Source organism: Ochotona princeps, chromosome 13 (genome assembly GCF_030435755.1).
Source record: "Ochotona princeps isolate mOchPri1 chromosome 13, mOchPri1.hap1, whole genome shotgun sequence".
Taxonomy (NCBI): Eukaryota; Metazoa; Chordata; class Mammalia; order Lagomorpha; family Ochotonidae; genus Ochotona; species Ochotona princeps.
Window position 1 is genome coordinate 63613031 of NC_080844.1, and position 143734 is coordinate 63756764.

A 143734-nucleotide genomic window follows, 5' to 3' on the forward strand; every position below is an offset into this window, starting at 1 on the left:
CCCTTAGAAACATTTATGGCACCAGGCACCTCACCTTGGGGAGGGCCTCTCTCCTACTCCTCCTTGGACCCCATCTCATTCAGCGTCCCTGTCAGTGGAGAATTGGTGAGGAGCAATATGAAGGGGGAAAACGTGTGTGTGTGTGTGTGTGTGTGTGTGTGTGTGTTATGTGTACGTGTTGTATGGTATAGAATGCAGTTATCCACTGAGACTGGGTAAAGAGTAGGAACAGTGAAAGGGGAGAGCTTATAAATAAGTTTCGAGCACAAAAGACCTTTTATTTCACTTGGTTTGAGACAAATGTGGCTTGTTCCTCAGAGGGCTAATTTAAAAAAAAAAATCAGTATAAATACAATCCTGGTAATCTCATCTCCTCAAGCTCTTATTTCTCAGTAACAACATTTTGGTGGCTGTCATTAAATTCAAATGCTTTGAAAAGATTGTATCAGGTGCTCACAGTTAAAATAAAAAATGCCCCTTGTTTCCCAGAGCTATGACTGGGGTTTCAGAAGCCTTGGGTTGCAGGCATTGGTTCTGCTAGGCTGATGAGGGAGAAAGAAAAGGCCAGAAAATAGGAATAAAGTTGATTCTTGTGTTTCTAAGATTATTTGGTTTTGTCTGTTTGAAAGGCAGAGAAAGAGAGAGGGGGGAGAGGGGAAGGAGTGAGATGGAGAGAGGGAAGGAAGGAAGGAGAGAGAGATGTATCTCAGTTCCACCTGCGGTTCATCCCCTCGAATATCTGCAATACCCAGGACAAGGCCAGGTTGCAGCCAGCAGCCAGGAACTTGATCTGGTCTCACACAGATGGACCCAAGGACCCAAGCACATGAGCCATCAGCTGCCACTTCACCAGGCGCATATTAGCAGCTGGCAGGAATGGGGAATGGGCTGGGAACTCGAACCCAGGCACTCCCATGGGGGGTGCGGGTGTTCTGGTACTCCCACAGGGGGTGCGGGTGTTCTGGTACTCCCACAGGGGGTGCGGGTGTTCTGGTACTCCCATAGGCGGTGTGGGTGTTCTGGTACTCCCATAGGGGGTGTGGGTGTTCTGGTACTCCCATAGGGGGTGTGGGTGTCCCAAGTCCTTCCATAGGAGGCGTGGGTGTCCCGGCACTGTCTTAACTACTCAAACTTCTGATCCTAAGAGATTTGCTTTCAGTCAGAGGTCATCACTTAAGGTCCAGAAACCAAATCCGGTCCACATACAAATTCTGAAACTCAGAGCCCTCGATAGCCTGGCATGGTGCTGGGTAATCCTGCCAGTTCTGGTTAGCTTCCCGGCACACACCATTTGCTGCCCCTGACCTGGATGACAATCACAGAAGCACAGACCTGTCCTCCGAGGGCCACAGCCTGGGTGCTGACAAGGCGAGGGTGCAGTTTCTACAAGCCCCTGCTTCCCCCTCAATCTTCCTTTTTTCTGACAGAGCGCCCAGCATCTCGGCAGATGTTCAGCCACCCGGAAGTCTGTCCCAGGATTTGGACTGCTTTTCTTTCACCTTCCATCCTTCCCAGCAGGGGACTAGTACAGCTATGTCAACGTGGGGCATCTTAACAAAGCCCTTGGGTTAAAGGGCTGGGGCTGGCAACAAACGCCAGCCTTCCAGTTAGGAAGTCCTTGTGCCTTGGCGTGCCTGGAGTCCCTGCCAGCTCTGGCTTCTGGCTCCAGTGTCCTGCTGTTGTGAACCCTGGGAGGCAGCAGCCATGCTAGAATGGAATTCCTGGATTGTGTCTTACGCACAATCCAGTCCCAGAAACTGCACGTATTAAGACAGTGAATTCATGGATGGGATCAAGCGCTCTCTGTCTCTCTCTTTTTCTCTTTCTCTATCTCCTTTTCTTCCTCTACTTCATTGTTTATTGGACCTGAGAATGAGTTAGATAGAGACAGAGAAAGAGAAGGAAGAAGGAAGGGAAAGAGGAAGGAGCAATAACTTTTCACGAAGAATTTCAATTGGAATATGGGTGTTAGGAAGTCCTAATTCAATTCATTCTTTACAATATCAAGGACCCCATGAAGCAGCTTACACTGGAAGACCCAACAGGACATGACCACACATTCCTAAATATTCACCCTGTTTCCCACCAGACGCTCCTGTGATTCCCATCAGTGGGGCTCAGCTTGGAGAAAAACAAGATGGCACCCCCTGTCGGCGAGACTACCAGAGCAGATGAACGCAGACTGCAGTAGACTGGGCTCTCCCCAACACGTGCTGTCTCCCAGGGTCTTTGGGGTTCAGCAGCAGCAGAACTGCCATACCTGCAAGGGGTGCCCCTGCCAAGGACCTCTCATTTCTCATGCCTTTAGTTATTTTTCTATCGCCTGATAAATGCTAAACACAAGACTCATGTCAGGAACAAGAACATCAATCAACCCCTGGCATTTGTATTCAGTGGGATGACTGACAGTCACTTAAATGTGTGATCTGATAGTGTTAATTTTCCAGGAGATTGACACATCCCCGGGAGAACTCTAATTTCTTTGCAGGCCAGAGTGCCCGTCAACAACTGTCTTCTCTCACACAGGAAAGCACATTTCCGTTTCAGATGGATATGAGTTATTTTGCATGAAACATTTCCTGACTTCCAGAGTTGAATAGCTAAGGACCACAGAACAACTGAAAACATATTCTCTGCTTGGTTGTGCCATGTAGGACAAACCTGCTGTACTGCTGATGTCATTCTCCAACGCACGGAAAAGCAGCATGCGCAGCTCCAACAAGTACAGCCAACTACTGAAATGGGAGCATAAGCTCCTCGCCCGAGCACAGGGTGACTCATGGCCTCCGCTGCTCTGTACAGAGACGAGGCAGAGTGGCCTTTCACTGAAGAACTGGGAGAGTGGGAGTCAATTCTGCTCACAGGAGGAGCTTTCAATGGCTGCTCACAACAGCCCAGTTTGTCTAGACAAAGCCAAAGGATTTCATGAGGTCAGTTCAGAGTAGTATGGCCTTGACTACTGGGGGCAAGGGGGCAGTTGGACAGGGAAGAGTCGCACAGTCTGCATAGAGACCAGGTCTTGTAGAGTCCAGTGTGATGGGGGGAGCGGGTGGAAGGACCAGCATGGGACCAGCATGGGACCGCTGGAGGCCGCATCCGGTATCAGCGTTAGCTAACACTTACAAAGCACTCACTGGCAAGTCAGGAATGTTGGACCTGCAACCTACATTCTGAGCAAACCCCAGGTGGTCTGACAGGTGCGCCCACACCCCTGACAGCTGCTGCACTGGTCTAGACCATCACGTCCCACCAGCACTGGTGTGGGAGCTCACAGGAATCTCCTCCCTGTCCCAGCTCATTCCCCCAGTAATTCTCTCCTTCCTGCTCCATCCTAAAACACGGAACAAAGGACTTGGGAAAAGATTCACCTGTGGCTCTAGAGCACCCTCCAGCATTCTTGGCCTTGAAAGTGTGTCTATAGCCATGAAGCCTTCCTTTAGGTGCCAACACATGAACTGCAGGTCCTAGTGACCCATCCAGATCTCACTGGTAGAGCATGGAGGGCCCTGACTCCTCATCTCACCATCCTGTAGCCCACCAGAAGGCCTGGGGTGCAGCCCAGCCTCACAGCTCCTTCCAGAAGGTCATGCCCATGGATACACCAGTTTACACCCTACAGGTCACTATCCATGTTCTTTCCGGAATGTCCCCCGCCTGCATAGTAGCTGAGCACATTTGATCAGGAGTGGCTTCACCTGACTCCTTGCACCTATGGTCCTATAGCTCCATCATCTGCACTCCCACAGCAAACCCACTGGGGCTGGAGCATCCACAGAGACCCCAGTCCTGCCCTTCGCATGAGGACAGAGATAGTTCCCAAAGCCAGCACAGCACCTGGCCAACAGTAGCTGTTCCGTGTGTGCCTGTTACATGAGTCACTCACCTCTAGTTCACTGCCTACCTTCCAGTTCCCAGTGGCTTCCTGGAGATGAGGGAAGGGAAGCCACCTGGGTCTCCATCAGTGTGCAGGTGCAAATGACAAAGTCAGGCCATCCACTCACTTGTCACACTCCCATCATGTTCTCCTGACTTGCTGTCACAGACGCCTCTGGGATCTGACACTAGTGCTGGAGATGGGTCGCTCTCCAGGTCCCCTGCTCTACTTTTTAGGAAGGGAGATTTCACAGCAGCTGGAATGAGGGGAGAGTCTGGGAAAGGATGGAGCCATCTACAAGCTTCTACCACAGGGCAGGTGCAAGGTATAGGTCCAGCATAAGGCAGCACTAGCAGCACACCTTGAGCTTGGCTTTTCGGCACTTCCTGCTGGAAGCATCTTCTCCTCCAGATGTGGGGCTGGCTTTGCACACCAGGAGCACCCAGGAGCCCACATGGCTTCAGACAGACACAGTCAGAAAGTGCAGGGCGGCTAACACCACTTCCTCCAGGGACAATCCTTGGCTACTAGAGGGACCAAAGCTTCAGTCTGTGCTTCTCGTGCGGACCAAAGAGGAGCATCCTCTGTTCTGAATGATCCCAGTGGCCAGAGCCACCACTGCTCACAGCACTGACCTCAGCTTTGCGTTCCCCATGTCACTCCTCTCCCCCTGCTGCACCCTGGGACAACGCCCAGCCCCTGGCCAGACTCCTACACCCACATCCTGGTCTCAGACTTTGCCTTGAGGAAACTGCAAACCAAAGCACCTACAGAACTATCCCATTGTGGATATTTCCCCAGCCCTACTTCCAATCTCACCAATGTCTCAGTTCTCCTTTCACTAAACACTGCTCTTTCAAATCTGCTGTTTCTTGACAGAAAAATGTTGAGACAAGCTCCTGGCCATCCCCAAGCCTCATTTTCCCAGCAGCAAGATGGAAATCATGACACCTGTCTTCCCCATTCTCACTGCTTTCCAGAGAGGCGGCACTGGGCAAGCTAAATGCGTGGGAAGTGAAGGCACCAGATATTCCACAGTCAGGTTTGCAATTAAATACTAAAGCCCAGCCTGCCACCACTTGAATTTTTTCCAAAAGTCCATTTATGCTCCTTCCATAAGAACTAAACATTTTTTCCACTCCATTTCTTCAAAGAAAGCTTTTTAACATGGTTATTTTTAGTTATTTTTAGATAGAAGTGACCGCTCTCCGCAATGGTCCCATTTCTTCTCAGCAGGAAGCTGTACTCCCTACACTTTTGGAATCACTTGGAAATGCGTGGGGGGCTTTTGTTGAGTGCCCCGTGACCTGCAGCACCCACAGGGCAATGCTCACAGCCGCCGATGCACCACGCAAGCCCCGCATCGTCCCACCCTTGCTTTGTACTTCGGCGCCCTCTGCCTTGTCCAACCGGCTTTCCCTCTCTATGACGTGGTCCTCTTAGAGCTCTGCAAACATGAGACATCTGTGTGTATCCAGACCCCCATGCATGCCCTCCCTGGGGACGCCAGCGAGTGCCTTTCTCCCTGATTTGCCAAGTGAAGCCAGGTCATCTCTCACATCCTGGCTGAGGGTCACCTTTTACCTGATCCCCCGAGAGGGGGTCTGCAGCTTTCATGAGTCCTCCCTGCCAGGCCAGGGATCTTGGTGTCGGCCACCAAAAGTCCACAGCCAACCTCAATAAAGGCTTTGACTAGCGCAGCACAGCTCAAGACAAGCCACAGCTGAAGGGACTCTGCAATTCATCACCTTTAGAAGGAGACACGTTCACCTGGTCGGGAGAACCCCTGGGTCTAGGTGAGTGGTGATGGGAGGGGTAACTTTGCATCTCAAGGACCATGGGGCACAAGGGAAAGACTCCACTGTCAAGGTCAAGGCCCGCCTTGCCTGTTCTTTCCTAGCCCTCGCCCCACTCCTGCGTCCTGAGCTAGGGCCTAATCATTGCAACACCTGGTGATCCCAGCTGTATGGAGGTCACTGTATGCACACCCTACAGACCTGGCTGGAGGTTGGGTGCAGGCTGGGCAAGCTGGGGTGCTAGTAGCACCTGCTGGTGTCTGACGGGCTTCTCCACTTGCATCAGCAGAACCCATCAGGGTGATCCTAGGGGCTGTGAGTCAAGCAAACACATCTGCTTTGCCTGCTCCATCCTCACAGGGGTCAGAGAGAGGCCAGCACAGCCCCCTGTACAGCACTGACAGGGAAGGGGGGCACCAAGTTCCCACTTCTTGCTTCAACCTCACCACCCCTTACATGACAGACAGGAATGCATCCTGCCACTCTGTCGGGGCGCTGGAAGAAGCAAACACAAGAACGAACTGCAAATCCTCTGTAAATTGCAAAATGCCATGGAATGAAAAAATATTTACTTGATGTCCTTAGAGCCAAGGGAATGAAGGTGAGATTGCTGACTCACAGACGTGGATTTAATGCAGGAGAAGGGCCCTTCTGGGCCATGCTCGCTCTCTGCCAGTCCTGGGAAGGGTGCTGGGTCCACTCCCTCCCTCCCTGGCAGAAATCCTGGCTGCTGCATTTGGAAAATGAGGTCCTTGGGCCCGAGCAAAACCAAAGAACCTGCTGGGGGCACAGAGTCTGATCTCAAATCCCTCTTCTTTCCTGCAGCAAGACACAAAGGCTAAAGAGCAGCGCCATTAGTGTGTTTATTCAGAGCTCGGCCAAGCAGAGGAGTAAGTCCCAGTACTGGGGATTTTAAGCAGACCAAAGGTTGGCCTTGGGGGACGAGGAAGGCACAGGTGTGGGAACGGGAAGGCTCACGTGATGCCCTAACCAGGGCCAGGTGAGATCAGGACGCTGGGATAGCTGACTCTTTCTGGTTGGTTCTAAACTGGAAGCAGGGACAAAAACTAGGGATGCTATCCATTATTGGCTTTTTTAAAATTTAATTTTTATCTATTTGAAAGGCACAGTGACAGAGAAGAGAGGGAGAAAGAGAGAAATCTTCCACTGGCTGGTTCATTTTCTGAATGGCCGCAATGGCTGGGGCTGGCTGGGGCTGGCTGGGCTGGGACAAGGTCAGGGGCGAGAAACTCTAACTTGGTCTCCTAGGTGGGTGGCAGAGACCCAAGCAATTAGACACTTCCACTGTTTTCCCAGGCACATGAGCAAAGAGCTGTTTCCGTGGCTCAACAGTCAGGACTAGATCTGCCATTCTGATCCATGATGCCAGGGTCATAAGTGGAGGCTTAAACTGTCTCTTATTCAAGTCCTGGCCATTTGGGACAGACAGCTGCAGGGGTTATTGCTTGGCCTCTGTAACTCAAGGCTGCTGAGGACCTGCAAGCTGGCTTGCTGGGCAACTTCTGCAGATTGTGGGCCCAAGTTCAGAGTCTAGATGGTCTGGCTGTCATCCATGTGTGTCTTCTGACTCTCACTTTGCTCTTTGATCTGACTCAAAGCCTACCCCCTGATGAAGGAGCCATCTGTTGTTAGTAGGGTTTTAAAACACAGATAACTTCCTCCACAGTGGAGTAACGAGGCATACGGATGCAAGCACCCTGAGACGCATCACCATCCTGTTATCAAAGGAAGCAACTTGTCAAGTTCTTTATTGATCAACTAAGGGAGTATTGCATTGCTTGGAAATATTACATTCTCCATAACATAACACTGACCGGGGTAGTAATAACTCAGGGCAGAAAGTTCCCACCCCAATGTGTAAACACAGTGGTCTCCCTAGCTCCCAGAATGTCGGCATTTTTATTCCCACTTTCTGATCCTTAGCAAAGGCTGCTGAGCTACGAGGCAATGCCCACCGACAGCTTGAAGAATGTCAGCAATTGTGCATCATGGCCTCCATGCACAAGGGAACATCTGAGACCCAGAGCTAAGAATACCCCAGTCACAGTTAAGATTTTGGTTTCCGGCTTCCCAAGTTCTAGGGCAGACCAAATTAGAGAAATGCAAAACTTTTCCTGAGTTCCGACTTGCTAATGGTCCTGGAGTGACTGACTTTGGAGAGATTTGTGTTGTCGGGTACGACGAAAGGCTGGTGCACGGCCCAGGACACCCATGGTCACCGCAGCTAAGATGAGGTAGCCTGGCAGGGCCCAGCTCAGGGCTCGCATACAAACGACAGGCAGCACCTGGGGTCTGCGCCTCCAGGCTCAAGGCCAGCGTGCAAGATGGCTCTGGGAACACCAGCTTTCACAGCTCTGTTCAGGCTGACAGAAGAAGAGAGAAACGGCTGGGTCCCCACAAGACTGTCCACTTCACACACCCATCAAGCAGAAGCTGCCAGGACCCACTCGGCATTTCTTTCAGCCCAACAGAATGGTTTACAAAACGCCTTGCTTACCAGCCTTTACATTAATGACAGACATGGAGGGGCAGCTGGACCAAGCCAGGCAGACGGTCACAGGGCATCAGCCTCAGTGCCCTCAGGGGCCATTCTGAGCCCAGCAGCTCTGGGAACCTTGTGCTTCTGGGATTTGAAGACATTGTCACACAGGTGTCATCACAGATGCCATCATGCAGGTGTCACTGTGTGGGTACAACCAATTCCTAACTCAGCCTCTAGCCCTCTGCCCTCCTCAGAGGCTGATGGGAGATGTGTGGCTTGGTCCTTCTGATGGGATTTGAACTGTACCCCTGAAAGCTGCCTTGCTGAATACTGTCACCTCAAATGTTGAAGACCCCAAAAGCCTAAAACTCCTAAAGCTTAAATTCCCAAAAATGTAATACAGAAAAAACATTTCTTTTAATTCTTTAAAAGATGTTGATTTGCATTTTAAAAGGGGGATTCATCTGAGCATATAAAAACCCATTATTTAGGCAATGCCATATGTTCTTTTAAAGCTTTATGCATTTTGTTAATTCGAGAGGCAGAGTTACAGAGAAAGGGAAAGTTAGAGAAAGCTTTGCTGCACCAGTTCACTCCCCACATGTCTGCAAAGGCTGGAACTGAGCCAATCCAAAGCCAGGAGCCAGGAGCTTCCTGAAGGTCTCCACATGGGTGGCGAGGCAAGGTCAGTAGGCACCGGTGCAAAGATCTGAGATCTGCAGAAGGGCTGCGTGATGCATGACGCATGCACACCAAGTGAACGACTCTGGAGAATTCAGATTTGCAAATCTGTACCCAGTGACTCAGAGCGCTCTCGGCGATGTCACACACTGAGTCCCACCACGCTCAGGAAAGACATAAGGAAGAAACACACAGTGCAGCAAATAGTGGAAACTTAAAGGGAACAGGAAGCAAGCAACTGGAGAAGAAACTCAACAAACAGGAAAGTGTGTTAGGAGCAGGCTAGACCCGGAGGTCATCCCTGTGGCCTGCCGCCTTTCAGGACCCCTCATATCACTGTGAGTGCCTGAACATTCACTACCCTTTGTGGATCAATGCACACGGCCACCAGTGGAATACTGACACACACCTGCAGAGTATTTCACACTTCACGCGCTGTGCTTCTGTGTTGGTGGGGGACTCGTCCCCGCCCCACACACTCCCACAGAAGCCACTGTGTGTGATGAACCCCAGGACTGTGGTGCTGAAGATCTTCTCACCCTATCCTGCACAGAACTGCTTTCAAGCCAGTCAGTAACTTTGCAACTTTTGCCAGGCAGATTCAGGGTTCGGTCAGTAAAGCTCCAGGCGTGTCATCACTGCTAGGCATGCCAGGGAGACACTCGGCTCAGACTTACACCCCGGCTTTGATCTGATGTGGTCAACAGCCTTCCCAGAATCCAGCTTGCCTAGCTCTTACATAACCTTCTCCTCTCTCTGCCCTCGCACATGGGAATTCTGATCTTTGGAATTTTGGCTTCCAGTGTTTCAACATTCCAGACTGTAGTCTTTCTGGGCTCTCATTTGCAGAGGTAGGAATTTGAAGTTTTGGCATTCTTGAGCTTTCACATTGCCAGCATTAGGGATGAAGGCCTTGGGATTTTGTGTCTTTCAGGTTGATGGCTGGCACACTCTCTGGTGCCACACCAAAGGCAGGAGCCCAGAATGAGGTATCTCATGGGAACAAAATGTGCTCCTAGGGCTCAAAAAATTCCAAGAGGTTGGGAGCTCTGGGTCAGGCAGGCATGGAGGTTGAAGACCAAATATCACGGGGAAAAAAAGTCATCCAGCTCCTCTGGGCAACAGCAGTTATAAGGTCCTAGAGTTTGGTACTAAGACCTGGGGTGGAGATCAGATTATATTTCTAAGTATAAATCCCAGTCTCACAGAATCACTCTCTGCCAACGCCCAGGCTCCTGTCACTCAGGACAAGGGGGAGATGAGGTGGAACCATGGGCTGGGCTCCTGGAAGCACCCAGCAGCAGCCCTGGGATGAGGCTCTGTGTGAAGGGGGTTATTTGGGAAGTACACCCAAGAACATTCTTGGGCAATGGAGTCCTTGGCTCGGAGGAGTGTCCTGCCAGAGAAACCTGGCCAGTGTCCCACCAGGAGGAGTGGCAGGCAGTGCTGGCCACTGGGAGAGAGAGCTCACCTGCAAGGCTTGCAGTTGTTCCTGGCTTCCAGCTTCAGCCTGGCCTAGTACCTGAAGGCATCTGGGTTGTGAACCAGCAGATGGAATCAATTGCTCTTTCCGGCCCTCTGTCTCCCTCTCCCTTCCTCATCTCTCTACCTCTCACACAAGTAAGTAGGTTTTTGCTTCTTTGTTCAAAGATGCTCTTGGCACCCCTGGGAGACAGCAGTGGCTGCAGACTCCTCTCTCCCAGGGAGGAGGCAGGAACCCAGCAGCATTAGCACTGGTGCCAAGCTTCATGGGGCAGAGGTTGCTCATTCCCAAGCAGGCACCTTCTCTGGGGTGCCCACCCTCAGCAGGAACTCAGGTGGCTGCCTGTGTAGCAGAAAACCTTCCCCTGGCTCCCCACTGAAAGTGCTCGGCCTGCATGCTTGACTGTTCCTTCCTGGGTGAGAGAGGTAGCCAGCACTGGGTTTGTGTGTGGGACAGAGTGGGGTGGGTGTTCATGCATGGCCCTTCCCACACATGGCCATTCCCATGAATAGCTGTTCAGTCATCCTTGCAAAGCCAGGACAGATCACAGATCACCGCCAGAACTTTCCATCAGGTTTCATTTAATTTGGAAGATATTGCCACACATTGCAAACAATTTGCACACTGGTGTAGGGCCAGCTCAGGAGTGTGGATGTCCGTGCCAGGGGGTGACACCTCGAGCAGATGGAGCTGCCAACTCAGCCTCCTCCTGGCTCCTTCACAGCCCTAGCAGGCCAAACAGGAGAGCCAGACTAACATGTGTGGGCCCTTGGGAAAGCTGGCACTCTGGTCCTCCCACCCTGGGTACCCCAGCACTCCTGATCTGGAAGGGCCGAGAGGGCTCCCTGCAGACCAAGCTCGCGTGACAAGCACGCAGGCTTCCGCTGTGGCGTGGTGTTGCCCTGGACCCACCGCAGCAGCATGCCTCCCCTCTTGGGAACGTGCATTCATTGGCTTGCTGATGCTCCAAGGAAATGCCTATTGTCACAGAAACCAGGGCCTTTTGCTGCAGCTCCGAATGTCCTGGGGCTGGCAAGGGGAGATTCTAGGGATGGCCATGGGCATCTAACTGCAGCACCAGGTATAGCAGGGCTCGGGGCCCACGGTGCTTTAGCTGGGCCCACTGCCGATGCCCAGGAATGCCTGCTGTCACACGAGGGAGGGGGGAGGGGCTGTGCTGAAGGAGGCTGAACAGGCCAGCTCCTTCCTCCTCTGATGCTCAGATCGGTTCACTGACTTCTCTCCCTCCCGCCAACTTCTCTCTGCCGAGCTGCCCGAAGGATCAGATAAATGGGAACCAAGAAAAGAAAACGCCCTTTGGGCTCTGCCTGGCAATGCCCACACACACTCCTGGGGGTGCCTCTGGACAACAGTGAGCAAGGCTGCTATGAGGCAGCTGCTGCTGGGGTTGCCGTCCTCTGCCTTGGTCCGAGTCGAGCCCCGAAGGTCTGAGAGGTCACCCTCGCTGCCGCCTCCTTCGCCCCCGCAGCTTCAGCCGCCGGGCTGGCAGGCTGAGCGGCTGCTTCCCAAATTTCTCCATGATCTCCCTGATCCGGGCCAGGTTGGTTTTGCTCAGCGTGAAGTCGCAGCGAGTGGCCCCCATGTCGTAGCCAACCATACAGTTCTTTGTAGATGCTGTGAAGCCTTCTGCCTTGGCCGTCACTATGTACTCTCCCGGGTTCAAGAGGCGCCAGTAATCCCCATCGCTGGCTGTGGAGAGAGAACCAGGGTAGCTCAGAGTGGCTGCTTCCAGTACAGACACCAGGAGTGGCCTCCCCGCCCCAGAGGGGCTCCAAGGCCCAGGGCTTGAGCTCTCGCACTGCAGGTGTTCAGTGTGTTTTGGAAGCCAAGCTGTTTTCCTCTTTGGAAGATACATGTCTGCTTTTTAACAGGAAGGCGTCTGGGGAGTGGGGCCCGCCATGGTGCTAACACACATGAGAAGACAGAGAAACCATTGTTCCTGTCCCCATTGACAACACAAGCCAAGCATCACAAACCTGAACTTGTTCTTGACACACAGTGCCATCTTGAAAAGCCATCAGGCTACGGCTTCCAAGGCTACTAGCACAGAGAAGCCATTTTCAAAGGACACTTCTAAACAGCGACAGAGGGACAGTCCCGGGGCTCAGGGAGTGTTGAGGGAGCTGGTATCTTGCACCTCCTCCCACAGGTGGGAGCCAAGAGACCTCAGACTGCCACTGCCAGAGAGCAGTCCAGCCGCGCCAGCTCCTGTACTGGCCAGCCACCCCTTGGGTGCCTCCTGCGACCACTTCCTCAGCAAGCCTTCACCACACTCCTCCGAGTCCCCAGCGGGGTTGGGCCTTATAGTGTGTCACCGTCTCTCGCCCACAGGACATCAGGCTCCTGCCCTGCTCAGCCGTCCCAGCCCTTCACTCTCCAGTCACCTGCAGCTTCCTCTCACACATGGACTCTGGACCCTCCTTGGCCTTCCTGCACAGCCTGCAGGGAACGTCTTCATCTGCCCTTACAGGCTTACACAGGCCTCCCTGAGGAGGACTCATGCTCACCGTGGCCAGGCCCACCCTCGCTTCGCTCACTGCAGTGCTCCTCACCGGGCACGCAGTAGGTGCCCCCTAAGAAGTCATCAGCACCCTGTGGGCTTGGAGTCAAGGAGTCTCAGCTCCTGGACCTGAAGGCTTCCAGCCTTGCCTGGGTCTCTCCTCCGCCTGGTGCAGCCTCTCTGGAGTTCTAGGCTGCCGCTTCCCTGGATAACTCTAAGGCTCCATTCCCTCCACTTCCACCCTAATGGCCAGGAAAGCCTCAGATCAGCCATTGTGTGAAGTGCAGGGGCCACCGTGTTGGATACCTGTCCCTCTGGACAACCAGACCTATGCCCGTGGGAACCATTCACAGAATCCTAATCACAGGTCCATGCACAGTGGGCACTGCCAGGCACTGCCGGGCGCTTGTGGGCAGAAGAGGCAATGGGAGCCCAATGTGCGTTGGTGGCATTGGTGAGCAGGTCAGGTCACTGTCCACCATGCCAGGGACAGCCACAGGGAGATGGGGCAGGGGCGGAGCTGACACATTTATATGCATCCCAGACTAGTTTCTCTCCCCCTGTGGAATTCCATTTAACATCTCCGTTTACTTTATGCAAAATCCTCCTGAAATAAAACCTGTCAGATCCCATAAGCCTCAGACAGAAACCAAGGGAGACTCCGAGCTTGTGCCGAGCACCGGAAGATGTGGAAACCAATAAAATAAAAAGCAATGGGTAAAGCATGGAATTCATCTGTCGTGAGAATCCACTGGGGGAAATTATTCATGGAGAAGATGATAAAGAGAGAGACACACACATTTCCCATTAGCTCATCCAAACTGTCTCCTTGATTATAGGGGCCTGAAATTTGGAGGCCGTTAAACAAAGCATGCTTTCTCATCCTGGTTTAGGGCACCCCAGGGCCTTTTTGTCTCTCATTCAGTTTAAAACTCTTAGGTTTTCTCACATTGTGTGTGAGGCACTCAATCGTCCAAGGACTGTCCAAGGACTGTTCCAGGCTCTTTCTAAAGGAGCTCGTCAGCAGTGTTTCAGATAAAATCCTATAAGAACCAGCTCCAGAGCCCGTTCTTCCTTTGCAGTGAGCCCAGCAGCCTGCACCGTCCCTAGCACGCTGTGGGTACACGCCCCACACACAGTGGGTGGGGGAGTAGGTAAACCAGTGGATACATGGATGCCTGTGAGGGGCGGCTATGTACTGTGCACTATGTTCATGCTGGGGCTTTTGGGACCACATGGTCTATGGCCATCAGCTGGAGGAAACTATTAAGGGGCTGGTGGCCACCTAGTGCTTGAGATACCCTCAACACACCCTGTCCTGTATGCAGCACCTGGGCTCGGGTCCCAGCTCAGGCTTCTTGCTCATGCAGACCCTGCGAGGTAGTGGCGACGGCTCAATCCACACACACGGCAGATCTCAATGGAATTCCTGTCTCCAAGCTTTGGCCTGGCCAAGCCCTGGCAGCTGTGGGCATTTGGACCAGCAGATGGGAACTGTCTATCTCTATTATCCCTTTGCTTGATTTACAAATAAGATATTAACAAGTAAAACAATTGGTAACCAAAAGGAAAGAATTCAATGGACAGCATTACACAATAGTCGCTGTTCTGCAGCATTTCAGACACATCTCAACCACTCAAATCACTAGCTTCTATGCTAGACACGCTGAGAGGCAGACTGGTGTTGAGAAATGTATGGGCCGGGCCTGGGTTTCTGCCTCTCTTCATCCTCATGTCCCAGGGTCTCCCTTTGCTGGTGGGTCACACAGCCTGGTTTATTTTGGGGACAGAACCTATGGATACAGAATGCTCTCCCAAAGAAGATGAGCGTGTGGGGATGGTACGAGGAGCACTGGATGTGAAGTCTCTAATCCTAGGCTTAAATCTCAGCTCTCCGATGATTGCTCCTAACAGGTAGGCATGTGCGAAAGCTCATGGAAAGTGACATTGTATGATAAAGTTTGCTTTGTTGAAATTAAGAAAAAAAAACATTCTGGGGGCCTGGCGTGGTAGCCTAGTGACTAAAGACCTCGTCTTGCACGTACTGGGATCCCATATGGGTGCCAGTTTGTGTCCTGGTGGCCCTGCTCCCCATCCAGCCCCCTGCTTGTGGCCTAGAAAAGCAGCTGAGGAAGGCACAAAGCCTTGGGACCCTGTACCCACATAGGAGACCTGGAAGAGGCTCTGGGCTCCTGGTTGGATCTGCACAGCTCTGGTCATTGTGGCTGCTTGGGGAGTGAGTCAACGCACGGAAGATATTCCTCTCTGTATGTCTGACTTTCCAATAAAAATAAAATCAATCTAAACAAAAGCCTCTGAAATCCACGGGTATTTTTTCATGATGGATATTTTCCATAAACTTATTAAAGATATATTTTTGAAATAACATATTTTGAGTGGCTTTACAGAATCAAGCACTCAACCAACAAGAGGACCACAGGCCAGCAGGAAAATAGGCAGGGGTCACACTCAGTCATCCAATGGAAGATGTTCATCCTGACCCATTGAAGGTAAATCATGCAATGTTCTCATTCATTGTGACACAGTTATGTATAAATCCTACTAACAAATAGTTAAAGTTTAATGGAAACTATTTGCAGGGAAACTGATACACACCGGCACTTCCTTTCTTCCCCCTGCTTCCTCGCTGTCTCTCTCACTTTAGCTCTCAAATATAAGGGAGGACATGTGTAGGCCCCGGTCTCCCAAGGGCTAACTCCACAGCTTAGCTTGTTTCTAAGGGGTAACAGGATGGGCAATCTTGGCCTAATGCATTTTAGCCCCTGGCTTGACTGCAAGTTACTCTTCCCTGCTTCCTCTTTGTTAAGATGCCCCCAGGGGAGCTTAGCAGTTGATTGAGCATTGGGATAATACTGGGAGGAACTAGGAAGACTATAAAAGATGCAGGCTCACCCCAAATAAATGGCATTCTGTTTATAAGAGTGACCCACTGTGTGTTGTCTTGTGTTGTCTTGTGTGTTGTCTTTTTGTAACCCTAGTCCCTCCGCTCGGCTCGGGGTACGCGGTGACGCGGGCGTTGCCAACAGACATGTGCTTATTTGTTTTATTGTGATTCCCTGGAGAGTCCTCAAATATGCTATCTGTAAAAATAATTTGCACCAAAGCAAATTTATCTTCCAATTCCATTTTCCCTGAGCGTCTGGAGTCGCAAACTGCGCTTGTGTATTGCTCAGTGGTGGGGGCGCACTCTGACAACGCCATGGGAGGCAAACCCCACAGAGAGCATTTACACAAACTGCGGTTGCTGGGACCATGCCAGACAACACGTTCTCACAGGACCCCAGTCCCATAGGCAGGCACCCTAACCCTAACCGTAACCAACCACACATACGGCTACTGATGACTTGAACATTGATCACTGCATGGTTCATGACTGAACACCCAGGAAACAAATAGTCGAGGCCTTCTGCCCTCACAGTTGGAGCTAGCAGGACACAAGTACCAAGCACATGGTGCCACAGCAGGGAGCATCAGACTGGGAGAGGTAGCAGGGACCAACGGGATCGGCAGAGCAGTTGTGTGGGGACAGAGTGGCCCGGGATGGCTGCGTGGAGAAGGTGACATCTGGGCATAGATCCAGAGAGTAAGGAAGAATTGAGGGCAAGATGGGTCAGATAGATGCAGGAAGCAGTCAGACAGCCCAGCATGTGGCTCTCCATCCCTCAGGACTGTGTCGGGGGACAGGTAGGGGACAGAGTGACTCCTGGGACAAAGGACTACCAGTTAGACACAGGGCATTCCGGGCCACAGTGGGAAACCCGGGACCTTCCAGGTTCCTCTGCCCTCATGTCAGGCTCTACTCTGTGCAACAGGAGTCAGAACGGAAGTTTCCCCTTCCTAACATGTCAAGGGACCTCTTCAGGCTTGTTCCCCATCAGGACAAGGGGAAAGGAGTGGCCAGCCTCCCTCAGAGGGTGAAAAAGGAAATAAGATAACGCCTGTGTGGATGATCTCTGAGAAAGGGTCATGTAGGAATGACCCCTTCCTGCAAGCATCATCGAGCAATGACTGTCCCAGGGTCACGTGGCCATGGCACAGTCCCACCTGAAAACATGACACAATGTCAGAGTTTTAGGAACTGGAGGCTGAGGTGTCTTCTACTGGGTCTTGAATTTTTGGCCTGCGATAGCAGAGAGAGTAGGACAAAGATCTCAGCAGTGCCTTTCAAAGACCATCTTCCTTACCCTCCGATTACTACCCTCAGGTTCTAGAAATTCTAACCCCCACCTCTTTCACCTGGACACAGCACTGACAGTCACTAACCTCAGCCACTGGCCCTTTTCAGCAGCCAGACCTGTGAGATCTCATTTAGGGCCTCATGGCTTCATCTGGTGAGCGCCTCAAGAAAACGAGATTGCTGTGGAAAGTAACAGAGCTAATGGCTCTGCCAGGCTTGGACATGCTGGGACTGCTGTTCACACTTTAAAGACACAACACAATCAACATTTTTCTAAGACTACAAGGGCACTCAAGGCAGGATCCTAACCCCCCTGCTGTTGGCCCCTGACTGCTATGGCCTGGGAACTGCCTCCTTGAACCCCACTCTGCTTCTCCAAGGCCACAAACATGGCCCAGTGTCCCCTCTAGGGCCACCTGCCTGCCTCCCCATCCCTTCCAGTCCTTCCTCTATCCCTGTCTGAGAGCTGAGCAGCCCCACAGGGGCGGAGCAGCCTCCTTGACCTGTTGGAAATACCCAATGCCGCTGGGAGTCTGGCAGCTGCCCCCAGCACACCCCAGGGCAGAGGCAGAGGGCATCTAGGGGCGCTGAGTCTGGGAACCTGGCTGGCAAGGGTCTTAGGCAGGTGGAAAGGGCAAGCAAGGAGACCTTTATTCAGGTCTGGGTAAGACGTTCCTTGTTTTCACATCATGATCAGAACCCATGTGAGACCCTGCCAGCAGACAGACTTCTTTACCAAGACGTAGCTGAGCCGCACCCAGTTACCTGTTCGGATGTCGTGGTTAACACCCTCCACGGAGATGATGGCGTTTGGAATGCCTTTTCCATGTAAATCCCGCACCAGGCCTTTGATGCCGCGGTGAACCTGCTCAGCAAACAAGGTGAGATCGGGGGTGAGGTCTCCCTGCACACCACCACTCCAAGGCAGGGGGCTGCAACCCAGGGCAGGCCCAGTCCCCACCAAGAATGCTCACAGCCTCAAGCTCCGCTTCAGGGCTGCCTGGTTCTGCAGGGACCATGCCTTGCTTCTGGGGGTTGTACACTAGAGAGCGCCCCAGGAGAATTAAAAAAATCCAGAAGCTTAAAAAATATTAGCTTCTGAGATGGCATAAAAATATCATTCTCTGGAAACTGGCATTTACTTTTTATAGGCACATTTGTTTTTACTTTCCTACCCGATGCGGGCATAAAGGCCAGATGGGGAAAGAAATCCAAGGGATCATCTATAAAGTCAGCCCTATCCTCCCACACCCCCAGCCACACCCCCAGCCTGGGAACGCCCCTACCCACAGCCCTACCTGCTCCATGAACACGATCAGGGACTCTCGATTGTTCTCCCACTCCTCGGGCAGCTGGCTCTCATGTGGGTATTTATCACAGCCCACGTAGATGGAGAGCTCAAAGCAGTTGGTGTGAAGGTAGCTGAAATCATTGAGACCTGCAAGTCAACCAGGAAACCGTGCTATGAGGGGTGCTGAGAGGCAGCTCAAACATTCTAGAACATTCTGAGGACTACCTGTCAACAGGCAGGTGGAGAGTGTCACTCCAGATAAAGTGAGACAATACAGCAAGTGTGTGTAGCTGCAGGGAGATAACCACAAAGCTTACATCAAGACAGACCCCCTCTCATATAAAAGCATCTTTGATAACAGGCTGGCATAGCACATAGATATTTATTTTATCAAACACAGTTTAACACACCATTGTTTAGAATAGAATTGTTAGTAACATCAACACTATGGAATTTAAAAATATTTATTTATTTTTTTGGAAAGTCAGATACACAGAGAGGAAGATCTTCAGTCCACTGATTCGCTCCCCAAGTGGCCACAGTGGCCGGTGCTGAGCCAATCCAAAGCCAGGAGTCAGGGTACCAAGGCTTTGGGTCATCTTTGACTATTTTCCCAGGCCACAAGCTGGAAGCTGGATGAGAAGTGGGGCTGCCGGGATTAGAACTGGCACCCATACAGGATCCCAGTACATGCAAGGCGAGGACTTTAGCCACTAGGTTACCACACTGGGCCCCAATATGGATTTATTTTTTTTAAGAATTATTTATTTAACAGAGATAGATGGAAAGACAGATTTTCCCTCCACTGGCTCACTGGCTCACTCCCCAGATAACGACAATGGCCAGGACTGGGCCAGGCTGAAACCAGGAGTCTGCAGCTCCATCTGGGTCTTCCAGGTGGGTGCTCAGGCTCACAGACCTGAGTCATCTTCCACTCCTTCCTAGGAGCATTAGCAGGGCACTGAACAGGAAGCAGAACAACCAGGACTGGAACTGCTGCTCCATGGGGTGCTGGCATCACAGCGGCCTAGCCTGCTGTGCACAGGCCAGCCTCAACACTATGGCTTTGAAATGTTCAGTTACATTTATCTCTGTGATGGTGCTCACCACAGCAATGGCTCTGGGTTTTCCCTTCCTCCTCCTTTCTTCCTTCTGTCCTTCCTTTCTTCTCTCTCTCTTTCCCTCCTCCTTCCCTCCCTCCCTTCCTTCCCTACTTTCTTCCTTCCTCCCTTTTCTTCTCTATCTCTTTTTCCCTTCCTCTCTTCCTCCCTTCCTTTCTTCCTTCAAAGACCCATTTTCCTTGGAGACCATTGCTCAAGCTTCATGCAAGGGGTAAATGGATATTGGGTGGCAGTGCCCAGGGTTTTCTGATGCTTTTGAGTACAATGAGCAGCAACCAGTGCGACCCTGGCCTTCGCTGCCCTTTCTCGCTTTGCTGCCTATAAGGCACTCCCTCCTTTGGTTGGGCTTTGCCGCATCATCAGATGGCAGAGGCTGGCACTGGGGGCAAATTCTGTTAAGTTAAATGACAGAACCACCTGGAGAGTGCACAATCCAGAAGTTGGGGTGGCCTAGTAGGGAGATAGTGGGCACCTCCCTCATGGGTAGCCACTCCCACCTTAGAGTACGAGAACCAGGACAGGGGCAGGGGTGGCTAGACAGAAAGGCACCTGCCAGTATGTGGGTGGGCTGGATAGTAGGGTTGGTTGAGTTGAACTAGGCTTCAATGCCCACTGATATGTATGAGAGCTAAATGGGATGTGGGACAGACTGAACAAACCTGTGGTACATACTGGCATACTGACACTGTGGAACCAGGGTAGGGAGCAGACCTGGTGGGGGTTATGGGGAGTCACCCCAGCTAGGCTGCAGCTCCCACTGGTTTGCATGAGCACCGAGTATGAAGTGGGTAGGATCGAGCTGGACTATAACACCAATTGTTTCAAGTAGATGACAGGGCTGGAAACAGAACCGACCCAGCAATTGCAACGCCCAGCATGTGCGTAACCTGATTGGGATGATGGACTGTGCCAGACCATATTCTGGCAAATTCACACAAGAATCAGGTTTGGGATCATCTCAGATGAAGTTTCTTTGGAGATCCCTCCAACTAAACTGCTGATCTCAGAACCCCAACCATGAAGAGACTGTCAGCCAGTGGATTCTGAATAGGTTTCATTGTGATTAGAACAGCGAGATTTAATCAGTTCAGATCTGTTGAACTATCAAAACTGCTTGAGCAGGACCCTCGGAGCATGCCTCACATCGGGGACCTGGGATGGGTGGGAGACTGGCTGGGGCTTTTCCCTTTGTTTCTCTCCTGACCCCAGATACAGGGGGAAAATATTAGTGTGGAAACAATGGTCTTACCCACTTTCCTGTAGCCCTTGACCCTTTGTACCCTAACCTACTAAGTAAGATCGTTTAAAAAATTAATTAATTAATTAATTAATTTAAAAAGGCACTCCCTCCTGCTGCGCTCAGTACAGGTGTTGGGCTAAGCCCATAGCTTCTGGGTTCAAGGGCAGCTCAGTGTGTGACAGCTGCCTCATCCCTGAGGTCTGAGGCCACAGGGTACACAACATGAACATTCTGGCTAGTAGGTTCCAGACTGGCTGCTGACGTCACCAGCCCAAGTCTTTGGTCGCACTTGGAATCCATCAAGGAATAGTACAAGCAGTAGAATAGAAGGATAGGGTAGGGACTGACATTGTAGCATCGCAAGCAAAGCTTCCACCTGCAATACTGGCATTCCACACAGTCCCAGCTGATCCACTTCCAATCCAGTTCCTTGCCAATGCTCCTGGGAAAGCAGTGACAGGCAGTCTGCATCCAAAATTTGAGAGACTTGGAAGAAGCTCTTGGCTTCAGTGTGGCCAAGCCCTGGCTACTGTGGTCATCTGGGGAGGGAACAGTAGGTGGAAGGCCTCTCTCACTCTGTCTCCCTCCGTCACTGTCTTTTTTTTTTTTTAAGATTTATTTATTATTATTGGAAAGATGGATACACATAGAGGAGGAGAGACAGAGAGGAAGATCTTCCGTCCGATGATTCACTCCCCAAGTGAGCCGCAACAGGCTGTTGCTGCGCCGATCTGAAGCCAGGAACCTGGAACCTCCTCCAGGTCTCCCATGTGGACGCAGGAACCCAAGGCTTTGGGCCGTCCTCAACTGCTTTCCCTGGCCACAAGCAGGGAGCTGGATGGGAAGTGGAGCTGCCGGGATTAGAACCGGCACCCATATGGGATCCTGGTGCGTTCAAGGCGAGGACTTTAGCCGCTAGGCCACGCCACCGGGCCCCATCACTGTCTTTTGAATAAATAAATAAATCTTTAGGGGAAAAAAAGGTAGGATAGCATGGAGATCTGAGCGAGGAGGAAGGCCAGGGGCCCATTCGCCCCGCCAGCCCCGCAGCGTGGAGTCTTAGAGAGCACAGGCACAGTTGGGGACTAACACACCAGTTAGCACGGGTTCTGCCTTCCTGTCCTCTGTGCACACTGAATGATGGTCACCTCCACACTCATGGGCCTGGCTGAGTGCTGACATCATTACGACTCCTGGAAATCCTACCATGGACCTGACATCTCGCAATGACACCTTCAGGGCACCAGCAGTTCTAGAAGAATCCACAGAATGGTGAGAACGCAGATTCACGGCAAGGAGACACATGGCCCACAATGTCCTTCACCATATGTCATCTTGCTGAGGATGCCTTGGTCACATCTGGCCAGAGCATGCCTTCAAAAATAAACTTTTCATTTCCTGTCTACGGTGCAGGTGTACCAGGAGCTAGAAGGCATGACCCAGGCAGTTCAAAGTTCCAGTTGGGGTTGGGGGTTGTCAGAGCCCCCTTTGTGCTTCTTCTTGGAATGGAACACTGTCATCAATCTAGCAGGGCACACAGTGGTGTGTGGTTGATGTTGCAGGCTCCTGTGATGGCTGCAAGTTCGCAGGAGCAGAGCGAGAGCCCCACAGGCTCATTGAAATGCACTGAGCCGTGCTCCCAGCCACCCTCCCCACTCCCCGCGTGCCCGTGGGCCCCGCGCTAATGAGTGAGAAGGAAGCAGACAAAAGACACATAGGCAGGCAAGGGAGAAGGGAGGAAGCAGAAACTGCATCTCATTAATCTCCAAAGAAATGAATCTGCAGACTTCATCACACTGTGGGAAGAGTGATTAAAGAGCTCAAACCACCACATGGTTCTCCCGTTTAAGTCCCTGAAATTATGGAAACATAATTGGCAGGGCAAAAAAATGCCACCCCTGCGCCTGCGACCATGTGGCGGCCAACAACTCAGCCCCTTGTGACAGACTGACGCTGGCGAGTCCTGTTACGCATACACACAGCTGAGTCCCAGCAGCCCCGACTCGGGCTGTCATGGGGCAGAACTGCCACGCTGTCCATGCCAGGGAAACAAATCCCTCCACGTGTTTCCTTTTCCCCCTGGAGGAGACGCACTTGCAAGCACGCGAGGACTGACTTCCCAGAGACGTCAGATCATACGCATGAGCATAAAGCGGCTGAGAACACACTCATACTGAGAAGCCACAGGCAGCAGGCTGTGGAAAGAGGCAGATGGCAGGAAATGGGAATCCCCGACAGAGCCTCTCTGATAAGCCCAAAGACGCGCATCCTGGTCTGCCACCTTTGTAATTCTCACAGCACTGGGAAGGAGACATCACCACCAGGACCACGGCCACCAACATCATGACCCTCTTCACAAACGGAAAACCACCAGGCTTCAGAGAGGTCAAGGAACTTGCGCAGTGTCACACAGCCCTGAATCACATCCCAGGATTTGAACCCAGGTCTAGCAGACAAGGAATCCTCACAAAACAGAGAAGACAAACACTGTACATCATGCATGGTGGGTTGCAGGCTGGTGCAGAGGGGGCTGGGGAATGCTACATCTGCAAACCCAGGCTGGGTTTGAGTCCTGGACTGGGACCAGATCAAGATAGGAGGCGAAGGCTTATCCTGACCTCTGAAACATAGGATCTTTTGCCTGTTGTAAAGCTATCCATGGGGGTCTCTTTGTAGTCCCAGGGACGCCAGGAACAAGACCTCAAATGCCCCATGGTGCAGGATCAGTGTGGCCACGCAGCCCAGCCTCCGACATGCAGAGAATGGTCTTCCCACATGTTTGCCTAGCAGCTCAAAGGTACTTCACAGCCGGGCTGGGGCCCCAGACCCAGCCTTGCTGACTCAAAGCAGGGGAAGCCCCCAAGTCAGAAGGGAAACCAGCACCAGCACCCTCATGCTCTCCGCTCCTTCACAAGACTCCTTTTGGGGGCTCATGTGGGACCACACTCGGTGTGACATCCGAGTAGCTCAGCAGCAGCAGCAGCAACTGAGACACAGACCCCAGCTCTCCCCCTGCTCCCTGCAGGAGTTCTCCCTGAGCCTCAGAAACCCCAGCATCTCTGCTGTGAACCGGGAAGTGAGGTGCTCCCAGCCCATGACTCGCTGTGTCCAGTGCTGGCCCTGGTAACTCTAACTGCAGGCACCTGCAGACACACAGCACTTACTTCCCGCCACGGTGTGCCAGGAAGCCCCGTTGACTGTCCCCTCTTCCTTCTGGAAGTCTTCCGTGTGGCACACCCTCCTGCGGGCGTCTGTCATGAGGCGGTGGGTGGATGCGTAAGAGTAGGCCAGCCAGCGGAACACGTGGTCATCGGGTGTGGGTGTGTGCTCCTGCGTCTTCCACAGGGACCGCACCATGTCGTAAGGGTAGGCCACCACCAGCTCTCCGCCCTGCAGGTTGCCGCCCAACACAAAGGGGATCTTTTCCATCCAGGCTATGACCGCCCTGGTCTCCACGGCCACCTGCAAACACGCAGAGCTGATCAACACCAGGAAGTGGGGAAAGAGCTTATCTCCCTAGCTCTTCCAAAAAGGGCAGCCCTTTCATGAATCAACCCTAACAAAACGTAAAATTTTGGCATCCAACCCCAGAGACTGGAGTAGCATCATTTTATAACCAACACATGAATGGACCAGGCCCACTCATCATCAGCTACCAACAGCCTAAGAATGAGACACAGCCAACCAGGGTATGCTGCCCATGGAAAGACACAAACCCACAATCCAGCAAGCTCGACTCCGGCCCAGCCCTGACTCCTGGGGCAGCAGACTTTTTCTGCGAAAGGCCAGACAGGAAAGGTTTCAGGCTGTCTGGACCCTGTAGTCTCCATGCTCTCCACTCATCTCTGCTCTGACACAGAAAGCTGCAGAGGCAGAGTCAGGGGTACGAGTGAGGCAGTGAGCCACTGACAACAGGGGCCCAGGAGGGACTGGGCCGCAGGGCAGGGGTTGCCAGCTCCTGCTCTAACTGGTCCAGCATAGTGTCCAGTTCCCAGCAGGTGCACAGAAATGTGAGGGTGAAAAATGCTCTGTGATTAGAGAGAAACAAGAGCATCAACAATAAAATCCTAGGCGAAACAAAAGAGCAAGAAATAGAAGGGAACCTGTTGGAGCAATCCTTTTAAGCAAAATTCACAAAGCAGTCAGAATGAATGGGCCTTATTTGGATGTTGAGCTAAAACAAGAAGAGGCGGGGAGAGAATGATAGAAAAAAGTCTCAGTGTCCTCAGAGACACTGGATAGTGCCTAATGTTAGCAATCACTATTTTGATAGAATACTGGTATAGATTGAGCATCCCAAATCAAAAACTGCAAATTCTGAAACTTCTGAGCCCCAAGTGGGCAACTGCACATCCTAGGACTTTGTTTATGCATGAACTCATTAAAATATTATTTACAAGCACCTTCAGGCTGTGTAAGTTGACTATAAAACATCAGAGAATTTGGAGTTTATATTTGGATCCACAAAACACGAACTGTAAAATGTATATTTCTGATCCCAGATACTTCCAATGAGGGATACTCAATATGCAATAATTTGCAATTTAAAGGAGTGTCCGTATTTTCCAGAAACACCTGGCATTTTCTGAGTTATCCAGGGAGGAAGAGGATGCAAGCGACGGATTAACAGACGTAGTCAAATGGCATGGCCCTTGCGCTCCTTCACAATCTTTCTCAGAGCTTTGTTTGCACTGGATAAAATGTTTTAATGATAAAAAGTTAAGGCAAAAATGGAAAGGACGTCTCCTAAGGACTTATCCTGGGAAACCTGAGACATTCAGCTACTGCTCAATCAATCCAATTATCTATCCTAAATTCCAAACTTTCGTGTGAATCATTTCAGCAAAATGAAAGTTAAAATGGCAGGAGGACTATGCAACGCTGCAGTACGGAACGCTGAAGAGGGGACAGAAGGGACCCAATGGGTTCGTTAGGCTTTGTTCTTCTTCTTTAAAAAGAAAAAAAAAAACCACATCAGGGCCCTGGCCTGGGCTAACCATAGGGCCTCCTCCCACGCCATCATGACTGTCCTGTGCTTGGCCCTGGCTGTCACGTACTTCACCTGTGAGCCGCCAGCCACTCCCCAAGCCCAGGTCCCATCCCTACCCAGGGCCTGTGTGGCTCCTTCCACGCCTTCTTCTGCTAAGGCATCCTTCATGGTTATTTGCTTTCGGTCTTAAACAGGGAGTTTGGGGGGTGACCCTAGTCACACTAAATTTCTATATAAGACTTTCCTATGCTGAACAAAGCTACCCTACAGCCTTTTCCACAGCAGGTGTGAATCGTACCTGGGGTCTGTGGGGCTAATTCACAATGATCCCCAGTGGATAGGGGACCCACCCCTGTCTCCCTGGGTGTGTTGGACTCCCCAGCCTCACCCACCCGCGGGTGACACGGTTCTCAGCTGCGTCCCCTTGGCACTGGCCGGGCAGCATCTTTGGATGCTTTCTCACGGTTGGTTTCCTCCTCCATTCGTCACTTCACATCTTTGCCTGTTTTTCTACTGAGCTGTTCAGTTTTTCTAATTATTCTTTACAAAGCATAAAATTCTAATGATTTCTCAGTTACATAATTTGCAAATAACTTCTCCCAGGCTTTAGCTTGCCATTGGAATACCTAAAATCTTTTCAAGAGCAAGCTTTCTTATGTTGATGAAGCTGAATTTATTAAACTTTTATATAATGACTAATGCTGAGCATATCACGTTTAAGTGGTCTTTCTGGCCTTACATGTCAATTGCTTATCTTGTAAAATTTTGCCAGCAGACTGTACGGTTGAATGACGATTAATTTCCACCTCGCATTTCTGCAGAAATGGTTTCATTTCTCTGCCTTTGTTTCCTATCTTCTTGATTTCTGTTCTTTTCATCAGTCTTCCTTCCTTTCTCTGGGGTTCTTTTAGTATTCATTTTCATACTTCTCAATTTAGTCTCAGCCTTTTTCCTTTAGCAATTTGATCACCATGGGTTTAAGTTGCTCTAGGGCACTATTTTTTTTTCCTAAACTCCACATATTCTGATATATATTGTCACCATTATCCAGTTTTAATAATTTTCTGTTTGTAAGCATAGTCTTCCCTTTTTTTTGAAAAAAGATATATTTTTGTTGGAAAGGCAGATTTACAGAAAGAACAAAAGAGAGCATGAGAGGTCTTCCTTCCACTGTTTCACTCGCCTGTGGCTGCAACTGGAGCTGAGTTCATCCAAAGCCGGGAGCTAAGAACTTCTTCCAGATCTCCGACATGGGTGCAGGGGCCCAAGGATTTGAGCCATCTTCTGCTGTTTTCCCAGGCCATAAGCAGGGAGCTGGATTGAAAGTGCAGCTGCTGGGACATGAACCAGTGTTCCTATGGGATGCCAGCACTGTAGGCGGAAGACTAGCGTGCAACAATCACTGTGCCAGGCCCTGTGTGGTCCTTTTCATTGGCTCATTATTTAGAAGCTTTAAATTTTTTCTAAGCACATGATAATGCTTTTCCTTAGCCTGACTCCTGTTTTCAATTGTAATTGTGTGGTCATGAGGCCAGGGTCTCTGCAACTCCTGTTCCCTGAAGGTGGTTAGAATTTCCTTCGCGGCCTTGCATGTCATCAGTTGTTGAAAATGTTTACAGGACTCAGCAGCAAATAGCCCTTAGACCTCTCATGGGTCCCCCGTCACAGCTATTAGATTTTTACTCAAATTTTCATCTTTGACGCTGTCTTGTCATAACTGAGAAAGATATTAGGACGATAGGAGTGTATCCTCTCTTCCTCGATTCTGGAGAACAAGCTCAAAAACTCAATTCCAGGTCAGTCCTGGACCTCCGTACGAGCAGGCTGAAACAGCGATGTCTGAGCACTTCTCTCCAGCAGCTCAGGGCTCAGAAGGCCAGCCACCATGTGCCACTCTGGATCCTGGCATTCCCGAATAATAACAGCCCTGGTGTGCAAGGATGACAACTCAGGGGAAAGAGGGACTGTGAGCACGGGGAACAGAAATGATGAGACTCAGGGCACCAGAGGGCACTGACTCCTTTACCCCCAGCAGCTGCCGGAGTATCCTGACAGAACTGTCATGCAGGCCAGTGCTCTTTCCCGCCCGAATGCCTGCACAAGCCAGGACTGAGCCAAGTTAAAGCCAGGAGCCAGGAGCCCAGAGTTCTATCCTGGTTTCCCTGCAGATAACGACCCAAGCACCTGAGCCATTATCTGCTGTCTTCTAGGATGCATTATTAATTAGCAGGACCTGAAGTAAAGAAGCCGGAACTCACGCTGTTACTTCCATACTGGATGCAGCTTAGCCCAGTGTGCCACACTGTCCACCCATGAGTGACTGCGCTGCCTTGTGGTCACCGGAGAGAAATCACCTTCCTGGCCCCCTGCAGTGAGTGGTGGCCACACTGCTGTCCCCGGCACAGCCTCACACACAGAGCACTAGAGCTGCCACCCTCCTGCAGCCGTCTCCCTCAACAGCCCTGTTGTGGACACCGACTGTTGCTGGAGCTTGCAGCCCAGTTCAGCATGTCCCTGCTGTGGCTGCAACAGGAGGCTGAACTCTGGCCCATGACGCCTGAGCAAAGGGGTCACACAGTGTGTTTGAGAAAACTGTACAACATAAGCGAGAATCTTCCTCTCCTCTTCCTTGCCAGACACGGCAGCTCCAGCACAAACTGCGACCTGAGTTGGTGGGCCTCGGGCTGGAGGTCACACATTAACTGGAAGGGCAAGAAGAAACACCAACCCTGGATTCCCTGATGGCCAGTGGGCTTCTCTTGGTCTTGAGAGTCCTTTTGCGTGAGGAAAGAAACGTACAGCTCCCTTGCTAAGCTCCTGTCATTCTGCTGCCTAGGGAGCTGCAGCTGAACCCAACAGTGTGGCGGTGGAGGTCACGTACAGCTGGGGAGTTAGCGTATGGAGGGGGATTGCTGTGGGCTACACAGACCCAGGCTGCTCTGGGAGCATTGCTCCAACACTACAGACTCTTAGTGCAACAAGAAAATGGAGGAAAATATTTCTCATCGAATATCCTTTTACTTCCCAAAGAAACCCCACAAGTAAGAACCCATGGAGATTTCTCATTTAGATGAAAATAACATACATCAAGCCATCAGCGCGGGCTCGGAGTGATTCTGTAGTCGGGTAATTGACAATGATGAGGGTCATTACATTAGCGGCACACACACAGTGCAGGGCAGTCTCTATTTTCCAAGCACTCTCTGCTTATAAAGACATAGAATCAAGCCATTTCTGCGAAAAATGCCCCCAAGGTCAGCCTAAAAGTTGGTTAGTGTCTAACACCATGCTTTCTTATTGAGGACAAGTAAACCGATTTTGTCTCTCTCTGAAATGTCACATTGCCTGCACGTCCTGGGGGCTGCTCTCCGACCCCTCCCCCTCCCATGGCTCTGCACAGGACTGCTCTCTGAACGCCCCCTCCCCCTACAGCTCTGCACAGGAGCAGGCAGGAGCTCACTCACCGTGGTGTTTTCTGACAGAAACCACTCAGGGATGGCGATGTAGTGGTTGGGCACCTTCCTGGGGACTTCCTGTCGGTCCTCGGCCTCCCACAGCAATGTGTTGAGGTCAGGAAAGTTGTTGCTGATGTCTATCCCGTCATGTGTCCAGCGCCCCAGAGACCAGCCCCCCAGCTCCGAGCCCTGGAAGAGGGGTCAGGGTGTTAAGCCCTCGGTCTACAGGGTAGATCCCCCATGCAGGCAGCATCTCTAAGCCTCTGGACACCTTGGGGCCCTAGGACCGCATGTAAAGGGCAAGGTGAGAAGCCTGCTGGGAGCACTTGGTGGCAGTGGGCGGTAGGCAATGCAGTCCAGGCCCTCCACAGATGCTGCCCAAACAACCCCTGCGGCCTCCTGGCCTGCCCGGAAAGCTGAGCTTCCTCACAGGACTCTTCCTCCTCTCTTCCACACCCTCCCACTGCAATCCCAACACAGGACGCGCCTATCCTGCAGCATCAGCACACCTGTTCCAGGATTCTGGTCCATACTCAGCATCCCCAATCCCTAACCAACTACCTGCATCTGTATCTCCGTAGCATAGTTTACCTCTGACAGGTGTTTTGGTCTGAAATATGGCCTTTCATTCCCCGCTCCTGTGGTATGCCTCTGCAGATATGCAATGTGACCTAATAGAAACCTTACTCTACACGTGATTCTGTAAGCCTGTAATTCTGTCTATGCTGTGCATACCTATAGCATATCTAAATTCTATTCACTGCTGCGTCACAATAATAACTCTCCTTGAAGGACTAACGAGAGGATGAAAGGTTATAATTAGGGTTAGTGTACGCTATTGTTCGGTGCTCCGGGTAAGGTAATATGTTACATTTCGTTATCATCATATATGAGGGTAGTTTGAAAAGTACATTGAAAATGAAATTGAGAGAAGTTCATTTGGGCACAAAAAAATCTTGAAACCCACAGACACAAAGCCTTCAAAAAGATCATGGAAAACTGATATAATGAAAAAGGCCATGCATGGATTTCAATTTTTTTTACACTAAAATGAAGTTATCTTGTAATTCCAGCTTCCCAGGCTGTTTTGTAAGTGCGCTGGCCCCTGCCACACGGTGACTCCCTGCTACATCCTTCATGTGGTGGACGGGCCGCCCCACTCAGGGTCACAGGGATGCTCAACTCTGTTCAGCAGCTCCTAAACCCCGTGACTTTGCTGCCTCAGCAGAGAGCCACTTGGGAGGCAGAGGGTCCTGCAGGCAAGGGATGGGAAGAGTGGGCGCATACCCCTTCGGAGGCCTTCTCGTAGCCATCAGGGTTGAGAGACGGCAGGATGTGAATGCGGGTCTCCTCCACCAGGCGGACGATGCGCTCATGACCGGCCAGGTACTCCTGACACAGGAACTGCAGCAGCAGCAGCAGCAGCTCCCGGCCCAGCACCTCGTTGCCATGAGCGCCGGCGATGTAGTGGAACTCAGGCTCACCTGCACTCAGAAACACAGACAGCGCTAGCCAGGCCGGGCCGGGAGAGCCCTCCAAGGCATAGCAGCTGGCCCTTGTTCTTGCCAACAAACCTCTGAACTTAGCCCAGGATGAGTGGTTTATTCCCTAAAATGGTCAAGTAGATAAAAGTGTAGAAAAATTGTGGATGACACTCATCAGCGGGTAATAATCCTATTACGTCTTTGCAAGAACAGCCAAAAGAACACAGGGCTTAGGGGTTGGCCATTCACCAGTTAAACACGAGCCAGGATAAGTATCTTGTACTTGGGGGAGACTAACTGTTTTTCCTAAAGGAACTTCCTGTGAAGTTTTACAGGAACAAAGACAGACAGAGACGGTCCCACAGGGCAAGTCCACAGAGACAACATTGCAAAGGGGGTGTTGGAGTCTTTTCTCCTTCAAAGCTCAAGTTTAGGAGTTTGAACTGTCAAAAATGGGAGAGGGAAGTACTCGGCCTCGTGGTAAAGATGCCTGTATCCCCATATCGAGGTCCCGGGGTTCGATCCCAGCACTGCTCCTGAATCTAACTGCCTGCCACTGTGCATCTTAGCAAACAGAGGTGGATAGTCTGAGGAGCCGGGCCCTGCCGCCCATGCGGACACCTGGACTGAGTTCCCGCTCCTGGTCCAGTCCCAACCATTGTAGATGTTTGGGGGAGCAAGCCAGCAGAGGAGGGATTCTTGTCTCTCTGCCTTGGAAAGCCAAGTTAAAAGAACAAAATGAAATGTTTGGAGTTCATGATCAAACGTGGGAACCTGAGACAGTTTGAAGAGGTGGGATGATGTCGTCGTGAGGGAGGGGCCTCTGTGGCTGGCATAACTAGCTGGAGAGAACCAACTGGCCCCTTTGTCCACATGAGCTGAGTCCTCACAGGGCAGAAGGAAGGAGTCTCCGCTTGCCTGGGCAGACACCGAGTCCGCTGGCACTTGGGTCGGTCTTCATGCTTCCAGGGCTAGGAGAACCAACTCTGCTCTCCGCAGGCTGCAGGAGCCCCTCCAGCTGCAGGGGCACAAGCTGGGGGAGCAACTGCACAAGCAGTGCTGCAACCCAGGAAAATAGGGCAGGAGATTTTATTTTTTAAAAAGGTGTACCCCCTCCCTCCAATGTGTGCCACTAATGACCTGGAAGAGCAAAGGATTGCGTGCTGTCTTGGCACCTCCTCTGGTTCTCAAGGGTGGAGAACACAGAATGGAACTCTATCCACTTGGAGAAAGGGAGAGTCCCAGCTTGAGCAACCCCATACCCCCCACAAGATGAGGGGATGAAGGACCGAAGTGTGCAGGGTCCGAGTGCGGTCGCCCAGTGGACTGGTCACACTGGCTTGGTCAGTGTCCTCCTGGTGGACTGGTTACATCGCTGCTGGAGAAAGCAACCCAGAGCCAAGGTTGGAGGGGTGCACTCACCAACTTCGTGCTCCCCAGGGTTATCCGAGAGTTCTACGGCATACAGCTTCAGGCCCTGGTGGCTCTTGCCAATGTTGTAAATTCTGGTGATGTTGGGGCACATCTCGTTTACAACCTTCATCAGCTGGAAACAAAGTGAGGCCAGGGTTCTAGGTAACACATGGGCAAGGGGGCCCAAGAAGGCAGTCACCTTGACCCTCACCTTCATCACTCCCCACATGCTCTCCCCTTTCCTTGAGTCCCTGCCCCCCCTCCAGGATAACACTACTCTCCTTTCCAGCACCCACTGGGAAGAAGCTTTGGGCCACCTCTGTCTCACCAGGCCCCTTGCCTGTGGGCATCAGGTCCAAGGTCAGTTGACACCGATTCCAAATGCATAGGAGCAAGAGGCAGGACTTACAGGCAATGACTGGGCCGTGAAGGTGGAGTTCTTCAAAGGAATCAGTGCCCTTATAACAGAGGCAGGTATTTGATGTTGCATTTAGGATGCCCACCTTCCCAATCTAACTGCCTGGATTCAGGTTCTGGCACTGTCCCTTCTCAGCTTCCTGCTAACGCGCACCCTGGGAGTGAGCTGGTACTGAGTCCCTGCTGCCCATGAGAGATCTAGATAAAGTTCTGATCTCCAGTGCTTTCTCCTGACTCCAGCCCCAACTACTGTGAGCATTTGAGCAGTGAACTAGCAGGTGAAAGATCTTTGTCATCTCTCACTGTATAAAGAAAGGAGGCTGGGAGCAAGGAGTGGAGAGAGGGAGGGAGCCAGCTCAAGATAGCCCATCTGACCCTTCCATTCTGTGCAGACAAGAAAGTGTCAGCTGGAAACTACAGAAGAGGCCTCACCACACAGAACCTGCCAGGACCTTGGCCTTGGCCTTCCTGGCCGCCAATACACGAACAGCACACCCCTGAGATTCCTAACCTCTCGGCTTCTGGTGTTTGTTATCCCAGCCTGAGCAGGCAAAGCCACTGTCCTCCCTGGCCATGGGCATCACTTCCTTCAGCCGGGGAGGTTCCCTTTCCACTGTGACTTCCCATCGTTTTCATGTGCCCCCACCAGCTTGCAGATGCTCAAGGGGACAGACCACACCTCACTCTTATCGCTGCATTTCGGTCCAAGTAAGTATTCTGTGATGCAGTCAGGAATGAACACTCCCCTGTCAGAGGGTTGCTGTGCTTCCCGAAGCTTCCAGTGGAGAAAGGATTGAGACAGGTGGGGACCCCATTCACAGATGCTGAGTGAGCAGAGTGTGGTGTGGCCACCAAAGAGGGAGTTGTGGTTCTAAACTGGGGAGATAAGGTGTCAGCAAGAACATGAACTGTTCATGCTGCTTGCTACAGTTTGCGCTCACTGCCAGCCAATGGGATTGGCAGCGAGGGCTGCAACAAGAAGACAAGTACCAGTGGAGGCAACAGAACTGTAATGGTTCTCAGAGGCCGGAGGCCGAGGACAAGTGACACCTGCTGCCTAGAAATGCCGCTGTCTCGAGAACCTGTTAGCTGTCTTTTTTTTCTTTTTGAAAGTTTATTTAAAGGTCGAGTAACAGTGAAGGAGAGAAGAAGGTCTTCCCACCTGCTGGTTCACTCCCCAAATGACCAAAGCCAGGATCCTGGAATTTCACACAAATCTTCCAAACCCTTGGAGCATCCACCACTGCTTTCCCAGGTGCATTCGCAAGCAGCTGGATTGGATGCAGGGCAGCACTCTGGTGTGGAATGCTGTCATCACACACAGTGGCCACAGCTGCCACTGGTGACAGGTTCAGCCTTGGTCGGGGGCTCACAGGGAGCGTTCCTGGGAGAGAAAGCGGCTCCCTCTGTGAGAACTCACCTGTGTCACAGCTATGCAGACTCCAACCACACAGATGGGATGGTGCACAGAACAGATTTCTGATGGAACACCGGGGTCTCTGCCCTCACCAGTCCAAATGGGCAACACAGTGAATGGCAGATAATAACTAAGTAACTACAAACTCAGGCCACAGGCGCTGGCCGCTCCCCATCTGCTCAGTGCAGGAATAACTTCTCCCTCTCCCTCCCAGCCCCAATCCCCCCCCTCTCCCCCTCCCGCCCTGCCCCGCCCCACCAGCAGCTCTCTTCCACCTGCAAGGTGCTACACCCACGTCTGGGTTGCCAAGACATTCATGGCACACAAGAGCCACATGTGATCTCATCACCATCCTCTTACACAGCAAAATAGCTTTCCATTTGCTCTTCCAGGTTCCTGCTGCTACTTCTCAGTTTTGGTTTCTCATAAATGCCTCTTAACAATAGGATAAGCTATCTAGTTTGCCCTGGGTGGAAAGATTCATACGATAGCCTAGAAAATGGCATGTGGGCCAACTGCTGAAACATGCTGTCCTCTGCCTCATCCCCAGAAGCCAGCAGGCCAAGTGGCCAATCAGTTCTGGCTTGAACACTGTCCAGTCTTGACAAATGTTGCTGCTTGGGGCAGTTTCCGGCTGAGGGCTCCTGGCCTATGGGGCCTCACAGGGAGCCTCACAGGGAGCCGGCGGCACAGATGGCTCTGCCGTCTGCCAAGTGGTGGGGATCACTCGAGTGGCTCAAATGACCTGAGACACACTGCACTAGCTCTCACTCTCCTTAGAACACCGATTCTTCCACGTGGGACAATTATTTGCATGTCATCCTTGTGCAGGAGCCATGCTAATCTTCTGTGTATCGTTCCAATTTTAGTATATGTGCTGCCAAAGTGAGCACTCGTGGGACAATTATTTAAAGATGTCAGCTCCCCAGACTCCCTCTGTGCAGCTCATATTCAGCATATTTAGATTTATTGCTCTTGACATTCATTGCACCCAGTGAGTTGATATCTGTCTCATTTCTGGGTTCTAGAAGATATGAGATGTGAAGCAAGCAAAGCTAACACGCTGGGGCCTAGACAGTGGTGCGGTGAGCACAGGCATTGAAATTCCCTGTGAAGGCAGAGCAGTGTGTATGCGTCACAGTCTGAATGCATTGGCTCCATCTCTGAAGAGCGAGACAGGGAGATTTCCTCAGCAGACCCCACCTCAAGTCTGCACTGACAGACAGGTGCCTAGAAGCTGCATGTGAGTGTCTCAAGTTCAATGACATTGAGAGAAACAGAGCTCACTCATCCCATGGGGCTGGGTGCAGCCTACACTGCTGCAAACTCATAAGCTCCATCCCTGACGCCTGTAAGCACACCCTACCCATCTGAGCCTTACACATGCTAACTGCCCTCGGCGAGTCCTGGTCCTGCATGAGTGGAGGTGAGCACACCTCTGCTTGTTCTGTATTGGCTAGCACCTGCTGGGGGTGAAAACGGAACAGGGTTTTAGAGGGAATGCACTTGGCACAGGGACTCCCATTTCAGATTGTCCTAAAACCATGCAGTCCCTTCTCCCTTCTGCACCCACTTGGCAAATGCTGCCAAGGGTTCAAAGCTGCTTCGATGAACCCTGGGGATGATTTCTTCCAGTTGCCTTTTCTTTTCTAACTAGATTGAGAACCACATGATATTAAGAACTATTCATTCATCACAATTATCCAGAAGTTCTGAGATCTAGTTGAGGAAACACAAAGAGGAAGGCTTTTTAAAAACTCCCTCCCCACTCCACATTCCCTAATCCTTCTCCCTAAGGATTCTGTTTTAGTTATTCAGAGGTGGGGTCAAGTGCAGGGATGGTTTCAAACTCCCCCTGATGATTTTAATGTGCTATCAAGAGAGAGAGAATCTGAATAATAAGGGACCGGGTTACACAGTGCCTAGTGACCCAGTTTCCCATCTGCACAGGAAGGATGACAGTCCCTAACTTCCTAGCAACACCTGCACCAAATCAATGCCACTCTGCTGGCGAGGGAGCCTCCTCTGATCACTGGACTCTGATAAGGCATCCCCAGCCTCTAGACTGCAAATATTCCATGTGTCTTTGTGAAGCCACACGTTCACTCAGGCTTCTAACACACCATCCTACTTTCTTAAAAAATAAGGTCTAATGGCCACATGACACATTGCTCCTTCGGTAACTTCCAGTGCAGGCTCGAAGCAACATCCCCCCACTTCCAGTCTTACCTGGCGCATTTCCTTGTAGCTGTGGTGCTTGAAGTCCAGGTCATCCGTGGTGGTCATCTCATTCCGCCGGTGGTAATAGTTATTGGGATCTAGTCAAAAGAGATGGGTTTACATTCACTCCCCAAACCCCAGTGCTGCAGCTTCTCTGTCAGGGCTTGAGCCAGGGCCCATACCCACATGCCAGAATTCCTGGGCCCACATCCCTGATGTCCTACACAGCTGTTGCATGCCCTTGGGTAAGACACCTGAGCCATCCTCGCCCTTGCTTCACACCCATAAACAGGGAAGCGAATGCTGCCTCTCTTGTTGGTTTCTGGTTGGTATCAGATGGCAAACTGTTGGTGCTAATAAATGTATGAAAAGTAACATTACATGCAGGTTCATGGGCCTTTGGGGATGCAGGGACACAGCCTCTCGCCTGGTACCCACCTTCTGCTGTCTCTCCCAACAGAAGCCCTGTGCTTCTGGGAAAGCTGTTCACTTCTAGAAGAAGGCAAGTTCTAGAAGATCTAGGAGATCTCCGGTTCTACGATGGCTGGTCCAGGCTGAGCAGCACACAGCATCTCTCTGCTACTCTGCCTGATCTTGATTGGAGGGCAGGGAAGAGGTGGCAGGAGTAAGAGCCCCTTCCAGGTATAAGGTGACAAACATTCTGTCCAGCTGCTGCTGCGTGGCCATTTGACCACAAGGAACCAGCTTGGGATGCCCACAGTGGTAGGGATAGCCTGGGCTCTATGATTGAAGTCTAGCACCTCCGAGAGTTCCCAAAGCAGCTACAGAGGCAGACCTTCTGCTGGGGACTTGGAATGGTATAGGGTAAAGGACCCCAGACGGGGAAGCAGGGGAAGCTGCAGCTCCCAGTGGTTATCATGGAATGTGGTAGCTGGGGTGACCCTGGCAGCTGGGCTCGGGGACTACATTTCTGTTTCCATACCTCCTTTCATTCCTACAAGCCTGAGTACTCCAACAATCACAGAAATAAGGAACATACAGAAGAAAGGAGAAGCGAGCAAGGAAGCAGAGAGCAGGGTGGAACCTTTGTGACCCAGCTCCTCCTGTTCTGAGAACAAAGAGCAGAGGAGGCCACCAGGCCCAGCCTCCACCAGCATCCCAGCTCCAGGCCACGCAGGGCTATCTCCAAGGGGCAGAGGCCACCATGCCCAGCCACCACCAGCATCCCAGCTCCAGGCCACGCAGGGCTATCTCCAAGGGGCAGAGGCCACCACGCCCAGCCACCACCAGCATCCCAGCTCCAGGCCACGCAGGGCTATCTCCAAGGGGCAGAGGCCACCACACTCAGCCACCACCACCAGCATCCCAGCTCCAGGCCACGCAGGGCTATCTCCAAGGGGCAGAGGCCACCACACTCAGCCACCACCAGCATCCCAGCTCCAGGCCACGCAGGGCTATCTCCAAGGGGCAGAGGCCACCACACTCAGCCACCACCAGCATCCCAGCTCCAGGCCACGCAGGGCTATCTCCAAGGGGCAGAGGTCACCACATTCAGCCACCTGCAGCATCCCAGTCCCCTGTTGTGGAGGGCTGCCTCCAAGGGGCACAGACAACAGCACTTAATTAGGAAGATGCCCTGTGGGCTAGGCAAGGACCAGGCAGCCACTGCTGAACCCTGTGCTCCAAGGCCATGGTGAAAGATGGGACAGCAGCAGGCAAGCAAGCAAGAGGTATGTTGGCAGCTTGTCAGGCCCCAGCCGGACCTACCGCTTGAGAAGCCACATTTTAGCAGGATCCTAAAAATTCCAGCCGAACCCAGCTTGATAGCTCAAATGGGAAGGATGGTGTACCTGTCAGCTGAGCCAGCCATGCGCCTGTGACCTCACAGATCTGGGCACAACTGGCACAGCTGACTGAGCAGGGTCCCTTCAAGATGGGGTCTTTATGATCATGGTAGTCACTAGCAACAAGTCAAAAAAGTCAGACTCTTTAGGAGTCACCAGAGGTTTTCCAGTACTGCTCATCATCGCGGGAAAGGGAATGCCACAGGAAGGCAAACTAGGCTCTTGTCCCAGCAAGACAGCCAGAAGCACCGAGGCCCCGCCAAGCACCTCTGGGTCATTTCTCCAGAACTTTCTTCTGGGAACACAAGCTGACCACACCCCGGGCATGCTGCCCTCCTTCTGTACCCACGCCTGCAGGTTTCAAAGCAAAGGTCAAGTGCAGTTGTCACATTCATGGACACTCACTTGCCCGGGTGCTCCAACAGCGGCTCAGAGGCCCTAGCCTCATGGGCCTCTTTCCAAGTGTCCTGAAAGCCCCTTTTGTGTTTGAACACAGGCCTAGAAGGTTCTGTTAAGGATTGGAGAAGCCCTCAGATTCATGTGTACAAAAGGGCTTTGTGTCTAGCAAGGCTTTTTTTTTGTTCATGAAGCTCAGTTTGCCAACGGAGATGGTTGAAAGTCTCAGAACTGTCTCCAAGTCATGGGTTTTTGTTTTTTTCTTTCTCTTCCTTTTTTTTTAAACAACATTCAGCCTCCCCATATTTTGAACAAATATTGCCTTACATCCCATTTATTGTACTTAGACAAAGTGTTAAGGAGGCCCTAGGAGAGGCCCATCACTCAGGCAATGAGGACTGAGTGCATTGGCTGCGTGGACTAAAGAAGTCCTTTTCCTCCACGAGGAATTGGTCCAGGTACTTGACGGACATGCCTTGGCCAGCATGCACAGGTGTGAGCTTGTGACAGTCATCCATCACAACACACTTCCTCAGGCCCTGGCCATTGGCTCGGTGATCTCAGGATGGAGTATGGCCCAGCAGGTGCCTTCTGCCTCACATCTGTGGGATGGGAGGATGTGAATTTGGAGTGTCAGTGGCAAAAGAAGGAGTCCTGTTTCCATCTAGAAGGCTCTGAGCTATTATCCCCACTCGTACCTCAAGCTAAAATCAGGCCTGCCCCCAGAATTTCCACCTAAGGAAACCCCAATCCAGCTTTTCTTTCTCCCTAGGGTTGGTTGGGGAACTTCTGACATTAGCAGCAGAAATCCTGACTGAGTCTGTTTTGGAGGCCTGCTCCTCACACACACTGACCTGTAGCAAACCTTTGCCTGGCTTCTTTGGTCTACTCAGTGTTGCAGGTCCCATAGCCTGGAGGCCAGAAGGTGGCTCTGGGATGCCACCGTGATGACAGCCCATAACCCCCAGGGTGGGACCCCATGTGACCTTCCCCACCCTCTGCCCTTTAGTAAGCCACTCAAGCATCTGTTGTCCAAACTGCTCTACTGGCCACACATTGCCAGCAGGTTCAGCCCTTCACATCCTCCTCTCTGCCAAAGCGATACACTGCAGCGTTCACCCTGCTACTTCAACACTAGGCCTCCTGTGGAGGGACGGCTTTCATTGGGGCCACCAAGTTAAAACGAGGGCATTGGGGGCCGAACCCCGTCCAAAGGAAATTCAAATACAAAGACCCAGGGAGAAGGCCCTGTGGAAACAAGGGTGGCTGTTTTGAGCCAAAGGGAACTCCAAGGTGGACAGCGCATCGGTAGAAGCTGGGAGAGAGACTGGAAACAGGTACACTGCCCTCCCAGCCTTGGATGCTGCCCACCCCACTGGCAAGGTGACTTCAGGCTTTACACCTCCTGAACTACCAGGTGTGAGCTCATTCTGAGCCACACAGGGTGTGGTTCTCTACTGTGACAGCTCCAGGGAGGTGCTACAAAGCTGCACAGTGCTACCTCCCCTCTGCTGTGACACCTGCAGCCTCGCCCCTACCTCCCCTCTGCTGTGACACCTGCAGCCTCGCCCCTACCTCTCCTCTGCAGTGATACCTGCAGCCTCGCTCCTTTCACTTCCCAGGACATGTCCAGCCTCAGGGACCTGCCATCCCAGCCACCTTGTAGACAACAAGCAGCCCCTGGTCACTCTCACTCATGATTCCCAACTCCTCTCAAGAATCATAGTCACCCGGGCTGCCTTCTATCGGCTTTCTACAATCTATTTCCAAGCACAAGTGGACAGCACAAAGCTTACAGAATGAAAAGATCACTTATTTTGGTGCTAAATATTCTGAGATCCGAGAACACAAAGCTATTTTAAAAGTTCATGGTGAATGCATATGCTTCCAAAAGGAGAAAAAAAAAAACTAGACATGGATTTCACATGTTTGCACCCAAATCAACTTCATAGTCCTCCCCTTCATGAGCTTTTGGGAGCACTTGATGAAATTTTGGGGGACCCTCTGAAGTTGAAGGACTCACTCCCTCACAAAGCAGTTGGCCCTGCTGTTTGCAAATCCAAGGACTAGAAGTGGTTGCTCAAGCTGAACTCTGTCTGCTGATGGTCTCCAGTGCTGACCACAAAGGCTGCTCCACTTCAGAGCATGAAAATCCTACAGCTTCTAAGGACAGCGCCATTTCTGCTGCTGCCTAAACACCCCATCCTTTACTGCCCTCACGTTGATGTCCTTGGCTGTCATGGGCCAGGCCATCCTCTGCACACACTAATGTCTCCTAGGATACTCCTGACCCCCGGCCCTTAGAAATAAGTGCAGTGCTGGGGTCCATGCAGTAGGTGTGGATGACACGAAGGTGTGAAGAGAACAGCTCCCCTGTTTGGCAGGGCCCGGGGGAGCTTCCAGCTGTTTGGCAGGGCCCGGCGGATATCTCTCTGACTACCTTGATGCAGTCTCACCCCCTTTTTGAATGGACACTCAAGCACCCCACTAAAAATTCTGTAATCTATTGAGGCATTGTTGTTTGGTCCTGGGAGATAACTTTTGTAACTGATGTGAGCTTGGGAGTTACTGTTATTGATAATGTCCTGGTGAGTGGGCCTTTAACTGCACAAAGGAGTACAATTAAGTCCATGCCGTTTCTGGACACGTTATTGTGTGTCTACCCATTACCCAGACATGTAGCATGCCTTCTGGGAAATGGCTTGATAAGAATCTTACAAACTAATGAAAGTGATGGGAGTATGAACTGAACCTGCTATGACAAAAAATATAGCTACTGTGACCCTAAAAGGTTAGCCTGTCCTTACAACTCTTTACAGCATAGAAAATGTAGCTGTTTTAGCCACTCTTATTATTGTTTTAACTAGAGGAATTATAGAGTGATTTTATTAATATCACAGAGATATGCTTTTGATTATTGTTTTATTGTTTATGGGGTTATAGAGCCTGTAATTATGGGGGGATTTAATATTTGAAACTTTTGTCTTGGATTTTTACGTTTTTTCCGTTGTAACATATTTCTCCCATTAAATGATGGGCAAGTTGTGGAAATAGAAATGTAGTAGGCATGTATTACTGATTAGCAGGGACTCGCATGTGCCTTGGCCTTGGAGTCCTGGCTGTCACCCAGTGGCCACTACTGAAGAATGAATAATGGCTTGCTTTGAAGGAAATGATTGTGGTAACTTACAGAATTATCTTTAAGAGCACCTGGTTGAACATGAAGCAAAAAATAAAATAATCAAACATCTGTGCACACCCACTTAGGAAGTAAAAACAGAACAATCAAATGATTGTGCAGGGGCTTGCAATGTGTCTGAGTAAATAAAAAGGATGGCTTCTTCTTGAGCTGTTACAAGAGGGCTCCAAGTGACAGTCCATGTTTTTTCATATCGCCGACTCCACACATCCTCCTCAAGCTCCAAACTCGGCTGGAGCTGGACTCTGGCAGTGCAGAGTCCGTGACATGGGGGCTAACCACAGGCTGGTTTTAACTAAAGCTGTCGTGTCCTGGAGAAGCTCTCTGATCCCAGGGAAATGAGCATGCTGGTCACCACATCTAGCCAGCCCAAGGGACACCAAGAAGAACTGCTCCCTTTGTGTGTCAACCTAATTATGCAGCTTAAAATCAACTCTGCTTCTAGGAATCACAGCTGTGACTCACACCCATCCAGAGGTTGTCTGGTTTTTTTGTTGTTGTTTAATCTGTAGTGGGCCAGCCTGTTGCTTTGTTACCTCAACAAACACAGAGAACAGCACAATCTTGTGATATTGTCTCTAGCGAGACACAGCCTGCACCTGGGCAGCAGCCAGCACGTTAGGTAGGATGTGGCAACCAGCATGCTAAGTCCCAGGGTTCAGGATGCAACTCCACCTCTGGGACATTTCAATTGCCCTTGGGACCGCTCTGAAAATGCATGCCAGGGAGAACTCCACAGAGAGAACACTCATTGTCTGAGACGCTCGCTGGCCCTTCCTGACATTCACTAACAACAGAGGGAAAACAGAAACAAAGACCCCCTGCTCTTGAAAGCGAGCAGAGTGAGGTGCGTGCTGAGCCAGCCCAGGGAGAAGAGAGCAGAGCCCATGACTGTCTCCCTGAAGACACCTGCTGACACCTGTGTGATCCCTGGGTCTGGAGAGCCCCAGAGCCCCAAGCAACCTGCCCGTAGGCAGGCCCTGTAGTGGTGCTTCAATGCTCTCGAGTCAGCTCTGATGACACGCCCATCCTCCACCCCAGCAAGCCCTCAGCCAAAAGCTAACCTCAGAAAAAAGGTGTGAATATGCACACTTAAAATAAAGGCTGTGCACTGCGAGGGTGGGGCTGGAATCAGCGCATTGGTACGGCGGTTCACCCACCCACACCCAGCTGATCTTGAATGTGGGATTGTGCCTGTGGACTAGAATGAGGATCTTGAATAGCTCTAGTGCCAGGCAAGACGTTCTGCCATCTCCCAAAATGAGGCACAGATGAAATAGAAGCCTGTTGGGTGTGAGGGCAGCTAGGTAGGTTGTTAGATCTGTCTTACCAGTGCAGGTTTTCTGTTCTAAACACCTGTGGCTGGCAAAGCACGACCACAGACATTATAGGAGTCAGCAAATGGCAGCTCACTATACTAAGAAGATACAGTGAAATAAACTCATGATGTTGGAGTGACTACAGATATTCGTAAGAGCTGGCAGTGCTACCCCAGGCAGAGCTGGGAGGGACTGGGAGACCCACAGGTACCCAGGACTCATGTCCCATGGCCTGACTATGGGGAGATACAAATGTAGAAACAGCTGTGGCCCTGGCAAGGGGCTCCTGGTGGGTTCTCGGCAGGACCTGTCACCTTCCCTGGGAGCATATGGTCAGCACAGAGAGACCCCTAGGCCACAAATGCATAACCTGTCACACACCAGGCCAGAACAGTCCATTCAGAGCAGAAGCTAGCTCAGATCACAAGCGGCCCTTTCTGCTTGCTACCTTGCAGCCGTACCTAGACACCACTGTGTCAAACAGGGCAAGGGGCCTGCAACCAGAAGGAACAAACATTTACCTCAAGACAGAGGCTCTCAGGTAAAGCTATTTTGAAAAAGAGTAGTCGGGCCCGGCGGCGTGGCCTAGTGGCTAAAGTCCTCGCCTTGAAAGCCCCGGGATCCCATATGGGTGCCGGTTCTAATCCCGGCAGCTCCACTTCCCATCTAGCTCTCTGCTTGTGGCCTGGGAAAGCAGTCGAGGACGGCCCAAGGCTTTGGGACCCTGCACCCATGTGGGAGACCTGGAGGAGGTTCCAGGTTCCCGGCTTCGGATCGGCGTGCACCGGCCCGTTGTGGTTCACTTGGGGAGTGAATCATCAGATGGAAGATCTTCCTCTCTGTCTCTCCTCCTCTCTGTATATCCGGCTTTCCAATAATAATAAAATCTTTAAAAAAAAAAAAAGAGTACAGTCAAGTTTAAAAAGCAAACCCTCACCATTGCCTACCACACCTCCACTGCCTAGCAGAGTAAGATCTGTCAAGGACAATTACATGTGTTTCAAAAAGTCTTAATATAATTTTCCTTGCTCACCACTCAATGGTAGTGTTGAGTGAGTGTTCAACCTTGAAACAGACAATCGTCTTGAAATCACAATAAACCAAGCTATACTTAGCAAGGGACTTAAAAACCCCAAATGTTCACAGTGCTGCTAAGTAGATTAGGAAGGATTTCTATTTATTTTCCTTTTGGCTCATCTAGGTTTCTGAAATAGTCTGCAGCAGACATACCGATAGATGGGTGGATGGATGGATGGATGGATGGATGGACAAAGGGATGGATAGGTGGATGGATGGGCAGATCGATAGGTGGATGGATGGATGATGGATGGAGAAGCAGACAATAAATACATGGATACATATACTCCTATACTGATAGACAGAGGAGAGACAAACAGGTTGATTGATTTTTACAGGAGAAAACTAAGATTGCTTGGCTTACTGTTAGTCACCTTGACTAGGCATCTGTTTCCTGCCAGCATCCTCACCTTGGAGGGCATACAAGGAGTAAACTTACCTGGCAGCGGGCAGCCAAGGATCTCCATTCTCATGCAGATGCTCCCATTGTCAAACCACGACTGTGGGTTCACCCGGATGTAGCGGGCCACCATGGGCACGGGCAGCATGTTGAGAACTGGGATCTCCTTTTCACTGTTGCCTTCAAATATCTATTTATGCTCAAATGGGAAGAAAGAAAATCTTGCAGTGCTTGGGAATTAAGGGACAGACGAGTCCATCAGTCACTCCTTCAACAAGTTCTTGCCACGGATCCCCTGGCACATGTTGTTTACCAACGGGAAAGGAGAAAGGAGTGGAGCCCGTATCCTGCCCTCAGGGAGCCCCATTTGCAGGGCAGGGGAACAGCGCTTAGCTAGTGTAGGAGACCACCAGGATCTTGGCAGAGCGAGGGCCATGATGCTGTGGGATATCAGAAGGAGAGGACCAGGCACAGCCATCCACCCATCCAGCCTGGGAGAAGGTGTTGCTCAACCTGCCCCTGAAAGGAAACAGCTTAGATTTGGGATGGAGGGGCTTCAAAAGAGCAGGAACAGCAGAGGATGGAGACAGGTGGGGATGGAGCAGGGCAGGCTCACTCTTTCCAAAAGGCAGCCATGTGCAGGAGCACTGAGAGAAACAAGAAGGTTGGAAAAGGTGCTGCAGTAAGATTGGGTAAGGTGCCACATACCATGCTAGGAATGCATGCCTGCGAATTTGAGGAAGAGAGTCACATGGTCAGAGCTGATGACACTGGAACCACTCATGGAGCTAAAAGGGCCCAGGCCCCTAAGGAAAGTTAGGGTCCTCAGCACTGAGCTGCTGCTGTGTCCAGTGGGCACAGCACACCCTGTGGGCCATGCATCACCCTCAAGCTCACTTCTGCAGGTGCACAGGATGTATCCAGCAGCCCTCAGATGGGAGCCAAGGTCACTTGGTGCTGAGCTTCAGGCATGGAAAAGGCAGCACCATCCACAGACTCTCAAGATATTTGGGAAGTCTCCTAGGTACAGGGCCCACATGGACTCTCTGTGCAGTCATACCCAGCCAGGCCCCAAGGACATGGCTGGAGTGAAGCAGGGACTCACCATGTCTCCAGATCCATTCTTGACAGTAACCCAGGTGTGGCTGTCATTGCTCACCATGACCTTGTAGGAGGTCACCCAGTCACTCCTACAAGGAAAAAAAAGCCTCACTGGGATCATGCACTGTGGGGAACGATGCGGCAGAGCTGACCCCACATGTATGATAGGCAGTCACAAGATGGGGGCTGGCCAAGGGCCAGGAGGCGGGTTGGTCCCACCAGTAGGCAAACAGGAAGTCACAGGGATAGGCTGATGCCCTTGCTGCAATTATGCCATTGCTACTGGCCTATCAGGTAGCGCCAAGCGGACCCATGGGGAGAAGTGATTGGTGGAGAACTCTATATAAGCAGCCCGCTTTCGGCAATAAAGGTTTTTCAGTTGGTTCCTTTGTTTGTTCCTCCGTTGGTTCGTTTGTGTGTTCGTGTGTTCATCCGTTGTGTGTTCCGGTTGCGGTGGCGGTTCCTGTTTATCCAGACCCTCGAGAGTGTTCATCGTCATTTTAGTGTTGCCGCTGGGCAGCGACAATGCACTTCATTTTTTAAAAATTTACTTTATTTTCATTTCAAAGGCAGAGTTACAGAAAGATACAGAGATCCTCCACCATTGGTTCACTCCCCAAACAGCCACAACAGCCAGAGCCAAGCTGACTCAAAGCTGGGAGTCAGGAGCTTCTTCCAGGTCTCCCACATGGATGCAGGGGCCCAAAGACTTGAACCATACTCTGATACTTTTTCCAGACCCTTAGCAGGAAGCTGGATCAGAAATAGAGCAGCTAGGACATGAACTGGCACCCCTATGGGATGCTGGTGTCACAAGCAGAGGCTTAGCCTGTTCTACCATGGCATTGTTGCTGGGATCACACACTTTAAAAGATGCATGGAAGTAAGAAGAGCAGGTGTCAGAGACAGATGACATGAGGTCAAACAGCTCCGTGACACAGCTGTGTGACCTTGGCCAGACAAATGACTCATCTCTGCCACAGTTTACTCACCCATAAAATGAGACTCATAAAAGTGCCCGGCGGAAAGGATTGATTGAGCACTTCATGGTGCGAGGCCTCGGGGAATCCCTAGCCCTGGGAGCACTGAGCATTGCTCACACACCTGAAGACCGACGAACGGGCACATTATCTGTCGGTACCGAAAGGCTAACTTGTGCACGGTAGATGCTTAATGGGGTCCCTTGAGTCAAAACAATCTGAGCAGAAGTTACTGACTGGTCTTGAAGTTTCATCTGGGGAACTAATTTGGGGATATAAAAAAACTAGATCCCAATGGCCTCAGAAACACTAACAGGAATCTACAGAAGGCGCTGGCTTTCTCCTTGGCTATCACAGCCACGCAGACAATTCCCACACCAGCAAGAATGCAGAGATGGCTGGCCCCAAAGCCAGCTCCTTGTCACCATGTCCCATGGAGCAGAACCCAGCACAGAGGCAGCCCAAAGTGACTTCAGTGTGGAGGCCACGCTGATGGGCTTGGTCAATAAAAGTAAACTTCCCATGGAAAATCCCTTTTTACTCCCTGCCTTAGCCTTAGTGCTTCATAATATAAACTATGAAAAAGCTAAAAGAATCTTCCTGCACAGCTACCCCCACCCGCCTTTTAATTTTTATAATGTTGGAATGAAGCCTCAGCTAGTGTGCTAGTCTTTGGGGGAGATTCTGCCAAGTGAAGTATCTGGAATCCGTTTCCTCCCATGAAAGCTGTCTGGCCTTGTGAAGCCAGCCCCATCCCAAAAAGGCTCTGAATTCCCATCCCAAGTCTAGGCTGTCGAGCAAAGTTTACTTAGAGAGGACAGCCGCTTCTGTTCAGCCAGGTCTGTCTCACTGACTTGTCACAGATTATTCTTAGGTACTTTTATGCATGTTCGGAAGCCACCCTCATCTCACACTTCCTCCCTTCCCCGCTCAGCACCGAGTGTCTGCCAGAACCCAGAATCTCAAAACACACCTTCCCCTGTGAGAAGTTCAGCCCAGCCCAGTGCACAAGGAGCCCCAGCCAGTGCACAAGGAGCCCCAGCCAGAGCACACAGAGCCCCAGCCAGTGCACACGGAGCCCCAGCTAGCGCACACGGAGCCCCAGCCAGCACACATGGAGCCCCAGCCAGCACACACGGAACCCCAGCCAGTGCACACGGAACCCCATCCCAGTGCACACGGAACCCCAGCCAGTGCACACGGAACCCCAGCCAGCACACACGGAATCCCAGCCAGTGCACATGGAACCCCAGCCAGTGCACACGGAACCCCAGCCAGCACACACGGAACCCCAGCCAGTGCACATGGAACCCCAGCCAGTGCACACGGAACCCCAGCCAGCACACACGGAACCCCAGCCAGTGCACACGGAACCCCAGCCAGTGCACACGGAGCCCCAAGCCAGTGCACACGGAACCCCAGCCAGTGCACACGGAACCCCAGCCAGTGCACACGGAGCCCCAAGCTAGTGCACATGGAACCCCAGCCAGTGCACATGGAGCGCCAGCCAGTGCACATGGAGCGCCAGCCAGTGCACACGGAGCCCCAGCCAGTGCTTACGGAACCCCAGCCAGTGCACACGGAGTGCCAGCCAGTGCACACGGAGCGCCAGCCAGTGCACACAGAGCCCCAGCCAGTGCACACAGAGATGCAGCAGCCTGCTTTCTGGGATGCACCTTGGTGACAGTGCATGTCCTTTGACCAGAAAATCACCCGTTCCCCTGATAGCAACCTGTTCCAGACCTTCAGATGCCTTCCCAGGGGCTGGCAGTGCAGCTCCCGCTGCTGTGTGCCACGTCCAGCTGGCAGCCATGCTCCAGCAGCCTGGCACGGCTAGGATAGAAGCAGAGCCCACGCAGGGAGAGCTCCCAGGGGGAGCGAAGCCATCAGTGGAAAGCAGCAGACAGTATGAGGCGGAAAAGAAACACGTTGCACTGACTGACTTCAAGAAAAGGAGACAAAGAACAACATCAAGGTGTCAGGTGATGTGGCAATTCCTCAAACTGAACACAAACTCCCCTTGCCTTCTGGCAGCTCACACTCCAAACAGACTGGCTCTCCTGACCTCTTGGGCCTCTTGTCTGGCCTCTCCGACCCCTTGACCTTCTGAACCTCCTCTCCAGTTCCCTCTCCTATGCAACCCTCCCCAAACCTACTACCCCGTTCCTTCCATCCACCAGGGAGGGCAACCCCCCCGGCACCCTGGCCCTCACCTGTCCTTCCTCCCCTGTATTCAGTCCATCATGTTCCACCAGATGTCCCTCCTACATCTTTCTAGAATGTATCCACTTCTCTCTATGCCCATGAATCCCAGGCCAGCCCATGTTCTCTGCCCAGGATTGCTGAAGTCCCTTCAAAGGATTGTCTGGCTGCTGAGTCTGTGCTGTGGCCGATTTGCTTTGTCTAATGAAACATGATCCCATCACCCTCATTGGGATACTAAGTATTCTTATATTAGGCACACTCTTACTATAGTGTTTGTACAAAAGCCATGTCGGGTCTATGTTCTCTGTCCTTTCTTTCCCTCCTGATCCTGAATCATCTCTCTTGCCTCATGGCTTTTCATTGCCTGCATTCTGCCAGTCCCACTCCTGTCTAATTCCAAATTACCCTGAACACCAGACCTTATCAAAATTCACATCGTAACCCTCCCATCTAGCAGACTCCTTTCCTTATATGTTTCTTTGATAGTTTATTCCATTTTGTAACTTTAAGTTCCTCTTTGGAAGTATCCAAGAGTGTCTGTTCCCCATCACAACTGACGTGTCTTGTAGACAGAGGAGCAAGAGACCATGTCATGGGGGAGAACAGGGAGGAAGCCACCGCTCCCAAGACAGCAGGTGCAAGTCGCTACAGGTGGGAGGATGTGCAGGCTGTGTGACGGAGGTGACACTTCCTCCACAGGCACAGCCCACCATCCCTGAGGACCTAGAGCAAAGCCCGCTCCACCTCCCAGAAGTCCATCCTATCAGAACACCTGCTGGCCAGGGCCTGTCTTGGTATGCCCTCCAGTCCTCTCCAAACGGGTTTGCCTCTCCTTCCCACCACCTTGACTTCCTGTCCTAACGGGAGTGACCCACGGGACTTCCCTTGCCGCAACTTGGCGGCTTTGCTCATGGGACTCTCAGCTTTGTGGTGAGCCATCCCACGATGGCCCAGCATCCAGGAGCTTGCCATCCCACGGCTTCCTCACACTCCCCTCTGAGAATTCAGCATGCTGCCTGTGTCTGTATTCCGTAGTTTGCAGCTGGAAACACCATGGGCAGAGCTTCCGCAGCTATTCCTGTAAGTGTCCTTCAGTGGATTTATATAAATTTCTGTTCAGTGTGGAATTTCAGGGCCACAAGATAGACAAACAAGGGAACTTTTTAAAAAGTTGTGAAAAACACAGTTTAAAAAATAGAAGCGTTATTTCTCAATGTAACTTCCATCAAGTTCAATGTAATTTTGTAAGCAATAATAGAAGCCATTGAGTCAATCCCAAAAGAACTGAAGATAGTAAGAATCCAACAAAGTTAAGGCAGCTTTTTGTACACTAACTAGAGAAAAATGGGTCTCTTTTAAATATGTTTTAAGAGTAGGACACACAGAGAAAGAAGTCAGAAGGGGCCCGATGTGGACATGAGGGTATGCCCAATGACTTCCACAGAAACCCCAGACTGCCTTGCCTGGGGAGGGGAGGGAGAACAGCCATGTGGAGAAGAACTCATCAGTAAAGAAACACATTACAAAGATCTTCATATCTTCTCCAGTATATCCTTTTCTCCCTTTTCCTATTTGATGGAAATAGTGTAATAATGTAGTCCAAATAACTTTTTTTTCTTTATGGTTTTCAATACCTGTGTTCTTTTCAATAAATGTTTACCTGGTTGAAGACACTAAAGATCTCTATGGGGCCCGGCGTGATGGCCTAGTGGCTGAAGTCCTCACCTTGAACACACTGGGATCCTATATGGGCACCAGTTCTAATCCTGGCAGCCCCACTTTCCCATCCAGCTCCCTGCTTGTGGCCTGGGAAAGCAGTTGAGGATGGCCCAAAACCTTGGGACCCTATACCCTGTGGGAGACCTGGAAGAGACTCCAGGCTCCTGGCTTCAGATCGGCTCAGCTCCAGCTGTTAACGGCTGTTCGGGGAGTGAATCAATACATGGAAGATCTTCCTCTCTGTCTCTCCTCCTCTCTGTATATCTGACTTTCCAAAGAAAAATAAAATAGATCTTTTTAAAAAAGAAAGAAGTCATCTGTATTTTAACTGGAATGGCACTAAATATTCAGATTAATTTGAGGAACTGACATCTTGACAATATTAAAATATCTAAGCATAACCATGGCATAGCCCATTATTGGGTCAACTTTCATTCATCTCTTTGACATTTTGATGAGCTTTCTGTCCTTTTTTTTTCCTTGTTTGCTGTTGGTAGATACAGAAATATGATCAGGCTATCTTGCTAATTCTTCAATTAATTCTAACAGTTTGTAGATGCTCTGGGTGTTTGTATCATCCAAGAAGAATGACAGCTCTCCTGTTTTGCAATTTGTGTTTTCTTTCCTTATGGTACTTGTCAGGATCTCCAGCCCAGAGCTGAAAGGAATGGTCAAGCAGGTGTCCTCATCGCATCCTGCCACTGAACAAAAGGCTTCCTTCTTTCACCACTGGCAAAGTTGTCGCCTGCAGGATATTCCTTCTCTTTTCATTTGTTCTGCTTTTAATCAAAGACGATTTTTTTTTCACGTGACCAGAGTGTCTGGATGCTTGTTGCTGCTGGCACTCAGCTGGTTGACAATGACCTCAGTAGACATTCACTGCTCAACCCTGTTATTTCAGCATTCTAACTGATGCTGCAGGAGATCTCAAAGGACCCCATTTTTCCTTATCTAGACCAAAGGTCTAAAAGATCTTCATTTCCCACACTTGGCTCAAAGGTCTAACAGCACACCCAACTGATGTCATCTTCATACTCCTTATCTAGATTGTAAGACGGCTGTTTCAACCCCATGTCACGGTCATGTGCAGAAAATGCTGAAAATAGTTTTCCAGCTTCTCTAAAACCACTTCCTAGGAAGGTATGCCTTCTGGTGTTTGGACTGCCTTATTCTGCTTTTTTCCACTGTATCTTGGCTTCCTTTAACAGCTGCTGGTTGTACTCAACCACAAAATTTTGGGAGATATTTCTCTTCAGATGAAAGAAGTTCTCTTTAATCTCAGAAAGAGAAAGAGACAAATATCTATCCATCCACTGGTTTAACCCCAAAAGGGCTACAGTAGCTGAGGCATGATTAAGCTGAAGGCTGGAGCCTGAAACTTAACTCCAGTCTGGCTTGGAACAATCACTGCTACCTCTCACAATATTCATTTGCAGGAAGCTGGCGTCAGAAATGGAAAAGCTAGGATTCAAGCCAGGCACTCCACTATAGGCTACTGATATCCCAAGCAGCACTTTAAACACTTGTCGAATAACCACTAGCCGGAAAACTCTTTTTAAAAAAAGTTGAAAGTGAAGACCACACTGGCAGACCATCCATATCAACCTGCAAGGAAAAACTTCATCCTCCCCTGAACTGAAAAAAACAGGCAACAAAAGACAGAAACAACAGCCAACTCGATGAGCTCTCCATAGACATCTCGGCTCATTCATGCTGCACAACTCTGACCGATGTATTAAAGTGGAGCCAACATCCTGCTCTGTGGGTGCCAAAACTGCTGCTCCCAGAGCAGCTGTACGGGAAAACTGGGATCTTTGTGGGAATTTTCAACTGGTGGGATCACGATGCCAAGGCACTTCTGAAGAACTGGATTGGGAGGTGAGACAAAGCACCATCAACGCTGCTCAGAGATGGAAGCGGCCCAGCCAAAATAGAATGTGGGCCAGAGCAGGAGGCTTGGCCATGGGACTGAGGGGTGCTCAAGGTGCTTTGCTTGTTGACACTCTGAAGTGTTCATACCTGCTTATCGAGAGAGTGTGAGGAACGCCAGCTCTTTCAGAGAAACATGCAGGAAAGACACGCCAGAGAGATGGCCCAAGTGTTTTTGGCCCTGTACTCACATGCGGGACACGGGTGGATTTTGGGGCTCCTGGCTTTGGCCTGCCCCAGTCTTAGACATTGTGGCCTTTTGGGAAGAGATACAGCAGATGGAAGATCTCTGTCTCTCCCTTTTTCTCATTCTCTCTTTCTCTAATTTCACCTTTCAAATACATAAACACTTTTTTAAACAGTCAGAAAAGACTATAAAATTACCAGAATGAATCAGAGCTCAGCAAGATGAGATAACTTCAACATATACAAATGAACGCCAATACACACACCAGCAGCTGTGCCTGGAGAACCTGCAGCCCCAGTTTGCTAGCTGGGATGTAAGTTGCTGTAACAAACTATTCCACAGAGCCATCACCTCTACTTCTCCAGCCCAGGATCCTGCCTGGCTCGGGGAGCACTGCCTGCTTCACCCCATCCACACTCAGGCCCATTAGGATATGGAGGCGTACCATACAGCATTAGTCATCAAGGCACTGAAACATGGAATGGAGCTGAGAGCTCCAGGCCCACACAGAAACTGGAGAGGAATGAGGAGATGGCTTGCATGTAAGTCAGAAACATGTTAACGGAGCTCCTGTCCACTGGATACCCAGGTGGAAAAAAGCTCAGAGTGGACCACAGCTCTCACACCTTTCCCCTAAGCCCATGTCAGAATGGTTTAAACTGTTTAAATGTGAGAAGTGAACTTTGAAGAGAATTCAAGAACATTTACAAGAATAACTCCAAAAGCCATGAGTGTCATGGGCATTTTTACACATAGGCCACAACCAATCTATCTTTTCAAGGTAAGACCACGGAGGTATACTACAATTTAAAACTTTGGCTTTTCAAAGATGTCATAAAGAAAGCCATAAGGGAAGTGGTTCGTATCTATTTTGACAAAGGATTGCATTTAGATGACAAAGGATGTGTGTGAAGCAGATGCTGTTAAAGTTTTATAAGTTAACAATTAAAAACACACGATGTAAAACATTGAGAAGCATGACAGAAGGTTTCACAGTAACGACAACATGAATGCCAGGGAAACTCCAGCAAAGAGGCCTTAGCCGGTGTTGCTTAAGGAAATGCACTCTTCCCAAAGGGTCACGGTCAAAGTGAGGCCTTCGGCCCTTTGCCCTGGAACTGAGAACGGCAGTAGCCAGTGAATAAGTGGAGCATCAGGAAGCCAGGACACGGCTGCTGGGAGGAGGAGGGCCCGGCCACCCATGCTGCAGAACCAGTGCCATCATCCTGTTCAACTCACCATTCACATCCCTGCCAGCCCTGCCAGTCTGCACCTGCAGGCAGGTCCTGGGGCTTCCCTTGCACGCATGCCCCAGAAGACACGAGAAGGCTGAGCACAGCATTATTCTTGAGAGTTAACAGTGAAATCTCCATCGGAAAAGTATGCACAAACGATGGCATCTTCCAAGGTTTTTTTTTTTTAGATTTATTTTATTTTTATTACAAAGTCAGATATACAAACAGAAGGAGAGATAGAGAGGAAGTAGAGCTGCCGGGATTAGAACCAGCGACCATATGGGATCCTGGCACGTTCAAGGCGAGGACCTTAGCCACTAGGCCACGCTGCCAGGCCCGGCATCTTCCAAGGTCAAGCAGCAGTTCAGTTGGAGGAGCTACAAGAACGGGCAACAGCGCACAGCATCCTTGGAAGCCTAATGTTCAGGAGACAGATCCCCAGGGCTACAGGAGCTGGCACTGAGCCTAGCAGTGAAGACCCCCAGCACCCACACGGGAGGATCTAGGCTCGGCTCTGGGCTCTAACGTCTGCCGCTGCAGAGCATGAGAGGCAGTGACAGCTCACACGATCAGGTTGCTGTCATCATGGAAGACTGGACCACAGTCCTGATGCCTGATTTGGGTCTGGCCATGCCATAGCCACTGTGGGTAGCTGGGGGGAGTGAACCAGTAGGTAAGAGCTTGCTCTCTTCCTGTTTCTCAAATAATGAGAATTTTTAAAGCTACATATGGTACAAAATCATTTATATAAAAAAGTAGTTTTTCATGTGTGACACGTATTTGACAAGACTGTTTTTTAAAGGCAAAGAAATCGTCACACTGCCCAGAGGAGTACGGCTCCGTCTGGGGAGGTAACAGAAGACAAGGCTGCCAATGGCAACAGCATAGCACTGTTCCAGTCCATCAGGACGTGTGCGCTCACAAGTGCTGGACTGACTGCACAGCTCATGCGTCGGACCCACTCGTCGTTTCAAACCCATCACCTATCTCATTGCGAGGAACATCAACAGCTTACCTGCACGTTGGACCAGGGGAGAATGCCACAGTTCTCCATCGTGAAATAAATGCATATAAAGATGCTACATTCAACTCTTACAGTCATATGTATGTTTCTAATTTCTTCTGTATGTTTTTTCTTTCCCTCAAAGAGCACGTATCCCCCATTCTCTAGTGGTGACTCCAGAGACACATCTGCTTAACAAAACCCTCCAACCCCCACTTCCATGATCTTACTCCATCTGAGAAGAACGAGCCGAGTTCATCACACAGACCAGGGTTGTGAAAATGGCCAGGCCATGGCTATTCCTGCTCTGCCTCCTCCTCATCCCCTGAGGATCTTAATACAGGATTGGGGTGTCCCCAGATCAGTCACTGACATTTAATCACAACCAAAACCAATAATTGTTGCTTTTACTCAAAATGCTCCTGCCTTAAACTTACAGCCAGCACTTCTCAGCCTCGCGCAGCCTCCCTCTCACAGGAGCAGGGAATGTCCTGCCCCTGGGCCATGTGAGGCCTGTAAACATTATTTGGTCTGGTCCTGCCAAGTTAACCTCAAGTGGGACTTGAAGTTCAATATATCCACAGCAGGCAAATGTTTAAGCTGATGATTTTGTAGGGCCCACGAGCATCTTATAAATATCCCAGTGGCCCATGATGGAGAAGAGCCAAGTGCTGCCATGCAACACGGGGGCTGATGAATCACCACCAAGAGTCATCACAGCTTGAGAAACGGAACATCAAATGCATCAGCTGCATATAAAATCTAGATCTTCATAAATTTTTCTGGTGACTGTTGTGTAACATCAGTTAGCTTCCATAAAAAGAGGTGGAATCTTAAATAATTGAAGAAGAGCAAAAAAAAGTGGTCTCATCTAGGCAGACAGAACCTTCTTTTCACTGTATCTACATGAGAATCCCGTGTCGTGGGCTAAGTCCCATGCTTTGTGAGTTACCTTTCCACGCAGACCCTTCCATTGACTGCCTGCCCCCCGGAGTAGGCAGTGCTTTTTGCAGTTCTACCCTACCTGGCCCCATCCAACACCTTGGCAGGGAGGCCCGACTAGAGGTCAGGCACCCCACAGAAATGAGCCCAATTGCAGCGCTGAGATGACACGGCTCCAACTGACCGGCTTACCCTGACTCCTGACCACAACCGGGACCATACATGTTTTCCCTGGGAGCTGAGATGTGAGACCAAGACAGGTAGCTTCAGCTCAAACTGTAACCTTGGGCAAGGATCCAGCCCCATTCTCCGTCACGGCGCTGCTGGAGGTGCAGACGCCCATGAGAGGGAAGCTCAGAGACCCTTAGACATATTCCCCACGGGTCAAACCCTGACAGGGACGCTGGAGCCCACCCCTCCTCCCTGTACACCTGATGTATCCGGCAGCATTCCAGACAGCCTAGGGAGCCCTGCTGAGGACCCGGCAGTGAAGGCACTGTTGTCCTCAGACGTGGAACTTGCTCAGTAAGAGTTAGGCAGAGGAACAGGCCCACCCTGGGGAGCTGCAAACTTCAGCTTGGCAAGAGCAAAGTACAAAACCACTTATTGCTGTATTCCTGGTCCAGGCCACTGGTCCCAACAGCCCAGAACAACACAGCTAAGGGCAGGGTATTGAAACAGGCCAGCTACAGCTTAGAGCTCTGCCAGCATGTTCATCACAAGGGGAGATTGTCTCCAGCCCATGCTGATGCACTTGGAAGCAGGCAAGGAACAGCAGGGCAAAGGCAGGGTAGGGTGAAAAGCCTAAGCTTGACAGAGGCTGGGATGGTGAAAAGCCGTACTAGCCTCACTTGGACACCTGGGCCTGCTGAGAGACACGTGACTCAGTGCCCTGATGGGCAGCGGCCAAGTCCCCAATGAAGCTTGAGGGGCGCCTGTGATTTAGGGACACGGAGACTACTGTGATAGGGATATCTGGGAACAGCCAAAGAATCCGCTAACCTGCTCCCCAAATCTCTCCCAGAGCCATGCACCATGTTCTCTGGTCAAACTAAGCAGAGTCTCAGGACAGCTCAGCACCAGTACTCTGTGACAGCTCCTGCCAGTTGTGACTGTTCAGTGAGGTCATGGACACACAGGCACCGAAGTGGGCATCCAGGATACTGTGTCCACACTGCGGACACCATCCCAGCCTCTGTCAAGCTTAGTCATGGCCAGAAGAGAAATTAGCAATGGACTAGGATGGGGTGTGTGCATTCTAAGCAGGATGCACAGCTTTCCAGGATACCCATGACTCTGGGCCTCTGCTCAGAGAAGCCCAGCCTGCCAGCCTCCACACACACATGCACACATGCCAAGCAGGCCCAGGGTTTGCATCTTGCTTTGGCCCACCTGAACTATCCAACCCGTCACAAGAGCCTTAGTGTAATCACACTGGCAAAATTCCTTCCTGCCTTGCAGGGTGACACTACCACCATCCCTGGGGACTGGGCATGACTGCCTGGTGAGAGGGCCGCTGTCTACTTCTGGAAACCCACTCTGGTTCTCACTTCACTCTTGTCCTCTCTCCAGATCCCTTCTCTCCTGAACCAGATTGGAGAGTCCAGTCTGGTGCTGTCACCTTGTCCAACAAAACCCCCTCTTCTGTCAACAAAAGGAAAACCACCACCAAGGTAAAGTAGCTCCCGCGCTCAGCCACATACGGGCATTACCGTGAAAAACGTAGTCGGCAATTCTTTTCCACCTGGCACATCAATGAGTGCCCTCCAAGTCCATTCACTGCAATGAAAATTTCCTGGTATTTCTCAAAATAATTGAGCCAACACTCCTCTACAGGACATCAGAGCAGTGCTCCTAGAAGGGAGGCCCAGTTGGTACGAACTGACAGGTCACAGTGCTAGCACCGGGAGACACCAGAGAACTTCAACATCCTGCTTCCCCTAAAGAAAAGGAAGACTTGGGGCCAAGGCTGTGCTGCTTGTGCATCATGTGTGGAGCAGCTGCTCGAGTCCTGGCTGCTCTGCTTCCACTCCAACTTCCTGCTGATGTGGCCCTGCAACCCACACCAAAGACTTGGATGGCACTCCTGGCTCCTGGCGTCAACGTGGCCCAGTCCTGGCCATTGCAGTCCATTAGGAAGTGAACCAATGGATACAAGAACTCTTTATGTACCTATTGTGTCTCTATTAAAAAAAAATCTGTTTCTCTGTCTTCCATAACTCTGTATTTCAAATATATTTATTTTTAAAAAAGAAGAAGAAGGATTCAAGGCCCAGCACAGTAGCCTAGCAGCTAAAGTGCTTACCTTGCACGTGCCGGGATCCCATATGGGCACAGGTTCTAACCCCAGTAGCCCCAATTCCCATCCAGCTCCCTGCTTGTGGCCCGGGAAAGCAGTTGAGGACAGCCCAAAGCCATGGACCCTACATCTGTGTGGGAGATCCGGAAGAGGCTCCTGGCTCGTTGCTCCAGGAACTGGGCTCCTGGCTTCGGACTGGCTCAGCTACCTGGGGAGTGAATCATTGGACGAAAGATCTTCCTCTCTGTCTCTCCTCCTCTCTGTATATCTGCCTTTCCAATAAAAATAAATACATCTTAAAAAAAGAAAGATTCAGAAATAGGTGCAGTTGATAGTAATGTGGGAAGGGCAGAGATTGCAAACTTAATTCTACAAAGATACATCAAAAAGCCCGTGGAGGGGCAGGCAGCTGGCCTAATGTTTGATGCCCACGTCCTGTAGCGGATGCCCTGAGCTTGGTACCTGGCTCCTGACTCTGCCTTTCTGCCAATGTAGGCCCTGGGAGGCAGCGGTGATGGCTCAAGTGATTGGGTCCCTGCCACCCATGTGGGAAGCCTGGACTGAGTGCCCAGCTCCCTTTGAGGCTCCCCCGCTGGCCAATGTGGGAGTTTGGGGAGTGAATTAGCTTGCTTCATTATTTTTTCTCTGCTTCTCAAATTAAAAAAAATACATAACTTAACAAAAAGTGGAAATAAAGTTGTTTATTTTGGAGGAAGAGGGACCCTGATGCTGTAGCATAGCAGCCAAAGTCATTGCCAACAGCATCAGCACCCCCTATGGATGTTGGTTTAAATTTTAGCTGCTCCACTTCCGATCAGCTATCTGCTGATGTGCTTGGGGAAGCAGCAGAGGATGGCCCAAGTCCTTGGGTCCCTGTACCCATGTACAAGACCCAGAGGAACCTACTGGTTCCTGGCTTCAGACTGGCTCAGGTCTGGCCATTGTGGCCATTTGGCAAGTGAAGCAGCAGATGGAAGATCCCTCTCTGTCTCTTCCACTCTATATAAATCTGCCTTTCAAGTAAATAACCTTTAAAATTCATGTAAAAAATGAGTCTTCAAAAGTCCACAACATTATGAAAAGAAAAAACCTCGCATGGATTTCAAATTAAGTATTAACTATTGAATTGCAATGGTGATAGCATTAGCATGAAAAAATATATAGAATGCATATGCATGAAGAAAGGTGGCCAATTCAGTTCTGCGTCGGTTGGGAATGCATTTCAGGACAAGGTGTTATGTGAAGAACACAGGAAGTAACTGGATATGGGTTAGTTTGCATTGATTTTAAACCAGAAAAAAAGATGAGATTCATATGCAAATAATAATGCCAAAAAAAGTAACCAGGAAAAATGGAGCTGAAATTTAAAATAGAATTTTCCAGAACTGAAGAATACACGTGTCTGTATTTCAAGGTCATACCACATACCAGCTACAAGGCACCACCTGTTCAGTTCTTACTCTAAGGGATGTAGAAACAACACTGAAGACAGCATTGAGGAAGAACTCCAAGGTTTGGAAGCATGACCACTCTCGGCACCACCCCCAACACTGTGGGCAAATGGTGAAATGCTTCCAAATGTTGAGTGATAGCGGGGGGGGGGGGTCTTTTTGGAATACCGAAAGGGCTCCAGAAGTGAATATTCTAGGAGGACTGAATGCTACACGGCAAGTGGGGGGGTCATCCAGCACAGGGATTAGATCTTAATAAAGCTATTAACAATTCTTAGGGAAAAGTATTTCCAAAGTACAAATCCAGATGAGGCTACTGAAAATGCACTCTCAGACATTCAAGGAATCCAGAGTGCTACCAGCCAAGATCGGTGCCCGGAAGGCTCATGCTTCCAAGACGAAAGGGAAAACAGAGAGACGTGGCATCGCAGAAACAGGGCAGGAGGGCTGGAAGAGGATTGTGAAGGACGAGGATTGAGCAGCCGGCCTGAGGTCTGCTCGGGGCCAGGGGACGGCTGGGAGGAAATCACCTGAGCGAGCTGCTAATCTAACAGAAGTCACTCACCTAACTTCTTCAGAAGGGAGGTGAGAAAGCTAGGAGGGGGTGGGGGTGAAGGGGCAGAGCAAGGTGGGTCCGTGAGACTCAGTTCTCACCTCTCACAATGCAGTCAGGAGGTAACCATGATCTAAAATAATGAAGAAATAGTCTTGAACTCGTTTCATGCAGAAACAAAAGGAAGGGGACAATCAGACCAAAGAAACAGCCAGCTGAGGATCCTGGGAAACCAGGCATCAGAAGGCAGGATGTAAGACAAGGCACTCCCAGGTGCCACCACAGTGGTGGCCCTAGGGCTTTAAACCACAAGGCACTGATTAATTGCACAACAGCCACATAAATCTCCCTGCTCCTGTTCTCACCCCAGCACTCTGCCACTTGATCAGCTTCTCCACTCTCTTCAGGTTCATGCTCCTCCCCTTGCAAGCATGGAGAGCAATTTCCTCCATCTCTGTTATAAAATCAAAGTAGGACAAGAGGGTAGACCTCCCTCCTCTTGCTTATAAGAGGGCATAGCTTCCTGCGGCCCGAGAGAGGAAGGCAGCGAGTTTTGCTAGGGGTGCTGCAGAGCAGCTGTTTTTCTGTTCAGCCTGTCCGTGCTCTGAAAGCATTGCCAACCAGCTACTCTTGCACCCTTTCAGATGGACTTGAGAGTCTGGAGATTAGAGGGTATTGGAGTCACGACTTTGTGGAACTTAGCTAAGATTTTTAACCTTTCAACCCTATGTGGAAAAGTCACCAGCACATCCAATCCTTCAACCTGCATCAAAGCTGCCCTTCCCCTGCCGGAAGGGAGCGCGGAAGAAAATAGGGAGCTTTCACCAGGAGCCCAGGGAGCACAGCACACTCAAGGAGAGCTGGGAGAGCTGTGTGCTCTCAGGAGCAGCAGGAGCCCTAAGCGGGGCCGACAACCATAGTGCCACTGTACACCCCTGCATGTCCACAAGCAGGCTCAGACACCTGCTCTGCAACCAGGAACAACACAGCATGTGTGGACGGCGCCTCTCAGGGACAGGCAGGTACAAGCCCCAAGTGCAAGAGCACTTATGCACCTGACTCCCACAGCAGCTGCACAGAGCAGCCATTTCACTGCCACTCTTCTACAATGGCATTGACACCCTCCTGGCTAAGTGACACGTGGCGGCAGGGGCTCAGGTACTTGGCTGACTTGTGTTTTGTTAGAACTAGGGAGATGAGCCAGGCTCTTTTTCTATTTGAGAGCTTCATCCTCCAAGTCAAGATGACCAGCTGTGGCTTGGAAGTTTCCACAGAAGCCTGGACACTTACCAGAAAGTCTATGGCCAGGAGCTTCGAGGTAGCAGATTATGAAGGGAAAACATTTCCCCCACGGAGCCTAAATTCTGCCTGGTGCATCACTCAGAATGGACTGCACAACATGGGACATGCACAGGCGACATTTCCTGCTGGCAGTGGGTGTGTACCTGCTTGAGGCAGGGGTGGCAGGTGGAGAGGGTGGCAGGAAGGAGAGGGGTGATGCCAGTAGATAGCCAAAGGCATCTTGGCTCCTACAGAGGACAGCCTGGCATGTAATTGTTTGCACGCGGGGAGACAGTGGGCCAGCACCCAACGCCTGTTCCTCCCACCTTCTTCCCCTCTGCTCACTTGAGCCACTTGCTCAGCCACTTATTCACCATCTCTGTGCTAAAGATCAAACACAGCAGGCCACTGAGACTTCCTCTTGGGTATCACTTTCTGCACCGTCAGCAGGTGCACACCCCTGCCCCACCTTCAGATGAAGGGGTCTGTCCTGCTCTCCACAGGAGCAGCCACAGCCCTTCTAAGCTGCCTGCACCTGTTGCTCAGAGCAGTCTGTTTGGCACACTTGAATACAGGGTAGGATCTTGGGTTTTGCAAAGTCTTCTCCCAGGTCTCCAGTAAACATGTGGAAACTGACAGGCTTTGCAGTCAGGTGTCTTGCTGCAGAAACACTCCTGCCAGGTGGCAGGGCCATGCCACTACCTTACACTCCTCAGGGAACGAGATCACTGAAGCATGACTGCATGTTTTGGAGGTGTTGACCACCTACACACAGCTCTCCTGGCTACACCTGCATTATTCATTGAATCAACACAATGGGATAAGCATGGGAATTATTCCCATTTTACAGATGAGGAAACCGAGGCACAAAAAAGCAAGTAACTCACTTGGGCCACAGAGCCTGTCAGAGTTTGTTTGTTTGTTTGTTTGTTTACTGTGGTTTTTTAAAGCATAGACCCTTCTCTCCCCCGCCTTTTCAAGGTTTATTTTGCTAATTGGAAAGGCAGAGACAGCTATATGCTATCTGCTGGTTCACAGCACACAGCACACAGCTGTGCCACTCTGTAACCATGAGCCGGTAGCTCCTAGATAGGTAACATGGACTCAACCACATGAGCCCACCTGCCTCCCAGGGTGCACATAACCAGAAACAAAGGCAGGACTTGAACCCAATCAGGGATGCCAATGACCCAAGGACAGCTAATCTGAATGCCAAACATGCATAGCATAAAATCCTCCACTGCTGAGTTCTCCCACCCAGGGGGCAGAGAAGACCCCACCTGGCAGGACTGCTATATTCTCTAGATGACACCCCACCAGGTATGAAAAGTTACAAAAAGTTTCCTGGTCCAACGGCCCAAACCCAGATGAGGGAGGTTATCCAAGATAAACAAGTAATAAAAATAGCCAAAGTACTGCAATACTTAATGATGCAAAGGCAAACACTGGGGAAAAGTCACTAGACTTGGAAAGAGGAGTACAAAAAGGAAGGAGACTATGAGGAAGCACGGCAGACACGGAGTCCCGGTTCCTAAGAGGGTCTACGAGACGGAGTCCACAGCAGCCGTGTTGGGAGAACTGTGTAAAACTACAGCTGCCACTTGCTGGCTCTCCAATCAACACCAGGGCTAGGTCACAGGCCTTCTGGAAGGTCAGGGAATTTGCATCAATGTCAAGATTGGAATCCTGGTTATTCTGCTTCTAACTCAGCTCCCTGCTCATGCAGTCTGGGAGGTAACAGGAGGGGACCGGGATGGTGTTCAGGCCCACTGACCCAGCAGAGCAAATATTGATTCCCTCTGTTGCTCTGCCTTTCAAGTACATGAAGAATTAATACTATTTTTAAATGTTAAACATGAAATCTTAAAAACTTTCAGAAGGTAATGTAGGAGAAACACCTTGAAGATCTAGAACTTAAAAAGTTATTATCAGTCAAGACGCAAAAGCATGATGCAAAGAGAAAAAAATCAGTAGGTTGGACTTGATCTTCAGTTCTACAAAATCTTTGGCTCTACAAAGTCAATGTGAAACCAAGCTGAAGTTATAGACAACATATGGTCTGGGAAAGAGAATTTATAAACCCAATATCTGATAAGATACATATGAAGGGCAATCCCAGTACCTATAAAACTGTGTCACATAATACAATGTAATTAATAAATAAATTAAAACAGAAAAAGTTAAAAAAAAAGAATATATAAAGAATTCTCATGAGAGAAAATAAAATTACATGATTTGAACATGGAAACAGGCCCCTAAAGATATACTGACAGCAAAGCAGCCCATGGAAAAATGCTAGGGTCAACAATGTGCAGCAGCAGGCTATTTCCAACTGTGATGCTGGCGTCCCATAGAGGAGCACTGGTCGGAGTCCAGCTGCTCCACTGCTATGCAGCTCCATGCTACTGCACCTGGAAAAGCTGCAGAAGATGGCCCAGGCACTTGGGTCTCTGCCACCACATGGGAGACCCTGATGGAACTCCAGGCTCCTGGCTTTGGCCTAAATAAGCCATGGCTACTCTTGCTATTTAAGGAGTGAATTAGCATACTGGAATACCACCTTCTTTTTTGAATTTGTTTCTTTTTATTGGAATGTCAGATATACAGAGAGGAGGACAGACAGAGAGGAAGATCTTCCATCTGATGATTCACTCCCCACATGGCCGCAACAGCTGAAGCTGAGCTGATTCGAAGCCAGGAGCCCAGAGCCTCTTCCGGATCTCCCACACAGGTACAGGATCCCAAGGCTTTGGGTCATGCTCAACTGCTTTTCCAGGCCACAAGCAGGGAACTGGATGGGAAGTGGGGCTACTGGGATTAGAACCAGCACTTATACGGGATCCTGGAGGTCTGGGAGGTGCAGGGGTATGAGTGGAGGTCTGGGAGGTGCAGGGGTCATGACTGGAGGGCTCAGAGGTGCAGGGGCCATGAGTGGAGGGCTCAGAGGTGCAGGGGCCATGAGTGGAGGGCTCAGAGGTGCAGGGGCCATGAGTGGACACATCCCTCAAGTCTCCACTCTTCTGTGCACCACTTCTCTTTATCTTCAGCCCAGGATTTGAAGCAGCATGAAGCCCTAGCCATATATACCTTCCTCATCCTGTACTTCCCAGGCTCAAAAACAGTGGACCCCCAAAACCCTCCCTCCCTCATAAGCTATCCATCCCATCGCCAGCAAGTTGGCACAGCAACTGAACATCCAGCAAGCCATGGTAAGATCAAACCCCATGGAGTCCATCGCCTGAGGTTCACGGACCCTGGCCTCGCTGTTTGTGCCCTGCTCTCCCTCAACCTCACAGGAGTATCTCCCCAAATTCACACAAGAAACTCTGCAGGCTGCAACAAACTTCATGAGACTCAGGCAATGGGTTGAGTACAAACAAAGCCATTCTGCTTCCAAATTCCAGATCAGAAATGCTCCAAACTGTGAAACTCTGAATGTCAGTGTAATGACACAGGTAGAAAATTCCACACTTGCTTTGTAAGATGGGTTACAGGCAAACACAGGTGCACCAAGCCTGCTGCCCAAGATCACCTCCAGGCTACTGCATAACTTCTATGTGAATCATAAATGAACTTTATGGTTAGACTTGGGTCCCATTTCCAAGATACCTCAGGACGTTCTTCTAATTGCAAATATTCTCCAAATGAAAATTAAACCTGAAACACTTCCGGCTCAGAGCACTGGGTTATGGGGTCCCCCATTTGTAAAGAGCCGGTAATCAACACTAACCTTGACTTGCAAGCGTCCCTGAGCACTGTCCTCCTCCACCCATCAGTAGGGAAAGCTGTTAAGTCTCTTGTCAACCAAAGAACCCAGAAAGCTCTTCTCACCTGGGGCCAGTTCTCGCTTGGAGCAGTGAGGCAGTTGGCAGCACCCCTTGCCCGTCCATCACCGCCTGACATAGCTGTGTTCCAAGAGCCTGGCATGTTCCAATCCTGCCTGGGCCTGAGCTCTAACTCGAGGCAAGAATGCTGATCCCAAGAGGCCTCAACTTGCTGTTAGCAGCTTCTGAAAACACACACACACACGTCTTTTGTCTACAGTAAACACAGGCAGACACACCTTCTGAGACAGGAGTGTGTGCCCTCGCTCTCCTGCCCTCTCTGGCTGCCCCCGCCTCTCTGCTGGAACTGTCATCACACAGTTAAATGGTTCTGCCACATTCTCAGAACAGCCACTGTGTGGGATACCAGCCCACTGATTTATTGGATTTTTGCACTTTGGACTGGTTACCACAGCTTTTCCAGAACACAGCGCCTAGAAGGGGATGTCATTAACTTAGAAATATTATCTATTTCCCGTTACCCTAGCAAAAAAGTCCACCAGGGAGAGAGGGGGTGGAAATGCCACTTTGGGAGCCAGAAGCTGGGCACGGGCAAATGCAATTCCTAATGAAGAACTACAAGTAAAATGGAAACATGTAGAGCCCCCAGTTCCAGGATGGTCGCTTGAAAGAACTGAGAAAAAAGGGCCCAAAGAAAATGCGTCTGAATCCTGAAGAATGGACAGAGGGCTGGCCTTCCTTCCGTTCCAGGCCTGGCAGGCTCTACCTAGAGATGGAGGCGCCAGCGTGGCTGACCATGCAGTACACGGGGCTGGGCTGGGGTCTGGCAGGCCAGGCCACGTCAGGACTTCTCTGGGTCCTGGGCACGTGGCACGTGCATGCACAATTTTTTTCCACGACTGCTGTAGACTTGCTGATTGTGAGTTTACCCTCTCACAGCTCTAGATCTCGGAAATCCTAAAATCAGGATGTGCTCTGGGCTACCAGGCTGGTTCCCTCCAAAGGCCCCAGAGCAGAATCCACATCCTGGTCTTTTCCCTTTTCCCGTTGCGATGACACTGGGCTTGCAGACAACCCTGGAGGATGGTGCATTGCAAGGTTAGCTGAGCGGCCAGCTCAAGTCCCTCCGCAGCTTTCACTCCTCTCCTCTTTGGGACTGGGCATCCTCACAGGTGCCAGGGGTCAGGAAGGTGACACCCTGAGGAGGGTGGACAGGGCCTTATTCTGCCAGCCATGCCCCTTCTCCATTCAACGACGTGAAAGCTCTTAAGACTACAGTGGCATCAAGATGAGTATATTAACATTTTCTGCAGCCTGTAAGTGTAATTCCTCCTTTCTGCTTTCTAAAGAAAAACACTCGCACAGGCTGCTATGAGTCGCCAGGCCTTGGACACGCTGGCTCCTTGGACACGCTGGCTCCTTGGACACGCTGGGTCCTTGGACACGCTGGCTCCTGTCACTGAGTGATATGCTGGCCTCAGAGGCGGCCCCCAGAGTCAGAAACACACTCAGATGAACAGAAAATGGGTCCCTTCTTGGATGCCTACACAGCAGGAAGAAAACTGGAGTGGTGGGGTAGGAGGCGGCTGCAGGAGGGACCATGATATTCAGCAGGAGGCACAGGGGCTGAGGTGGATCACTGGGGCTCCCCCAGCCTTCCTCTCCTCACCCACACAGTGGGGACGAGTCAGCCCCAAGCACCCCGGCAGAGGCACAGTGAGGCAACACGGGAGAAGTGCACTGCAGTCCTGATGCAGGGAAGTGATGTTTTTATTTGCAGGTGCGTCCTGCCAGCCCAGCGTATCCCAGTGAAAAGCAGGTGCAGCAAGCACAGGACTGAGGTGAGCGGGACACTCTCATACCACATCAGCATGCCTGATGCTAGTCCCAGACCTTGGGTTTCCAATCCAGCTTCTTGCCAATTTGCACCCTGGAAGGCAACCGCCAATGGCCCAAGTACTCAGGTCTCTACCACCCACACAGCACATCTGGGAAGTCTGAGCCTCCCATTATGGCCTGCTGCAGCCCACTGTGGGCTTTTAGGGATGAACCAGGGAATGGAGCTCATTTGCTCTGTGCCTCTATCTCTCTCCTTACTTGTCTCTACCTTTCAAATAAATGAAACTTAAGAGGAGCTTCACCAAACATCAGGCTAGACTTCTTAGCCACAGCGGGACTCTATGGCATTGCCTTTTCTGGGTGCCCTCTGGAGACTGGAGATCCTGGGGATGTGGGCCCAGGTTCGGGGAGAAGGGTTCTGTTCAGAGAAAAGCAGCTCCCAGCTTATTGGGCTCTGCTGTGGTGAAAGGCTGCAGGGACCATCCTACACACACTCAGCAAGCAGAGCACCACCTTCTCTCTGCCAGGAAAGTGAGGCTTGGCAGAATGAGAGCACAGCCTAGGGCATCTACCCACTGCTGCCTGCTAGTTAACTGCTCCAAGACCATCCAGAGCATGCAAGAGCTGCAGGAGAACCTGGAGGAGGGGATGGGAGCTTCTCCCTGCCCAGCCCCACAGGTGCCCAACATTTCTCTCCAACGTGGAGTGAGGCAACATGGCAGGCATGACACATTCCGGAGACAGTGCCCCTCTCACATGGTTCATGGAGTACCTGCAGGCCTCCCTTTCATCCCCACTGCCCTCAGCCACGCTCCTGGTCCAGCCCCCCTGCCCTTTCCCTTCCATCTTGGTGACAGCTACTGTGCCTGGGAGGAAAAGACCAAGATGCAACTTCAGAGGTGGGAGGAAGTTGGGGATCCCTTTTTGCTGTGGTGATGGGCCCTGGAACAAGCAAGGCTGTAGGAAGGCCCCTCTTTGTCCCTGGGGCTGGACCAGAATTGCAGCTGCTCCTTGGCTGGCCTCAGCCTCATCTCACCTGTATTCTTCCTTCTACTGCACATTCCAGTGTCCCTCCAGCTGTCTGGGCCACCTGCCCCAGAGGCCATCCCCTGATGCCCAGGCACCAGCTCCTCCCTCCCTGACCCTCTGCCAGCTCCACCTCAGCCTCTTGTACCCTGACTCCATCACCCTCACCTGGAACACCTGTGGCATCCTCAAGTTGCCACTATCCTGCCCAGCCAGGACTCTCAGGGACTCCTGAACCTTCCTCTGGCTGCAACTCCTGCTCTGCCAGCCCAAACCGCAACCTCACCACAATCCACATTCCAGCACCATCTCCAACACCCTGGTCCCTTGAACCCCTCCAGCTGCAACCTCACCAACACCCACTGCCAGTGGACACCCCACCAGGGCCTCTCAGTGGGATGGGGCAGATCCTACACCTTCCCAGCTCCGGTCTCCCGTGGAGCCTTGTGCAACCGGACGGAGACCCCTGTCAACGTGAGTCTCACATTCTCTAACTTCCCAGTCCCTAAAGCTGTAACACTCACTCTGCTCAAGACTTTACTCCTCATTTCCAGATCAGAAACCCCTGGGTGAGGGCTCCAAACTCCCCTTGGCCCCTGTGTCCTCACGTCATCCCAGGAGCAGACAGGCCTTGCAAGGGGTCACCTTGCAGCCACACACACTTGCCTTGTCAGCCACCCCTCTTCCTATGGAATCCTCCCCTCCTAGTGTGGACATCGCTTTCTTCCATACAGGAAGAAAGAATGAAGCTCAGGATTCCCGACCCCATCTGCCTTCCTCTGGGACCCCACCTGCTCCTCTCCATCCTCATCAGTGCTCAGAGGAGCCATGCTCACAGCCTTGCTGAGACTCACCATCATGCAGAGAGCATCCTGGCGCTCAGGGAGTGTCCCCACCCCCGTGTCTGGAGCCCCCAGCCCTGCTGTGGCAGCCATGTCCCCTCCTCCCCACGCTCAGCCCAAGCCCTTTCCTGAGGTCAGCCCACAGTCCCCCGTCACCTGCCAAGCCCACCGCTCCACCTGCTGCTGCCCATTAAGAGCAGACCTGTAGACTCAGCAGAATCGCTTCATCTCAGCCAGCCCAAGGACGAACCAGCTGTGGTTTGACAGCACCTATATTTCTCCAGGTCACCAGAAGCATCTGTTCACCTCAAACACAGCAGTCAGATTCCAGTCATCACTGCGGGCAACTGCACACCAGCATATCTAGTGTATTTTCTGTCATTAGGGAAATTAAAGAGCAGTTTTCACTGGTATGCTAATATGTCAGGGGGAGGCAATTGCAGGGCAGTAGAGAGGGGTAGCTTATATGGGCAGAAAATAGAAATTACTCAATAGCATAAAAACAACTATATTTTACTTTCAGATAGCGTAGATTCTGTGACAGATGATCAAAACTGGACTTGTAGATTTTATCTTCAGCTTGCCCATGAACTTGTGAGGAGACCGTGGCAGCGGAGCCTCCCAACCTCACAGTGTCCTCATTCATGTGCCAATGGGAGCTCCCAGTGCCTGTCTCATGGCAACCACGGTTTGTGGTTCTAGGAGACTACCGCGTTCTGGGGTTCTCCCACTGGGTGGCAAGTCCCTGGAAACAGGACCACTTCTCCCTGTTGCAGCCCTGTTGCTTCCTACAGGGTGCTCAGCAACTATCAGATGGGGAAATTCACAGACAAGAGACAGAGAAGATAAGGAATGGCCGTTCAAACATACCAACTCTAAATGTCCTCTGTGGGAAAAGCATCAACAGCATCCTCAAGTAAACATGGCAACATCAACCAGAAGCCATTGTAGACAATGACATTGTTTGGGAAACTCCCAGAGGCTGTGCTTCCCATTTAAAAAAAAAAAGAGTATTTATTTTTATTGGAAAAGCAGATCAACTTTTACAGAGAAAAGGAAAGACAGAAAGAGCATCCATCCACTGGCTCACTCCCCCAAGTGGCCACAATGACCAGAACTGAACCAGTCTGATACCAGGAGCTTTTTCCAGGTCTCCCACATGGATGCAGTTCCCAACGCTTTGGGCTGTCCTCTATTGCTTTCCTAGGCCACAAGCGGAGAGCTGGATGGGAAAGTGGAGCACGAATACAAACCAATGCCCGCCCATATGCAATCCTGGCACTTGCAAAGTGAGAATTTAGCCATTGAGCCAACACACTGGACCTCATGTTTCCTATTTCAAAAGCATTGCTAGCAAAATGTGACACCTTTGAGACAAAGTCCCGTTTGCACACCTAGGTCAAACCCTAAGCTTCCAGCCCTGCCACTGCTTGTCTCAGTTGGAGTTCCAAGTTGACCCACGGCTCTGCAGGACTTGGGAAGCTGTGAGTGGCTATTATGGGAGCAGGCAGGATGGGAGCTGCCTCAGCCTTTTCCACCCCCCCCCCACACACACACTCCCATGAACTCATTCTCCAGGGCTGTCCAGTGGGAGGGAGGTGGGGCCAGGCAGGTTGCATGCCCTCCACCCCAAGATGTACACAGAGCAGCCTCACCTGTTTTCTCAATGTTTCCAAGAAAGACTGAGAGAAGGATTTGCAGCTAAATGGAAGCTTGAAAACTGCATTTCCAGATAAACCCAACAGGCACAGTGCAAACAAACTGCCATCTCCACGCACCAATGAGAGCATCTCAACGAGGTCTCCCTCCATCGTTCTGGGATACAGACAAGTCATCCCATTTTGGGGGATGAAAAACTGAGGTTCAGAGGATGGAGGTCTCCTAACCAGCAAGGGCACAGGGCCTCCGGAGCTTGTTCTGCCCACCGCCCACCTCCGCAGATCCTGTTAGCTGCCATTCCTCTTCCCCTGCCCATAGTCATTCAGATTAATCCATTTCCATTCAGTGAGCAGGAGGCCTCTGTTACACTATCCCTGCATAATGATACCCATAGAAGACTCACTGCCTGAGCATCCCATAAATGTCAGGGACACAGATCATCCAAATGTTCAAGGGAGAACACTGAAATGTGGGGCTACACAGGTTGCACTGGGCTGTGATGGAGGGAGGAATCTGCCTCCCTCACCCACCCTCACCCCGTCTTCTGTTGGGATAGAACAATGGCCGCCATTCCCCTGTTTGCTGGCCCTACTGTGTTAGACCCGACTGCCCACCGGCACCGTTCTTGCCTCCAGGAGAAAAAGGCTCAGAGCCCAGGACTCTTCCATGCTGCCTCTCCCCATCAGGCCTGGGGTTCAGGAGGCTGGGACAAACCTAACACACTGGATGTCCCTTCTTTATCCCTGCAGACTTATCTGACTTGCAGTACAGCCAGGCAACCAAACATGCTTTGACTCTTGAAAGGAATTCTAGGCCCTTCCTTCCCTTGCAGAAGCCCCCAGCCTAGCTAAGTTGTGGAGTCTCGTTTGCCCAGAGCCCTTCTATGCTGCTTGCTGTACCTACGTTAGTCTTCCTTTCCAATCCAGTAAAACCCTGACCACTGATGGTCAGACAGGTTAATCTGAGCACGAAGGCAAGGTCCAGCTTTCCTCCCCGAGGCTCATCCCAAACCAGTCTTTCTTTCCAAGTTTCTCTTTCCCTTGAGCAATCCAACTTCCTCCTGCCAAAATTTTTGCCTTACAGAACCTGAACAGTGAAAATATTTATCATGGTAAAAAGCCACTAATTAGAACAAAATGTACTACACAGAGCAAAAATCAGCATCTATGAACACATACAAACATGATACACAAAATGGCACAAATATATAACCAAGTGCTGCCAAAATGCACAAATCTCAGCTCTGGAAATTTTAGTTGAACTGAAGGGATGTGAAAGAATGAAAATGCTTCTTGCACTAGGATATGTGGCAAGAGGAAACTGGGATGATGATTGAGGCATAGCACCCGAGTACCAGCCTGAGACACACTGCCTGGTAAGTTAAGGGAGAACACACACACACACACACACCTGGATCTGCCATATGTGACACATTGTTTGCATAAAGCCTGGTGTCCTGGGCAAGCCTCACCCACCTTGCTAGGTGCTCTAACTTTGTCTTCACACAACCAGAAAACATCACAGGCAAGCAGGCTCTGAGTGGCTGCCGATGACTGTCAGAGAAGCCCCTTCGTAGAGAGAGCAAGTGCGTGAGTGGGGCACTGACAGCAAGTCTGTTCTTCACTTACCAGTTTATTTATTCATTTTGGCCCTTCCAGAAACCAAAACTGATCTGTAAACTACAGATTACCAACAACTGCAGTCAGGAAATACTGAAAGATGCCAAGAAAAGTGATTGGACAGTGCAGTGCATCTGTGTGACCAGGAGGGGCTGTTGGGTGGGAGAGTCCTGAGATATGGCCTACAGTCAGTTTCCTAATGTTAAAGTGCAGGGCATTTGTGCCCTTAGCTCCCAAGTGCAGACAGATACTTGAGGAACTCAAGACGTCTCAAAGTCAGAAAGCAGGTGGGTGTTGAGTGCAGTAGTGAAGATGTCTGAGATCTTGGCCTCCTGTATTGGAGCCCCTGGTTGAATCATGGCTTCTCTGCTCCCCATCCACTTCCTGCTAAGGAGAACCCTGGGAAGCAGCAGATGATGGCTCCAGTACTTAGGTTCCTGATGCCCACATGGGAGAACTGGATTGAGTTCCAGGTTTCTGGCTGCAGCCTGTTCCAGTCCTATTTGTTACAGGTATTTCGGGAGTAAACCAGTGAATGGAAGGTTCTCTCTCCTTCCTTCTCCCTCCTTCCCTCTCTCCCTAAGTCAAATGAGAATAACCAAAAAAAGCAAAATAAGTTTAAAAATTTAAGAAATAAATCAGAATCTGCCAACCCTACCAAGTCCCACTCTCTGCTGTCTACATGGCTGGGGTCCCACACAGCCCCATGTAGCAGCACCTGCCTTCTGACTCCACAACCAGCTGGGGCTGAGGTCCAGAGGGTATTCCAATAAATGCGTCTCTATGTGCGTGTATGTTATTTATGTGTATAGATATTTATTGTCACCTCATTTATTGTCATTCCATACACAGGTAACGTCACCTGCAGGTACATAGCTCTGTAGCACTGAGCACATCCACCTGCAGCCGCCGCCACCGTCATCCCCAGCCGATCCCATCTTCCCAGTGGAAGCTGTTCAAAACCAGACACTAACTCCTCACTGCCTCTCCCTCCTGACTCCAGTACTGACCACTCTGGGTCCTCGTGTACACAGAATCACACCCCATCTGTCCAGGCTGCCTTGTACTTACCATCCTGTCCCCAAGGTTTCCCAGGTGTCAGAATGTCCTTCCTATCAGATTGAATAACACTCCATCACATGCATATCCCATGAGATGGAGGTTTCAGGGGCATAGCACACTTGCCCTGGAATCTCATCCAAGTTTTTCTTGCTACTGACCCAGCCCAGACCCCAGGCTTGATTCTGAGACAGAGACTTCATCAGATCCAAGCCTCAGGCTTGGCTCCAGGCGTCCGACTTCCTTCGTGGCTCCTCATTGGGGCACTTGCACAGGCATCCAGACCTCCTCCTCTTCAGGACTGCACTGGCAGCTTACCCAGAGCCCCTGCCCCAGGGCCAAGGCAGCAGCCATTACCCATGACAGCACTGCGCTGCTGGCCATCAGGGCATTCCAGTGAACCTGCCGGGGGAGGGGGGGTCCTGCTCTCTGTTACTGTTCGGGGGGGTCGTGGTTGTAACAGTCACAACTTCCAAGCAGCACCAGGTTCTCCTGTGAGCTTCCTGTACCCATTGCATTTTCTTCTGTTCACTGCTTCTTGCCAGGTACCTGCCTGCCACTCACCCATGTCCATCCACACAAAACATGGAGCATGCCAGACAGCTCAGGGCAGGCCCACTTACAGCCACAGTGAGCTTCTTCCTTGAGTGATGACACCCGTGAACTTGGTCAGGCGCCTGGCGTCCACCTCCAGCCACTGGTGCAGGTCACTGCGGCCGGCGCACCATGCCCCATCATAGAAATCATTCTCGTTGATCCCAGCCTGCAGAGGAGAGAGTGGTATTTTTCACAGAGGCTCTGAGGGAGGAAAGGGCACCCAGGTTTTCTCCCAGGGAGGCAGGAAAGTAAGTGGGATGGGAGAAGAAACTAAGAAGGCTTGGGAGGTCAATGAAAGGGCATTGTATCCTAAGTACCTTATTCTGCCACACACAGGTGGCAGCTCAGCAGTAACACACTGGGAATTATCCTTCAGCACAGGGCAGCTTTGTATCCACTATAAGATATGAACATGCTTTCATTTCTAGTTATTTATTTATTTGAAAAGCAGGTGACAGAGAGACAAGGGTGAAACAGAGAAAGATCTTAGATCTTCTGTTTCACTCCCCAACATGGCTGCAACAGCTAGATCTGGCCCAGGCTGAAGCTGGGAACATGGGACTTCATCCAGGTCTCCCATATGGGTGGCAGAGGCCCAAGCACTTGGGTCACCTTCTACTGCCTTCCCAGGTGCGCTGGCAGGGAGCTGGATCAGAAGTAAAGCTGACAAAACTCAAACATGGAATGCTGATGTCTCAAGTGGCAGCATAACCCTCTGCACCCCATTGTGGGCCACAAGAGATGACATTTATTGAACGCTCCTGGTACTCAGCCTTCTGACCACACCGCCAGCCCCCTGCATCCCAGTCCACACCTGCCATTTGCCAGGATGCAAAGGTGAACTGCTCCTTCCCAGAATCTCAGCTTCCAGGCAGGCAGGAAGGCAAGGGACACATGCACTTCCCCATCAGAGTCTGGGAAAGACCAGGCACAGAAAGCAACAAGTCCAGAGTGGTATTTGAGCTAAGTATCGAAGGACAAGTTAATCTGGGTTCAAGCCATTTCATATGATCGGTATCAGTTACTCTTGCTATCAAAATTCCTTTGGATTTGAATTTCCAAAACAGGCAGGTAAAACCTCTGGACTTGCACCTCTATCACCACCATCTGAAGATTTCACGCCATGACATACAAAACTAAAATACAAAGAACCCAAAGGCACAACTCTGGCTTCACGTAAGACTCGTTCTGCGTAAATCTCATTTTTGTGCTACAAGGATGTAATCAGACAAGGAAAGGGCTGAGTGATCAAAATAACAGGTCAGTCCATCTCCCCTAGCTCCACACACTTCCCGGCTCACATTCTGGGGGAAGCCCTTGTGTTAACAGGAAACACAAGCAGGAAATTCAGAATCCCAACTGTTGCAGATGAGCATCTTGGCCAAGGGTTCCAAGGTGGCTCTGCCACCACTGCAGAAGCTGGCACAGGCTTTGCATGAACACTAAACAACAGAAGGGGGGCTCTTCAACAAGTGCACAGGAAAGGCAGAATTCAAAGGCACGACTGTTTTGGTGCCCCCCCACAAAAATGGAAACACAGATTTTTCCTGATGGACATTTTCCACAGACTTTCTGGAGACACCTCCTGCATGCATTTCCAACCCATTCCTGAAACAACATGGAAGGCACCTGGTATAGGGCACAGGCAAATGCCTCAACATCACACATCAGGCTCTTCTGAGGATACCCCTTGGCTCAATGAGAAAGCTAATAGCCAATGTCCTTCTGAGCCCAGCCTCTCCATTAGCCAGCGCCCAGATGCCACAAGGAGCTGGATCACGGGGAAGGCACCTGCTCTTGAGGGTAGGGAAGGAGTGATTGTGCCGTCACGACCTCTAGGCTGGCACAGTGGCTGCTAGCTGACACAGGTGGGCACTGAGGTGCTCTGTGGCACAAGAGGCTTCATCGCTGCAGCCATGGCGGCATAATTTCACCTGTCTGCTGTGACGCTAGAGGAAGGGGCTGCTGCTGGCATCCAGTGAAGGAGAGGCTGCAATGCAGCTAAACACCCTACGATGCACAGGAAACGCTGCCCCCCCCAAAAAAAACTGCCTGATCCCAAGCATCAGAAGGGCCCTGTCAGAGAATCCCCGGTCTACAGCTAAGCAGAACAGAGCAGAATCTCCACCCACCCACCCTGAGGATTGTGGGAGCAGCACGGAGCTATCCCTCCAGTCAGGACATGGAACGAGAAGTTGAGGCTGCCGTTCCCTGCCTACCTGACCTCTGCTGCCCATCTCAGCCCTCTTGCACACGCTAGACAGTGAAAAAGTGCAGGACAGTGGCAGGCCACGGTGCACATCCCAAGACGGCTCCTGGGGAACTGGCAGCCACCTGAGCAAAGCAAGCGTGAGCCCACCTAGCAGGTGCTGGGGAGGACTGAGAGAGTGGGCAGGGCAACCCAGCACCGTCAGCAACATGCCAGTAACACTGCTGAGGAACCAAGGCAAGAGCGCACGTGGCCCCTCCTGCTTAGTCCAATGGGGATGCCTAGCGAACGCTGGAGAAACTTCAATGAAAGTCACTGCAATAAAAGGGTGACTCCTTAAAGGATAAACCTGTCTTGAAAAATGTCACCAACAGGCATGGCTCTCTCCAGTAGGGTGAAAATGTACTGAGAATCAATTCAACTTGCTCAAGCCAGACAAGGTTAAGAAGCAATGTGTATAACTTAAGAAGAATAAAGATACAAGTGTACCAAACAGACTCAATTTTACATAGGAAAAATGTGGAAATCACTGGTCTCTAATAAAACAAAATCCCGACAGTATCGGTTGAGTCACATAGGAGTTCTGATTGAAGACGATGAAGAAAACGCGTTAGTTTTTTTGTGTTCCTCTCTCAAAAATGTTCTCAAAAACAAACAAAAGTTAAATGAGACCCAGAAACACCATCTCGGTCTCTGATCTAGACATTCATGATTCCTAAAGTACAACAGACGAAGACTGCAATCAGATGGAGGAAACGCTGAGTGGCTCAGGGTTAACCTGCAGCTCTGAGAGCCAGAGCCGCAGAACCTGAGGACACTCAGAGCCTGGGCTGGGCGGGTCCTGGCACGGAGGGCAGGGAAGCCGAGACATGAAGGAACCATGCTGGAGCTGTATGAGATGACAATCAGCTCTCCACGTGCCCATACTCCTTCACAGTTAATCCTCTGCCCGTGGAGCCAGCATCCCACACGGGTGCCAGTTCCTCCCCTGGCTGCTCCACTTCCCATCCAGCTCCCGGCTTACGGCCTGGGGAGGCAGCGGAGAATGACCCAAAACCTTAGACCATGCACCCATGTGGCAGACCCAGAAGCTCCTGGCTCCTGGCTGCATATCTGCTCACCTCCAGCCCCTGTGGGCATCTGGGGAAATTACAACAAACAGAAGGTCTCTCTGTCTCTCCATCTCTGAGTAAATCTGCCTTTCAACTAGAAATAAATAAATCTCTATTTTTTAAAAAATAACTTTCTAGATCTGAAAGTTTTAGATCTCCAAAACATTAAAAATATGGTGCAAAAAAAGAGAATATGGTACAACAGGGACAAGTGTACCCCATGTCAGACTACCTGGATGCAGTACCCAGCCGGCTCTGGTTGTTAAATCCATCCTCCTCCTCCTGAGACTCCAAGAAGTAGCAATGATGGCTCAAACAAGTGAATTGCCAGCACCCTCACCCTATCACACATTTTTGTACAAATATAAGTTTGATTTTTTTTAAGATTTATTTATTTTGTATTGGAAAGTCAGATCAACAGAGGAGAGACAGAAAGGAAGATCTTCCAACCACTGATTCACTCCCCAAGTGGCCACAACAGCTGCAGCTGAACCGATCCAAAGCTAGGAGCCAGGAGCTTCTTCTGGGTTTTCCACGTAGGTTCAGGGCCCCAAGGCTTTGAGCCGTCCTCGACTGCTTTCCCAGGCCACAAGCAGGGAGCCAGAAGGGAAGCAGGGCCGCCGGGATTAGAACCAGCGCCCATATGGGATCCTGGCACATGCAAGGCGAGGACTTTAGCCACTAGGCTACTGTGTGGGGCCCACAAATATAAGTTTTAATTCCATTTTCATCAACTTTTTGAGTTCCCTTCAAATCAGTCACCCGTGACAGTCAAGACATTTTGATATTCACAAATCACCAAGAAATTTGTGTCTCACACACCATTCCCACACAGCTATAAGAAGTTACAGCCCAACAAAAGGCGGCAGACAACCTGAGAGCGGAATATATGGGAATCCAGGAATGGAGGGCTCCAGTGTAGGAGAGAATTCGCGAAACGGTGGTGCAGCAAGTCCCGAGGCCACTCAGAAGAGAGTGCATCCAGGAGTGCTCAGGAGCCGTCTTCAGGAACAGAGGTGTGTGACCCAAAGTGACTCACCGGGCGTGTCCTGGAGGACAACCCCAGCCACGTTATCTGCAAGAGCAACACCTGCCACATGCAGGCCGTGGGGAGGAGGGAGCAGACGTTTGCAAGAATCTGAGCAGTTCTCGGGCAGCAGAAAGTGGTCAGGAACCGACAGAACATTAACATTTGGGGCTGAAAATTGTATTTCTGGGCTCAGCAGGAAATATTTGCACAGTCTTAACCACAGAAGCCTTGAATACAGACATGCCTAAAAACTGAGAAACGATTTTAATGAGCAGCATTAGACAACAAAAAAAAAGAGGGATAAGAATGGGCTGACAACCCTCAACTTCCATGACAGAGATGCATCCATGTCAGCATGTATCGACAGGTGGCTGTATTTTAGACACAGTAGAAAGGAGCTGTATGCTGCTGCTCTGCCCACAGTGCTTGGTGCTGGCTGAGGGCAGGGCAGAGGACAGGATGTGTAACAGACCAATGCCTTCTGTTACACTCCTTTGCTTCTAACAGATTCAACTCTGATTTTAGCAAGCAAAGGACAGGATGCACAGATCTGGGGTGGCTGACGGGGCTGACTCCTTTTTCTTCCAGGTGTCTACAGAATGCCTATGACATGTCAGGCGTGGGGGAAAGCACTCGGGCTGAGGGCAGGAACAGAAGGCGGAGCATCCCAGCATCTGCACCACAGCGTGGTCCTGGTCCACACTGTGCGTGTTCTGTGCTCTCGGTTGCACGGAGACAGAAACAGCTGGAACAAATTAGAAAGTCATAGCCCAGCAAATGTAACTGCTTAGTGATCCTAGAAAAATTGACTTAAGCTGCCCCTCTGCTGACTTAGCCCATGGCTGTTTAAAAAGAGGAAGATTAAAGTGACAGTCATTCTATAACACTTTTGAGAAAAAAATAAAGCTCAGAGTGCAATGCTTCCAACTTTATCAACAGGGAGAGGGATCATGACCCAAAACCATGAATTGTGATATCTGATTACTATAGTTAGGTAACCAATTTGCCATAAAATGGCTATCAAAGAAAGTTGAAATTCTATCTTTTTAATGTAATACACTTAATTCTGCATTTCCTTGGAAAATTACCTATTAAATCTCTATTATGTCTAGTGATGACATCATTATTTGGTCAAATTCTCTATCATACTTCTATTATAGGCCCATAAACCTGCCCAAGTGCAAAGAAGTTGATCCGAAAGCACACTGACAAAGCACTACCTCGCGTTCAGCCCCGGATGAAGTCACTTACACAGGAACACTCGCAGCTTCTCAGGCCATTTTTAAAACCCATAACCAGTTTGTTAACTATTTCCTTACCTAAGCCAAGAACTAAACATCTAGAGTTTGAAATAAAAAATATTTTAAAATTAAGTTCAGGAACCCTATGCCATTTTACTGTTTTTTTAAAAATGGGAAAGAGATACAATGATTGAAAGAGAAACAATTCTTGCAAAGCAGCACCCTAACTCCAGTCAATTAACAGCTAGGGAACATGGAGCAGGAGCATATTCGATTCTCAAAACAAACACTTGCTGATTCCCTGGTAGCAGTCCATGTAAGGGGGGAGGGGAAGCGTGCCCCCACTCCAGCAAAGCAGCAGGGCACAGATCACCCTTCTGAGTGCACGCAGTCTGAGCTGAGGTCCTGGTTCTCCTCTACAGCTCATCAGCTACTGCTGCCTCCCAGCTCTGCCTGTGGCATTCAGATGGAGCAGAGCAGATTCCAAGGTGTTCGTACCAGCCATTACAGGTGGACTGCCTGACACAGCGCACACCTGGGGCTGGCAGCCGCTGCTGGGCGCACAAGGGTGACTCGGTTGGTTTTAGGGACGTGCCCGCTGTGCCCCGTGATTGACCTTCCTGGATGACACCATCCAAGTCTGGTCCATTGAATCGCTGAACGGATGTTCTCTGAGTTAGTCACCGGCTTTTCTTAGATGTTCTATTTTCACTGCTCTTTGGGGTTTGTTTTAGCGCTCGACCTGTTTTCTTGAAGTGAATGTTTCCTCTGAACATTTTCAAGAAGTGTAGCTTTGCCTTGGTGGTTCATTTTGTAACAGCATCTTTCTGTGTAGCATGGTTATTTCCATATTTTCTTAGACAGCACCTATTAAGGCCACACTGTGGGCACCAAGGTTGTCATTACTTCTACCTCCTACACCTCCTGGCTGCTCGTCGGCTAATTTCTGTGATTTCATTATTCTGAATATTCACTTCTAAAAGTCCGAAATCAACTGCATCTCCCTTCCTTGACTAGCCAGATTCTTCACAAAACTGTTGCTAATTTTTCAATTGTATACAGAAAAACATATCAGTCCTGAGGGTATAGGCCAACAGAGCTTTGCAAAGTGCCCACGGGCATGCAACTTTGCTGGGACCAAGAGGCGCCACATGACAAACTGGGAGCCTCCCCATGGCACTCCCACAAGTGTCTCCTCCAAGACATAAACCGTACTCTGATTGTCATCACCCGAGATCAGCTTTCCTGGTTTTCAATCTTACAGAAATGACACTTTCTGTAACTGCCCTGCCAAGGCTGTCACTCTGCCCAGGGCTGTGTCTGGGAGGTTCATCTGTGTGTTGCCATGCCTGCAGTATGGTACTCCTTGCCCTGTCTGCAGCTGCAAATGTCTTATTCATACATTGCTGAACATGTGGATTGCATCCAGGCGGGGCTCACCATGACTCCTGCTGCTATGAACACATCTCGGCGTGTCTTTCTGCATGTGAATGAATGTGCTTCTATTTAGACCTAACAGTGAACTTGTCACATCAGTGAGTCCAAGAATGTTCAACTTCCTGCCAAACACATTTCCAAAGTGGCTGTGCCACTTTCATTCCTGCATCAAGTTCCTGTGGATCTACATGCTTGCCAATGCCTGGCCCTCTTAAGAAGCCATTCTGGGGGTCGTCCGTGCAGTGTGGCCAGTAGAGCCTCCCACTGCAGTGTGAGCATTTTGCTCCCGTAAGTTCAACAGCAAGTTGGACTTGCAGGACTTGCTGTAGCTCACCTGACCCTGGAAACAAAGCTACAAACCTTCCTCAGCCTCCAGGTATCCTGTAGCCCCTGGGCCTGGAACTCCCTCTCCCCCAAGTGCTCTCTGCTCCAGCCACACTGCCAACTATTCCCTAGTGATGCCCAACAGGCTGCTACCCCAGGACCTTTGCTCAACCCTCACTCCTCCAGGAATGTTCTTCCCACAGCGTCTTGGCTCAGCTTCCAAGTGAAGGCAATTTGATCCCCCTCTTCACGCAGCTCCGTTCTCCCCAGAGACAGCACACCCAGCTCCCCTGGCAGGGGTCCTTGGTTCAATCTCCCTTCTCCCGAAGCACCTGTCACCTGGCAGCCTCCTAAGAAAGCTGTGTTCTGCTGCAGCTCCTGCTCCAGCAGACAGTGACTGCCAGGACTTCTGTGTAGCCATCGAGGCATTCCAAGAACCCAGACACAATGGGGAATTGCCAAGGCCCACACTCATCATGGCTTCCCCAAGATCTACAGCAGTGCCTAGTACAAATAACGTTCCCAGGACTGTGGGGATTTTTCATTAAGAAAGCATAAATAAAAGACCCTGCTCATTTTCCTTCTTCCTTCCCCTTTCTCTGCTCCCCAGCCTGGCTCGCTCTGTTTGCACAGCTGCATGCTTGAAGCACCACACAGAACCGCCTTCACACCTGACTCCAATACATACCTACAGAGACAGCCAGCTGCCTGCAAGGGGGAAGGACGGGTGACCCAGAGGACACCCTCAAACACACCAGGAGGCATCACAGTGGGGTTAGAGCAGCTGCAGGACACACAGGCTGACACCCCAGGAATGGGACTGGGAAGCCCTCAGGAGCCCGTGGTCAGGGAAATAAGGCCCAGAAAGGAGGTAAAGGAGACCACAGAACAGCTGGAACTTTCTTGCTAACCCTGGGAACAGCCAGAGAAGGAGCATGCTTGCAGCAGGATGCTGGGACGGGTCCCTAAGCCACCTGTGTCTGATCTCAGTTTCCCCTGTCTTACCTTGGTTTCCCTTTCTTAAGGCAGGACTCTTTCTGGGCATTTCTACATTTCAGTGAAATTCTGATGCCACAGTGTGAATGACAGTGAGAAAGAAGTCACAGAGCAAGGGCAGCAGACTCGACTTCTGGCCCCGCTGACACTGGGGCTCCCAGGAATCCGGGCTTCCCAGGTCGGATAGCTTTCCACCCTCTTGCTTTGATTGCTTTGTTCTAGCAGGTCCCATGTTTATGACATAAGCATCTTGAGCAACAAAAACAGCACATCACTGTCATTACAATAAGGCCATGCTGCATTTTCCAAGAGAGTCGTTATTTTAAATATTTTGGTCCTGCCAGTCCCATGGGAATGCAAATACCCCACCTTCCAGTGCTTTGGCATCCAGACACTGCCTCCCAGGCTGCTGCTCAAGGCCTGAGGCAGTCGAATCCCTCTGTCAGAATGGGCTCAGCACTCCCAGGCTTGGAAACCATTCTCCAGCCTGATGGCTTTTTGCCCCTGCAGTGTTTTATGCCCAGGGCAATGCCCAGGAAGGACTGATGGAGTTCCAGAAAGATCTGTGCAGTCAGAGACAGGCAGGAGGCTGAACCCCTGAGAACTGGAAAGACAGGCACAAGGGTCGAACACCCAGGTGCAGGGGCCACCGTCGGCAGGTGAGGAACACACACAGGCATAGTGCAAGGACACGGCGCCAGCAGAGGCACCAGACACCTCCTGATAGGAAAGCTGTGACCTCCACCTTTGGGTGAAGGAGTGGCAATGGAGGAGGGGAGAGTTCCAGCTGCAGCAGGAATAACAGGTGCAGGGAGACCCACCTGTGGGTGTGCCAGGGGTGTGAGCTGGGACTCCAGGACATAGCCCAATGGGTTCACTGTTCTACATCCAAGTTCCCTTGTCCTGCATGGGGTGGGGAGAGGAAGCTACCAGCAGTGATTCTGTTCAAAGCTCGCCCCTCATTCCAGGCACAAGCAAGACTGAAATGCTGGAACCAGATCCTAAAGCCAGCATCTAGAGCATGCTCCTTGAAACTCCTTGAAAGGAACATCTACTAACAGCTGTGCCTCACTCCCGCCAGGTAGAGAAAATGCTGCCAAAGGGCTCCTGCGATCAACAGACACTTCCCGGGGCAAGAGGGGTGTCTCCAAAGGGCCAAACCCTGAGCCATTCCTGACTCACATGAGACAAGGGGGAGAGAAAAGGTCAACCCATCGTGATTGGGCCATGGCACAGATATAGGACATCTGCCTACAGGCCCTTGCTCTTCTTCTAGGGACCTCAAAATATCCACCCTTTCTTCCAAGCTCTGCTCTCAGCACCAACTGTCTTACATTCTTGGTCAGAGACAAGGAATCCTGACACTACCCTGAGTCTCTTCCAACTGCCCCAGGCATTTTATATTTTCTGCTCAGGCCCTTGCTTATCCTACCTTTATTTAGTCTTTCATTTATTTGGAAGGCAGAATGAGTGAGAAACAGAGACAAAGCTGCTGCTTCATCACCCCCACCCCAAGTACCCACGACCATGAACGCTGGGATAGGCAGAATCCAGGAATTCAACCTGGACCTTCCATGGGGGTGGCAGGGCCCCAACCCACTTGAGCCATCACCACTGCTTCCCAGGGGGTGCTCTAGCAGGAGACTGGATTCAGGAGTGAAGCTGAGACTTGGATACAGTCATCCACTTGGTGTCTGTTGGGCCAAATGCCTACCTCCACCAGAACCTGAAAGTCCTAAAATTCAGGCTGAAACCTAGTGCTCCTACCCAAGGCTGCTAAGATCTGTCCTAGGCTTCCCAGGTGAGGAAACATGTAAATGTCCTCACAGAAGCGGGGCAAGTCCCTTAGGCAACAGTGCTGTCTTCTGAACTCCAACCCTCCCAGTGTCCTCAGCGGACCGGACAGGTGGTGAGCTGCCGTTAGATGGCCCATCTGAACATAAGTTACCGCCTGAGTCTGTCTATAGGCAGAGAACCGCAGCAAGAGTCTAGAGGTCACTACCAATATGTTCTCCTTGAGACTTGCAACATGAAGTTGCAGCATGTCTGCCGCTGCCCTCAGGGCTGTAAAGACCTGTGATTGCTTCCGAATGGGCGCCAGGCTCCTAAAGGGGTTAGGGTTAGGGTTAGGGTTAGGGTTAGGCTCCTGCATCTGCTGGGGAAGGGACCACAGGCGACATGCCAAGGCTTGGCCCTCCACTGAACTGGGTTTTGAATCTCTGGGACATGGACCTTGTCATAGTGGACCTCTGGCTTCTTCTCCCAGCTTCTTATGGGATTAACACAAGGAAGATTCTACTTGAGAAGTTTTTTTAAAAAGGCAACTGTGAGTTACACAAACTCTTTCCAAGTCCTCTGCTAACAGTGAGGTGAAGAGAGGCAGGTGTTTTTGCGACAGCCTGCTAAACACTCTCCAGCAAAAGCACGAAGTATGCATGATATGTGGTTATTTCTAAGGGGCATTTAAACCTCTGCAGGGCCTAGGGTGAGGCTGTATACTTGGAGCCCTAGTTTGTGCACCTGTGATCATGCCACACCTGCAGCCGGAGGCCCTGACCTGTGTCATCTCCCGGGGAGAACTGAGAGAAACCCCTCACACAGGTGCAGGCAGCACTTCCCTGCCTGTGGTTAACACCAGGTAATCTATCAGGGATGCAGCCCACATACAGAGTGACGGCTGACTGGGGCTTGGCTGTCAGAGCAGCTACGCCGTGCTCCAATGCAGGTAGGAGATGTCCTTGCTGGAGGGTGTCAGGATAACTAACACACCACTAAAGAAAAAAACACACATCATAGAGACAACAGCATCAGTGGGTCCCCCTGTGCACTCACCTTGACCGAACCAGCAGAGTGAGCCCTGCCAATATTTTGGCCCAGGGAGCTATGCCTCCTGTTAGTGCAGGATAAAGCAGAGAGGAAGAATGACTGGGAATAGGAACAGAGCAGCCCATCCACCAGGGGCCTCCTGGGTGGCCCAGGGAAGGCAGGTGAAAAAATAAACAGCATCTGCTCTCCAGCCAGGTGCCTGGACAATTCCCGAGTTATGGGTGCTGTTCTGGGCACTACAAGACAAGGGAGAGGAGAGATGAGGCTCCCCAGGCAGGGAGGTTGCTGTTAGGGTCATCACTCTCTCCCAGACCTCCACGGCCACCCGGCTTCTGCCTTCAACTGCTGCCCGTCTTCCCTCTGTCATGCTGAGTGAGCACCTGCTCCGTCAACACTGTCCTCACCTACGCTCATGACACCAGAAGCAGCCCTATTCCTGATAGACTGAAGCTATGGGGCTTGGGATTTGAACATCTCTGGGTGAACACGATGCCACGCGGAATCTGTTTCTTCCCCTGGGCCTGCCTCAGCCTGGTTCTTGGCTGACTTTGCTGGGGAGTGTGGGGTGGGGCACTTGGGATGGGAACTGAAGCAGGATTGTAGGTTCAGAGTTTTGGACACCTGCAAGTGAAGAAGCTGGGTTGAAATTCAGCTCCACTCCCGACTCCAGCTTCTGCTCATGCAGACCCTGGGAGGCAGCAAGTGCACGCTCAGCTAGCTGGTCCCGGACACCTACACGTAACACCTGCTTTGAGTTCCCAGCTCCCAGCTTCAGCCTGCCCACTGCTAGCCATTGTGGATCTTCAGAGAGAACCAGAGGATGGGAGCTCTCTCAGTCTCTCTCTATCAAATAATAAGGAAAATGCTTTAAAATTTAAAAACAAAACTATCAATCACCTTACTTTGCCCCTCAATGAATCCCATAAGGGTTCAGGATACCCCTCTTTCGGATACGGCAGTAGAGGCTCAAAAAATGTAAGACAAGGATTAAAAGGCCCTAAATGAGAAGGGTCAAGACCAGCATCTGGACTCAGTGAACCTGACTGTGATGCCCTCGCTGCTGCACTCTACCTGTCTACTTGGCCATTGCAATTCCTAGCTGGCAGGACACAGACACCCTCCCAGGACCAACAGGGGCAGGTCCCCGGCCTGCTGGAACAGCCTGTATCTGAGCGCCTGGGCTCTGGTCCCAGACCCACTTCCGACTCGAGCATCCCTCTAACGTGCCCCCGAGGTGGCAGCAGGTGGCGGCTCATGCACTCAGGCTCCTATCATGCACAGGGCGACCCAGACTGAGTTCTTGACTCCTGATTTTGATCTGGTCCTATCTCCTTTCAAATAATAAAGAAGTACAGTTTTAGAAGGAATTAGCAGGGCCCTTTGGCTCTCAACTGAAAGTGTGGATAAATGTGTACACACTCCTTATTCAAAAATAGCTTCATTTGTAACAGAAAATTTTCTGGACAGTTTGGTGGGTTTTTTTTCAGTTTTTAGTCACACAGATACTTAACAGCTTTTATTTTTAAAAAGGAAAAAGACTAATTATAAAGCAGCTTTTATTTCATTGACAATAACTGTGGTCATGTTCAGTCCAACCTCTGAACTAACAAAGCATATACCAGGGTGGCTTGAAGTCTATCTGAAGTGGTCCAGGTGGGGAGTGAGGAGCGCAGAGTGGAAGCTGGGACTCAGACAGAGCTCAGACCAGATCTTCACGCCCTGCACTCCTTGGGCAGAGACCTCGACAGCAGCTGCCCCTGGCGTACTCAGAGATCTCAGGGGACCAAGGAGTCCACCCTGCCACTCGGAAGCCCTTCCCCATAGTGCGGGTATTGTGGTGTAGCAGATCGAGTCCACATCCCAAATCCAAGCTTTGGTTCAAGTCCTGGCTCCTCCACTCCCTGCAAATACATCTGAGAAACCAGTGGATGACTCAGGCGCTTGGGCCCCTTCCACCCCTGTGTGAGATGCAGGTGAAGTGTTCTAGACTCCTGGCTATGTCCTAGCCCAACCTTAGCAGGTGCAGGATGGAAGACACCTCCCTCTCTCTCTCTCTTTCTCTCTTTCTCTCTTTCTCTCTTTCCCTCTCTCTCTCTCTCTCACCTCTGTTACTCTGCCTTTCAGACACATGAACAGATCTTTGCAATCGAAGCCTTTCCCTGGAGTACAGCTTTGACAGTCCCTTGGAGGCAGAGTGACCTTACTAGAGCTGGTGCGTGTGGAGAAATGGCGAGGGAGCTACATAAACACAGCGCAACTGGGGAAAGGAAACACGCACAGCTCCACTGGCGTACCAGCCAGGACGAGGTCAAGCACATCCTAAATGGAGGAGACAGCAGCTGGGAGTGAGGGAAAGCCATCGGACAGAGACGGGTCTGAGTCCTAGAGCTCCTGAAGGCAACCCCGGCACGATTCTGGGGACCTGTGCAATGTGAGGTCACATGGCAGGGAGCAATGAAGGCTGCCTGAGCTGAGGAAAGGGCCCTGGGCTGACCAGTGGACCAGGAGGAGCCACGGGCAGAGGATGGGTGTCCTGCAGAGCCAAGAAAGGGGAGAAGACAAACCTCCTTAGAGCTTCCAGGGAGAGACGTGTGGACCTAGGACTTCTGTCCCCAGAGCCATAAGGACAAATCTGTGTTATACAGGAGCTAAGTTGAAGCTCTGTTACACCAGAAACCGGGGATTCACACCACGGCTCAGCACCCAGGATTAATGTTGCCTGGGCACAGTGGGGAGAGAAGACTTGTAGGCAGGTACACATGCTTGAGCAAAGACCTGCAAGGTGTACACTGGTGGAAGCAGAGCAGGACCCAGAATCTGGGATGATGGAAAGGGAGACTTGATGTGGGGTCAGAGCCAAGGTCACAGTGATGGAGGTGTCTGACCTCGGGGAGGAAGAGACAGTGGAGGCAGCTTAGAAGAGGTGTATGTGGCAGAGACTAGAAGCAAGGGGCAGGGAGGTAAGTGGGATCACCTTCATGTCTCTCATCTGTACCCCACAGCCCTTGGTGCCTCTGTCCTTCTCCTGCCCTGTCCAGACCTGCAGAGCGGAAGGACCCAGAGGCACAGGTGGGGCCATGGGCACCTGGGACTCAACAGCACCACTGTGACAGTTGCAGTCTTTGCAAAACACGCTATACTTCCCTTATGGTGGGACTCGACACAAATGCATCTGAAATGCCACACAGGGTGCCCACCCCAGACCCCCTTGCCCATTCTGAGAGCAATGGCAAAGGCATCCACCCACATCTGCAGCTGGGGCCAGTACCTGGATGTTGAGTCTCCCACGATGGGCTCCCAGACCGTAACGCTTCACTGTGGATGCATGCAGCTGGAAGTCTGTGATTTTTAAGGTTTCTAAGCCAAGAGGTGGGCAACCTGGAAAGAACATGCCTGTTAAACATATGAAACTTCTGGTTTTCCGACGCTGGCTGTGTGCTGTCCCGTTCTCTGGTGCTCCCAGCCACCAGCACAGCCCCATCCCCTGCAATGCCTGGTGTTTCCGGACAGACACGGTGGATCTCACAGTCCACATCTCCCTCAGATATTCCTTCTCTGAGCTGTCTGTGTACCATCTGTGCCTGCTTGCAATTAAGGACCTTCCACAATGGCACTCAGTCAGGCAGCACTGCTGGTGAAAGCCCGAGAGATTTCAGAGCAAGGCCACGGTCAAACTCTGTAAATGAGTTGGAACTCGTTGATGTTGCCTCAGCGACTTCAGCCTTCGTGTGGTGTGGGCTGATGACCAGAGTGATATAAACAGAAAAGCAACATAGCCTCCCATTCTTGGCAACACTGGTTGCTTTGAGAACAGCTTCTAAACACAGTGTGTCCTGTAGAATAACACACCAGCGTGCAGGAAGGCCCCTGACGAGCATCCAACCTTATGCATGGCAGCGTTAATGGCAGCCAGGGCGGAACCCAGGCCACCCAACACCCTGGCTGTGCTTCTCACTGGCTGCCCCTGCTGTCTGACTGGGACATCTCAAAGTGACACTGCCTCCTCCATAGCCAACATGGAGAAGACAGAAAACCCCATAGAAGATGTGACCAGACCCCGTGTCTCCTGGGAGACTCAGAAAAGGCCTAACATATCAGACCAAACTTCTTTTTTGAAAAAAGTTGTGTAGGCCCGGCGGTGTGACCTAGCAGCTAAAGTCCTCGCTTTGAACACGCCCCGAGATCCCATATGGGTGCCGGTTCTAATCCCGGCAGCTCCACTTCCCATCCAGCTCCCTGTTTGTGGCCTGGGAAAGCAGTCGAGGATGGCCCAAAGCCTTGGGACCCTGCACCCGTGTGGGAGACCCAGAAAAGCTCCTGGCTCCTGGCTTCAGGTCAGTGCAGCACCGGCCATTGCGGCTCACTTGGGGAGTGAATCATCAGACGGAAGATCTTCCTGTCTATCTCTCCTCCTCTCTGTATATCTGACTTTCCAATAAAACTAAATAAATCTTAAAAAAAAAAAAAAGAAAGAAAAAAGTTGTGTATTTGAAGCGTGGAGGGACAGGAAAGAGGCCTTCCACCTGCTGGTTTGCTCCTCAAATGACCATGATGGTCAGTGCTAGGCCAGGCCAAAGGCAGGAGCTAGTAACTCCATCCTGTTCTTCCACATGGGTGCCATAGGTCCAAGCACTTGGGTCATCTACTGCCTTGCCAAGTGCGTTAGCAGAGAGCTGAGTCAAAAGCAGAGCAGCTGGGACTCAAGCCAGTGCGCTGACATGGGGTGCTGGCATCGCAGGCAGCTCGTTTGTACTTGTCTACTCCTCCAATGTCCACAACAGCTGTGTTAAGCTGAGACTGAGTCCCAGAGCTAGCAACTTAATCCAGGTCTCCCATACGGGTGTCAGCAACTCAATCACTTGAGCCATCACTGCTGTCTCCCAGGGTCTACACTGGCAGGAAACAGGTGAGGAACCAGAATAGGGAACTGGAATCAAGGACTGTGCACCCATGTGGAAGACCATCTTCAGCACTAAACACCCCCTCCCATCCTTCTGTTAGTCTGCACTCAGCTGCCTCACCATGCACCTGCTTCACACTGACTGCATCTGCAAATACAGAGGTGCCCTGCAGCGCTCACACAGGACACTGGACTCCACAGCTCAGGACCTCGGCAGACTCAAGCAACAGCACTGGCTGAACCAGCAGAGTCACCCACCTTCCCCAAACAACAAGCTTAGAACATTTTATAATGCACAAGGAAGCCTAAGCAAAAAGGCAATTTGAACGTAAACTCTATCTCTTTATGCAATTTGTGCACATTTTGAAAAAGGATTTTTTTCTAAACTGAAGGACAGGAAAATAAAGGGCAGGAAGAAAACCTTCTGATTTAAAGATTCTAAAGTAATTCAAACTACAAAGTACTGAAATGTTCTCTGTACCGAACATTCAGCCAACTAACTCAACATTTGCTACTCTGGCCCATTTCCCTCCTCTTCCTTCTGACTGAGACTGTCACGCTGGCAATTCTCAGCAAGTTTGGGGAATGCCCCAAAGGAGCAAAACCAGGAAGCTCCTGCCCCTGTGTTCTCTCTGGAGAGCAGGGCCCAGGACTATTAGCAAGTCACAGGGAAGCCTGCTCAGCCACTCTTCACAAAGACAAGAAACTCAAAAGACTCAGCACAATCCGGAGGCCTCAGTGCAGAGCAGAGCCGGAACTCCGTGCCACCAAGCCAGCGGAGGGCCCCGTGTGCAGAGGCCCACCAAGCCAGCGGAGGGCCCCGTGTGCAGAGGCCCACCAAGCCAGCGGAGGGCCCCGTGTGCAGAGGCCCACCAAGGAGTCTGTGTTCATCCTCATGCCGGCTGCCCCTGGCCTGGCAAAGAAGAACACGGCAACAGCTCCTGTCCCTGGGCAGCATTCCAGCTGCAACAGGACCCCAAGGGCAGCTTGTCTGGTGCCATGGCAGCCAAATACAATCCCCAACAGGAACGGATGGGCTTCCAGGATCCTCCCAGCCAGGCAGTGAGGCAGAGATGGACACAAAGGCCACGATCCCAGTGCCAGGTCCTGGAGCCCCTACAGCTGCAGCTTCCAAGAGAGACTCTGCAAAAGGCCAGGAAAAGGGAACCGGAGTCTGGGTCTCTTTACTAGCTAAACTATCATGGACAATCACACAAGCAAGTTCTTTAAATGTTTTCCTCCCTCCCACCATCACCATAGATCCTGTGTGCCAACTGCTGGCACAGCTGAGAAGCCACAGGCACCCAACACCATGGAAAGCAAAACAGGAGGACTTTGCCAGTGCAAGAACTGCTGAGGCCAGAAAGGAATTAGAGCCCCTTTGGTTTCAATTTCTCAAGAAGCCTCCAATCCCAGTCCAGGGTCCTGCCAAGCAGCAGACTTCCCAATCCTTGGGAGTTGCATCCACCCTGCAAAAAATATGGCTAAGGAAGATGGATATTGTGTGAATGACCAAGCTTACTGGAGGGAAAGGAGACCAGTGTTCCAAAACTGAATTTAAGAAATCTGCCATCAGAAAGTTAAAGAAATCTTGGATGGATGAAAATATATTGGTGTCATAGCATCAAACGAGGAGATAATGACCAGGCTCAGAGAAGGCTTTCGATTCCTCTCCATGCTCCACACCAAAAAAGAAGATGCAGCCTGAGGCTCGGACAAGTGCTACCCTCCAAGGCCCTGTGGCTAGCTGGGGTCACCTGCTTGAAGGACAGCAGAGCATTCTTCAAGACATCAAGGCCACTGCCAGGGACATACGCATGGCCGTCCTCTGGGCTTATTCTCAAGGTCACCCATGAGGCCAATAGCTAGGAAAGGTAGTGTTCTTTCCTTCACCTTCTCATATTGACATTTGTTTTTGACCAACAAGACAGGTGAGGCAAACCTTGGCACAGGCAGGTGGCCTTGCCTGTCTCAGACACACTGATTTCCAGCAGGTGTCGGCCTCTACCTGGACCCTCTGGAAATTTCTGAGCCAATCCCAGCCTCACCCAGTCTCTTAGAGAGCCAGCATGGGAAAGACAGCCCTCCAGACACACCCAGGGGAGAACTAGGGCAGCAGCTAAGTGGCTGAGGCCTAGACCAGCTCCCCCACTGGACCTCTGTTGAAAGAGCCCTGGCCACCACTCTGCTGCAGCTCTAGGAGGCCTTCTGGAATCCCACAGCTTCTGGCTGGTGCAGCTCACCTAGAAGGCTGCGGGGCTCACACAGCTCCTTGCCCAGGGCCCCAGGACTGCCAAGGATGCTCTCAGGGAAACAGGAGCTAACTGGGGCTCTTTATCTGCAGGTGGCTGGAGGGGCCTTCAGCCTGAAAGGCCCTGACCCTTTCTCCTTTCTTGCATGCCCAGCCCCAGGTGGCTTCATCTGAGAAGCCTTCCAAGACTCCCCCTGACTCCACTTCTCAGCCTGTGCCCTTTGCCTCAAGTACCACCTGCTAACATAACCCACCCTGCTTGCGTTGCAGTTGACGTCCTCCCATAGAGCAGTCTCCCCAAAGGCTGTGGAACTCGGGACACAGGGACACCATCAGCATCGAACTCCCAATGCCCAACCAATGTTTCCCAAATAAACGGACAGACGTGCGTTATGACCCGGTGTAAATAGGAATCACTGTGTTTGTGCCATCACGGCAATGAGTACTTTGTTATTTATTGCTTATTATGCACTGGAAAATAATTCCTATTTCAAAACAGCACTTCTCGAGCCTCACTCACTTGCTTCCCACTTTTATGAATGTTTCCACTCTGCTGTTCCGCCTTCACTACTACTGATTCCATTGTTGTGTGATCAAATAAGGTTAGTGGGAACAAAGCACATCTGTGTCTAAGGAAAGATGAGGCGTATGAGGCAAACCTCTTATATTGCTCTGGGAAAAATAATCAGAAAATACCAATTATTGGTGTACCAAACTTAAAAATTATCTGTTATTTTAAGATTCAACATTGCTAGAGAGAACAGGTAAGACAAGGAGTGAGGAGACATTCGCTAAGCATTTATTCCACAAAGAGATTTACCCTTAGAGTGTTTTTAAGAAAAGCAAACCAATATACTCCTATACTATGGAAAACAATGGGCAAAAGGCCTAAGCAGATACTCACAACAGAGGTAATGACAGATTTTTTAACATAGCACAAAAAAAGAGTAAAAGATATAGGAAGTAGAAAGTAAAAAGAAAATGAATTATTATTTTTAACATACAATTTTATACCCAAATTCAAAATAAGGCAACATTATAACTAAGGAGAGCCTAACAAGATTGCTCAATATAAAATCAACATGCAAAAAGCAACCATATATTGTTATAGCAACAGTAGAGTTAAACAATTAAAACTAAAGATATCACAGAATATCAAGTAGTGAAGAATCAATTGAAACATCCATAGCTCTCCAAAAATTATGAGACATTAAGGATGATCCAATCATGCAGAGGTACACTATGTTCACAGAGTAGAAGATTCAATTTTATAAATTTATTCTCCCCAACTTGACTTACAGAATCAAAGCAACTCTGATCAAAATTCCAAGAGAGCTTTGCAGAACTTGGTGAGATTCCGCAGACACTGTGTGCACACTGATCAAAAAAACTGAAAACTTTAAAAGAAAGGCTCAATCTTCCAAACATCAAGACTTGTTAGGAAGCCTACAGTCACTGAGAAAGTGAGATATTTCACAGAAGTTCTGAAAATAAAATTAATGTTAAAGAACAGTGAGCCTGAAAAGAAATCTACGCATACGTGAACTGGAATATCCCAGCATGTAAGGAGCACTGCAAAATACTGGGCCACCATCCCAGTTGTTTCCCATCTTAATCTATATGGGTTCTTAACCAGACACCATCAACTAGATGGCTTGTCAACAAGAAAAACCGAATTCTGTTCTAAAATCCAGGTAGTCCAACACCAAGATGCCAACAGACCCAGCGGTTGGCAAGGGCTATTCCCTGGACCATAGACAATGGCTTCCTCCTCCTGTATCCCCAACATCAAGGTGAAGTCATGGGAGTTCTGGGGTGGGGTGTCTATTTTACAGGGAAACCAATGTCATGAGGGCTCCACCCTCATCACTTAATCACCTCCAATATCATCAACTTGGGGGTGGGAGTTCAACATACAGCTCTAGGGGAACACAAACACCATCTATAAAACTCATCTACTGCTTTTTTCATGGAATGTTCAATAAGTCGGGAAAGAAATCTACTTAAAATAACTTCTATCTCTAGTGGTTTAAATAGTCTTTTTGGTGAAGTTTTAAGGTATAACAAAGTGAGTTTAATTTTATGAAGAATCAGAAATATAGAAAATAGAATCTTACCACAGAAATGTCAAGGAATAGAGAAAAAGACACATTGAAGAACTTCAAGAACAAAATCTCCAAGAATAGCAGAAGCAGACGCTAGCCTTCATCACGACGCGTCTCTGATTTCTATTCCAAATGACCAGTGTGTCCTTCGTCAATGAGAGCCATACGTGGGCTCTACCAGGTGACACTAATGATCAGAACCTTCTTGTGATACCCACAGGTGCCGCCAAGCTCTTCAGAGCTCTGTGCCCCAAGCCCTGCCTGGGAAGCATTTCTAGATGGCAAGTTCATGAAGGCTCTGACCTCCAGCCAACTTCTGACACCACCCAGCTGCTGTCAGCACATTCTGCTACCAGATGCCAGCCCAGGAGCCCTAACTGCACCCAGAGAGCACCCTGACACAAAACCATCAGAACAAAAGGAACCTCTGTATATGGCAAAGGAATCTTGTGAAAGCCTTTGAAAACACATGTTCTGTTTTCGAAACTAAGCTGTAACTTTCCAGATCTGCATGAGATGGAATGGAAAGTGGCAAAAAAAAAACCCAGGGAACCTTGGGCTCCCCAGGATCTGCATTATCAGGCTTCCCAAGCGAGGTCAGCCTGGCAGGAAGTGGCCCTGTCCCAATCCTCTCTCTCACCCCCACGAGGATCTGAAGTGCAACTGTGACTTTATCGCAGCATCAGGCAGGCCAGCTTCTCCGTGGAATTAGAGGGCTGGGAACAAGCACAAGGCCCTCTCCAGATGTGCCAGATTCCCCTCTGGCAGCTCCCAACAAGGACTCAAGTGACACTCCGCACCGTGACAGAATGACAGACCCCCAAGCTTGAAGCACACACGTCAGCCAGCGCTCAAGCACAGGCCTCACCTAGCCCAGGCATGAGGCCAATGCACCGGGCGACATTGTTGGAGAAACCAGGAGTCCAGGCTTCTTTGCTGCAGATTGCAGACCTGGAGCTAAAGGGCCCCTCCTTCATGAGGCCAGCCCTGATGGACTGGCTCAGGGAGAAGCTTCTTGGGTCTACTGGGAATGCCTGTTTCGACGCCAGAATGCTAGTTCTGGCATGAGGCAAGCTCTAGTAAATACCTCTCTCATCAGTCCAGTTGCCAACGCTGGGCGTACCCAGAGGCAAGTCTCACAGGGCCCTGCTCCTAAATATTGACAGTCCTTCGGAATGAAGCCAGGAACCACTGTGGTGGGAGCAAGAAAAGAGGCAGAGGAAAGTGCCAGTGCTGACCACAGCGGGTTTCCTGGAAGCAGCACCTGCAGAACACTGCAGCTTCCAGGCAGGAGCTGGCCTGCACAAGGGCCACATCCAGCTCATAACCTGCACGCATGCAGTCCATGAGACAGGAGAGGGTTTTATTTGTAGTATTAAGGGTTACGTTTTAATGGATCACAAGTCCTTCCTTAGGTAATCTCCTGGATTTCGTGCCTCAGCTGATAAAGCATAAAATATTTATTACCTGATCCTTGAAAAGTTTGCCAATCCCTATCCTAAGACACATACACACAAAAATCCCCAAGACAGAAAAACAAAATCACAGCTACAGTGGGCCGGGAGTGCACTGTGTGCTGCGCACGCCACTCTGCAGACTGCACTGTCTTCGCAATGCACCCCCAAAGGGAAAGCTCTCCCACTCAATGGATAGGGGGTGGGGCCCAGGCACTGGAGCTACTCCAGAGGAGAGGTCAGAGGCTCCGCAGGAACTCTCAACTACTAAATGTAGACCCAACTCAATGGCTTGACCAGCCCCCTAGGGAGACAACACAGGGGCAAAGACACAAAGCATGGGACACATGAAAAACCAGCTCCCATCTAGCTGGAAAAAGAGATTGAATCCTGGTAGGCAGTGCCAGGTATGAAATTTTTCTGGGATCAATGATGGGTAAATGATATGGGCATTCGGTAATTCTGCCCCATGTGGTCTTCAGCTACAAAAGACTGAAATAAACCACATGTCCATCCATGGGCAGTTAAAAAATGCAAGGTCCTTTACCGAGGTCCTAGCAAGCAAGTGTTATGAAAATGCACAGGATGAAAGAACTAAACACAGACTTCAAACGTTTTTGAATCAAAATAAACATGTCCACTGTTTCCATGACCTTTGGAAGTACCCGAATACGTCACCTCTGTTGTATGAGTTGGCTCTTGCTAGATAAAAGGCAAACACAAGCTCTGAATGGCTCACCCTTCCTTTTAGGGTGTCTGGAGATCAGTGGGGTTCAGCCAGGTGGCCTTAGCTGCAGTTTGAGCCACTCTTCATTTGGACAAGTGGCCAGGGGCTTCCACTTGGAAGAAAGATTAGCCTCTTGCGCCCCTGGCTCCAGACTAGTACATGATCATTTCCCAGCATTCTGTTGGACTAAACAAGGCCCACGGGTGGGCCAGCCAGAGTCCAGTGAATCATCCTGCAAGAAGAGGACTGAAACGTTATATGGCAAAGGATGAGGTGGTAGCGAGAGATGAAGCCCTGGGCCCCACCACAACCTATGGTAGAGCAATCCTAGAATGCCTGAGACACAGCACCCTTACCTAATCACAGACAGCTGGGCATTCACTCAGACAGGATGTCCCCCTTGGGAACATAATCTAAGGCAAGCCCTTCATGGCCAGCCACCTGCCTAACTCCATGCAGTTAGCATCAGTACTGCCCCCAGAGCTGACTTCTGTGCCACCCAGTGTCCTGAGAGCATCAAGCCTGAAAGTAGGTGGACTCCAGGTCCCAACAACACCCCACTGGGCATCCGAGGCACCCTGTGCTCAACACCACCCTGCTCCAGACCGCTTCATTTCTGTGAGGCCACCATACTTTCTGACATACACTCCGCGGCCACCACTGTCCCCTCCCCTCCCACATCTGTACATAAGAGATCTCCCTACCTGCTCTTCCCTTCCATGGTTGACCTCTGTCCTTCTATCTTTTTGAAGACAAGAAACTGTCACCAGCCCAAATCACAGGAAAGATGTTCAGTGAATCTGAACCTCAACAGCTGCCTTGGAGAACAGCAACCCCAGTCCGGCAGAGCTATGAGGTCAGCCTGGAGAGGACAACCTGGAGTGCACCAGGAAGGAGTAGCGGAATGAGGCAGAAAATGAAAAAAGTTCGGCTCCAGCATGTGCATGCGCATGTGTGTGGGGCGTGTATGTGTGCAAAGAAACGGGCGTTTAAACAGCTTTCTCAAAGCATCTGCCAAAATGTGAAGACAATTCGGACAATGAAAAACTAAGAAAATGCGAACCAACCTTTCTGCTGATGCTATAAAAAAATAAAAAAAGATTCTGGACAAAATGAATGTTTAAAATATGTTTTAGAGCCAGTCTTGAGAATTAATAGAACAGTGAAGAACTAACTCCCGCAGGCCCAGATCTGATGACTTCCAGAACCCAGGAGATGGCTGAGGCCAAATCGCCCAGCTGGGTAGCCCTGCAGCACCCATGGCTTTAGAAACAGCTGGTGGTTTTTTTTTTTTTAAGATTTTATTATTATTGGAAAGCCGGATATACAGAGAGGAGGAGAGACAGAGAGGAAGATCTTCCATCTGATGATTCACTCCCCAAGTGAGCCGCAACAGGCCGTTGCTGCGCCGATCTGAAGCCAGGAACCTGGAACCTCCTCCAGGTCTCCCATGTGGACGCAGGAACCCAAGGCTTTGGGCCGTCCTCAACTGCTTTCCCTGGCCACAAGCAGGGAGCTGGATGGGAAGTGGAGCTGCCGGGATTAGAACCGGCGCCCATATGGGATCCCGGGGCTTTCAAGGCGAGGACTTTAGCCACTAGGCCACGCCACCGGGCCCAGAAACAGCTGGTGTTTTAACAGCATGCTCAGGCAAGGGACAAAGAATCAAAACTGAAGGCTTGCATTCGAGGTGGGGGTCCTATAATCACCCAGTCAGTTAAGACCCCAAAGGGTCCCACAGTCCATGTGACCAGCAAAAGCAGAGCTCTGGCCTCAATGAGGGACCCCAGAGGACCTCCTAATTATGCAGGATCCTTCTGCCCAGCAGGAAGGGACCCGCTCTAAAATGGAGGACCCTTCCATCAGTGAGGCAGGGCAGGAGGGGTTGTGCTGCAGCAGCTTCCTACTGTGGGTGTCTGTTCCCATCTTGGAGTGCGCATGAGACAAGCCTGTGATGTTCTCAACAGCAAGCCGCTGGTTACCAGCACAGTCCCAAACCACCATCTTGTGCCTCAAGGGATGCACAACTCCCCGTGGGACAGTCAACTCTGTGACACGGTTTACAGCCTCACATGGCAAGGGAGAGTGACTCTGCCTCTGTGAATGTGAATTTGTGAAATGCTGTTTATTATAAACAGCTGGATTCCTCAGGGAGGAAAAAAGCCAGAGTCTGAAAACGTTGGGTTCAAATCCTGTTTTCCAACAGACTTACAGGTTGCATAAGGATAGGCAAATTACCCATATTATTATGTCTCATTTCCTCATCTTTAAAATATGGATAATAATCACGATGCTGATAATATAAGAGCCACAAAGGCACTGGGGGTGATCAATGTGGGACCAAGTGCCTGGGAGCTCCCTAAGTGCTAAGAAAGGACTACGGCTAACACCAGCAACCTAGAGAGCCGGGGTTACGCAGTTGAAATCAAGAAAATGCAATACTGATGATGATAGCTAATAAAATGGCAGCTCTGGCTAATGGGCCAGAGTTACAGATGTGTCTAGAGACAACACTTCTCACCATTCCAAATAAGTAACTAAAGCAACACTATTTTCACTAACAATAAGGCTTCAGGACTCACATGGCATAGTTTGGAAGTAAAGGACTTGTTTTCTGACCTCAGAGCCCCTGGAGCAAGTAGGGAGATTAGAAACACACACACACACTCTCTCTCTCCTTACCAGCAGGTGGCTATAAAACTGCAGAGAGGAGGAGCTTGTGTCTTTAGGGTAGGGGTGTCAAAAGTCATGGCGAACTCCAGGCATCCAGAGATGCCAGGAGCGAACCAGCCAGGAACGGTGTTTGAGAGTTGTGCAGTTCTGTGGAAGTATGAGTCAGTGCAAGTATTCTCACCTCCAGAGAGATCACAGCAGGTTGAGCTGTCACCCCCAGAGAGACCACAGCCACAGCCTGCTGAGCTGTCACCCCCAGAGACCACAGCCACAACCTGCTGAGCTGTCATCCCCAGAGACCACAGCCACAGCCTGCTGAGCTGTCACCCTCAGAGACCACAGCCACAGCCAGCTGAGCTGTCACCCCCAGAGACCACAGCCAGCAGGGCTTTCACCACCAGGAGGCAGCAGTCACCCACAGCCCCATGCTTGCCCAGGGCATCTGCACTGTGTGGTGCCACCTAGGGCCAGCACCTCCCCCACCCCTGCCCTGGACAAGAGGTGGACCTGGGGTGGTGGCAGTGGAGGTGTGGGCTTCTCGTGGGCCTCACTTACTCTCTTTGACATCTTCATGGCCTGTGTGGACACTGTGGTCATCCCCAGCATACTTCTCAGAGCTCTTGGTCCTTGGGCCCTTTCTTTTGCTGTTTTTACCTGAAGAGAGAAAGACACTTCAGTTCTAGAGCTGGCACAGCTGTCCCAAGACACTGTGCACCCACCACTGCTCACATACAGTGGCCGTCCCCACCTCTGCTTCCTTGGTTCAATGGTGAACCAAAACCCTGTAGCAGGCAGATGGGCATACCTGGGCGAGGCTCCTCCACCTCTCCCACCTCCAGATCATATGGCATCGTCACAGTGCAACACACCTGCCCAAGGGAGCAAGGTTTGCAACTGGATCTGCTCATGGCTACCCCTGGAGTCTGGGACACTACAGTTTGCAGTTGATGAATGAACGAATGAACAGAAGAATGGGTCAGGAAGTGACCAAACTGACCAGCACAGGAGGCGGGGCAGGTCAACACACAAAGATCTTCAGTTTGGACTTGAGAAGGAAGTTAAGGGACAAGTGCTCAGTCTAGGCAAGTTAAGACCCCAGTTAGGAAGTCCACCTGTCACTTTAGAGTAGCGGCTGAGTTCTACTGCTCCCAGTTTCAGCTTCCTGCCAATGTGGCCCCTGGGCAGCAGCGGGGGAGGGGGAGAGCAGGCTCAGGGGGACAGCTCCTGCCATCCACAGGAAAGATGCCAGCTCCCCACATCAGCCCTTGAGGGCATCTGGGGAGAAAATCAGTGGATGGGAGGAGAACTCCATTTCTCTCCCACTCTCGCCTCTGAATTTTTTTTTTAAGTTGAAAAACCAAAAGCAGCTGGTGGATTGAGTCCGCTAATGAAGTCATTTCTGATTACTCCCAGTCAACACCCTCCAAGTTGGGTTCTTATTAAAAAAAAAAAAAAACAAAAAAAAACTCAGATCTTCAAGTAATTTAAGGACTGCAAAGGGCCTCGATCTTCTTTTTCTCGTATTCTTGAGTTATGCCGGCTGACATAACTTTTTCATGTAAGCTAAAACAAGCCACAGCATTAAGAATCTCCAATCAGCCAGAATGTTGATACAGGCTGGGGGGTAAATGCTAACCCAGAGACCTGCCCCCTTGACCATCTGTCTCATTTGTGTGAACAGAAATGTCATGGCCATCACCATCCAGGATGCCTGAGTTGGGGTCCAGAAAAAACTTGACCAGAAGTTTGGATAACTCAGAGTTTATTCTTGGCAGAAATTTGCTTACAAAAAAAAAACTAGTCTGGGAAACAATGTTCCACCCCAGGTCTCCCCAAAAGTCGGTACCTGCAGCAGCCTGCTCCCCTTGCCTGGGGCCAAGCCTCCTCGGGCAAATAGGAACCAAGCGAACCACAAGCAGCCTGGCCAGGTGTCACCCCAAACCAACACACCTGTTGTATACAGAAACCAGCTTGCTCAACTCCGAGAACCCAGTGAAGGGCCCAGATGCCAGTCAAACGCCCAATCTCCTCCAAGACCCAAGTCCCCAGGAGACCAACCTGTGAGGAACAGAGTCCCAAGAGGGAGCAGAAAATGGCACTGAGACCATGGTACCAAAACCATCGCAGGAGACCATGGTGGGTGGGAGCATGGCAGGCATCTCGGCTGGAGGAGAAGCAGGTGACGGACAGGAGCCTGCAGTAAGCTCCTGGTGACCCTGGGTACCCATCACCTCCTCTCTACGTTAGCTCCCTTCTCAGCCCAAGAAGACAAGGACATCACAGGGAGAAAACACTGAAGGACCAGGCAGGGCTGACCAGCTACAGCAGCAGCAGCAGCAGCAACTACTAAGGTTGCTAGCCATTCCCACCCCAGGGCTCCCCGTGTCCATCTTAGCAAGGCTCCCGATGGCAGGGGGACTGTCACGCGTATCTCTTCCCAGACAGGGACACAGAGGAAGGACAAGGCCTGCCTAAGGTCTCAGTCAGATCCCGGAGGTGACAGGGCTGGATGCTGACACTGAACCTGGTCCCCTCCCATTCTCCCCTTTTCCCTTTCAACAAGCAAAGCAACACATGGCCCAGAAGGGTGAGAGGAGAAAGGAGGGGATTTAGACAGAGGCCGGCCAGAGTCGGGGTTGTATGACCAAAGAGAGCTCCTGCTGAGATGGCACCCCTGCCAGCCTCTACGAGCTGGCTCCTTCCTGGCTGCAACCAGTTACAGACCATCCTGTGCCTTTAAGGAGGTACCAGGGCAGCAGCAGCAGCAGGTAAGCACGGGGGGCTCTGTGCCGGGGTGGGCAGCCTTGGTAGCCACCTGACCCTGCTTGGTGCTGCCTGGAAACAGTGTCTGAGACAAGAAAGCCTTCAGTGCGGGCTACATCTGCGAAGCAGAAAGGAAGCACCAACATCTACGGGGACTCAACTTGCCTGAGGACCCTGAGGAGCCGGCAGGAAGATGCCCCCGTGCTGCCCCTCAGGATGCCGGGCATCGACCCATCTAACCTCACAGCTCCTGGTAAGTGTGGGTATCAGAGGCACAGGTACCCATAAGCAGCAGTACCAGGCTCTGGCCCCAGCTCCCTGAATCCTGAACAAACTGAACCAGGTGCTCCCTACAAACTTGTGCCTTGGAGACTAAAGTGAAGTGTGTGACGAGTCTCCTGTCCGGGCAGCCACGCCACCACACCTTAGGAGCACAGCTGCTCGGCTGCTCAGCACTTACACTCATGAGACTCTGGAGCCTTTCAAAGAAACACATTTCCAGGTTTCCTGATCCCAGAGTGGCAGCTGAAGTGGCAGGGACCTGTGAGGGCCACAGAGGGAGGGCACCGCCATGCCTGGCAAGGCCACATCCAACAGCATGGGCTCAGGGGACAGGCCGCCTTTTTCTCCACACTGAAGACATCAAGCACCCTGACATCTGACAGTCATGGGCACATGTGGGCATGCAGAGAAGCAGGGTGACTATTTTAAGAACCACAGCATCCACACCAGCTCCCCAGACTTGGGCAGGTCCCCTACTCTATAATTCGTGCACAAGCCGATTTCTGGAGCCCTGGGCGCAGGCAGGAGGGAGGGTGCCAGCATTGGCTGCTGACTCTGGAAGGCATTCTGGAAAGGGAGGTAGTGTCCTGAAGAGCCACAGAGCTTCTCCATGACGCCCTTGCCCCAGCATCTTGCCCCGACACCTTGGAACGCACTTGGAAAGGCAGCACACACCTAACAGCGTTCTTGCTCATGGAGGAGCTGTGCTCATCATGTTGTAAAGGTTAAAAGCACAGTCCCCTCCTTGCCACTCCAACATGGCCCCGGAAGAGAAATCTCACCCAGGGGTTGCCAAGAACCTGGAGAGAGACAGAGCGAAGCCTTCTTGCTGCAGGTGCACACAACAGAATGGGCTTTGTCTACAATGCGACATGCACAAACAACAAACAACTCTTCAGTCACTTCTCCCAGGCTGGGGCACAACATGGCCCCAAACACGGACTCAGGGATTCTGGATACAATCACCAAACACATGTGGCTCGCTGCCCACCCTGCAGATTTCAGGCCCTGAGACTCGGCATACAGCGCCTTCTCACCCCATGCTTGGAGAAAGCAGTGAACAAAGGAGCACGCAGGAGCCAAAATGCCCCCAAATGCCTCTCGGAGCTGGCATGACGCCAAGTGTGAATGGACTCTCCAAGGACTCGCCGGAGTCTTGCCGATTGCTCTGTTTGTTCCTGGAGAGCAGCACTGCCAAGTGGGAGGACAGAGGCAGGTGGGTGACATAGCACTGGCTTCTTTCTCCTCTCCACGTTATTCTCTGAAGGATATGGCCACAAACCCAAGTCATCAGCAGGGAGGTGGCAAGTGAACACATCCCAGAACATAACCCCTCATCCTAGCTAGACCCGGGAGGAGTGAAAACTTGAGACCTGGGGTTTAGTTTCTGCACCCCAAAACATCCAACTGAGTATCTGGAAACTGTTGAATTGAAAGAGAAACATGTGGATCAGTGGAATCAAGAGCTACCAGGTCCAGATGAGGAGGACTATGTCACACAACCACCAGGCAGCTTAGAGGGGGCGGGGCAGAGACCAGGCAGCCCACTGCTGGGACCGTAAAGGGAGCAAGTGTTCACATTTAGTGACTACCGAGGTTATTCAAGCCCTGGCATGGTTGATGGTCAGGGCCAGGACCTCCAGAGCTGCGTGGCACCCAGGTATCCCCATGACCTCAGAGAAGGATTCGAGAGTTCTATCCTGGTGTGAACAGAAGAGTTCAGGAATCCATACAAGTGGCAAATCTGCCAAGAAAACACACACACACACACACACACTAAATTGGCCATACACTGGTCAGCTGCATCACCCCAATGACTGTTTTCTGATTTGACACTGTACATGATCGTGATGGTCAGCACCCTGAGACTATGACACAACATGTTACTTGTTCCTAGTGGATCAAGACCCAGGGCGTTGCTCTTCCCCACATTCGGAAGCTTTGTCTCCAAAGCTTCATGTGAATAGCACTAATAGGGTGGGAATTCAAGCCCCCTGCGGGGGAAGTAATTAGGTTAGATGACGTCATCAGAGACATGGACACATGTGCTCCCTGTCCAATGCCATGTGATGCTGAGGCCACCTCAGGGCCGGATGAAGCCCTCACACCATGAGTCAGAATGCACCTTCTTGTTCTATTAAGCTAATTTGCCACAGATACATCATATTAGCAATGAAAAGATTACAGATACAATCACACAGGACACTGGTACCTACACACACACTGCTCCAAAGTGTCAACAGACAAAATTTAAGAAGCCCTGCCCCAAGGTTCCCAAGGCATTATCTCACTGGAGACTAAAGACAGGTATATAAGATTGAACGGTACTATTTTTTATGCCATTTCCTATAGTTATTTTAAAAATAAAAATTTAAATATTTTTAAAGGCTCCACTCTATTTCGTATCCCAGAGCTCTATTTCCCTGGAAACTTGTCACTCACTGGAAACACAATAGGTTGAAACACAATAGTCTTTGGAACCAGAGATGGTTTGGATTTTGGATTTTTGTGGATTTCAAAATGCTTGAAATATAATGAGAAATCTCGGGGAAGAGACTTGAGTCTAAACATGAAACCTCTTCATGTATTATTTATATCAATTGCACCTAGGCTAAATGTAATTTCTTACAATATTTTCAATAATCTTGTATACGAAACAGTCTCATTGGCTCTCAAAACATGGCAGGTTTGGGAGCCCTGGGAGTTTAGATTTCCAGATTACTAATGCTGATCACTCTCAATTTACCAGAATCTTCCATTTACTAAGCTTCCTTTGCAAATGTTGGCACTTTTCTTGGTAGCATGAAAGAACAGCCAAGGGCTAAAGCCAAAATGTAGACCGAGATCAACCCCCCACCGCCCTCAGCTCCTTGGACAGTCCATGTTGCATGAGCCCCACCCCTATAGCCCAGCCCATGTGTGACCCTCCCACCTTCCCTTGACTCCATCCTTCACTTAGAGCCAGAGCTCTCCAGAAAATGCTCCAATCATCTGCAGAGACGAAACACACGATGAGCTTCTTAAAGTGTTCCCGATGGTTGCATTTTCATGTTCATCACAAATTCTAACCCCCCACTCCCATCTCAGCACCCAGCAGGGCCTGATACCAACCATGTATCCAGGAAAGCCAAAGTCTAAAAGTTCGTGTTCAGTGTCCCCCAGGTTGTGGCCCCAGGGCGCCTCCCTCAACAGGCTAATCCTGCGTGGGCACTGGTTCTAGTCCCACCTGCTCCACTTGCGATCCAAATGGGCTCCCCTGCAGGGACTTCTGAAACCCAGCACACATGGTCACCTGCCTACCGCACCCTACAACCCCCCAACAATACGTAATTGCATGTGGATTTGATCCAAGTTACCAGACCAAAAGAGGTTAATCAGGAGAGGGGCTTTCAAGCCTCCTAGACCTGGAGCAAGCGGGACAGGCCCAGCCTCAGGTTCCTCATTAGAGTAGACATTCTGTACTCCCCAGGGCCACAGAGAGGAGGAAAGGATGTGGCCGACATACACACGGTGCACAGACTGCAAGCACAAGTAACTCTTCCCTTCCTGTTCCTGCTACTCACCCACAGTGGCTTCTTCACCTCTTAATATCCAAAACTCCCAGTAACAGAAGGATGTCTGGAAGGTTCTGTGCAGGTTGCACACCCACAGAACTGCTAATTCCAAATCACCAGCAAGCTACAGTAGGACAGAGTCCCATGACAGCACACAGGGCTTCTCTGCCTCTCCTCCTCACGCCCCCACCAGGTGACCGTGTCCCTTCCAGGAGCTGCACAACAGGTGTCTCCTTCCGGAGAAGCCCCTCCTCCCTCCCCATCCTCCCCCCACCCAAGGAGAACTTGGCCACCATCCTGCTTAGTCCCCACTCTGGAAAAACCAGGGTCCCTGCCACCCGCAACTGGAGCCAACAATTATCTGGAACAATCAAGAGAAAGCCTCACTTACACGATGTGTAATAAACCCTGCAGAAACCATGCCAGCAAGGCAAGGCTGGCAAAAACAGTGAGGGTGTGGGAGACAAGATGAAGGTGGGGGCAGGCAGAGCACCCCCACTGGGCTTCCCTGAAACCCCTGCTCTCCCAGCACCAGGTCCACCTGCACACACCCAGGGTACTGGCTCTCCAGCAGAGGCCAAGCATCCAACAGACTCAGAGTGCAGATGGGTGAGGGTAGGGAGTCGAGGAGGACACCCTGGATGGGTGACCAGAGGCTGGCAGAGCATCCCCCAGAGCCACCTGCCAGAACAGGCCAGCCCATCTCCACCATCAGATAGGAAATTCGCCCTCCAGGAAACGGAAAGTGCAAAGATTGAAGAGGTAGGCAGAGCAGGAAGAGTGTCCCACAGAAAGAGCCTTCCCCCTGGGGGATGCCAAGCTTGGAATTCCGGACCCAGCTGCCTCAGGACTATAATCAAGGTGCAATCAGGTTAGTTTTGGGGAAGCGCAGCTGCGCTCCCCATGGGCTTACAGGACACAGTTCATGCATCCGGGACTCAGAGTCAGCCCCCGCTGTCCGGTGTAGAAAGTTACTTGCCTGGTGGCGGCGTCTCTGGCGCTAACGTCTCCCTCTTGGGAGCTTTCTTTGGCTTGGGCGCCCTCTTGGGCGGCTTCTGCTCTGAGGACCGCAGCTCATGCCCCTCCTCTCCAACAGCAGCAGGCCGCGATGGCGAGAAAGGCTCGGGGTCTGGCTCTGGCCTCGTGTAGTAGGGCTCCGTGCTCCAAACCTCCTGCGCATAATAGTCCAGATCCCCAAGAGCTGCGCCCTGGACTCCGACACAAGTCAGGGCCACCACTAGGAGCACCAGGGCCAGCGCCGGCGAGGCGGCCTCACAGCGGGTCATGCCCGTGGCAGCCCACGCCCTGGGCAGGTCAGCAGGGACACGCCAGGCAGGTTGCGGGTGCGGATGGCAGAGCAGCGAGCAGGGCCTGGGCGCCAGGCACTGCAGCGCTGCGCACTTGGGACCAGCCCGCCTGGCTGGGCTGGGCTGGGCTGGGCTGGGCGGGCAGGGGCGCGCCCAAACGCAGGGCGGGCACAGGGGCCCCAGTCCCGCCCTTCCTGTCTCCCTGCCTTTCCTCCTGCAGATCCCGTGGTTACTGGCTGTGCGGGGCAGGTGTTGAAACTGCTCCCTCCCCCTTACCCCAGATGGGCATCCATCCTCCCCTTCCTGGCTGTCTGCAGCCCTGGCCAGCTTGCCACCCCGCTGTGTGCCTGCCTAAACTCCAAGGAGTTTTGATCTTCCAAGGAAACATGGAGGTCCAGCTACTTTCCAGGTAGCGAATCTGACCAAGAAAAGCAAATAGAGCCGAAGTCCAGCCCCTCCTACTGTCCTGCCCAGCGCCCTGGCCCCACAGCAGACGTCTCCCCAGCGGCCAAGATCCTATTTCAGAAACTGCAGATGAGGAATTTCTGGCCTGACCAGGGTTCCCTGGAGGCGGGGCTTCGTCTCAGGTTGGGATTTGGTGGGACTTCAGCAGAGGCTGCAGGTCCCCGTGGGCTGCCATGTTGGACTCCCCAAGAGGGCACCTGCTTCGTACAGGGCACAAGCAGCACCCTGCCAGGAGTCCTGGGTCACTCCCTCCTGTGGGGCCTGCACTGTGCCCACCCATCCCCTAGAGCCCCAGCACAGAGCTGCAGCACCTGCTGCCCAGACTGAGAGGTGGGGAGCTTTTCTGTCGCTGCTGGGTCAGATGGCCAACGCAATGGCTTACCACAGTACTAACTTGTCCTTCACAGCTCCGCAGTTAGCAGTCCAATGCAGGCAACACTGGGCTCCAGTGCCAGCAGGGTTGGGGTCCTCGGATGGGGCGTGTCTCTGGGGAGGCATCTTCTCCCAGGCTCATGGGGCATGGGCTGGACTCAGTCCTTTGCAGGTGCAGGGCCAGGGTGCAGGGCCAGGGTGCAGTGTGTACTCTGCCCATCAGCTGAGCCTGGGCTTTGTCCTATGTACTGCCTGTCCTCCTAGGGGTCTGATCCTCCTTTGCATGCAGCCTCTACCTCAGGGTATTGGCAGGTGAGTTCTTGCCATTTTCAACTGACCCTCCCTGCACCACGTCTCCTCCACCCAGCTGGAGAAAATGCTCAACTTTCCAAAGTTTGCTTGGTTAGAGGAAGCCACCCAGATGCCCCTGGGTGCCCACCCTTCATCAATCAACAAGTCCACATGGTCATGCAGTCTCACTTCCTGGAAGGTTCCAGATATTCAGGTGAGGCTGTCTAGGGAATGGGATCATGTTTACCCTAGGAACAGACTAAGCCACAAGACTTGGATAGGGCTCTACTCTCCCAGTCCCTCTGAGCCTGCAATGTGACCCCAGAATGTCAGTGGTCCAAACATGATGTTCGTCAGGACCTTCCAATCCTGGAATCAGGGGGAGAGGAATATTGCTGAGTTCCCACCCTCCTCCCTCACCCCTAAACGCCAAGCGCCAATCCCAATTGCCACAGTGAGTAGGGTTTGCACTAGGACAGTGGCCACTGTCTGCCTGGGCCTCCCCTATTTCCCATCTCATTGTTCCTCACTGTGCCCACAGCGACCACCCTTCCAGGCTAACCCTGAAGGTTCATCCCCAGGCTAACCTTGGAGAACCATTTCCAGGGGCTCCCAGGCTGACACCACAGTCCAGAGTAAGAGAAGGTCAGAGGTGGTGTCTCTCAGCCCTTGGAGCTGTCAAAGCCCTAGGACCGGCACCACAATCAGCAGGTGTTTCCAGAGAGGGCGGGGGGGGGGGGGTGCCGTCCCCTCCTACCAGATGTAAGAAGGCCTGAACTGGGTGGACCCTGCCCACTTCCTCCAGGGCAGATCTCCAGGGGCATCCCTTACAGGTCCCATTTGATCTGAAATCAGACACTCCAAGCAACAAATAAACAGCACAGGTTACAGTGCAAATGAGCAGCTCCAGCAGCAGGTGGCACACCCAAGGCTCCAGCCACCTGGATGAACCTGCCAGGCATCTTGACCAGAGGGGTCACAGAGCCTGTCTAGGCCCTGGGCTGTGCCTTGCACCACCTCCATCAGAGCCCTCTCCCTCCCACCGCCCCCCCAAGAACCTGCCAGCCCTAGACTCCGCTGAAACCTCCAGTTCCTCTGAGGACTCTGAGCACTTGAACTTCTAAGAAGTCATTTTGGTCACAGGGAAACCTAAAACTGCTATTTCCCTCTCCTGTTCGACAGAGGAGACTGAGGCCCAACTCACTGCAGGTGAGGTGAGGGCCGAACCCTGCCCTTCTACCTTTCCCCGTGGTGGTAGTCAGGGAACCCCAAACATGTCATCTCTTTCCTTGGCCCCTGTTAGTAAAATCGTATCAGACACCTGCAGTGCAGCATCCTGGAGGTGGCCCGAGAACGTCCCACCCATGCTTACCCATCCCGGGCCTCTCTTGGGGACATTCAAGACTCACCTGCTCACCTGGATTTAATTACCTTTGCAAAGGGCAATAATGGTAAGGCCTGCTCCTGATGCCTCCTAAACAGCATTAGATACCCTGCATCAATGTGGTTAAGACAATCACAGCTAATTTTACATACTCCCCCAAAGCCAACAGAGTACCAGGAAGACAGAAAATGCTCACCAACTCCTCATTGTATCACCCATCTCAACTAGAGTGTCTCATACAATCAGCCAAAGATGTGCTTCTTCCTGACACCCTGTTGTTCTCAACCAAGTCATCTATTTAGTGATTTCCACCTGGGAACTACACGAAGGGCTGTGGGCATCTCCCCATGGCATAAGCAGAGCTTGGCCCAGTGCTGCCTCTTCCAGGACCTTAACCAGGCTTCCAACGGGGTAGCAGGCAGCCAAACTGGGAAACAAAGGGCAGCCCAGGATTCCCCTCACCTCCATCTTCATCCAAGGATGCTCTTGAAAGACAACTCATTGCTTTCTTCCATCAAGAACCTGCTAGTGGAGCCTGGTGCAGTGGCCCAGCAGCTAAAGTCATTGCCTTGAACATGCCAGGATCCCATATGGGTGCTGGTTCTAATCCCGGCAGTCCTGCTTCCCATCCAGCTCCCGGCTTGTGGCCTGTGAAAGCAGTTGAGGATGGCCCAAAGCCTTGGGACCCTGCACCCATGAGGGAAATCTGGAAGAAGTTCCTGGCTCCTGGCTTCGGATCGGCTCAGCTCCAGCCATTGCGGTCACTTGAGGAGTGAATCATTGAACAGAAGATCTTCCTCTCTGTCTCTCCTCCTCTCTGTATTACCTAACTTTCCAATATAAATAAATAAATAAACAAACAAACAAATAAATAAAACCTGCTAGTGTGCTTCTGATGGGCAAGGTAAGCCAGTGTTTGTCCCGTCCACTCACTCCTGGATGTGGGTTCTGTTAAGTCAGCTTCTGTTACGCCACCTGAAAGCATCCCCACACTCTACACAGCCACCAGCTTCTCAAACATTAGAGCTGCAGAGATGTGTGCCGCTGCCTGATGAGAACAGTAGTGTGCACAAGTCCGGAGCACATTCCGTGGAGCCAATATTGTCACAATATCAGCGCCTCCTTCCTAAGGGGCTTTAGCACCTGCTCATTTCCCTAATTATCCCTGAGACTTCCCCACTTGCAGAGAGAAGGAAAATGGAAATGGGGGGAGGGGTAGAAGATAAGTAATTTGAAAAATTAGCTGCTCTATAAAGAAAAGTACACACTCGGGCACAGTGATTGCTAAAAATATAGCCTCGAGGCGATGCTCCGGCAGAGATGCACTAAGTTGTTATGGCAACTACACTGGTAATTACAAAGCCGGAGGGTTTTTCCTACTCACTGCCACGTTGAAACGGTGATGTCCTTTGTAAAGTCCTCAGTCTCATTACCACATAATTACCCGCTTCGTTTACAATTTTCGACATGTTTGTGCTTTACTCCTGATCGCTGCTCCTTCAGCATCTTGGGCTAAGTCTGACACTCCATTCAAGCACCTGCCCCAAAACTCAGCTCTTCTCCTCACTGCTGCTGCTGCTACACTGGGATTTCATTTTTTAATTCGACCTCTGGGAAAACTTGCTTTGGCATGAGAGTCTTCCATTTGCAAACAACAAGACCCTACTGTGAAAGCAATGAAGACACCACACCCACAAACACTTAGGGAGACTCAAGTTAGACCAGCTAGAGCCCGCCGAATGTCGCTTAGACACCCAGCATTTCCTGATCACCTATTAAGTGCAGGGTGGTTTTCAGCTTCTCAAATGTTCTGGCTCTTCTCTTCATGCTCCCGCGGTGGGCTCCAGTCTTCCAAGCCCCCTCTGTTTGCCGAGGCTGCCCCCTAGGGTCAGAGTGTCCTGTGCTCTGGATTTTGGTTAACAAGAAGCAGGAAGGGGAGGACTAAGAAGGCTGGGTATCGCTTCCTCTCCCTGCCAGCTCTCCCACACCCACCCATGCCCCACTCTGGCCCCTGGGGTCTTAATGCGACTGCCCTCTTCTGCTGCCCTGAGGCCCCTTCCTGGCTCCCACGCTGCAGGCCTGAGATGACAGTGACATCCCACAGCCAGGAGCCGGCTGCCACTTATCCCTGGAGCCTTGATACCCCATGTTGTTCTCTCCTCCCTGCCCACACTTCCACACACCAGGTAATTTTCTGCGGTCACCTGTGCGTCTGTTTCTTGCTGGGTATCTGACTGATGCCAGCCTCTCTGGAGCCTCATGATGGCAAAGGAGGTCCGTCCTTCCCACGGTGGAGGGAACTGGAAGCAGTTAAGTTCCTTGCTGAAGCTTAGGCAGAACAGCAAAAAAAGTAGCCATGTGGGCACCTGCTGTGGCTCATGGGGGGAGGAAGCTTTTGGTGCCTGGTAAAGCCATTGTTCTTCCTCCAGAGTTGCTTAGGCTTCAAGTCACCCCAATTAGAAACTCAGGGACTGCTCCTGGGGTCACTGTGTGAATGAAGTGAGACCAGTGGGATGCCTCTCTGCCTGCACGAAGAGGAACCACAAAGCAAACCTCGGAAGATGCTTCTCTGACCCCAGTCCCCCGCAGTCACGTGAGGGCAGCTTCGGCCAGCACCAGACGAGAGGCCCTGTGAGGCTGAAACCTTGCTCCTTCCTCTGCCAGGACACAGGGCTCTCTGAAGCCATAGCTCCAAGTGCCATGCTAGAAAATACTGTCAATGCCCAGAGGCCATGCTCAGGCACCAAACCCCAGCCCAGGGCCCCACAGCAGGCTCTGAACAGGACCTCTCTGGAACGGCAGTGAGACCAGAGGACAGGAGACCAAGAACGCAGCAAACAGGAAGATCTAATCAGCTCACAGAAAAGGCAAAGCAGCGAGATGAAGCTGCACCGGAGAGCCTTCTAAAGGAGTAGACTTGGGAGCTACCTGCCTGAGTAAACAAGTTCCAGGTGGCTTCCCAGGTGACTGCACTAAACCTTTAGAAAAGCTGAAGTTCCATCTCATGGAGGCTTTTTCTTTTGTTTTGCTTGTTTTCCAGCAAGTAGAAAAAGTGGAGGCTGCTTAGGTCATTTCATTAGGGTAATACAATCTTAAGTCTAAAACCAGAGAATGAAAACACAATAGTGGGCACGTTTCATTATCAGCATAGACATAAAACATCCTAAATCAAATATTAGCTAACAAAAACCAACAACTTATTGAAAAAATAATGTGATACAAACAGGCCAGATTGTAGGAGCGCAAGGATGGCTCAACAGCAGAAAGTCCATCCACGTAATGTAACAGACTGAGAGGTGAGGAGTGTATGATTATCCAAGTCCATGAGTCTGCCTGGATCAGAACAGCTTTGTAGGGGCAGTGTTCAGCCTGGTGTGGTTAACACTAGTTAAGATGCTCAGATCCCACTTCAGACGCCTGGCTCTAACTGCTGACTCCAATTCCCTGCCGATACAGACTCTGAACTTTGAAAGACTATGATACTAGGCACAGTAGGATAATCCTGTGCCCACAGTGCAGCATCCCATACGGGTACTGGCTCTGATCCTGGCTTTCAACTTCCAAATTCAACTCCCTGCCTATGGCCTAGGAAAGCAGCAGAAGATGGCTCAGGTCTTTGGGTCCCTGCATCCATGTGGGAGATCCGGAAGAAGCTTCTGTCTCCTGGCTTCAGATCAACTCAGCTTTGGCCATAGCAGCCATGTGCGAATGAACCAACAGATGGAAGCTCTCTGTGTGTGTGTGTGTCACTTTCTCTCTCTGTAACTCTACCTTTCATATAAAAATGAGATAAATCTTCCCAACAGGAGGGGGGTGAGCAGGGCTGCTCACCCCTGCCTCCCCAAGAAGGTCATCTCTTAGTTGTATTAGGCTATTCTGACTTGGGTGCAGTTGGGGAAGTCCCTAACTGAGCAGTAGGGCAGGCCTTTTGCAGCTAAGGTCTGCACTCTCCTTCCTTCTGATTAGTTTGGTATCAGGGAGAGGTTCATTTTGTAAGTCCTGGTCCTGTATCAGAGATGCCTCTGTGTAGATAAAGGGGTTAGACAGAGGACACAAGGCATGAAAGGAAGAGGGCAGAGAATATGCCAGGAGGTGGTAGCACAATGTTGAAATCCAACAAGTTAATATCCATGATACAACAGGAAGGAAAAGAGGAACTTCATAGAAAAATAAGCCAAGTGTATGAACAGGCTGTTCACAGAAGATGCAGGGGGTGCACAGGGTCATTAGTGACCAGAAAAATGCACATTTGCAAGAAGAGGCATCAGCTGCCAACTGTTAGTAGGGCAAAAATCTGGAAGTCGTGTGGCACTGGGAGCTGGGGACAGTGAGTTCATAGGACCCCCTGCATGGTCTGTGAGCAAGGGAGGACTCCTGTTCATTGCTGCCTCCCAAAAGTCACCCCTCCATTCCTGCACACTGGACAACCCATGAGCTGCCCAGCTGTGACGCCAACCCCTGCAGATAGAGACCTCTTGAAAAACTCTTTGCTTTTCTTGTTAAAACCTAGGGAATACAGTATAACAACTATTTGCATAGCACTAACATTATGATAGGTATTATAAGCAATATTGAGGTAGTGTAAAGTACACTGGAACGTTGTGTATAGGCAAATACCATGCAATGCCATTCAAGAGACGTGAGCATATGTGGATTGTGGTACCCACGGGGCAGGGGTGGTGGAGAAGGTAGTCTGGGACCAATCCCAGGACCACCGGGGATGGATGTGTTCATGGAAAGCATTACACATCATCAGCTCAAAACGAAAAAAAAACTTGAACTGAGAAGTCATTTTCTCCGTTAAAATTTGTGCTATTAGAGGGAACTCCATCAACTCAAGGCAGTAATCATTGAAGCCATTCCTACATGCTCCCCTTGGAAATGCTAAGACTTGGTCAAATAGACCTGATCTTTTTCTGCTTAACTGAATAAACCAGCCCATTTTGGGCATTATTTTCTTGAGCTGGCCCAAATTAATGTTCTGGTAATGTAAATTACTATTTTGTTCTCCCATAGCTTTCTGATTGCTTTCAGAGTAAGAAAAAATAAAGAATAAGCCAACAAATGGACATATTTTAATACCTCCTTTGCCATCCCAGGATTATGTTAATACTGCCAGACAACAACAAAAAGGGAAAACGAGGAAAAGAGATGCCTGATTCTCAGGACATGGCACTAAACCTGAACTCAAGCAGGTCATTAACTGTAAGGAAACGACACCTGCCGCTTAGGACACACAACAGGAAGCACTTTCTAAAAAAGAAAATTGGCATCATTCCTTCACACGGGGTTTGATGATAGCTGCCTCTGTGCTGTAACTCCCATTCCGAGTGCCAGCACGCGGGAAGCTGGTAGGAGCAGACCCCTTGTCCGCTTCTGACCGACTTCATTTTCACTGTGGCTAAGGTGGAAGCTAGTTCTCCCACTGGGTTATAAACTCCGTTGCCAAGAATCCATTTTCTGTTACTAAGATGGTTAGACTGTCTATTCTCGAGATGTTCTAGGTCGAACATCTGATGCTTCGGGGACTCAGGCCAAATCGGCAACCACTGTTACAATCTGCATAGAATCCTGGAATCTGGGCTGGCATTGTGGTAGAGTGGGCTCAGCTGCCACCTGCAATGCCAGCAACGCATAGGAGTGTGCTTCAAGTCTTGGCTACTCCACTTGTAATATAGCTTCCTGCTAACACACAATAGAAAGTGGAGGAAGATGGCTCAAGGGTTTGGGCCCCTGCACCCATGTAGGAGATCCAGATGAAGACCCCGGCCCCCAGAGACAAGGAAGAGATCTGAACAGGAAATCTCTCTCATTTCCTTGGGATTTCCACCATTCCCAGGCATTTCCTGAGAAGCAGAGTGGAAATTGTGGCCTCTGGGTCTCAAACCGTCAAAGACTAGGAGGGTAGAATGGCATCCCCCTGCCCCCGCCAGGTGGATCCATAGAAAAGCCTCAGGAGAGTGCCTTCTATCCATTTTTATTTTATATATTTGAAAGACAGGAAGAGAGCTCCCATCCCCTGGTCCACACCCAAAATGCCCATAACACCTGGTGCTGGGACAGGCTGGAGCCAGGAGCCAAGACTTCCAACCAGCTCTCCCTTGTGGGCCACAGGGAGCCAGGGTGCTTGGCCTAGGAAGCCGGGTCCAGGCCCAGGTTCCAGAGCTGGGCCTAGAGCATGGGCTGATTGTGGAGTGAACACCTTACCCACTGGGCTAAACGCTGCCCCAAAAGCAGACATCTTTGCTGTTGCCATGTGGGTCCTCCTTTAAGTTAAGGGCTCTTGAATACTGCCAGCAACACCCCCAGCACTGCCTGTCTGGAGCAATCCCCCGAGGAGTTTCCATCCCTCCAGACCTGGTGTGATGGACTTCGTGCTGGGAAGGAGTGTGACAACACCTGAACAGGTGTGTGTCTGTGTGCAAGGAGGCTCCCACAAGCACACCACCTCCACTGCCTGTAATTAATGCTTGGGCTGAACCCGAGCAGGTGGCACAGACTGCGTTAGCTATTCTTAGAGGCCTCCTAATGGAAAATGCGCTTTCCTTTCAAAACACAGAGCTCTGTGACTAGAAGAGAGACTATTATTCACAGCAGATTTTACTTTGTCTCAAATTGCGATGCGTTTTACTGTTATCCTGAAATGCATCGACTTGGGCTGTATCCTTGCCTGCCCGCAGAGGGGGAGGCCAGGACCCCAGTTCTGGCTCCCATCTCTATCCCAACCCTACCCGCATGCTGCTGGGTGGCACCTGGATGAGCTGGAGCTGTCCACAAGGCCCCATGAACAGCGACCCACCTGCAGGGTAATGGGAAGCCGTATCCTGCACTGCTTCTGGGAACCCCTCATGCCCTAAGCAAATAGCGGGCACCTGCTTGGCACCAAAAGGGCCTGGACCCTGTGAAGAACTCAGCCCTGTGCAGCCAAGACCTGGCTTATATTCCAGTGTGAGGAAGGGGTGCTAAATAAACCTATCAATCAACAAACATATCCAGTGTTTGATAGATGTTTAAGAGAACAAGCTGGGAGAGAAGGGAGGGAGGAAACAGGAGGGGTTCAGGAAAGAGGAGAGGAAGGAAGGGGTGCAGAGGAGGGAACGAGGACTCCTTAGAAGGCTCCAAGAGGGAAGAAGTGTGACAACCATAGATGCTGGGGGTTAGGAGCTGAACAGGATCCATGCAGGAGTACAGAAGAGCAAGCCAGCCAGCAGCAGGGACAGAACCAGTAGGACAGACCAGGTGGCTGTAGGTGGGCAGGAAGGGAGGGGGAGGCAGGGTTGAGGGCTGAGCAGGGGCACTGCTTATGGCTTACATGCCAAAGGTGGCAGCCGGGACAGCTAACAGGAACCAATCCCTGAGTCCCTAAGGCAGGGACTCTCCTGCTTGCAGGTGAGCCTGCAAATTTTTTGCTCCGTCACTCAGTCCATCAGACAACACTGGCCCAACATGCACTCCTGCAGACCCCGTGCAGGCCTTGGGAAGCAAGCTTTAGGGACTCAGCTGCAGTCTGGTGGGGAGATAGACACGAAAACAAGGACCACCCTCAGGGAAGCCAAAGTCACCCCGAAGGACGGGTAAGGTGAGGGGCCCCTGGCTCATCAGCTTGGCACAGTGACACGGGGACTGAGCAACCCAGCGGTGTCTTCTGAAACAGCTGGCATCGGGCAGAATCTGCCCTCCCATCCAGGTTTAACCAGCCATGAGGTTGTGGGCTGTAAAGATGTTGCAGGATGGAGGAGGAGCTGCCCGTGCCACTCTCTGGGGTGGGGAAGGCACATTATGCTCATCTATGCAAACTCAGCAAACTGCACTCCTTACATCCTTTTTGTTGTTTCTCCAGTAGCCCTTAACATTTCTCTGGGAGACTTAACTGGTAAACACAAAAAATCCAGGGCCTTCATTATTGATTCTAAGTTCAAGTGAATGCTTTATTATAACTTAGTTTGCCGACATCTCATTTTCAAGGGCAACCGTCCATTGAAAGCTACGAGTTCCAGCTTCTGGCAGAGCTCAGCTGTGTCCTGCTGACAGCCTCAGACAAGGTGAATGTGGACGTTGTGCATGACACGTGTCACACAGGGCACAGACTTCTGTCCACCTGAAGTTACACATCTGGTAAGGACTTCTAGGAGTCAGCCACGCCCCATCTGCCGGCTTCTTAGGCCAGCAGGTGGAAATGCTGAGCCTGGGCCTCCCATCTCCTAAATTCTCTTTTCGTGTAAGTCAAGATTGCTGCCCACACCAGGCTTCACTTTTTTTTTCTTTAAGAAGCTCTTTGGGGCCCCAGCGGCGTGGTCTAGCGGCTAAAGTCCTCACCTTGAATGCCCCGGGATCCCATATGGGTGCCGGTTCTAATCCCGGCAGCTCCACTTCCCATCCAGCTCCCTGCTTGTGGCCTGGGAAAGCAGTGGAGGACGGCCCAAAGCTTTGGGACCCTGCACCCGTGTGGGAGACCTGGAGGAGGTTCCAGGTTCCTGGCTTTGGATCGGCGCGCACCGGCCATTGCGGCTCACTTGGGGAGTGAATCATCGGACGGAAGATCTTCCTCTCTGTCTCTCCTCCTCTCTGTATATCTGACTTTGTAATAAAATAAATAAATCTTTAAAAAAAAAAAAGAAGCAGCTCTTTGTTGGCCCAAATTGCTACTTGGTGCCATGTCGGGAAGCGGCAGCCACTCTGTGGTTTATGCTCTGCTTTGTTGCACCTGACACACAGGAGCCTCTGTCCCAGACACGTGTTACCTCCTCTGCCCCCAGTGCATCCTAAATTCCATGTCTAGGTGGCTCGCGACTGCCGATGTTGAGTTGCTAGGCCATTCAAAGCGCCCAGGATGTTTGTCCATCACCATAAATTGAGTCTTCGTGGACACAGCCCCAGCTGCTGCAGTTCACAGTCTTCAGTGTATGTGGAGTTCAATGTAGAACTCAGATGGAAAGCGGGAGAAGTTCTACAGTCTAAGGGGCATCCCTCATCAAGCTGCTCTGATCTGGGACAATGAGCCAGAGGAGGAAAAGCATGAGTGACAGTGTAGCCACATATCCTCCCACCAACATGTTCCTCCAAAGCAGAGACCACCCATGCGGATAGCCTGGGATGCCACCCATACCCTCTTTGCAGATCTGGGGCATCCCTCCATGCAGCCAGTGGGTGACTCTTGTTCACCAATCCATCCAACAGAATCTATTGAGCACTCTCTGGTGCCAGGAACTCCAGAGGGTGAGGCAGGAGGTGCTGCTGTGATGTATGACAGGAGGACTCTGGGGATGCCTCAAGCAACCGCTGTGTGGGGCTCCAGTCCCACCATGGGGCATCCATGAAGCAGCTTATAGGAATCAGCGTTGGAGAAAGGAAGTGCCAAGGCCCCACAGGCTCCCCCACAGCACCCAGAATGCTCCTGTAGCTGTGCCGTCTCCTGCAGCCCCTCGACAGTCCTTCAGCGGAGCTGACCTCGTGTCCACTGCACAGCTGAGCACACGGAGGCTTGCTGTACAAGCATTTCTCTTCCCACACAGTAGCAGGAGGCAGGGGGTGCACAAAGGAATCTGTTCCTATCCAGATCAGTCACACATCAGCAAACTGGGCCTTGCAAAGCAAAGTGGGGGTTCAGGCTGGGGAACATGATTCACTAGTGACCTGGCTCATTTCCATCCAGGACATGAGGGCCCAGGAGGACAAGCCCAGACGTGTCTACCCCAAGCCACTGCAAAGACACAGCAGGGCATCTGAGCACCCTCATACGGCCACCACATTCCAGTCACCTGGGTTTTCACTTGCAAAACCATGTTTGCAAAGCTCCTCAGTCTGTGCCCACCTGGGGGTCGCGTTTGCCTCTCCAAGCCCAGAGAGTGTGACTTGATGTTCTCCAGCAGCTTTTACTAGCTGTTTGGAGACTGGCAGAAACGACTGCCAGTCCTGTGGGTTTTTCTGTATCCATGGCCTTCCCCAGAGCCCATAGCAAAGCCCCTCCCCCTGGTTGTTCTTGGCTGGCATGTCAGACTGGTCCCCAGGCTGTGGACCCGGAGAGCACTCCTGGCAGCATGCTGTCCTGCTCTTACCCTTGACTTGATTAATGAGCCTGGAGTTTGGCAGAGGCAATCCTGGAAGATTCTGGATTAGCTCTGTCTGCATAAAACAAAAGGCGCGTGGTGGGTATTTTTAGCTGAACATGACTGATGGCTGTGTTTATTAACACAGGGGCAATCCAACGCTGGCTGCTTTAAGTTACACACAGCTACAGCCAAGAAGAGCTGCCTTATCTAAATGTGGCATTTCAGAATAAAGAGGAAAAAAAAATCCTTACACTCCAAGGAGCACTAGGTAAGCAGAAGGCTAGAATGCATTTTCTCCACTTCTTCTTATTTCCCTAATAACTGGCGGAATGAGCTAGCATCGCCCCAGAACCGCAGCTGGCTGCCCTGTGTGTGTGTTCCTATGAGTGTACATGCAGGGGACTAAAGCCGCACAGAACATGGGCATGCCTACCTTATGCCTTCAAAGGCATTACTGACGCCTAACAAAGCTGCAGGATAGGACTTTTTAAAAAAAACAGATGAGGAAATGAGAGCAAGTGAGATAGAAAATGAGGAATAAAAATAGCAGGAAGTGGAGGGAAGGGAGCGAGTGGGTGTGAGGACAGGAGAGAGGAAAGGAGGAGGAGATGGAGAAGCAAGGAGGAGCGGGGAGGAAGTGGTGACAGCCCTCCAGTTTCTATGGTGACCAGTAGCCCCAGGTTGGTGGGCACGAGGCTCTGGAAGATGCTGTGGCCTGGCTCTGGTCATCTGTCCAAGTGTCTGGCCAGATCAGAAGCTGGCCTCGGCCCCCACTCTGCACAGTTCCATGTCCATAGCCATGCCTGAGAAATAGGTGAGTGCCCAAGTCAGGCTGGGCCAACAGGAGTCCATCCTGAGGGTCTGGAGCCACCCCACAGCCACTTGGCCTGTGCGTGTGAGCTGGAAGGGACTCTGCCCTGCTTGTGGGCCAAGGGTGGTCACATCAGAGCTCAAAAAAGCTCTTACCAAGACTACTACTCAAGGGAACCATCCAGTGGCTAAACATGACCATCCACTGCCTAGTCCATCCCCAGCAACGTGGGGCTCTTTGACTGTGGCTTTCTTCCCAGACATCTCCCACAATGTGGGACATTGGTGCAACATGAAAGAAGAGCTGCCAAGATAGGCTGACCTGAATGGGGACCTATTCCATTTCCTCTTCCTCCCACCTCCATGCTGTTTCCTTCCTAGCAGCACTCGGCACAGCTGGTGATGTGCTGTGACTATGTTGCCTTGTACAGTGTCCAGTGCAGCTGCCTGAGGATGGGGCCATGGCCATGCAGGAAGCTGGCATGTGTCTCAGGCTTGGAGCTCCAGTGAGCCCGCCGGCCTTGAGCAACCTCAGCATCCAGCACCTAGACCCAGACCTGCCCCAGTTTCACATCCTCTGGAAACCAGCTGCCAGCTCTGGGCACTTGTGGGTTCCTGGCACTAGCTATGAGGCCCAGTCTGTCCTCAGGCTTGGAGCTTGATGCTATCATCAAATGCTTTGGGAAAGGAAAAATACTTGCACAAAGCCCAATTGCTACAGGAAAGGACCACTCCAGATGTTCACAATCCCAGTCCAGGAAGTGCTGCGTGTTGGTCTTTGTGAGCTTGAATCCTAACCTCCGCCACCAGGTCAGGGTGTGGGGTGGGAATAGGATGAAATGGCAATCTGTGTGAGCAGACTGGGTAGGTAGAGTTGGGCTGAGGGTGGAGATGCTGGGCTGGACAGACCACTCTGAACAAGGAGCTTCAAATGAGACAAGACTCAGAGATAAACGCTGTGCATGAGACGAGACACTGAGATAAGACTCAGAATTGCTGTGGGCATGTGTGTCCTGATCTGAGATGGCCACCACCAACAAGGCACTGAGGCAAAGTTCCCCTCCCAGTGATGTGCACACTGACTGGGTGTGTCAGGGCCTGCACCCTCCCTCAGGGGCCTGCTGAAGTCGGCTACTTTTCCCAGATCCCTTGGAATTTTCACCTGCTCTGTGTGTGCCTGGCATCCCCCACAGAGACACTCTGCAAGAGCAGGCAGTTCAAGGTACCCTATGAGAGTTAGGCTTGCATTGCTGCAACTAAATACCCAAGCAGAGCTTTGCGGGAAGGAAGATTTATTTGCCTCCGGCTCTGCACATTCACAGTCTAACATTGGGCCACATTGGTTCAGGCATGGGTATGGTGGAGGACTTATCCTATGAGGCAGGAACACAGCAAGAACATTCAGTCACACAACAACCCTCCAGTGAGAACAGCCTTCTGTGGGCTCACCTCCAGGGACCTAAAGACCTTTTACAAGGCTGGGGAGGGGATGCTGGGGAACCCTTTTATTTTTTTTTTCTGTTAAGGGACATTTGAGTCATATAAAATAATTAACTTAAAAATTAGTCTCCTGCAGATTTATTGAATTTTAAGTTCTGCCTATGGTTGCCTTGGCAGCATCAGCCCAAATGATTTCATGAGTCTTTTATGGCCTGGGGGCAGGGGGAGGTCAGACAGGCCACACCCCTCCACCTCCCGGATGCTGTCTTCAGATCAAGTCTCCATCTTCAAGCCATCAGCATAAGACTTTGGGGATTAAGCAGCTAATGAGTTTAGGGAACTGCAGAAGGCTCCCTTAGAGCCTCAGAAAGAGCCCGGGCAGAGAGGGAGACAGTTAGGGTGGAAATAGCAGTACACCATCAGATGCCAGCTCTTCCAACATTCTGAGTTTCCCTGGAATATCTCTTCAGGAAGTCCATGGAAAACTTCCTCCCCCTTTGGTGTGCTCAGGTACCAGAAGGCAGTTCAACGGCTAACATTTTCAATGTAATTAATAACCATTGAATTGCACAGCCGTCTCTTACACCCAGGCTGGAGGACCTCCCAGTGCCTGCTTTCTTATCAGAGCATTGCAAACACAGCAGTTGCAATGGGCGCATGGGCAGAAGCCTGGCTGTCACTGCCCACTGTTCTCAGAGGGCAACAATGATCTTTCACACTCCACCTGCAGTTTGCTTGCCGTGCTGTGAGCATCACGACAGGCAGAATGCCTCTGATTTTCATGGTGCCTTTCCATGTAGTAGCCAAATACTCCCCCAGACATTCTCTCTGTGTTGAAGAGCACTGCCAGCCCATTTGACAGAGGTAACAGCATAAAGATAGCCCATACTGGACGCCAACCCTTTTTCATTTACACCCTTTCACACTGAGAGCACATTTGCTCAGGCACCCGGCTACATAAATCCTAATCAAGCATGTACCACAGGTCAGGCATAGTGCTGGCCACGGGGCACACAGCAGTAACTGCAGAGTGTGGCATTATACCTGGCTCATGAAGCCAATGAAGTATGAAGAAATTAAAACCAAGTAAGCTGGCCCAGGCTATGCCAGTGATCACCCAGAGGAGCTGGATGGCATGGAGGACCCATGCACATGCAAAAGGAGAAACAGCATCCCAAACAGGAAGTACAGGGCTCCAAAGCACTCACTAGCATAGTGACCCCTCTCCTGAATGTCCCCTGTAAGACACTGGCTCAGAGCACACACGCAGAAACTCAGAGCTCAGCTCCAGGGAGGACAGATGGAAGTGACCAGACAAGTCGAACGACAGCAGACTTTTCATCAGAAACCATGGAGAACAGAAGACAGTTGAACATTAACATTCAAGTTCTCAAAGACAGACCCCTGTGTCTAGCAAAAAGCACCCTGCAGGAATGAAAGTGAAATGCAGACATTTCTGGTGAAGAAAAGCCAAGAGAATTTTCTCACCAGTATGGTATGAATTGAAAAATGAATTTAAAAAATAACAACAATACAATACTCTTTTCCAAATGGCTTCTAATACCTTTGGAAAATTCCTATGACCTAATGTTAAATCATGATTCAAAACAGTGTGATCCTATTGAAGATATGATTACACTTATGTGCTATTCAAAGAGAAAAGGTCAGATGGAAGTAAAGATGTTACTAGTTATTCCTTTTGTAAGGAGTTATTTGAATATTCCACCCTGGACCCGGCACCGTTTCTTCTTCCTCACAGCTCATGAAATTCATGCCGGTCTAGCCATCCACCAATCAGATGTAACCTGGCATTTCACCTGAGAATTCCACCCCCAATCTTCCAACCCCTTCCCCATCCCCAACCCCAACCACTCACCAATCATCCCTAGGCATTCACCTGCAGGCACCAACCCCTGGGGCCTGCCCTCAATCCCTCCCAATCACGCCCCCCACAGCTTGCAGACAAAAAGGTCCCCAGGTGCAGCTTTCTCTCTTCTCTTCTCCTTCTGACTTCCCTTACCCTTCCCCGCTTGCCTGCTCTTCTCCACCCTCCCCCCGCCCCTTCCTGTCCCACTGGAATAAACCTCCTAAGATACCTCGTTTCAGTCTGGTGTTTTCAGCTCACAGTAAAGAACCAGGTTCCGGGAATTAGCTGCGCGTAATAATATCGTAATGTCGTATGAACATGAACTACAACTCTAAACTGTTTTAAATAACTAACACCTTTTGCTTAAAATGTTTTAAATCCTTTGCAAGATTTTTCTGTACTTTCTCAAAATCTTAGTGGATAATTGACTAATTTTAAAGCATTAAATGTGAGTTCTGAGGCTGCTATTGTGGTGCAGCCAGTTAAGGCACCACTTGTGATGCCAGCAGCCCATATTAAGAGTGCCTGTTCGAATCCTGAGTGCTCCATTTCCACCCAGCTCCCTGATAATGCACCTAGGACAGCAGATGGCCCAAGTGCCTGAGATCCTGCTGCAACATGGGAGATCCAGATGCAGTTCCTGACCCTTGGGTTTAGCCTGGCCCAGACCTGAATACATCCAAATATGCTGGATGGTTGAGTAAAGGATGGAGTAGGTTTCTCAATTTTGTTTCACATTTAACACTTAAGATTTGTTCTTAGAAAAGCTAAGACACAGAGCCTGCGTGTAAACAAAAATGACTGACTCTACCAGCTTTTACCTGTTTTCATGAAATTTCAATTATCTCCAATAACTAAAAAAATTTTAAATACACCTGAAGTTCTAAGTCATTAAAACATGATAGGTTTGGCCCATCTGACAACCCTGATACAGTTTCTACAGAGAGGTCTTTCTGGGAAAGAATCTTCTCAGATGCAAATGGTGATCACTTTCCCACAACTGATAACACCTCCACCACCTTCAAGAAGAAAGAGAAGCCCAAAAACAGAGAAGAGGGAGCCTTGCATGACAGAGGCAGATTCAAAAGCTTATAAGGCATTCTTTCTAGGAGCAGCAGTAGGAGGCCACCAATCCCAACACAGCCTGTGAGAACCACTCAGAAAAGGGTCTGAGCTTGGGTGCCAGACACTGGGCATGGGAGCCAGGGCTTGTTCTGTGTGCGGAGTGCATGAGGGCGTGAGCTAGACAGCCAAATGTACCACTGTTAGCCTATGAGCCAAGCAGACAGCAGACACTCAGGAGGTTGCCAGAATCTCAGGATGCACAGCTCAGAAGCCAGGTGTGCTGTGCCCGACAGCTCCCAGCTCTGGGAGGAAAGCAAACTCCTGACTCACCCCTTTGGAATCTGCAAGGCATGGCATCAGGCACCTCCTCCCCACCCCATGCCCAAAAAGGCAGTCTCCCCACTCCTCCCATCTTCCCCCACAAGTCCCTTGGGATCTGTCCCAACCCTGAACAAGAACACCTCTTGCTTGATGCTGGAACTTCTCACCCTGAGCACTGTGGACACTTGAGGGCATGCTTCTTAATGTGGGGACTATGCCGTGTCCTTGAAGGTGCTCAGCACCATTCCTGGCCCCAGCCCATGAAACACCAGTAGCGCCCTTACTCTGCAGCATGACAGCCAAAAGTGGCTCCAGACTTCGCCACGTGCCTTCCCATTTTGGAAACTTCGCAGCTGATGTCTTCTGAAGAAGCAGTGGGTGGACCTAGCATCCTAACATAGGTGACAGCTGAGCCCATCAGAGCCTCACAGGAAGACTGCAAAATACAATGCGGAGGATTCTTCAGTTCCAAAAAGTGTAACAGATTGTACTGCTTCCATTCCCAGCTCCAGCTCCCAATTCTAGCTTCCTGCCAGGCAGCCCAAAAAATTGTGGCTCAAAAAATTGGGCTCTTACCATTGAGGAGGCAGCCCTCGGTGGAGTTCTTGGATCGCAGCTTCAGCCACAGCCAAGCCCAGGCCATTGCAGGCATCTGGGGAGTGAGCCAACAGATGGAAACCCTGTTACTCTGTCTCCTTTCTTATCTGTCTCTCACTCTCAAATACAATACAAGTGGATTTGCTGGGGCTGCCATTGTTGGCTCAACTGGCTAATCCTCCACCTCCAAACACAGGTATTCCATATGGATATTTGTGCCTATCCTGGCTGCTCCACTTTTGATCGAGCTCCCTGCTTGCAGCCTGGAAAAGCAGCAGAGATTGGGCCAAAGCCTGGGGACCCTGTACCCACATGGGAGACCCAGAAGAATCTCCTAGCTTCAGATCAGATCAGCTCTGGCCACTGTAGCCAACTGAGGAGTGAACCAGTAGATGAAAGATTTTTCTGTCTCCTTCTGTCTATAAATCTACCTTTCCAATAAAAATAAATCTTAAAAAAAAGTGGACCTGCTGTCCCTGTCTGATACCCATTGAATTAGACCATTTTCTGTTGTTCCAGTGTGTGGGGTACTTCACACAGAGACGAGAGTTGCTTAGCACACCATACTGGAGGCTGGAAGTCCACACAGCATGGCACCCGTTCTGTTGACCACATCACCTCCTGGGTGACCACATCCAAAAAGGCCAAGGTCACATGGTGAGATAGGAACACAGAACACTTGGGAGGGGCCAGTGTCACTCTTCTGCACAAATTAACTCAGATCTCCTGGGAGCACCTTCCGAGGGCATGATCCCCAACAACTTCACCAAACCCGTCTACATCCTACCTTTTAGTGCTCCAACCTCCTGTTGTTGCCATACCGAGGATCAAGCTGCCAGCAGAGTCCCAGGGTGCCATCTCCAAGCTGCAGCACCTGTGTTGTACGTGCCCATTTATTCAGTGCTTTGAGCAGTACTCCTTAAAGGGCTCAGTCTCCAATGTGCTGAGCTCATAGCAGGCAGCCTGGCCAGCTTCTGCTCCTAGCCTGCACAGGTAAATACAGAACTCCATGGCTTATGAACTAAGTGGGAGCTAAGACTAAACTTGTCAAAAAAAAAAATAAGTTCCAAGGTGTGAGAGGCCTTTCCCAGGTGGCTGGGAATGAATGATAAGGAAAAAGCTCTCCTCGGTGGGTTGCCACCAGCTATGGAATGCAGAGAGAACCAGCGAGCTCCACTGGGCAACCCCAGCGTCGTCACTGACTCAGGGCAGAGGCACCACTGGGTGGAGAGCTGGTGGAAACAGAGGGTGGGCGCAGGGTGCCAGCGCCTTACCCCACTCCAAAGGGCCAAGGAGCCCAGCCTGGCATGATCTCCCAGTTAGCACCTTAGCCACACCATCAACCCAGCTTGACTACAGCTCCACCCTCATGTGCGGAATACCTGTTGCCTGGAAATGAGATCAAGCTTCAGACCATCCCTCACAGCTCAGAGCAGCTACCTGGGCATGGAGAGTGGGGAGCATCACCAGGACACAGACACACCCAGGACACAGGCATGCTTAGTAAGAGCCAGTCCCCAGCCTTCACATAAGTCATGATCTAGAAATGAAGCAAACAGGGGAGAGGCATGCGCTTGAATCAGATTCCAATTCTTTAAAAAAAAAAAAAATAGGGCCCGGCGGCGTGGCCTAGCGGCTAAAGTCCTCACCTTGAACGCCCCGGGATCCCATATGGGTGCCGGTTCTAATCCTGGCAGCTCCACTTCCCATTCAGCTTCCTGCTTGTGGCCTGGGAAAGCAGTCGAGGACGGCCCAAAGCTTTGGGACCTTGCACCCTCATGGGAGACCCGGAAGAGGTGCCTGGCTCCTGCTTCAGATCGGCACAACACCGTCCAATGCGGCTCACTTGGGGAGTGAATCATCAGACGGAAGATCTTCCTCTCTGTCTCTGATTTGGTAATAAAAATAAATAAATTTTAAAAAATGGACATAAAACATTCTGAGAGCAGGTGAGAAAAATTAAACACAACTGGATATTACAAGCACAAATGATTGTGTTTCCAAGTTCAATAATTGTACTGTGGTTGTAGCAGAAAAAGAATTTTCCCTCCACACACCATTCACTCCACATGTCAGGCATCATATATGTGGGTTTTCCCCCACCATGTCATTCTCCAAACCTCTAGATGTGAACTCTTTTCTGTAATGCAGGGAAGACACTAAGCACTCGGAGTTACTGCACACTTCACAAGTGACAGGCTCCATCCCACAAGGCTGTCCCACTTTAGACACCAATTGCAAATAGCAGGTTCCTCTTTACTCACACTGCAAACTTGCTACAAATAAGGAGATCCTGCGACCTCCCACCTCAGGGTCAGTAATTTGATAGAATGACCAGACTCAGAGAGACAACAAGTGCAGGTTTTATCAGTAACTATGTGGGAAAAGACACGGGTGCAGAGCCAGGTGGAGGAGCGCCTAGCGGTACAGGTGCGGAGCCAGGTGGAGGAGTGCCTAGGGCGAGATCTGCAGAGCCTCCTGGCACGTGGGTGTAGCACCAACTAGATGCTTTTCCAGTATTCTCTGCCAGGCTTTGTTTGGGGAAGAGGATCGCTATCCTCCCAATGTCTAGTCCCTCTCTGCTGAGAACGCTCCAAGCTTGTCCTGATGGTCTAGTCGTTCTGGTAATCAGCCCTCACCCCCAGAGCCCATCGGAATCATCTCATTAAAACACAGGCACTCTCACCACCCAGGGGATTCTAAGGAGTTAGAGGAGTTCTGTATAACAAAGTGTGGACAAAGCCCAAAGATAGATGGCCCAATAGACAGATGATGGGGAAGACAGAGATGGATGGATACATAAGATAGATACTTAGATGGGGCCTGGTGCTGTGGGGTTTTAGCAGCTAAAGTCCTCGCCTTGAACATGCCCCGAGATCCCAAATGGGTGCCGGTTCTAATCCCGGCAGCCCCACTTCCCATCCAGCTCCCCGCTTGTAGCCTGGGAAAGCAGTCGAGGACGGCCCAAAGCTTTGGGATCCTACACCCGCGTGGGAGACCCGAAAGAGCTTCCTGGCTCCTGGCTTCAAATCGGCGTAGTACTGGCCATTGCGCTCACTTGGGGAGTGAATCATCAGATGGAAGGTCTTCCTCTCTGTCTCCTCTCCTCTCTCTATATGTATGACTTTGCAAAAAATTTTAAATAAATAAATATTTTTTAAAGATATAGAGATAATATAATTATGTTACAATAAGAAAACGTCTCTGTTCTCGGCAGAGTTCTCATGATATTTGTGACTTAATTTTCAAATGATTTATTATGAATACATGTATATATACAAATCATTTGAAAATATGTACATACTATATACTATATACATTCACAGGGAGAGAAATGATATATAATCACATGATAAAGGATGAAGAACAAAGGTTTCCGTGTTCTATAGATTTCACCAATGTTCTTAAAAGCGAGAGGCTCTATTCCACCGTGACTCATGAGCACATTCACTCAGTACATGGCAGATGGGCACCAGCTGTATACAGCCCAACATTGTACAAGAGCTCCGTGGAGGGCGTGGATGGTGTAAGCTCTGGACACGAGTTAAGCCCTAACCCTGGTCCTGTTCCCACAGCTTCCTACCTGAGGCTCTGGCAGGGAGATGGCTGGGGAACAGGCTCCTTCCTTTAACTCAGCCTCATCTCTCGTGTGGAAACACTCAGCAATGTTTCAGAAAAGCATGCGAGGTCAGGCTTGTGCACCTGCCCACCACTGCGGCAAGTCTCCAGACCTCATTAGGCAGCAGTGATTATTAGAAAGAATCTCACACATTTATCAATTTTGTTTTCCAGTGAATCAAAGATCCTCTTTGTCAGCCTTGGCGAAATCTGCATCACAATTGCTAATTAGTGCGTGGTGAGCAAGAGCACCTTCAGCAACAATTTCACATAATAGAGCGGGTTGAATGCATGGATGTTTAAAATGACCCTCACGTGTAAACAAGCTCTCAGAAATCTTATGCCTCTGCCAACATATTGGGAAAGGGCATTCTCCCATCCCTGGCGAGCATCATGAGCTCGGTGCTCCCGCGGCGCCGGCTTCCCCGCACCCAGCCCACACCCCCACGCCATATGTTTGTCTTCTGAGTGTCCAGCTCCTCCTCTGGACAGAGAGACTCATGTGCTTCTTCACTCAGCCATCCGTCCATTTAGCAAATATTTACTGGCCACCTAGTAAATGTCAAGGCTGTCTTCTAAAAATCAGACATACAGCAGTGAACATTCCAGAGCTTCCAGATGGAACCATAACCCACTGTGGTAACCTAACATAGTAAAAAGGAGCCATCACGTTGGGCTGGTGTCTGAGACCACGGTTAAGAAATGCTGTGGTCCTCGTGTCCCGTACTGCAGTGCCTAGGCCCGAGCCACAGCTACTGAGTCCAGCGCTCTGCCCATGTGCACCCAGTCTCAAGGAGCTGGGTCCCTACTACCTGTGTGGGAGACCTGGATTGAGTGCTGAGCTCCTGGATTCAGCCTGCTGCAGCCCTGCCCACAGGCATTTGAGCAAGTAACATAAAAGATTTCTCTATCTCTCAGATATAGTAGGTGCCCAGACCCACACATGACATGTTTTCATAGATTCCCAGTGATATGCAAATGCCCACGGTGCCTGAATGGAAGGAGCTTCAGAGGGCTAGCAGGTTCCACAGAGACCTCCAACAGCAGCCTTGCCACGGGCCTTCAACCCACTTCACTCTGCCAGCTCCCACCATCCCTAGCATCTGACTTGGACATCCCTAGCCTCCTCCCTGGCTGGACATCCCTGGCTCAGCTGCTCCCAGAACCGCAGCCATAGTGGTACCTCACACAATTTGCTGGAATTATCTGCTCACCTGTCTCTCCCAGGACAGACTTCGCTGGTTGCCTCCCAGATATCTTTCCTCCCATTCTTTAGAATCTGGAGAGCACCAGTTGTGTCCGATGTGGGGAGCGGGGTGCTAAAGGTGCTAAAGCCGCTCCTGGGACTGGGAGGGGCCGTTGCAAGATGGCGGCTGGCCCAGGGCCAGGAGGCGGAGATGGTCTCGCCAGCAGGTAAATAGGAAGTCACCGGGATAGGCTAATGCCCCCTCCGCCCCCCGCAATTGCTGGCCTATCAGATAGCGCCAAGTGGACCCACGGGGAGAAGTGATTGGTGGAGAACTATATAAAAGCAGCCGGTAAAAGCTGGAGACAGACTGACGGATGGACAGAACAGACGACAATGAAGAAAGACTGGGGTGGCGACGAGGAGACTGGGGGGCCACGAGGAGAAAGACTGGGGAATGAAGCAGAGAGTACGGGAAGAAATGTGGGAAGAAGGGTGGCGGAAAATGGGAGGAAGAAGCTGAAAGGAAAGCTTAGACAAATGGGGACAGGCACAGTGGAGAGAAGGATTTAAACGCAGCCGCTTTTGGTAGTGAGCGTGCCTCGTTGTTTTAGTGTCGCTGCTGGGCGGCGGGCGACAGTCCGAGGCAGTGGAGAAAATGCCCACAGGTCCTATGAAATCCATTCACCTTCCCAGTCTCTTGCAGGTTGGCATCCTGCAGAGCTTTCCTAATGGGCATAGACCCAGCTACACTGATTCCTTTGTGTTTTCCTTCTTTGCTTCCCACCCTTTTTTTTCTGCCTGGAATGTGATGTGATGTCCGGAGGTACAGATGCCATTCAAACATGAGGGCTGGAGTCAAAGTTGGCGCAGCAGGAAGACAGGTGGCACTTGAGCCACGCACATCAGCCCTGTGCGTGAGGAATTGTCCTGGTCCCTCCTTAAGTCACTGCTCTTCAGACTCAATCACATAGCCCAGGACTGCCTGAGCCTCTCGGGGAAGGACAGACCTAATCTCTCTGGCATCCCCAGTCCATCCAGGGCCTGGCACACAACAGCAACCCAGAAAATGTGGGTCTGTGTGCCTCCTAGCTCATCTCTGTCTCACCCATCTTGCAGTCCTGGCTTTGACCACACCCCACAGTGATTTGATCATGCACCCTGTACCCCAGATCCCCTACAGGTCTCTGCAAAACAGGAAGCACCCTCTCCCATCCCCTTATCTTCCTCAAGGCCTCCTTCTCTGGCAGCCTCCTATGCCCCATCCTCAGATGATAACAGACTAGCACAACATACCAGTGCCCCCATGTTCTTATCCTTAAAATGGGCATGATAGCAGGATGGGGAGGCTGTGGGCGTTGAGTCAGCTCGTTCTTCCAGGTTTCCATGATGCTGAGCATGCGCCGGGCACAATTCTCCACCCTGCACACTCCAGCAGCTCCTGGAGTCTCCCCCTTCCCCGCCTCCCTCCACAGCCGAAGAGATGGAGGTACAGGAAATGCAGCAACGTGCCCAGGTCCAATAACAGACAAATGAGAGAGCCAGGACTTAGCCCTGCCATGCAGGTCTGCCACCTGCACTTCCTTCAGGCTGCACACAGCCTTAGGGCTCCCAGCAGCACCTGACTCCTTGCAAACTGCTCATGCGTCTCCTCCGCCCTCCTTGGCTGTCCTTTGTGACTCCCCCCAGACTCCTCTCCTTCCTGCAGCTTCACCTGGGGTCTCTACACCAACTCGTGGAGCACACTGGAAGGTGGACTTGAGGGGAAGCACTGGGCACACCAGTTGAGATGGAACTTGGGACACGCACACCCCAGGTCGGTGAAGAGCCAGGTACAAGTCCTGATTCTAGCTGACTTGAAATGCACACCCAGGAGACAGCAGCTGACGGCTGCAATACCAGGAGACCCAGATGGAGCTTTCGTCCTGGCTTCCGTTCTGCCCAGGCCTGGCTGTTGAGGCATTTTGGAAGTCTGCCTCTCTGCCTTTCAACTAAATAAATGAATATTAATAAAAGAATAGGTGCCCCCAACCATGTACCTTGATGGCTTCATTAGCTTTCCTGGTGAGCCCAAGGAACCCCTGTTTAGCAACCCCGATCCTGCCTCTGCTGCTCACCTCCCGGACCTGCCCCAAAGCAGTGCTGGAGCCTTTGGCTTGCCCCCTACACCACCATCTGAGCTGAGGTGCTGACTGCAAAATAAAAACACGCTGGGGCATGCAGCTTCCAGCAGCCCCGTGGCTGTGGCTTAGTTTATCTTGGGCCTGGAACATTGCAAAGGCATGCAGTCCTCCTCCCCCTGCCAGGGACAGGCCTAGAGACAGGCCAAGCAAACAATGCGGCGTCCATGGTTCCTGGGAGCACTCAGGCCGGGCTCCCAGCATGGCCTTCAAGCAGCCCCCTGATTTCCACTCCCGCCGAATCCTCCAGGTGCACACAACCCAAGGCCAGCAGGCCAGGAGCAGTGACCAGGCTGCCAGGCCTCCAGCTGAGCCAGGAGTCGGGATGTAAAAATGCAAAATACGTCTGCGGGCTGCCATGTGCTTTTCATTTGCCTGTTACGGTAACAGCAGGGGAAAAGGACACCCGGGGAGTGGATCCAGCCAGTCACTAAAAGTATGCTTCCAAACAGCTCACCACGGCATTTCCTGACATTAATTCTCATCGGACAGTTTAATGTCGCACTACCACAACCCATTCACTCCTTTAGGAGACAAGAGGCCTGGCAAGTCTCCGGCACCCTGTAGTGGGCTAGCAAATCATCCATGCACCACAGACACAGATCTGAGCAGGCAGAGGTGATGTGCCCTCTACCAAGACCCAGGTTCCCACGTCCAGCCATGTGCAAGACACACAACCACAGATATCGCCAGCAGAGAGCAGAAACAAACACAGCTCCTGGGCACACAGGGCCCCGAGAATTTGTGGAAGGGACTGGTCAGCACAGCTCCGGGCTGGCCAGCGGAGGGAGGCGAGAAAAAGCTCAGCTGTCCACCTGCTGATTCGCAGAGGAGCAGGGACAAACGTCTGGCTTTTCTCTGTCTCTCCACCTTTTAAAACCATGACATTCAAAGAAAATGGATAAATCAGACTTTATAAAAGGACAGTCATGCTTATCAACCCTTGCCACTCTACACGCGTCAATACAGAACTATAGTCACAAATGACGCAGGTTCACCACAGCAGAGCCACACTTGCCTGACAAATGTGAGAGCAAGCCACTTCCTGAAAAGATGCCCATGGCAGCGTTGTTCGGGGTAGCACTGCTGTTCTCAAGTTCCGCAACAGGCAAGAACCTCATGCCACCCCAACGGTGGAAGTCACCAGAGCCCAGCAAGCACAAGCAATGTGTGTGTGCTGTAACGTGTGTGTAAGTTTGAACATTAAAACAGCAAGCATTCCCTTGCTGTCCTGCAGGAGGTCCCTCTTCCATTCCCAGCCCCATCCGCATGGAGGGAGATGGGCTCCACGTCCCCCGCCCTGCATCCCTCACCGCTGACACCTGCACCTGCCCAAGCATCCCGCTGGCTCTGTGTTGGATGCAGTTTGTTTCAAGGCGCATGGGCCTCTGCCCTCACCCCATCGGTACCTTCATTAAAAGTAACTGATGCCGTGCTGGGCCAAAACTGTAGGGCAGGCATGATTGGACGCTGCATGCCACCTCCTGCCCACACCTTGGCTAACACATCTTGGGGTTCAGATCTGCCAGTAGGCCCCGAGGTCACTCAGGGTGAGGCAGATGGTGGCCTTCGGCTGCAAGGACCACTGGAGACAAGCTGGTGAGGAATGTCTGCTTTATTACGCACAGGTTTCAGGTTTTAAAGGGTAAGGAAGGGGCGGGCAGGAGGGAGCCTTCCAGCAGACCCCATGCCCACCAAAGACGCTGTAACTGGCTGTATGACACGTCTATCTCCCTAGATCTTCCGGTGATATCAGAGATCATGTTCAGGTATACTTCCCATGACCTTCTAGCCATGTTGGAGGTCACACTGCATGCTTAGGCCTGAGCGCTGTGCCTCAGGCCATGGGGAAGCTTAGGCATAAGCCACTCCCTCCAGGCAGCAGAGCAGGGGCCAAGGGCGCTCGCCCAGAGACATGTGGCTTAACTTCAGGTCCCCATCCACTTCCCAGGAGAGGGGCCAGGGTGTGTGCCACTTGAGACCATGAGGCAAAATAGTCTGTTACAGGCCGGCTCCCTGCGACCCCATAACGTCAGCTATTCATGCTATTGCACAGAGAGTGGAGAGTGTGGCAGAAACCTGTGGGGAGAGGTGCGTTTGCAATGAATAAAGCCCTGAGCTGGTGGCCTCCACCCTTGTCGTGAGCTCAAGCAGAGCCTGATGCCCTGCAACAGGCAGCAAGGCATGCGTTTGTCCTCTTTCCGTTTCTGTAACAGAATGCCCACAGCTGGCCACGGAAGAGGAACTGCTTCATTCAGTTTTGAAGGCTGGAACCAGGTGAGCCCACAGCCTCGGCCCTTGGAGAGGGCCTTACTGCAGACGCCATCATGAGCGCAGAGGTCTTCCTAGAGGTTGCAGGCAAAGTGGCTGGCCAGGAAGGGGGAGGGCCAGGTCACATCCTTTCACGCCAATGCACTCTCGTGGGAGCTAGCCAGAGCCTGCCAAGGGCCACATTCATCTCTTACAAGGGCAGTGTCCTGTCACCTTCCACAATGCCCGCCCTTAAAGGCTTCACCAACTGTCCACCCGTCCACACCAGAGACCAAGCTTCCTACACATGACTGTCCAGGGGACAAACAACATCTCAGCCCTTGGGGGCATGGAGGAGCACCTTCAGAGTAAGGCCTCAGCGAGGTTCCGAGACCACACAGCACCTCAGGCTCGGGCTCAGGGCATAGGGCTGGGCAGCATCTGGTTCTTGACCCGAGCCCACCCTGCTCTGATGGTGTAAGACTCTGCCCTAGCCAGGAAGCCCACGAAACTGGGGAAGTGACAGGGTGCTGGTCTTGTCACCCACCTGCCTCCTCAGGGTCAACTAGAGATCTCAGAGACAGGTGGGTCAGGAGCTAAGCCAGCTCTCAGAAGATTCCAGAAGTATCTATAGCTCTTCCTGGCTTCAGGCTGGCCTTCTAGGCACCACAGATGGATTAAGTCTGGGTTCTTAGCTTATTGATCGTTAATGTTAACTCACGAATCATTAACATAAGACATTCAGACCAAGCTCCTACTCCTGAGCCTTTGAGGAATCATCAAAGAAATGCCATGTGGTCACCAGTGTGGCGACCCTGGGAAAGCTGCGGACATCTGGCAACCTTGAAGTTCCCCCACACCAGCCTGTCAGCTAACATGTGTCCCCAGACAGAACAACCAAAATTCATGACAAGTCTGCAGCCTTGCAGGAAAATGGTTTCCACTGGAACCCAAGCTCTTTGTTCATTTCAAGGAGACAAACCCCGGTCCCTCGGATGGAGCCTTCGTGTGGCCTCTAAGCTGAAGGGGCTTCGAAGCTAAAATCGACACCACATTTCTTCTTCTAAGCATCTCAACTGCTTGCCTAAGAAGGAAAACAAACTTTCAAAAGGAAAGCCTTTGGCAATGTGATTTTTTGTTTTTCCAAGCCCTGTTTTGGGCAGGTTTTGATCGTTCCCAGCTTACAGCCCAGACTTGAGAGAAGACAAGGGAAGATCCAAGCCAAAAGTCCCCACACCCCGCAGGGACCAACCAGCGTGGACCCAGGGGAGCCACAAGTAGCCCCCAGCCTCTGGGTGGGGCGGGGGAGGATGCCGTGTCCTCCTTTTGAAGATGATTAAGGTTCCAATGTGCCAACTGCACATTGTGCTCAGACACAACCACTCCTCCGAGCAAAACAAACAAACAAAAAAGCCAGAAAGATGTCAGTTCTTACTGATCCTCTCTCTCACCTTAGGTGCATATAAGTCACCTGGGGTCCTGGGGTAGTGCTAAGATGTAGACTCTGAGTCTGGGGGCAGGGAGATCTGGGCAGGGGCCTGGCTGGGCATGTCTGAGGTTCCTGGGTAACTCCAAGGCTGCTGACCTGGGACAGTAGGGCTCAGACCACACAGGGCACTCTGCCTGGCACAGAGAAGGGGCTGGAGGTGGCAAGTGCTGACTGGGGTGGAGGAAAGGGAGGGCTGGAAGTGACCAGTGCCAACTTTGGGGGAGGGGGCGTGTAGAGGTAAGGAGGGAGAGCTAGAGGTAGTGAATGCTGGCTGGGGGGAGGGGTCAGGGGGCTGGAGGTGGCTAATGCTGGCTGGGGGGAGGGGTCAGGGGACTGGAAGTGGCAGGTGCTGGCTGAGGTGAGGAGTCAAGGGGGTGGAGGTGGCCAGTGCTGCCTGGGTTGGAGGTGGGGGACTGGAAGTGGCCAGTGCTACCTGGGGGGAGGGGAGGGCTGGAGGTGGTCTGTGCTGCCTGGGGAGCTGTTTGGCCTCATGGGGGCGCTTGCCAGCGTCTGCCATTCTTCTGCTCCTGAGATGGCCCCCAGAGACCATATCTGGTGTGAAAAGGGACTTTTTCCTGTGTTTCTTCCTTTTTAAAAATACATTCTTGAAAGGCAGAGCCACAGAAGGAAAAGGAAATAGAGCATCGTCTTCCGTCTGCTGGTTAGTCCTCACATGCCAGGTCGGAGCCAGGCCATGCCAGGCCATGCCAGGCCAGAGCCAGGCTGCAGCCAGGCTGGAGCCAGGCCATACCAAGCCAGAGCCAGGCTGCAGCCAGGACATACCAGGCCAGAGCCAGGCCAGAGCCAGGCCGCCAGGTCGGAGCCAGGCTGGAGCCAGGACATACCAGGCCAGAGCCAGGCCAGAGCCAGGCCGCCAGGTCGGAGCCAGGCTGGAGCCAGGACATACCAGGCCATACCAGGCCAGAGCCAGGTCGCCAGGTCAGAGCCAGGCTGGAGCCAGGACATGCCAAGCCAGAGCCGGGCCAGAGCCAGGTCATGAGAGGTTGGAGCCAGGCCGGAGCCAGGACAGAACCAGGAGCTCAAAGTTTCATCCATGAGGGCGGCAGGCCCCAAGGACTCCAGCTATGATCTGCTGCCTCCTGAAGTGCCCATTAGCAGGAAGCTGGGATTACAAATCAGAAGCAGGATATGGAAGGCACGTATCCCAAGTGGTGGCTTACCCTACTGTGCCACACTCCTCTTCCAGCTCCCGGCACACACACACACACACACACACACACTCAGGTTTCTTTCTTTTTGGTAAGAAGGAAATAACTTCCCCAGAAGTCCCCCAGAGATGCTCCCTCATTGGCCAACACCCAATCACATGGGCACCTGTGGCTGCAAAGGAGCCTGGGAGAGCTGCCTTCAACAAGGGAGAATAGGGTTACCACGACAGAGATCCCCAGAAAGAAGCGGGAATGTCTGTTGAGGACCTGGCCAGCCATCTCTTTGATCCTGGAAGCCCCGCTCTAATGTCTGATCTCCTGGGAGACAGGAAGAGCAAAGGGCTGTGCTAAGTGGTCAACAGGGAATAGAGGGACATGGAGGTAAGAGGAAGCCCTCCTCTGGGGCTGCAGGTGGGACACAGCTCAGGTGACTTTGGGTGGACCCAGGGGATCTGAGGACATGGATGGGACACAGACAGCCAGAAGCCCAGCCCTGCCAGTCCCCATGAATCAGACACCCAGGAGCCAATGGAAATGAAAATGCCAGCCTCTCCCCTCCCCGATCCTCTCCTTCCCCCTCCTGGTATCCTGGAAACCATGCGAGAGACACAGAGCCCAGGAACAGCTCCGCCAAGCCGTCAGGGAACGATGCCAAAGAAACCTGCGTCCCAGGCACAGCGCACTGAGTGCTGGGAACCAAGAGATCACTTTTTTCCAGAAACATAGCACTGTCCGTGGGTAGCAGGGGTTACCATGGTAATGCTCGTTACCTGGATAAGGTTGGAGACAGGACTAGCAGATTCAATCTAGACCAGAAAAGTAGCCCAGAGCAAGCCTAGGCAGAGGGCAACAGGCAGGGTGGAAGGTGTCTCTGCTCCCATGGCACGGTGGCCAACCATCTCAGTCATAGGGGCTCTCAGCAGTGTGGGGAGAACCCAGTTCATGGGTAGGACGGGCCTGGATTCTTGTCCTGTCTCTTCTACTGACTGCCCTGGGCCTTCAGCAATGCTGAACTCTCCCTGCCTCTGTTTCCTCATCTTTAAAATGGGAGGAGGGCAGGTGGGGCATGCTCCACGATACCCAAGGTTGATGGAACAGAGATCAGACTTGGCTTCCAAAGCATTGCAGCATGAGGTCTGGCCTGGAAGTCAGCAGGGGACAGGCTACATGCCGGGACCCAGAATCACAGTCCACACGACCTGGCCACAAGGCTCCCTGCCTCCCTCCCACTGCAGCAGAATCACAAACCCCCATGCCACCTGCTCTCAGGGTCCTGCTGGAAGGCCTTGGTCCCCACCATCAGAGCAGGGAGGAGACAGCCAGACACTATTCTGCCCACACGCACACCCATGACCATCATCCCATGTTGGACGAGTATTCTGTGGTCCCCAGAGATGCCCTAGTAACACCCAGCAATCCAGCCCAACCAGGGACACACTTGCCACATCCCATGGCTTTGCATACTCACACCCACACACAGCCCTCCACAAGCTGGTGACCATCCTCATGTGCACGCCCTGAGAGTGTCTCCAGTGTCCCCTGGTAGTGGAGTCTGTACATTTCCACAGCTTTCCTGCTTCACTGACCCCCAACATTAAAGCCAATGCTGAGTTCTTGGAGGGGGCAGCAAGTGGCAGGTGCTTTTTCAGGGTCATGAGTTACAACGGTGTTCCCTCACTGGAAGACATGACTGCCAGGGAGGTCCTCGCAGCCACAGGTATGCTGGGTTGCTTCCCGGAATTGCATTGGGGTCTCCATGATAAGTGTGTGAGCTTTTGGGGGCTGCAGTAACAAAGCAAGCAAACTGGATAGTGTAAAACAGGCAAAACCTGTTATCAGGCAGTGCCGGGACCCACAAGGCTGAGATTAAGGCATGGGCAGGGTGAGCTCCCATGAGGCCCCCTGGGGAAGATCTGTCCTGATCCCCTCCAGCTCCCAGCTGCAACCCTTCTGCCCCAGCTGCCCGTCCTGGCTTCACCTCTGTGTCTGCCTGCTCCCCCAAGGACCCTGAAGATGCTAGTTAGGGGTCTCACCTTCCTCCAATGCCCAGGGAGCATCATCAGAGCTAAGCTAATTCCATTTGCACCAACCCCATCTCAGATCAGGCCACAGCCCAAGGTCCTTAGGGTTAGGATTTAAACATGACTTTTTGGAAGGCATTGCTGAATCCAAAAGAATGGATTCAGTTTACGTCATTTATTACAATTATAATTCGAAGTGGTCTATTTTACATGGTTAAATTACAATGTGCGCAATTTTAAATGGTTTAGATGTTTAGCCCGATTTTGATTTACAAAGGAATGAAATGTGAAATCCATGTGAACGAAAAGTTAAGTCCTGTGCACCTGAAAAGGCTGTGCCCTGTGGGCTCCACGGGCCCTCCCACTCTGCCATCTCCAGGGGGGCAAGTGAAGAAAGAGCTCAAAAGGCAGAGTCTGGGGGCTGAGGCTGGGGTTGCCCACCTACCCTGGGCAAGCCCCATGGCCGCTCTGAGCCTCATCAGAGGGAGGGTGAACAAAGATGGGTACACAGAGAGGGTTCCCAGGTGCTGCTGCCCCAGGAGCCTCCACTCTCCAATGTCTTGGAGGACCCGGGCAGTTCTGTCCATTGTGGACATCTTAGGGCAATGCATGTGAATTCTGTCCAGTAGATTGCAACTGCCAAGCCCTCTGTGGTTACTGCTGGCCTCACGTCCATGTCAGCACTGCCCAAGGGTGTGGTCTCTGGAGTCGCCTAGAATTGGTTACAGCATCTGATCAGTTTCCCCATCAGACGATGAATAAACATGATCTGTGTACATTTCCTGGTTTTACTTTCAAAGTTTGCTCTTTTAACCAGGGCAATGGGACAGAGCCTTTGAACATGCAAATGTGCGCAACGTTGGAAAACATGTCACAAATAGCAGCAGGGACGATAATAATATCGGGACTGAACACCTGGTGGGAATCTCTTGAGTCTCCAGAGGGATTTCTTGGCTGTGCAGGATGTAGAAGACTCACAAGAGGCAAACCTTCAGACGGCCAGCAAGCTAAGGAAGGCAGACAGATTCTCCTGGTCCCAGAGGGCTGATTATCAGCCCTTGAATTTCAGAGTGATGAGGTTAGGTCCAAAACATCGCAAACAGTGCCATCAACATATGGGTGCTGGCTATACCACCCAGCTGCCACATGCACTCCAGCTGGCCAGAGCTGGGGTGTCAGGGTTTTGCTGGCAGCTCTGGTAGGCAGAGATCCCCAGGCAAAGCCACGGTGGGCCATGGATGACTGCACCTGCACAGTCGAGCATGGCCTGGGAGGCTCCACCCTCCTGGTCTCATCCCAGATGGAGGAGACAGGGTCCCCCTGTTCCTTGGGTTAGAAGGAAAGTCCGTCTATGCAGTGGGCAGTAGAGGCTCTTCTGTCTCCAGCACTGAGGCTGGGGCCTTTGGAATCCAAATAAAAGCAGCTCATGGTCATGGTCGGCAGCTGTTGCTTCCACGTTGGGCCATTCTGCAAGGGCAACAGTGAGTTGGGATATGCCACCAGCTCTCAGTGGTAAAGTAGCATCAAGGGTTGAAGAGGCCACCCAAAGGGCCCAGCCAGCTAGGTGTGAGCCGACCAGGGTTCAAGTCCCAGATCTCCCCGTTTAGCCCCATGATTTCATAAGAAGTACTGGATTCAATGTCCTGAATCCAAAACTGGTAAGAGGTGGGGGTCATCCAAGGACACAGCAGATATGCTGGAAATAGGGCCTGGTGCAAGGGTGGGCACAGACATGCAACAGCTCAGGCTGTCGCATTCTGCATGCCCATATAGGAGCACCTGGGATTGAATTCCATCTCCACTTTTAATCCAGTTTCTTGCTACTTTGCGTGGGAGATAGCGGACGATGGCCCAAGTATTTGAGCCCCTGCTGTGCATGTGGGAAATCCAGATAGAAATCCTGGCTTGGCCTAACCCTGCTGTTGTCTCTTTCCCTTCTTCTATCACTTTTTGAATAATCTTTGAATATTTATTTTACTTGTTTGAAAGGCAAAATGATAGAGAAATATGGAGGGGGAGAGAGAGATCTTCCACCCTTTAGTTCACGCCTCCAAGGGCTTCAACAGCCAGGGCTTGACCAAAACAAAGCCTGGAGCTAGGAACTCCACCCCATCTCCCATGTGGGTGGCACGTGCTCAAATGCTTGGACCGTCCTCGGCTGCTTTCCCAGCTGCATTAACAGGAAGCTGGATTGGACGTGGAGCAGCTGGGACTCAAACCAATGCTCCAACATAGAATGCTGGTGTCACAAGCAGCAGTTCAAGCAGTGTCGGCTCAGCCCACTATACTGTAAGGTTGGCTCTTCAAAATTTCCTTCCAAGAACTCATTAAAAATGACCCTAGTGCCTGGCACAGAGCAGACTCCACCTAACACTCTGCCCTCACCCACTCCTCTTTGTGAGAAGCATACAAGATCCTGCCAGCCCTGGGCGGGGGGGGGCGTCAAAAGACTCAGGACCCACTCCCATCTGTGACACAAACTCACTCCCATCTTTCATGCAGCTCCTTAAATGCCAGGTGTGAGCCAGGTAACAAAGCAGCATCCTCACCACCCTTCAGGGCCTGAGAAACAGCAGGGATTTGCTCCAAAGTCAAGCTCCTCCTTTTCCGCCTACCTCTCCCAGCTAAGACACTTTGCTAAAGCAAGAGCAAATTAAGGTAATTCCTCCAGTTATTTCGGGAATTTGGGCCCCCCCCCCCACTCTGGCTTCTGAACAACAGACAGGATCCAGCCACATTTCTAACCATCTGTGTCCAAATGAAGGAGCCCTCACAAAGACCGTGGCCTTTCTCAGCTCCCAAGTTTGGAGGACAGCCTCCAGGGAGCAGGTGCAAGGCCTCTGCTGCCCCAGAAGCCATCCAGCTGCAGTGGGCGTGGGCAGCGTGGCCTCTCCTCCCCGGGATGGAATTCTCTGGCCCTGAATGCTCACCTTCTTCTCTGTCTCTCCAGGGAGCAGGTGTGCTGGCCTCTGCTGCCCCAGTAGCCAGCCAGCTGCAGGTGGGTGGGGGCAGCATGGCCTCTCCTTCCCAGTATGGAATTCTCTGGCCCTGAATGCTCACCTTCTCATCTGTGGGATGATTAAGGCAGAAAGCACAGCTGTACATCAGAGGGGACCGGGCAGAGGTGTCCTCAAATGACTCCCCAGGCTGAGGCTCCCCTAACTTTCACTCTGGCTGTAGCCTCAGCCTCCGGACAGGCCCCTGAGCGCCAGTCCCTCCCCTCCCCTACAAGTCAGCTGGAGGGCTGGAGGGCCTTTCCCCTTCAAAACACTGCACCAAGCTTGCAGGGAGCATTGCCTTCCTAAAGCACGATCCCACGCAGCTCCAAAGGGAAGCTCCTTTCAACCCACAGACCATGGGACAGCCCCTGCCTCTGGGGACCTGCGAGGGCCATGTTGTGCCAGGATCCTCCTTCCCACACCTGAACTCCACAACTTACACACACACACACACACACACACAAAGGGACTAGAGATGGAAAGGGTGCACCCAACCTCCTAGACAGGCTCCCTTGTGGCTGGCCATGTGATTTGCATTCCAGCCAATGGACAGGAAGCACCTACTGACCCAGCAGAAGCCTCAAAACAGGATGCGAAATGACAGGAGCCAGTCAGGGGACCAAGTAGGCAAATCTCTAGAGAGAAGGTAGCAGATGATCACTTAGGGGATGGCCCCAGAATGACAGGGCAGGATCACAAACAGTCTTAAGAGGCAGAAGAAAATGATCTACGAACAGAGTGATGTATACCACTTGCTAAATTTGCCCCTAAATTTTACTCGTACACCTAGAATGGGTAACCTCTATTGTAGGAACTATCCTCCAGTTATTTAAAAAAACAAATAGTACAGCATTTTCAGGCCTGGCTGGTGCAACTGTCCCCTCATTCTGAGCCTGCTCTATCCCTTGGTGTCCTGGGTCCCTGGGAGACTCTGGAAGGTGGACACTCAGGTAAGCAAGCCCTGAGCTCCCCATGCTGGCCCGACTCCTTCCATGTTACCATGGACACCGCAGCCCACACAGACAAGAGCACCTGTGCTTCCATTTGAGACCCCGAGGTCTGTCTGCACTCACCCTGGAATCCTGCTTCCTGGTGGAAGCCTTTTCCATCTCCTCCACATCTCACCAGGTCCTCTCCTCCCTCCCTCCCCGACACTGACCCCTCCAATCGCCCTCAGGTATTCCAGAATCTTCCCTGGCATGCATAGCAAACCTGCTAGAAGGTGACCAAATTAGGAGGAATTGTTTTCAGGGGACCCTAGGAGACCAAGGGGCCAAGGTGGGGCTTGGCTGGGGGTGACAGGAGGCAGGAAGCTTGGGGGATAGGGCTTCATTACACACTGTTGGAGCTGCGTGGACA

The 143734-nt window shown here is 51.3% G+C and overlaps 1 protein-coding gene and 1 non-coding gene across 2 annotated transcripts; both read right to left on the reverse strand.

Annotated features, from left to right (window-relative positions):
- Positions 1 to 10913: 10913 nt before the first annotated feature.
- CPXM2 (carboxypeptidase X, M14 family member 2) lies at positions 10914 to 106781 on the reverse strand. The gene is made up of 14 exons (XM_058671211.1): positions 106475 to 106781; positions 99452 to 99550; positions 88055 to 88164; positions 73638 to 73777; positions 45406 to 45490; positions 44340 to 44490; positions 36114 to 36202; positions 32060 to 32183; positions 30441 to 30637; positions 29163 to 29342; positions 23873 to 24170; positions 18355 to 18494; positions 17822 to 17921; positions 10914 to 12047 (listed from the first exon to the last, which is right to left on the reverse strand). The coding sequence occupies exons 1-14, from the start codon at positions 106779 to 106781 to the stop codon at positions 11794 to 11796; spliced, it is 2274 nt and encodes a 757-aa protein (XP_058527194.1). The 3' UTR covers positions 10914 to 11793.
- On the reverse strand, positions 34676 to 34777 carry LOC118759465 (U6 spliceosomal RNA). The gene has a single exon (XR_004996200.2). It is a non-coding gene; the product is annotated as a U6 spliceosomal RNA (small nuclear RNA).
- Positions 106782 to 143734: the final 36953 nt, after the last annotated feature.

Excerpts from the sequence above, each read along its gene's own strand:
- CPXM2 (XM_058671211.1), bottom strand. The coding sequence starts at position 106,781 with ATGACCCGCTGTGAGGCCGCCTCGCCGGCGCTGGCCCTGGTGCTCCTA. Across the intron at positions 73,778-88,054 it reads GTGGGAGACTCAACATCCAG|GCTGGGATCAACGAGAATGA; the intron begins GTACTGGCCCCA and ends TCTCCTCTGCAG. Across the intron at positions 36,203-44,339 it reads CCTTGGCTGCCCGCTGCCAG|ATCCCAATAACTATTACCAC; the intron begins GTAAGTTTACTC and ends TCTTTTGACTAG.